Source organism: Cnephaeus nilssonii (genome assembly GCF_951640355.1).
Source record: "Cnephaeus nilssonii genome assembly, chromosome: 5".
NCBI classification, from domain to species: Eukaryota; Metazoa; Chordata; class Mammalia; order Chiroptera; family Vespertilionidae; genus Cnephaeus; species Cnephaeus nilssonii.
The window spans coordinates 30,205,027-30,346,501 of NC_137076.1; the positions used below are offsets into that span (position 1 = coordinate 30,205,027).

The 141,475-nt window shown below is 52.4% G+C and overlaps 5 protein-coding genes across 8 annotated transcripts in view; all 5 read right to left on the reverse strand.

The window, feature by feature from the left end:
• Positions 1–2,648: 2,648 nt before the first annotated feature.
• Positions 2,649–46,677, reverse strand: CELF5 (CUGBP Elav-like family member 5; the record flags this gene model as incomplete). The annotated part of the gene is made up of 13 exons (XM_079770137.1): positions 2,649–4,487; positions 5,834–6,076; positions 8,119–8,262; positions 11,660–11,746; positions 12,119–12,181; positions 13,721–13,867; positions 13,951–14,092; positions 14,947–15,093; positions 16,994–17,073; positions 18,069–18,197; positions 20,043–20,094; positions 30,387–30,469; positions 46,419–46,677. 12 exons carry the CDS (start codon positions 46,675–46,677, stop codon positions 5,874–5,876), a joined length of 1,536 nt encoding a protein of 511 aa, XP_079626263.1. The 3' UTR covers positions 2,649–4,487; positions 5,834–5,873.
• Positions 46,678–59,798: 13,121 nt separating this feature from the next.
• Positions 59,799–79,780, reverse strand: NCLN (nicalin). 2 transcript variants are annotated; one of them, XM_079771586.1, is made up of 15 exons: positions 79,423–79,780; positions 72,978–73,168; positions 71,928–72,072; positions 70,075–70,169; positions 68,243–68,323; positions 66,247–66,350; positions 65,021–65,109; positions 64,798–64,937; positions 64,181–64,359; positions 62,553–62,640; positions 62,428–62,466; positions 62,185–62,345; positions 61,198–61,251; positions 60,994–61,072; positions 59,799–60,832 (listed from the first exon to the last, which is right to left on the reverse strand). In XM_079771586.1, exons 1-15 carry the CDS (start codon positions 79,604–79,606, stop codon positions 60,773–60,775), a joined length of 1,689 nt encoding a protein of 562 aa, XP_079627712.1. In that variant the 5' UTR covers positions 79,607–79,780; the 3' UTR covers positions 59,799–60,772. The 2 variants fall into 2 exon arrangements, with proteins under 2 accessions (XP_079627712.1, XP_079627711.1); XM_079771585.1 differs by having other exon boundaries at positions 62,185–62,348.
• Positions 79,781–84,917: 5,137 nt separating this feature from the next.
• S1PR4 (sphingosine-1-phosphate receptor 4) lies at positions 84,918–86,508 on the reverse strand. Its single transcript, XM_079772969.1, has one exon. The coding sequence runs from the start codon at positions 86,471–86,473 to the stop codon at positions 85,316–85,318; it is 1,158 nt and encodes a 385-aa protein (XP_079629095.1). The 5' UTR covers positions 86,474–86,508; the 3' UTR covers positions 84,918–85,315.
• An 8,012-nt stretch (positions 86,509–94,520) lies between these two features.
• Positions 94,521–115,757, reverse strand: GNA15 (G protein subunit alpha 15). Of its 3 annotated transcripts, XM_079773363.1 has the most exons (8): positions 115,225–115,352; positions 111,730–111,918; positions 108,135–108,319; positions 104,029–104,183; positions 102,945–103,073; positions 100,283–100,412; positions 98,949–99,097; positions 94,521–95,442 (listed from the first exon to the last, which is right to left on the reverse strand). In XM_079773363.1, exons 3-8 carry the CDS (start codon positions 108,279–108,281, stop codon positions 95,031–95,033), a joined length of 1,122 nt encoding a protein of 373 aa, XP_079629489.1. In that variant the 5' UTR covers positions 108,282–108,319; positions 111,730–111,918; positions 115,225–115,352; the 3' UTR covers positions 94,521–95,030. The 3 variants fall into 3 exon arrangements, with proteins under 3 accessions (XP_079629489.1, XP_079629487.1, XP_079629488.1); XM_079773361.1 differs by lacking the exon at positions 111,730–111,918 and having other exon boundaries at positions 115,225–115,757; XM_079773362.1 differs by lacking the exon at positions 111,730–111,918 and having other exon boundaries at positions 95,079–95,442; positions 98,949–99,102; positions 115,225–115,755.
• Positions 115,758–126,780: 11,023 nt separating this feature from the next.
• The window catches only part of GNA11 (G protein subunit alpha 11), a 25,665-nt gene continuing 10,970 nt past the window's right edge, over positions 126,781–141,475 (reverse strand). The window contains exons 2-7 of the mRNA XM_079771343.1: positions 137,014–137,198; positions 135,039–135,193; positions 134,320–134,448; positions 131,316–131,445; positions 131,007–131,160; positions 126,781–129,493 (exon numbers count right to left, since the gene is read on the reverse strand). Of these exons, the coding sequence (XP_079627469.1) occupies positions 129,303–129,493; positions 131,007–131,160; positions 131,316–131,445; positions 134,320–134,448; positions 135,039–135,193; positions 137,014–137,198 (944 nt within the window). The 3' untranslated portion in view covers positions 126,781–129,302. The remainder of the gene's footprint in view (positions 129,494–131,006; positions 131,161–131,315; positions 131,446–134,319; positions 134,449–135,038; positions 135,194–137,013; positions 137,199–141,475) is intronic.

A 141,475-nucleotide genomic window follows, 5' to 3' on the forward strand; every position in this document is an offset into this window, starting at 1 on the left:
GCTCCCCGTGGAAGCGCTGCTCAGCCAGAAGCCGGGCTTGCTGCTCTTTAGTGCTGCCTCGGAGGCAGGAGAGGCTCCCCTGTGCTCAGAAGCCAGGCTCACAGCTGGTGAGCACAGCGGTGGTGGTGGTAGCCTCTCCCGTCTCCGCTGCAGGTGGGCAGTAAGGAGCCAGGGGTCCCGGACTGCAAGAGGAATGTCTGACTGCTGGCTTAGGCCCGATCCCCCTAAGGGGTCCCGGACTGTGAGAGGGAGCAGGCCAAGCTGAGGGACCGCGCCCCCCCCCCCCCCACAGTGCACGAGTTTCATACACAGGGCCTCTAGTTTATAATAATTTAAATAGCCACATGTAGCTAGTGCCTACTATATTAGATGACACAGGCTTGAAACAATACTTGGTAAATAGTAAGTGCTTAATGAATGCTTGAAAGGAATATTATCCTGCCAAATTATCCTCCAGAGCGTCGATTTATACCTCATCAGCTTGGAGGTCACCCCAGGTATCCTCCTAACATCCCAATCTGATCATGCCCTTCCCCTGCTCAAAGCCCTTCCGTGGTTCCCCATCGCCCTAAGGTAATGTCCCAGATTTGCTAATCTCGTTGTGGTCACAATTTTTAGCATCTGGAATTACTTTTTCTTGCAGAGGTGAGTATTTTTATTTTCTTGTCCACCACGCTCCTTGATGGAGGCCTTGGGAGGGACAAGGCCTGGCACACATTGTGCACGTTATCAGGAAAGGACGTCTGTAATCTGGCCCCTATCATCTCTGCATCTGTGTCTTTGCCCAGTGCTGCAGCCGTAGCCAACTGTCCAACCACCACAGCAGCTCAAGCCTGTGAGCCTTGGCCCACGCTGTTCCTCCCACCCAAAAACCCTGCTAGGCAGACTCAGACTCGTCCTTCCAGCTCGTACCCCAGCTGGGCCTTGTTCTCTCTGTGGGTGCTAGAGCAAGGCACTCCATGTCTCTGAGCCTCAGTTTCCTCAACCATAAAATGGGATGAATTACCAATAAGAGACATGGTTTTGCAAAGTATTTGGCAGGATATTAAGTAGCTCATTAAATCGAGTGGTTAGTATGACTCCCATCAATTTCAAGAGGCTCAGCTTGGGTGTGGCTATCCCCAATATTCATACCCCCATCCAAGACCCTCCCCTGGAGCCCCATGTCCTCACCTCAAGTGTCAGGATTTTTTTTTTTTTTTTTTTGAGGCCTCCACTGGAGTGGGGCAGGAGCCAAAGCCACATCATCTCTCTGGTCTCATCTCCTTCAGTCATCACTTCCTCAGGGCACTTCTGGGTCCTTGGCTACAGGTTCAACTGGGGACTTCTCCCTCAACATTCCAATCCAAAATCTATTGTATAACAGTGCTGACAAGGGTGCAGAGGAACTGGGACCCGCATACACTGCTGGTGGGCATACAAAATGGGACAGTTGTCATGGAAAATGGTTGGGTGGTTCCTCAAAGAGCGAAACATAGAATTACCACATGACCCAACAATTCTGCTCATAAATATCTATCCAAGAGAACTGAAACAGGTGTTCAAACAAAAACTTACACATGTATCGTGGAACTATTTACAACAGCCCAAAGGTGGCAACAATCCAAATGTCCATTGATGGGTGAATGGATGCTCAAGATGTGGTCAATAATATTCAGTAATATTCCACACTGAAATACTGCTCAGCTGTGAAAAAGAAAAAGGCGCTGGCATTCAATAGATGAACCTTGAACACGTGATGCTCAGTGAGAGAAGCCAGACACAAAAGGCCTCATACTGTGATTCCATTTATGTGAAATGTCCAGAGCAGGCACATCCAGAGATAATGAATTAGTGGTTGCCAGGGGCTTGGGAATGACTGCTAAGGGAGATGAAATTGCTTTTGGGGTGCTGGAATGATCTGGAATTAGAGGTGATGGCTGTAAAATCTTGTGAATATACTGAATGCCACTGAATTGTACACTTTAAAATGATAAAAATGGTGAATTTTATGTTATGTGAATTTTACCCCAATTAAAAAAAAAAGGTGTTGTATAGTCCTGGCTGGTGTTGCTAAGTGGTTAGAGCATTGGTCCGAGCACTGAAGGGTCATGGGTTTGATTCCCAGTCAAGGGCACATACGTGGGTTGCAGGTTCGATTCCTGGTCCCAGTTGGGGTATGTGTGGGAGGCAAGCAATCGATATGTCTGTCACATCAATGTTTCTCTCCCGCTCCCTTCCTCCCTCTAAAAATAAGCAATGGAAAAAATGCCCTTGAATGAGAATTAACAAAACAAAAAAAGTGTGTTGTATAGAGTCTCCTCTCCTGGGCTGCCTCTGTGAGGGCAGAGACCAAAGCCATCTGGTCACTGCTGTGTCCGCAGTGGCCAGCAAAGAGACAGAGGTGCAGTGGGTGTTCAGGAAACATGTGTGGGCTGACTGAATGAATGTGGGAATCAAGAGACATAGGCACCTGCTCTTCCTGAGAAAGAACTTCATTTCCTCAAATTCTGGATGGAGCAGATGAAATCCTAGCTATGGGAACTTCAGACTTGCCTTCTTAGATTATCTCCTCCTTCATCTCCCAACTCTAAATCTGAATTTTTCTCTAACCCGGGAACTCCATGGGGCCAGATGCACTTGGTCTTTATTGACGCGAAAGGGCAAATAAGGAGGACTCAGTCCTTTAGCAAGTAAAACTTTTATTAAATAAACTTTCAGTTTTTCCAGACCAAAGAGAGGTGTTTTGGACATAAAGATGATGCTTGTAGCTTCTCACCTGAAACACACCACAGTGACAAGGACCTCTCCAGCCACAAAATTCATCAACCCAGAGTTTCTCCTAAGTCCTTTTCTTGCCGTGTGTGTGTGTGTGTGTGTGTGTGTGTGTGTTTGTTTCCAAAAGTTGGTTTGCAAGTTGAAACTTCATGAAATTACTAGTAGCAGAAATAAAGTACATTGTACAAATCATGTAGATCTTCGGTGTGGAGTATAAAAATGGTATTTACAGCCAGTAAACATGGATCAGGACACACACCACTGCACGCCAGGCCTGGCGGGAGCTTGGTGGGCACCAGAGACGCAGATGAGGCCCCCTCTTGGCCCCTGAGCACACGCTTGCACACGCAGACGCACGGGATACAGGCACACTAGAGAATGTCTTGGAACAATTATCAAACTCTGGAATATCGAAACAAGTTGGTCCGAAGATTTTTTTTTCTTTTCCTTTTTTTTTTTTTTTTTTTTACTATGTGTTTTTCTTTTCTTTTTTTTTTTCTTTTCTGGGTTGGTCAACACATTTTGGTAGAAACAAAAGGGGATGCTGTGGGTTTTTTTTTTTTTTCCAAAAACTATTTTTCTTGAGCTTATTAAGTTCTCTGGTACCTCGTTTGGCAATAGGCTCCACTGGACGACCAAACGAACTTGACTCTGTGCTTCAAGGTGGGTTTCCATGGTTTGGGTAGGTATGCAGAGGCACCCCACAGGATCTCCCTCCCAGCCCCAGCTAGGAAACAAAAATCCATTGCTTGATTCCCCCCACCCCCATTTTTCTTCTCTTTTCTTCTTTGTACCTGCTCAGAAAGATCAACATTAAAAAAAATTCTTTGAAGAGGTATCTTCGGCAAAGGGGTGCTTGGCCAGTGCAGGTTGGGCTTGTCCAACGAGCGTGGCAATCTTGGTTATGAGACCGTGAATTCCAGGCTGGTGATCCGAAGGCAGGGAGGGCTGGCTGCCTGCCCTTGGGAGGGGTAGGAGGGGAGGGGCTCCCACCGACCCCATCTACCCCTGACAGAAAGCTAAGGGCTATTGGTCACATGAGTAAGGCTATGACTGGGGGGAAAGGGCTGGGGGAGGCCAGGGGCTCTCTTTTGTGCTGGGGAAGGCGGGGCCCTGGGACAAGGGAGGGAAGTTCGGGGTCCCGGAAGCTGCAGCTAGGACCAGGGACACTCAAGCCGGCTGAGCCCATAGGCCCGAGAGAATCGTCGGTGGCAGCGGCCAAAAGTCCTGGAGGTATATCGGTTGGCTGATGACTCCCAGTGCTTCTCTGGCACCCTGGTCTGACAATACAGCCGGGAGGTGAGGAGACACGGGGCTGTCCGGCCAGCCTCAGCCCTTCTTATGTCCCTGCTGAGTGACCAGCCTCGGGTCACCTTCTCTTGGGTGGAAGGAAGTCAGAAAAGTTTGGTCCCATGATCTACACTCAAAAAATATATATACTGTCTATAGCTCTCTCTATATATATGCATATATATATATAGAAAAAGTGGTGATTTCGTTTGGGGAAGCCACCAAGGTGTGGGGAGTGAGGAGGCAGGAACTCTCCCAGGAGGACGTGGTGGACTCCTCAGCCCCGCCCTCCCCGGCAGCGCTTCACATTTTGGGAAGAGGGCTAAGGGGAGACAGGAGAGGAGAGGGAGGGCTGGTGTCCAAACTCGGTTGTAATTTACGGAAAAGTCCTGGATCAGGTGGAAGCGGGGGAAACCCTCCTGGGGTGGAAGGCCCCTCACCTGGTGGAGAAGGGAGGGCGTTAGGGAGCTCTGAGCCGGGCACAAAGGCAAAGGACCTCCCCTCCCATCCACCCCCTTGCCCTGGCCAGGCTGAGGTCTAGACCCCAAGATTCCTCATCTTTTCATAAAGAGTCCACTTTGGAGTTTGGAGGCTGACCAACTGGCTTGGAACAGAGTTAGGGTAACCAAGTGTGTGTCCTTACCTGGCAACTTGGGACAAAAATTCCTGTTCATTTGTGTCTCCTCTCCCCTGCTGCCTGCCACTGGAGCACCAGGAAGACAGTTTCTCCCCTCCCCCGCCCACCCCCAAGTTTATGTTCATTCCAAGCTGTGTCCCTCAACACTGGAAACAGTGCCTAGCGCATAGTAGGTGCTCAGGAAAGATGTGCTATCCCAGCATGTTAAAAGTGTGTGGGTCGCCTGTGAGTTGGTTTCAAAACGTGGCAGGTTTCCAAATGTGAGCTCCAAGATGCAGGACTCTGACTGCACACCCTCAAATCTGTGGGTGCTGACCTGACAGGGTCTGGAAGTTACCACCATCCCCTAACTGAACACCCACTTTGCGCCAGACCCCAGGCAAGGCTCTCTGAAGACGACGGCAATGGTGATTAAAAAAGAAAAACAACAGGAATTATCAAGAACTTTACAGGTGGTGGGTCCTGGGCTCAACTGGGAAAACACTGCATCCCCTGTGTGAGTCCTCCCTTCTGCCTCTAGGGGAGGTGTTTTTATGAGCCCATTTCACAGATGAGGCTCATGGGAGCTTGAGGTCAGTAGTTAGTTTCCTCATTGATCCCTTAGGCTCACTATTCATTCCCCAAAAAAGGTGATTAGTTGATAAAATTGTTTGCTCTGTCAAATCAAAATACACTCTTGGGGATTTGTTTGTTTGGGGGGACATTTTTTCTGGCATTGGGGGGGGGGGCGCAAAAGCCCACCTTCCCATCAACTCTTGGATATACCAAATAGAGGAGCTGAGAGAGGGGCCCAGCTGGGAGTCATAGGACAGGAGAGAAGCCCCTCCCCACGACATTCCCCACCCCATTCCCAACCGGGCCCCTCAGGCAAATTTCTATTCATCCTTCAAAGCTTTCTCCAGGGATTCCGGAACCACCCTTGGTGAGCACTGACTTCCTCCACTTCCCCAACCCAATCCTACCCTCCACGACAGGGATTGGGAGTGTCTTCATCCAGCTCTGTCCCTAACAATCCAACCTGGGGGCCCGGGTAGCAACCTCAAACGCCTCGCCACACTCCCACCCCCAGGCGGGAGAGGGTTTGGAGAATAGGGAGGGTGCAGAAAACACAGAGCAGGGTTGGGCGGGTGGGGCCGCCAGGCGGCTCACCTGGGCCAAGCCCACAGCCTCCGGGCGGCTGTGGGCGTGGTCAGTAGGGGTGTCCCGGATCTTTGGGCCGCTTCAGCTGCACTTTCAGCCTCTTCATGCCAATCTGAAAGCCGTTCATGGCCTGGATGGCAGTCTGCGCGCTGGCCGGGTTGTCAAAGCTCACGAAGCCTGCAGAGACCGGGGTGGACCCGCGATGGTGGGCAACGTGGGCGTCTTCCACTCGGCTTCCCGGCTCGTGGGGTCCTAGGGGCGGGGTGTGCGCTCGCAGGGGCAGGCAGCCGGAGGAGGTGGCAGGGCTTGCCAGAGGACACACAGCATCCCTGCCTGGTTCTGACCCCCCTGGACTGCTTGCCTCTGGGGATGGGGCACTCATTCCTTACCTGGGGTTTGCTCTGCGGAGACTTCCTATGTGGAGTTGGGACAGGTGGGATCTACCCCTGGGGGTCCAGGTTCTCCCTCCCACCAGGATGCCTGCCTCCTTCTGGGCCCTGATGCTAGCTAGCCCTTTGCCTCCTCTGAGACCTCTATTCATCTGGGATCTTGTCTGTCCTTCTGACTGTGTGTGTGCTTTTGTCTGTTGTCTCTTTTTCCATCTCTCCCTCCTGCTCTCTTTGTCTCTGTCAGTCTCTCTACTCCTAGTTTCCCCCAAGACCATCAGAAATACTTAAGCCTCCCCCTCCTTAAACTGCCACCAGCCCAAACTCCCTCCATCTGCCAGCTCAAGGCTGCCTGGCCCTACTCCTGCCCTCACTTCTTGGTCATCACAGGGGACCATGTGCACCCCACAGAGGCCAGGGGCCCTCCAGGGGGAGGGAACCACACAAGCATTTGGAGATGAGGTCACCTGAGCTCTTGTGAAAGGCCGAGTGGAAGGTCAGACAGAGAGATTGGGGACTCAGGGTTGAAGGGTCTTGCTGAGGCCCATGGGGAGCAATGGGGGAATTTAGAGTTGAGGGATTAACATCATTGTATTTATCTCCTCCAAGTCCCCTCATTATATAGATGAGAAAACTGAGGCTCAGAGAACGCATATGACCCCCCTGATTGTTGAAAGTGACTGAGCAGGTTTTCCTCCCGAAATTTCCTCTTCCTTCTGGACACAGGTTACAGAAAAGGGGGCTTGGGCACTAGTGGGAGTCCCGTACTTGCTGTGTGACTTCAAGTGTGTCACCTGACCATTTCATTCCTCTTTTCTCCCTCAGTAAATTGGGACAATTCTTCCCTTTTATGGTTGGATACTGAGTATATACAGAAGGCACTTAATAAACAGTGAAGAATTAGCTCTTCAAAGAGGACAGGGTGGGGTTACCAGTCCAGACTTTGTAGTCAAACAGACTAGTTTTAATCTAGGTTCTGCCTCTTTGCAGCTGTGTGACTTTGAACAAGTGTCAGTGCCTCTTTGAGCCCTAATTTTCTGTTTCTGGGGACAAAGAAGTCCTCCCTAAAGTTCAAGGCCCTTCATGATCTGTCCCTGTTTCCCACCTGCCCTTACCTCCTCCCCTCTCTCCCCATCATTCACTCTGTTCCATCCACACAGGCCTCCTCACTGTTCCTCCAAGCCCCAGGGCCTTTGCACATGCTGTTGTCTCTTCCTAGAACACACTTCCTACAGATTTCCCCATGCTAGCTCATCATCAGTCAGCTCTATTTTTCTTCATACTATTTATAATTCCCTGGCCTATATCCTAAGATTCCTTATTTCCATCTCCTCCCCCTAAATCTGTGCTTTCTAATTTGGTAGCCACTGGCTCTTGTGGTTATTTTAATTTAAATTAATTTAAATTAAATACAATTAAACACTTAGTCCTTTGGTCACACTGGGCACATTTCAAGTGCTTGGTAGCCACATGGGGCTGATGGCTCAGACAGACTGGATGTAGAACATTTCCATCATCAAAGGAAGCTCTGTCGGACAGTGCAGGAAGACTGTGAGCCTTCTCAGGGTAGGGTTTTGTAGGCTTCCTTCACTGCTATGTGCCCAGTGCCAAGCACAGAACCTGGCACATAGCAGGGACACAATATATGTATTTGTTGAATGAATGAATGAATGAATGAACGAGTGAGTCTTAGAAAGAATGCATGGCGAGTGTCCAATAAACAGTAGGTGCTTAATAAGTGTTCACTCTGATTATGAATGTGATTCTTTTTAAAAAAATGTGATTCTTTTGGACTAGGCTTGTCTCAGGGATGACCAACCTCTCCCACCCCACCCCCATCCCCCGTTCCAGGACCAGGGGCATGGGACAGGCTGCCAGCAGGAAGGGGCACCCTCCACACGTACTCACCAAAACATTTGCTCTGGTTGGTGGCCCGATCCATAAACACCTTGGAGGAGATGATATTGCCGAAGGGCAGGAACATCTGCGTCAGCTCCGTGTCTCCAAACTCCTGGGGGAGGTGGTAGATAAACAGGTTACAGCCTTCGGGACCTGCAGGTGGGGGAGAGAAAGACATAAAGCCCCCAAGGAGAGGAGGCGGAGCCCCCCCGGGGGAGGGGCGGGTCTGGACCCACACCTGGGCACCTCCAGCTGTCAGGAGAGAGGTGCCCCATGATACGCAGAAAGAAGGGATGTGGAAATGGGGGGTAAGGAGAAAGGGCATACTGATCCCTGCTCTATAATCCTACAGACACTCCAAAGCTCTGATAGTCCTCAAGCTCCAGATAATTTACAAAATTCTGATGATTCTTAGCCCTCTGCCCAAACCAAGATAAATAACAGGAACTCCAAAATCCAGGAAAATCCCTAAACCTCAAACTCCAGATTATTTACAAAAGTCAGGTTAACTACGTGTAGATATATGAAAACTATAATCTATCTTTTCAATTATTCTGTAAGTCTAAAACTGGTCCTGAAATAAACTGGTTCTGTTTTTTTTAAAGTACGATGATTGCCCTGGCCAGTGTGGCTCAGTTGGTTGGAACGTCATGACGTGCACTGGAAGGTCTTGGGTTCAATTCCTGGTCAGGGCCTCTGATTGGGGCATGTACAGGAGGCAACTGATTGATGTATCTCTCACATCCATGTTTCTCTCTCTCTCTCACTCTCTCCCTCTAAAATCCATTTAAAAAAATAGTAATAGCCCTAGCTGGTTTAGCTCAGTGGATAGAACATCGGCCCTCGGAGTGAAGGGTCCTGGGTTTGATTCCGGTCAAGGGCATGTACCTTGGTTGCAGGCTCGATCCCTGGCCCCAGTCAGGTCACATGCAGGAGGCAGCCACTGGATGTGTCTCCCTTACATCGATGTTTCTCTCTCTGTTTCTCCTCCTCCCTTCTACTCTCTCTAAAAATCAATGGAAAAAATATCCTCGGATGAGGATTAACGAAACAAAAAAAAGGCAATAAAAGTCGGATGATCACAGAATAAAACAAGACAAGTATTCTCTGATCCCAAAACCCAAATATCCAGATATATTTTCCAAAAGCCTTGGATAATTCTCCTAAGTTTGGGTAATTTCCAAAACTCAGATGATGCAAAAATAAAATCAAGTAAACTAAAAAGAGACCTCTCCAGTCCTGAATCCCAGATATCCTGAAACCACAAATAATTTTTTAAAATATGTTTTTATTGATTTTAGAGAGGAAGGGAGAGGGAGAGATTGAAACATCAATAATGAGAGAGAATCATTGATCAGCTGCCTCCTTCATGCCCCACACTGGGGATTGAGCCTGCAACCCAGGCATATGCCTGACAGAGAATCTAACCTCAACCATCTGGTTCATAGGCTGACGCTCAACCACTGACCCACACTGGCTGGGCTCCCACAAATAATTTTAAAATGGTAGACTATACCAACCAGAAATATTTTAATTAATTAATTTATTTATTTTTGTTAATCCTTGCCTAAGGATTTTTCCATTGATTTTTAGAGAGAGTGGAAGGTAGGGAAGGGGGGGGGGGAGAGAGAGAGAGAGAGAGAGGGAGAGAGAGAGAGAGAGAGAAACATTAATGTGAGAGACACATCGATTGGTTGCCTCCCCCACAAGGCCAGACCAGGGCCTGGGATTGACTTGCAATCCAGGTATGTGCCCTTGATCGGGATTCAAACCAGAGACCCTTTGATGCGTGGGCGGACACTACCACTGAGCCACACTGGCCAGAGCAGAAATATTTTTTAAAACATGGCTAATCCTCAAAATCATCTCTTCTCCATAAAATCCCCAGTGCATGGTTTATATACAAACTATAAATAATACCATTTAAAAACCTGATTAACTTGGGGTGGTGAACACACAATACAATATACAGATGATATTTCATAGAATTGTTCACCTGAAACCTATATAATTTTATTAACCAATGTCACCCCAATAAATTCAATAAAAAAGAAAATAAATAAAAATCTGATTATCTGAAGCCAAACCTGCTCCCATGCTCCCCAAAACAAAGAAAGTGATCAAACTACCAAGAATTGCTCTTACCCTCCCAATGAATATTCCCCACCTCAGAAAATACAAAATCCAAGACCACACAATCACATCCACCCCCTACCTTTCTGATTAGGACCACAGTTCTGCTATAATGCTTGCTTTTATTTATTTATTGTTTGCATTTTTATTTAAAATTATTATCTAAATCTTTATTGTTGAAAGATATGTCCCCTTTTGTCCCCCACCGATCCCCCACCCCCTCCAGCCCACTCCCATCCCCCACCCCAGGCCCTCACCACCCCATTGTCTGCGTCCATGGGTTATGCATATATGCATACAAGGTCTTTGGTTGTATAAAATGCAAGTGTGTTCCAATGTGACTGATATGTTACGGAACAATTTTGAGCATAACACAAATTCTGTGTTTGCTTAGAGGCTCTCTCATCTCCAGGAAACACTAGGTGAATGCAGAAACCTGGGCCCAGGTGAACCGAGCCTCATGAGAAAACAAAATTCGAGCTCGCACACGAGGCTCTAACACCTACCAACTTCCTCCGCTCCCCAGTGTGTTAGGAGCCATACCTGTCCCCACCTGAGGCTACGCCTGTCTCATTTCAGACAACCCAGTTTCCACCAGTTCACTGGACCTCCGGGAGCAGCCCTTCCCATGCCACTTCCACGTGCACATTTCAGCTCTTTCCCAAGACGAAGTGCCACCACATTTATTGTAGTATCACGTATTTCTTAGCCATCTAACGTTGATAAAACTGTGTTACCGGTTTTATTAGGGTCCTATCTTTTTTTTTATTGACATGTCTGCGGGCCAGGCTCCGAGCTTCCCTTGCCATGGGGAGTGAGTGACCTGGGCTTTCCTGGTTTGTCGCTTTTGCCCAGCCTCCCCCGCCCCCCACTAGCACCATCTGGATTAAAGACAGAGGGTCTCCCCGGGGATGAGCGGTCACTGCCTACTTGCACCTCTTGGCACCAATAGCCGCCTGTGTTAGAGATGAGGAAACTGAGGCACAGGGTAGTGAGGTACCTTCCTTTTGTCACAAGCCAGAACTGGGTGGATCTGAATTCCAGTTGTCCGACTCCAGAATCTAACTCTGGCATCCCTCGACTTGACTGGGGAGGCTCCAGTTTAGCCGACATACCGCACCCCCTCTTCCCAACCTCAAAAGGAGTTTCCTCTCCGAAAGTTCAGGGGATCATTCAGGTTTGGAGAGGGCACCTCTCTGCCTACGGGGTCGAGCTAGCATGGTTCGGAGAGGGGGATTCAGAGGCCCCCCCCCTAAACTCCCAGGGGCGGCACAGGACTTGAACCCAGGCCTCTCCGCCCCTGGGCCGAGTTCTCAGCCGCGCGGTTCCCAGCGGCCCGGCCAGGGGTGGGTCCTGCTGGTGATGGGGGCGGTCAGAGGGCGGGGCTGGCGCCCGCAGGAGGTCGCGGCCCCCTCACCTTCTCGCTGCTGCTGCTGCTGCAGGAGCGGCGGCGGCTGCGGGATGCTGTGCGCGATGGGCGCGATGGCCGCGGTAGGGTACATGGCTGCGGAGACCCGGAGCGGAAGCCGCGTGAGGCCGGCGGGCGCCCGGCGCGAGCGGGGCGCGGCTAGTTCTAGGGGCGGGGCCTAGGCTGAGGGCGGGGCCAACAGCGGGTCTTGGGAAGGAGGCGTGGCGGGGCCACAACGAAGAGGGTGGGGCCCAGGCAACAGAGCAGCCCGGACTTGAGAGGCGGGGACACGGTTAGGGGCGGGGCCAAGGCCGACCTCAGGCCGGATCTGAGGGGCGGGACCAGCAGGGCAAAGAGCTGGGATTGGGCCACGGCTAGAAGTAGGAAGAAAGACGAAGGGCCGAGCCCAGGGGGCGGGGCTTCTGCGGGGCGGGGCTTCTTGCGGGGCAGGCCGGCGTGCCTCCCTACCTGTGTACTGCTGGACTCCGGAGAAGGCAGGATGGAGGGTCTCAGCCATGGTCGGGCTCTGAGCTGCGGGCAGACGGAGGGGCTGAGTGGGGCGCGAGCCACATAAGACTTCTGTCCACCCCCAATTCTTAAGAGCGGAAAAGAGAGCAACAGACATCCGCCCCAGCTTCACCTCTGCGTAAACAGTGTACAGGGATGCTTCCCATTTTACAGGTGGAGAAACTGAGGCTCAGAGAGGTGAAGTAACTGGCACAGGGCCACTTAGATAGGAAATGGCAGAAGCCGAACTGGAATCCAGGTTTCTGGGACTCCAGAGAGGTTGACACATGACTCCCATCTCTCTCTCCCACCCTCCTGGCCCTCTCGCTCCTTCCTTCCATTCTCTATATTCTCCAGGACTCCAGGACTCTGCTCCAGACCACCACTCACCCCCATCACTTCCTCTCTCGTTCCCTACACCTCATTCATCAGTCACCCCATGGACCTTTATGTGGCTATGACCTTCCAACTGGCCCTAGTGGAGGAGTGAGCTGAGAGTTTGTCCAGGCCACCAGAGCTGGTGAATCAAGAAAATTCAGCCAAAACATTCCGTTTGAATGGAGAGGGGTTGCTAGAGGATGGAATAGTGTGTGTGTGGGTGTGTGTGACTGTAAAGGGGTGGCATAAATGAATTACTTTGTAAAGCTGGAACAGTTCTGCATCTTGATTGTGGTGGTGGTTACATGAATCTATACCTGTAATAAAATGGTATAGAAACACACACACACACACACACACACACACACACACACGTGCATGTAAAAAGCAGTGAAACCTGAATAAGCTCTCCTACTCCAGTTGAGTTCATTGTACACACCAATGTCAGTTTCCTGGTTTTGACAATGCTCCTGTGATTATCTATGATGTTAGCATTGGAGGAAGCTGGGTGAGGGGTACACGGGACTTCTTTGTATTATTTTGTTAATTTGTCCTGTTAGCCTCAATCATTTCAAAATAAAACCCCCTCTTTAATGGTGTAAACACAGATGACTTATTTCACTTCAGCAAAGTGTTGGAACATGTTTGCCTTGAAATCATGGTATAGTGGGAAAGGTGGGACCTCTGTTTCATGAGGGCAGAGCCCAGCTCACATCAGTGCATGGTCATATTGAGTGGATGAATGAGTGAGTGAATGAATGAATCCTGGTACTGATATCTTCCCAAATAGTAACAATTAATAATTAAGATTGATGGTGCCATTCTTAGTACTAGGTGATGTGTTAATCATTTTTCATACTGATTTCATTGTCAATGCAACCTCATGAGGTGACTGACGTTAATCTGCCCCATTTCACAGATGAGCAAACTGAAACTCAGAGACTTAAAGGAATAACCCAAGGGCCACCAAACCGGGATACGAACCCAGAAATGTCTGGGTGCAAATTTCCGATGTTTAACCTTTTCCTCTGTGCCCCCAGCACATATCTGCTCAGCTGAGTCTCCCATCGTTCTGTCCCTCTGCTCCATGGGGCATCAAGACACAGGGAATTATGCTTGCTTGTCCTAGAGACACCGTCCTGCCCCCTCATGCTCTCGTAGGCCCTGGGGAACCACCCAAGTTACCTGGGTAGGGCATGAGGCCATTGGCATATACAGTCTCTAGGGCAGGGTGCCCGCCAGGGAAGGGCACGACACCTGCAAAGCTGTTGGTGATGGGAGCCATGAGGCCGGGCACGGCGGCAGTGCTGAGCAGTGGGGGGGAGTGCAGTCCTGCAGAGAGAAAAACATCATGAGGAGCCTGGGCCTGGGCCTGGCCCTGCCCACCCGTCCTCGGGCCTCTGGCGGACTCTCACCAGAGGCAGGGGCGATGGGTGTGGCAGGCAGCCCGTTAAGGCTGACAGCGCCGATCTGCTGGATGTGGCAGGGTGAGAAGGCCACGCCAGGGCTCAGGTAGCTGCCTGAGGTGGACAGGACCGTTGTCTGCTGCTGCATGAGCTGGGGGTGGAGAGGGAGTCAAGATGCACAGTCAGGGTGGCACCTGCCCTGAGGTCATAGGTCCCAGGGAGTAACTAGGGGGGTCAGGCTGGATATCTTGGCTGAGGCCAGGGTCAGGGATCAGTGAGGAATTGGGGCTCAGCCTTGGATCAAGGCTTAGTCTAGGATCAGGGCTCAGCCTAGGTTCAGGGCTCAGGAATCATGGCTAATCCAGGGATCTGGGTTCAGTAAAGAATTTGGCCTTGATCAGGGATCAGGGATCAGCCAACACTTAACTCAGTCAGGGTTGGGACTTAGAGGCTCAGTCTGGGTTTGGTCTCAGTTCAGGGTTGAAGCTTGACCTGAATTATTTGGGGGCTGAGCATGGGGTCATGTCAGTCCAAGTGGAGGTTCAGCTTGGGCTCAGGGCTCAGTTTATGGCTGGGGGCCCAGCTAGGTGTGGGGCTTGGAAATCAGTCTGGATATGTGGGCTCAGCCATGGCCAGAATAGGACCCTGAGTCAGAGAGACTGGGCAAGATACAGAAAGATGGGCAGAGAGCCTGGCCGGCGTGGCTCAGTGGTTGAGCATCGACCTATGAACCAGGAGGTTGCAGGCTCGATCCCCCGTAGGGGGCGTGCAGGAGGCAGCCAATTAATGATTCTCATCATTGATGTTTCTATCTCTTTCTTCCTCTCCCTTTCTCTCTGAAATCAATAAAAAATATATTTAAAATAAAAAAAATAAAACAAAGATGGGCAGAGAGGCCAAACCCCTCCACAGAGACTTAGATGGAGAGAGAGAGACTGACTGGATCCTCAGAGTGGTCTTGGAAGTCCCACTGGAGACAACAGCATGTTTTCTGGGGTCACTCACGGCCTGCGCATAGGCACTGTAGGGGCTGAAGGGCAGGGTGAGGGATGGTGTCAGGATGCCCAGCTGGCCCACCATCTGCTGCATGCGCCGTAGTGTTCGTTCCTTGTCTGTGTCGGCAAACTTGACCACCAGGCTGGAGGAGGCACCCTGCAGGAGCAGCCACAAGCAGGAAGGAAAAGAAAGGAGGGAGGTAACCAGGAATCTGGGGTCCCCAGAACCACACTGGCTCTGGTGAGGGCTATAGATAGCAACAGCTGTTGGCCCTGTCCATGAGCCCCTGCTGCAGACTTTGGGCACCACAGCGAGACAATCTGAAGATCAGAGTCCTGGGTCTCGCACTTGACGATGCAACCACCTCTGCACACAGGTGGGGCATCTGGGTCCAGGGGGCTGTGTCTGGGGTACAGTGGAGGACCCTGACTCTCAGGCACACTCCCCAAAACAGGAGGAGCCCTGGCCAGCATGACTCAGTTGGTTGGATGTTGTCCCATGCACCAAAAGGTTTCTGGTTCGATTCCTGTTGGGGCACATGCATGGGTTACAGGCTCCCTAGTAGGGGGTGTGCAGGAGACAGCCAATCAGTGTTTCTCTCTCTCTCTCTAAAAATCAATAAAAAATCTTAAAACACACACACACAGAAGGAGAATCCACCTGCTGGAGAGGAACATGGCGGCCTGGGTGGAGGACCCTATAATTGTCACCTACACCTGAGAACGGGTGAGAATCCGGTCACCAGAGAGGAATGGGGCACAGATGGATAACTGCAAATGGCACCTTGCACCTGAGAACAGGTTAGATTCCCACCATCAGAGAGGTTGACATGCCCCCTTTGATGGAGAGCTCATCACTGCCAGCCCATCACTGGACAGGTCTAAGTATGAGGAAGCCTGACCTGGTGATGAGCTAAATCCTGCCTGTCCAGGGATCAAACTGATGCCTGCTCTTCTAAGACTGCCCTGCACTCCACACCCATTTTCAAGAACTGAGAGGCAAGTTGGTTCTCCAAGGCTGTCTTCCCCATGCAGATTTAGACACTTACATACAGTGAAGATGGTTCCCAGAGCCTCCTTCCTGGGGGTCAGGGCCACCCCAGCGCCTGGGTGGTCCTTCCCAGCCTCACACCACTGCTGACCCACAAGTTCCTGGCTCCAGTCTTGCCTCTGCCCACCCCTACTCTGGCCCCAAAGACATTTCCAACTAAACCTAACCCATTCCCTTCCCTGTCGAACCCCTCTGTGGCTCCCCATGGCCATAGGAGGAATCTGTGTGCCTCAGCCTTGAACTGCAGGCCCCTCTAGCCCATCCTCCCCAGTTCCTCTGGGGCCCCCCATTCCGATCCTGCCTTTGATTTTGTCACTTCCCACACCCTCATGTCCCCCTGCTGGCCTCGGCGAATCCCATCCACCCTCAGGTCTCACCCATCATGTATACTCACAAACATATACACGTACTCTTACACACATTCACTCACCGTGTATGCTCACAGTCATGCATAGCATTCACATATACATGCTCACCATGCATACTCACACATACTTGCCCAAAGCATTCACATACACATGCACAAAATCACACATGTACACACATAAGTATATACAGTCACTATGCACACATAATCATATGCCCTCACCCACACATACACACATGTACTCATCCACACACATAACCCTCACATACACACCTACCGAGGCACATGCATGTACTTGCTCCCCCCACATCACCTGGGCATACTCATGCACTCAACATGCTTGCACACATGTACTCACAGAGACATGCATGCACTCTCACATGCTCTCTTAGACACACACACACACACACATGCAGCCACACACTGACAGTACATTCTTTCACACACATACATTCACACATATGTACAATCACTCAGACACATACACCCACTCACACCATCATCAGGACTGCCCCCTTTTCCACCTATGCCCACTATGAAGAAGAACCAAGGACTACCAGGTGGCTGGGATGGTAGGAACAGGGCCCCCTTACCCCTTTCCCGTGCCCATCACCTTGGCCTAGGGTAGCTCCTACTCACCGGCATGGTCTGGCTGCCATGCAGGGCGTGGATTGCCGCCTGAGCCTCCGTGTGGGAGGAGAACTTCACGAAGGCACAGCCTGCTCCAAGAGAACAGGGAAGAAGCAATGGGGTATTTCTGGGTAGGCAGGCCCACCGGAGCGGGGGCTGGGGACCCCGGATGGCCAGTCAGCATCAGACACATGCAGCCAGAAAGTCAGACATCTGGACACAGAGCCAGCCAGCCATTTGCTCAGACAGAGAGCTAGACAATGAAGGATGAGACAGTAAGAGAAGCACACGGCCAGCCATGGAGTTAGACAGTCAGCCAATCGGCCATCCATTTAGTCAGAAAGCCAGCCAGCCAGATAGCTGTTTGTCAAACCCACAATCAAGCGATGGGACAGGCTTAGAGAACACCCACCAGCCACCAACACTAGGAGATCCAGAGTTGTAATCAGATGTGCAGATTTAAAGTGACAAACCATGAGACACGGATGCAGAGAGATACGGTCCTGTGCACACCCAGGCAGAGATGCACTCAGACCCAGATGGATAGATGCATGTGACCAGAGTTGGAGAAATGGGGATAAGTCACCATACAAAGGCAGACCCAGCCGATCAATCACATGAGCAGAATGGACAGATAGCCAGAAACCACCAGACACACGAAGACCCATACAGAAGTGGTCATTTGGATACCCAGCAGGAAGAGTCAGAGACAGGGATGCAGGAGGAGTGATACTCAACCCTAGTCACATACAGTCACATGGGCAGACAAGAAAACATGTCTTTGGAGGTCATTAAACAATCATTCCTAGAGGGTACAGCCATATAGGAACGGTGGAGTACCTACACAGAACACAGGCAAATCCAGGTGGAGACAGGCATCCCCAGCTGGGCAGGGGCAGCTAGGAGGACCAGTCTCCACCCACCCGCCAAAGCAGCTGGCCCCGCCCACCCTCGGGCCCCATCCACCAGTGCGGCGTCGCGCGGGCCCCGCCCCGGGATCCAACCCCGCCCGCCTCGGGCGCCGCCCTGCCCCGCTCTGTCCCCAGCCCGGCCCCCAGAGGCAGCCCCGACTCGCGCCTGTCACCTTTGCTGCTGCCATCAGGCCCCCGGAGCACCGTGCACTCGTCTATGACCCCGAAGGGCTGGAACAGCCGCAGCACGTCCTCCTCCGATTGCTGCTTGTTCAGCATCCCCACAAACAGCTTCCGGTCCCCTGTGGGCGGAGACACCACCTCAGACAAGTCCTGGCTTGAAAGCCTCCGGGAATTTCTCCCCTGGGCCCAGTTCTGCGCGCGCGAAGGAGGTGACAGCCGGGCGCTGGCTGCCCTGAGTCTCTCCCACGTTCCTGCACGATCCCATCTTCATGCCTTTGCTCACGCAGTGCCTCCCCCCCCCCCCCCCCCCAACGTCTGGAATGTCCTTCCTTCAATCCTTCGGGGCGTCTGCACCACTGCTCCCACCTCCCAGTACAGATGGGCTCTCCCTCCTGTGGTCTCAGAGAGCCCACACAGAGTACCTACCAGGGTTAGGAACTACCTTGCCCGGCCTAGGTCCCTGTCGGCCTATCTGCCTTCTAGATTCTACAGGGAGGGGTGAGCGCTGATGGCCTCTGCATCCTCACCGCGCCCAGCAGAGCCCCCTGCCCAACCTGCCGGGGCTCGGGGCCCGGGGCTCGGGAGGGACTAGGCAATCAATGTTTGTTGAAGGAGTGAGGCCTGTGTGAGCACAGGACCAAGTGCCTGGGCAGCCTGCAGTCCCCAACAGGTGGAGCTGGAGCGGGTGCCTGGCTGGGACCTGCCCAAGTCTAAGGCCAGGGGCCAGTCTGGGCCACCCTCTCCTGTGTGAGGCACCAGAGCCCTGCCCCTGGGGTAGTTGTGCTGCTCCCCTGTAATCAGGAACAGCGGCAGCTTCCTCTCCCCTAGACAGTAAGATGGGTTACTATGGAGACCAGTTTTCTGGCAGCTGTCACTCATGGGGTGGGAGGGAGGGAGAAACACAGGAGCAGAGAGATTGGCGAATCAGGAAGAGAAAGACATATGAGAGTGAAACAGAGATAAGCAAAGAGAGGCGCAGAGAGCAGCAGAGAGAGAACCAGAGACAGGAAGGAAAAAGATAAGGAGAGAGACAGAGATATGGTGGGAGAGGGAGCAAGAGAGAGGACAGAGATGGAGACATGCAAACCCCCGCTCTCCAGTCCCTGACCCACACCGCGGCCAGGTTGGAGAGTCTGAAAACAGGCTCCAGCCCATCCTGGCTTCACCAGGCTCTTACACATTTCACGCTCCAGGGGTCCTAACAGCCCTGTCCCACATCAGAGCTGTAATCAGATGTGCAGAACCAGATGTCCCACCCTGTCTCCGGTCATCCCCTGGCTGGCTGTTCTCCCTCAGCCCCCAACCCACTTGAGATGGGGAGGAGGGACAAACATCTCCGAGAATTCTTGAATCCCACTGGGGACAGCCAGCTTCCCCCTCCATGGGCACACCTCTGCCACACCGTCCAGCCCCTGCAGACACCAGGCCCCAACCTGCACGCCCACAGGCCCGCCTGTTACAGTCAAGCTCACACACTTGAACATACATGCCCACGCACAGGCTGGGTGTGCGGCGGTGCACGCACCCCCACTACGCCAGCCTCAGAAACACGCATGCATATGTGCACATACTTGCACCTGTCTGCACACAGGTGTGGCCAAGTATGCATACTTATATACACAGACATACCCACTTGTCCAGACATGCAAACGTTCATACACACACATACACACAACCCCAAAAATCAATCCACAGCCCTTCAGGGACCCCATCCCCTCTGCGTCTGAAGATCCCCATTACTGATCTCTGAGGGGAATCAGGTATTTCAAGCTCCAGGGGAAAGTAGCTGCACCTGGCCTGTGGCCCTGAGGTCGGGAAGAGGGGACAGAGGCCCTGCTTCCTGTCTCCACCCCATTGGTGTGTGAGCAGGCAGGTGACTACTGCAGCCTTTTGTGCAGGGACCTTCCCTTCCTCCCCCATTCCTCCACCAACCCCCAGCCTGGAGGTCACGGAGAGATGACAACTACCTCCACGACTTTCGCTGTCCGCAGGCTTCACCTGGATTGGCCGTGCCATCTGTGGGAAAAGGGGGTGGGGAGAGGTCAAGGTCAGCAGCTGGAGCAGCGTGGGTAGAAACTTTGTCTGAGCTCTGCCAGGCAACCCTGCCTACCTCCCCAGCCTCAGCATCCCACCAACCACCCGGCAGCAACGAACACTCCACTCAAACCAAATAATACATGGTCCCACCCACAGGACTTTGCTCACGCTGTCTGGAAAACTCTTACTCAGCCTTTAAAACCCAGTGACAATATCCCTTCCGCCAGGAAGCCTCCTTGCCTCCCCAAGTGCCATGAACTGTTTACAAAGATATCCCAACTCCGCCAGTCCCTGTATGTGATGTGACTTTGTGGTTCCTCTCATAGAGAACTGGGATTTATTTTCCTTTTGCCTCCGCACTTGGCCATGTGACTTGCTCTGACCAATAGAATGAGGTGGAACTGAAGTTGTGGGAGTTCCAACCTTGGCCTCAAGAGACCCTGCAGCTGCCACACTTGAGACGCTGAGATTACCAAGTCATTCCAGGTTATGCTGGGGCAACTATGGGAGGATGGCAGCCGTCACGCACAGAGAGACCCCACTGACACACAGCACCTAGGAGTGAGGCCGTCCTGACCCAGCTTGCCCCAGTCAGGACCCAACTGATTGCAGCTGCATGAATGACCCCAGGAGAGACCAGCAGAAGAACTCCCCAGCTGACAGGTTGGGATTACCAACCCACAGAATCACGAATAAATAAAATGACTGGGGTGGGCCCTAGCATGTTTGGCTCAGTGGATAGAGTGTCAGCCTGTAGACTGAAGGTCCCAGGTTCGATTCTGTCAGGGGCACATGCCTGGTTTGTGGACTCGGCAGCCAATTGATGGTTCTATCCCATCATTGATGTTTCTATCTCTCTCTCCCTCTCCCTTCCTCTCTGAAATCAATAAAAATACATTTTAAAAAAATGATTGGGATGGTTTGTTACTCAGAAGTAGCTGACCGATATACCAAGACTGCTATTTTTAGTCAGCTCCCCAAGCCTTGGTGGGAGCACTGTCACACCTGAGTGGACCAGCCTGGATTCATTGTTCTGGACTCTTCTATCCCCTGCCCCTGGCCCTGAAAATGATGTTCATTAGGAGAAATCCACCCCCTAATTCCCACCCCCACACTTACCCAGGCATGGGTATGAGGTAAGCTAATGTGAATATTTGACAACAGACTTGAGGGATGTAGGATGGGGGTGGCATTTACTTCTCCGCTGATCCTAGGACAGAATCCTCCTCCCAACCTGGTATCTCTGGTGAACTCCTACTCATTCTTCAAATCCCAACTCAAAAGCCCCCAAGTGGGCAACCCTTCCCCTCTCTGGGTTCCCTCCTCCTCTGCCTCAGGGCAGCACATATCTAGTGTTGCTCGTCTTCCTCCAGACTGGGGACACAGCATCACCCCACACAGGGCCGCGTACATGGGAGATTCAGAGGAGCCCACTGAACTAAGCTGACCAGGAGAAAGGGGTCAACACCCACCAGCACAGAAAGACACCTGGTCCCTCCCCAAGAGGAGTGGGGGCAGTGAGTGCTGTTCTAGGTCAGACCATCTTGGAGTAGATCCCCACCCACCCAGAGAAGGTGCTAGATAAATGTCATGTTCTAATCATAGTGCAGCTGCCCAGCAAGCTCAAGAGAGAGACACGGTTTTCACCCCATTTTATAGATGTCAAAATCAAGGCCCAGAAACGTTATTTACTATACCCACCAAGGCCATGGTAGATGAGTTGAGGCACCAGGAGTCCTAGAAGTCAAATTTAGAGATCTTTCCGCCCACTCCCATGAGCAGAGACCTCTCTCCAACTTTAAAACCCCTCTGTCTTCTTCCCTCTGAACTCCCTCCCCTTCTCTCAAGACCCTGTCCCAGCTCTGAACCCCCCCCTCATTGATCACCCTTTCCCTGAGTCCCTCCCCTCGTTGATTCCCCTCCCCCCTCTAGCTTACCTCCCCTTTCTGAGTTCTTTCCTTCTCTCTGCTCCCCCCCCCATCTGAGCCCCTCCCACATCCCCCTTCTCTGAAAGTGTGTCCCAGGCACATATGGGCCTGGCTGCCTCAATCTGAACTCAGCCTTGGAGCTCCAGAACCAGAGAGATCTCAGCCCCCCCAATCCAGTGTCCCCAGTTCCGGTGCCCAACCAATCTGCCACCCAGCCACACCCTCAGAGGAAAAGGGGAACATTTCTCCCCTCCCTCACCACACACACACACACACTGAGCCTTCTCCACCTGGGTACCACACCCAGCTAGCTGGAGGCAGGAGGGGAGATGATTTCCACCAGATGGGACCAGATTCTGGGCTGGGGGCAGACTGAGGTGGTGAAAAAAAAATGGGGAAAAAGGGGCACCTGAGCATCATCCTCCTGCTTCCCCACCCCTCCCACCTCACCTCCACTGGCCCTCACCTCTTCCCCCCTCCCAGCACCTTGGGCAGATGAGGATGGGGTTGCCAAGGCAACACTGATTCACCACATGGAAGCTGGCAATTGTTGTTACCATGGAAACTGCCTCTTAGGGGCGAGCCTAGCTCCTGCCTTGCACAAAAGAGATATTTAAATATAATCTTCTAGAGATGGATGAGCCAAGAGAGGGAACAAGGGAGGGGGCCACGAGGAGGGAACCTGCCCCCAGCACAGCACCCTCACCCCTCACCCCATTCTCATGGCCTGGGTACCTGCTCACCAGCTGCGCCTTCAGCGGCGGCTGCAGAGCCTGGGATCTCTCACCTCCTGCTGGAAGGCTCCTTCCCCCTCCAGGGTCAGCTTGGCAGCAGGAGGAGGTCCGGGTCTGCTCCCAGAAGCCAGGTGGGCAGCCCCCTCCTCTCCAGTCCCCTCCTCAAAAGCCGAGGCCTGAAGGCCCAGCTATCCACACCCCACAGCCCCGTGCCCCGCCTCACCCACCGGCCTAGAGGCTCCCACCAGGCTGGCTGGCATCCATGTGCTGTGGCCCGCACTGCCGGCCCTGGGCGCACAGGGGCGCATACGCAGCAAGAAAGCTGAGGCCCAGCGCCTCACTCCCTGAGCCCCACTCCCAGGCAATCCGCCAGCCACTGGCCAGGCCCTGCCCGCCCACTGGAACCCTGAGAAGGTGTGCCAGGGGAGCCAGGTCTCCCCATACCCCCACCTCTCCCGTCACCCCTGCCCACCCTTCTGCTTCTGCCCACCTCCTTCCAGCTTCCTCTTTCCATCTGCCCCACCAAGGTCTCTGCTGAGTGCCCTCTCTCCCTCCTCCACCTCTGGCTCCCAGTGTTGCATCGCTTCCCTCCCTGCGCTCTCCCTTCCTCTTTTCATTTATTCAACAACGTCCCCGTGTGCCTCATACTGAGTAATGTTGCAGTCCCAGGGAGGACCCCGCTTGTCTGGTGGAGGGGGAGACAGAGGCAGATACAGACCCTCCCCGACTCATAGGGTCAGGGTGGGGGCAGAGGGCAGAATCAAGGGCTGGAGAGCCTAGAGCCGTGGTTGGCAAACTGCGGCTCGCGAGCCACATGCGGCTCTTTGGCCCCTTGAGTGTGGCTCTTCCACAAAATACCATGGCCTGGGCAAGTCTATTTTGAAGAAGTGGCGTTAGAAGAAGGTTAAGTTTAAAAAATTTGGCTCTCAAAAGAAATTTCAATCGTTGTACTGTTGATATTTGGCTCTGTTGACTGATGAGTTTGCCGACCACTGGCCTAGAGCAAAGAACAGTGAAGAGCCACAGACTGCTGGGGCTGCACTGGAGATGGAAAATCTGTGGTGGGTTTTGAAGTGAACAGGAGTTTGAGGGAGAGACTTTCTCAGGTTGGAGCAATATGAATATCCACTGCCTCATTCATCTCCAAACCACTTTATGAGATGGAAACATTCCCATTTTATGGATGGGCAAATCAGAAAGAGAAAGAAGAAGGTCAGAATCAGAGGCTCAATCTCCTGCGGATTTCCTCAGGGTCCTCTGGGGACCCAGCCACGCTCCTGTGGGCTGGGGCTCTGGGAGTGTCTGTGTTTTGGGGTGGGCACACAGGAAGTGCCTGGGGTCCAGTCCTTGCTCTGCCCCCCAGCTTTGGCTGAGTGACTTCAACCAAACCATACACCATTGGGAAAACAGAACCCCTTCGTCTGACCTGTGTCTATTACAGGGAGGAAACTGCGGCCACTGCAGGGAGGGCCTGCAGGCGGAGTCTCCAGTGGTCAGGCGGGGCCCCGAGGAGCCGCCTGGATTGGCAAAGCTGTGCCTTTAGAAGATGTGGGGACTCCAGGAGCCCCAACTGGGTTGTTTCTGGGCATGTGGAAAGGAAGCAAGGTGGACCCCCCCACTCTGGGCTGCCCACGCCACCATTCCAGCCTCCGCCTCTCCCACTTGGGCCCAGACCACGCCCCTCTCCACATCTAGATGCTGCCACGGCTCCCTATTGCCCTTGGGGCAGCATGTCAGTTCTTCAACCTGGCATTCGAGCCACCTTGGCCACTCAGGCCCAGGCACTCCTCCCATGTCCCCGGGACACTGCTGTTGCACTAACTTGGCTGGAATGCACCCCGTTCTCACCTTGAAGAGAACCCCTCAAATTCTACCTCCCCCTGAAGCCTTCCTCTCACTATCTATCTGCTTTGGTTGCTTTGCCCAGACCTTGCTTTGATCAAGGCACAACCCCCAACACTCCTCCTCTCTCTCTCTCTCTCTCTCTCTCTCTCTCTCTCTCTCTCTCTCTCTCTCACACACACACACACACACACACACACACACACTGTTCCTCTTTTGGGTGAGCTTCTCAGGGCAGGGCTGAGGGTCTCAGTGCCTCCTTGTCCAAAAAGACCCAGCACAGAATTCACAAATAGCTGACATGGGACGAGGCAAGACCTATGACTTTCACAGACAGCAAAACCTAGGTCCTGTCCCCATGGGCACAAAGCAAGCGGGAAATGTGCTGGGCACAATGCTCAGCAGGGGAGGTAACCCAAGAGTCCGTGCCAGGCCATGTCTACACTATCCCCCCTTCTTGGGAAGCAAACAGGCTTGGAAAGGCAACACGACTGGCCAGGAGTCCTAAAGCTTGTCTTGCCTTGGATAGTCCAGTCATTCATTCAGCATAGATTTACCAAGTTCCCACCGTGTGCTTAGCACTCCTCTGTGCCAGGTGCCCCCACAGCTGAACAGACAAACACATCCCTTTCAGAGGTGCTCAGAGAAGCAGTAGGGTGGCTACCAGATCCGGGGTGTCCCTTGCCCTCCAAGACCTTCATGATGAAAAAGATGGTGTTGCCTTAAAAGTCTTAGAGACAGCAGCTGGCCACACTGGTCTCCGCTGCCCCGTGGCACCCATTCCACGGCCAGGAACCCCAGCCTGGGGTTTGACAGCCCCGCTGAGGTCCTCTGCTGGGCTCTGAGGCACTTGCCCAGCCTGGATTCAGGGTCCTCGGTCCATTCGGGCTCTATTCTGGGATTCTGTTGTATTCAATTTAGGATCCTATTCCAGAACGCTGAGGTTTGATTAAGTTGTGTCCCCCACGGACCCTACTGGCACGAGGAAGGAACTGGAAAGGGGGGTCATTCTTACTTCAGAAAGAGCATCGGGGAGGGGGAGCTCGGCTGCTTCATGGTGTGGGGGCACCGGGCAAGCAAGTGACCGGCTCGCTCCCTTCCTGGTTTGGCAGAGGGGAGACGGCGGCGCTCATGCAGGTCACCCAGCAGGGTGAGAGGCCTGCAGCTGTATCTCTCACTTTTTTCAAGAGATAAAAAGACAAGTGTCCACTGTACAATGCCTACCCCAACTCACACATGCACATGGGGATTTGCGGGGTGGGAGGGCAGTGCAGGGACAGGAGCGATGGTGGCTGTCTTCATTTCTAGAGTGATTCAGCTCTGGCCCCTCACTCCCTGCTGTGTGTGCAGGCACAAGAGCCGGCAGGGTGGGTTTCCCAGCACGAGGTGAACCTCCTGAGGCTCCATCTTTTGGTGGAGACCCCTTGGGGTGAGGGGGCTCAGACTTCAGTGTTCTGATGCAGCTGACAGGTGAGGGGGCCTTCTGCCCCAGCAGTCCCCTTCCACCGTGCAGTCTGCAAAGGAGCCTCCAGATCTGGTTCTGAAAGGCTGATCCCACATCTGTGGGTGTCCTCAGGGGAGGGTGGCTTACCCGGAAAGTCAACCCCTTAGCTAATCAGAAGCCAAAGGTACACGCACTTAGGGAGGGATCAGAGCTTCTGGGCATGTGCCCACCAGAACCAAAACACGGAAAAGGATCTCTATTTCCAACAGCAAAAACGAAGAAACAACCCAAATGTCCACCAACAGGAGGATGAACAAATACATTGTGTACTCATGTCGTGGAGTGCTACACGGCAATGAAAAAGCACCCGTTACAGGTGCGGGCGATGCTGACTCTCGTTAGCATCGCACTAAGTAGAAAAATGCAGATGGCTTTACATATAATATGATTCCATTCATATTGGGTTAAAAGAAAAACAGGCAACAGCCAGCTAATATTTTAGCAATGCATCGATAAGTGCTGAGACCATGGAGAGAAGCAGGGGCTGGGAACCAGAAAGGTCAGAAGAGTGGCTCCTCCAACAGAAAGAGAGAGGCTGGGCTTGAGACGTGGGATGGGGATCCCTGGGGTGCCACTGGTGTAGTAACAATGGGGGTGCTTGCTTTATCGTCGTTGGTGTTGCATGCACGTTTCTCTAAGTGTGTGGTATTTCGCAAACTTTAAGAAATAATCTTTAAAAATCATGCTGTACTCCTGGAGGCTGCTTCCCAGGGGTCCCTGCATCCTCAGGGTCCAACTCTGAGCCACCTCCCCCTTATTTATCAAACATCAGCTCTCACCTCCCGGAGGATAGGGACGGGATTGCAGGAAACTGAACCAGACAAGCCAGAGGTTCAAGGCCTGTGGAGGGGGAGATACAGCTGCAGGCCTCTCACCCTGCTGGGTGACCTTCCATGGGTCCCTCCTACCCACCATCTCCTCTCTGTCAGCCCTCCTGGTGGACATGCCTTTGGATGAGGGGCCCCAACAGTGCTGGGTGGGGGCCCCAACAGTGATCATTCACACCCCAGGCTCCATGTGGAGGCTGAGGAAACTGAGACCCCGAGAGGAGAGGGTATTGCCTGAAACTCCTCACCTCCCAACAGTGAGCTGACATCAAAGAGAGACCTCGATCCCTGCAACCCAGATACATAATAACACTGCATCGTGTTCCTGGGTCTAGAACATTCTGGGTCTGTGCTATCCAACATGGTAGCTGAGTCCTGGCCTAGGATACTCTAGGACTGCACTATTCAGTAGGCTAGCAGGCTCCTAGTCTAGAACATTCTAGGTCTGCACTCTCCAATAGAGAGTGTTCTAGCTGGGCCCAGTCTAGAGCATTCTGGGTCTGTGCTAACACAGTAGCCAACCTCTAATATAGAACATTCTAGATTTGATCTGTCCAATGTGGTAACCACCAGCCACATGTAGTCACTTAAGTTAAAGTTTACATTTATTAAAATTAAATGACATTAAAAATTCAGTTCCTGAGTCATATTTGCCACATTTTCAAGGCTCAGTAGCCACGTGGACCTAGTGGCCACCATACTGAACAGCACAGACAGGACATGCCCATCATGGGAGAAAGCTCTATTGGACAGCACGCATCTAGAATGGCAAATTACAGCCTTATCCTGAGCCCCCTGCCTGTTTTTGTAAATAAAGTTTTATTAGCACACAGCCACACCCATTCATTGGCATGTTGTCTGAGGTGACCCTGGGCTTAGAACATTTTAGAACCATACTGTCCAATAAAATAGCCACCAGCCACATGTGGCTATGAAGCCCTTGAAATGAGGCTTGTGTGACTCGGGAATGGGATTTCAAAATTTGTTTAATAATAATTAATAAACTGTATTGACTGCCTGTTGAAATAATAAGATTTTAGAGATGCTGGGTGAAAATGAAATATAGCATTAAAATTCATTTTACCTGTTTCCTTTTCCTTTTTAAAGGTTGCTACTGGAAATGTTAAATGCTGCGTGTGGCTTGCGTTATATTTCAGTTAGCACTGCTCGCCAGCTCTTCTCCCTAACCAGGATTTATCTACCTGGGCACTATTGGCTTGGGGTACCTAATTCTTTGTTATGGGCCGTCTTGTGCCCTCAGGGTGTTGAACAGCATCCTACAGATGCTACCCACAGCATCTCCCAGTCTTGGCCATGACAAATGTCCCCAGACATTGCCCAGTGTCCCTTGGGAGCAGAATCGCCCTGGGTTGAAAACTCCTCCTAACCTAATATAAACTCTTCCGTTAGACCACAGAGGCTCTCGTGTGTTCTCAACAACACATCGGGCACGTTCCTGCCTCCGAGTCTCGGTACACTCTGTCCTCACGCCACCCCCATCTTCATCTCCATCTGCCACCATCCTCCCCATCTCTCAAAACTCAGCCCCGAGGCTCCCTCCTCCAAGAAGCCATCCTGTTTGCTCTCTACTGAGTCTGCCATGCAGGCCAGCTGCTTCTCCCTGGCGACGCTGCCCCAGGTCGCCCTTGCATCTGGACGTTTATTTTGTGCTAACCTTCTGTAGCGGGTTGAATGATGGTCCCCCTAAAATATACCCAAGTCCTAACCTCCGGAACCTGGGAATAAAATGAGACCTTATTTGGCCCTAGCCAGAGAGAGCATCGGCCTACGGACTAAAGGGTCCCGGGTTCTATTCTGGTCAAGGGCACATGCCCGGGTTGTGGGCTCAATCCCCAGTAGGGGGCCTGCAGGAGGCAGCCGATCAATGATTCTCTCTCATCATGTATGTTCCCTCTATCTCTTCCTCTCCCTTCCTCTCTGAAATCAATAAAAATATTTTTAAACAAAAAAATAATCATAATAAAATGAGACCTTATTTGGAAAAGGGGTCTTGATGAATGGAATTAAATGACAGCTCTAGAGATGAGTTCATCCTGGATGAATGGTAAGCCCTAAATCTAATGACAGGTGTCCTTATGAGAGAAAGGCCGGGGCATTGGAGAGATGCAGACACAGAGGATAAGGCCCAGTGACAACGGAGGCAGGAACTATTGGAGTAATGAGTCTACAAGCCAAGGAGCTTCTGGCAGCCACCAGAAGCTGGGAGCGTCATAGAAAGGATTCTCCCAGAGGGAGTGCAGCCTGCTGTCACCTTGATTTCCGATTTCTGGCCCACAGAACTGTGAGACAATATATTTTCGCTGCTTCAAGCGTCATGGTTTGTGGTGCTTTGTTAAGCAGCCCCAGGACTCCAGTAGTTGGAAGGAGGGTTTTGAAAATTGAAATCAAACCAGGTCATTCCCCTGCTTGCCACCCTCCCATGACCCCAGCTTCCCTTGGAATAAAATCCAAACTCCTCACGTAGTCCTGTCCCTTCGTCTTCCTCATCCTCCTTCCGCCCTCCTCCTCACTCCATGGCTTCACTCTGCTCATCTCCTCGATGCTCCTCAAAGGCACTGAGTTTGGTCCAGCCTCGAGGCCTTTGTACTGGCTGTGTCCCCTACCACGGGTGCCCTTTCGGCAGATAGGCCCCCTCCCTCCCTCAGGTCATCAGGTTGCCTCCTCAGAGAGGCCTTCCCTCACCACCTGGTTTATCTGTAACCCACTGGGCTGGCACACCCCAGACTTCCTGTTCCCAGCATTGATGGATACAGGTGCCAGCATTGATGGATACAGGTGCCCCAAGCAGCTCTGGAATGCTTTTGATGCTGAAGGGTCTCTGAGAATTCCGGAGAGAATGGCAAGCCCCACCCCCAGAGCCACGAATCTCACTGTGGTTCCTTCACTTGCCATCAGGAGTTGCTGCCTGGAGATCAGGCTCACTTGGCTCAGGGGACCTCTGCCCACCCAAAGAGGACAGGGCTGAAAGAGAGACCTGGCAGGTACAGAGCCTGGGCCGGCCTCCCCTTGGGATAGAAATCCTGCCCAAGCAACCCCCAAATCATGGGGCTGAAGCTCTATTTGCTTTGATGTCCTTTAACACACTAGGCACAGTCCTGCCTCAGGGCCTTTGCACATGCTGCTCCCGCTGCCTGCTAAGGCTTCCTCATCTTCAGGTCTCAGGCCAATAACACTCATACCCTCAACCAGTGCCACCTGCATGACCGACCACACATCACCACTCTGGTGTGACGCTTGGGCCCAATATGCAGTAGGCACTCAATAAGTGCTCACTCTGGTGATCATTCCTATCCCTCTGAACCTTATACCTCTTTCTGAGTCAAGACACTGCTGATCCCAAGAAGGGCCTTGGCCTTCCCCAGGCTGAGAGCCACCCCTCTGTTCTCCCCCCGCCCCAGACAGCATCCAGACTCACCCCGGGCAAGGTCTTCTGTTCGTGCAGAGCAGTCTGAGCTTTGATGGCAGAGTCCCTGGCACAGTAAGTGAGGAAGGCACAGCCTGGAGGGGAGAGAATGGGGTGTTAAGAGGAAAGGATGCTATACACCCATGTTCATTCACAGCAGCATAATTCACAACAGCCAACAGGTAGAAACCACCCAAGTGTCCATGGATGGATGAACGGACAAACAGGGTGGGCCATCCACACAGTGGAATATTATTTACTCTTTTAAAAAGGGTGACACCTGCTATGACATGGATGGACCTTAAGGACATTTTGCTCACTGAAGTAAGCCAGGCACAAACGGGCAAATATTGTACAATTCTACCTATAAGAAGTCCCAAGGGAGTCCACTCCGTAGAGACAGACAGTAGACCTTGTCAGGGGCTGGGGGAGGAGGATGAAGAGTTCATGTTTAGTGGGGACAGAGTTTCAGTTTGGAAAGTTGAGAAGGTCCAAGAGGAGGATGGTGGTGATGGTGGTACAGCAATGTGAATGCACTTAATGCCACTGAACTATACACTTAAAAATGGCTAAGATCGTGAATTTAACATTATGTGTATTTTACTACAGTAAAACACCTGGGGGGAAAGGAGAAAAACACGTTAAAATGGTAGGTTTTATATTATGTGTATTTTACTACAATTAAAAATAAAAAAGAGGACCCCGAACCGAAGCCACCTTTTGCGGGGGGGCGGGGAGGGTGCAGTAGCAGTGGTTCAGCCCTGCCACTTCCCAAAGAGTGAGACAGGGAAGGGAAGAGGGGAGACCCAGCTGTTAATGGAGTCCGTGGCTGACACTAGATGAAGAGACTCTCAGGACTGAGGCTGGCAAAGTGGGGTCAGGGAGTGGGCAGAGCTGCTGCCCCGTAGGGAGAGGACGATGGGGAGAGGTCCCAGCACTGGGATGAGGAGCCGTGGGCTCTGCCACTGACTCGCTTTGTGGTCTTGGATGGGGCGCTGCCCAGTCTTTGCCTCAGTTTCCCCAAAGAGAATGGTCCGAGAGTGCCTTCAGATGGACCCACCAAGGGGCGACGCAGGCTCCAGTCACCAGAGGGTGTGTGGTTCAGCGGCAAAGAGCAGAGCCCATCAGGAGAGGCCCTGAAGGTGTCCAAAGCCAGTGTGTGATTGGGCAACGTCCTGGGTTGGGGCGGGGGTGCCAGGTGTTGAGAGTCACAGAGCAAGAAACATTGAGCCAGAGACAAAGAGAAGCAAGGAGAAAGAAACGCCCAGAGAAAGAACAAGGAGATCAAAGATATTTTGAAAGATGTTTGCAGAAGACGGGGTGGGGGTTGCAGGCAGGTGTCCAGACCCCTGGGATGGACCCCGAGGTCTGGGCCCAGGGGTCTGGACACCTGCCCCATGTTCCATCCACCCTACGACAATCTTCCATCCCCAAGAAGTGGCCACGACCTTGCCTAACTTCTGTGGACCTTGGTTTCACTTCCTGTGAAATGAGACCGTCGTTGGCTGCTCTGATGCTGTTGGGCCCTGGGTCCCCCAGCCCCAGCTTCTCCCACTCATGGTCCCTGTCTCTCTGCCTCCCTTCACGCCTGACTGCCCGTGCAGAGCTCTGGGGAACAGCTCCGGGGTGCCCACTTCTGCCCCAGGCAGGAGCTAATTAAAGCTGCGTCCTGCCGGGCGCTGCTGACCACAGTGGCTGCTCCCACCAGCTGGGCTGGGTGATGGGGAGGGGTGCCTGCCCCAGGCCTGAGACGGCGCTTGGAACGCTGGGGAGAGGGCACCAGGCAGAGCTGAAGACAGGCGCTAGCATTTTAAGAAACATTTGTAAATGTAAAATGGTACAGCCGCTGTGGAAACAGTTTGGCAGGGCCTCAAAAAAGTTAAACGTAGAACTACCATAGGATCCAGCAATTCTGGGTAGATACCCAAAAGAATTGAAAGCAGGGACTCAAAAGAGATACCTGCACACCCATGCTCACAGCAGCATTATTCACAATAGCCAAAAGGTAGAAACACCCAAATATCCATCAACAGATGAATGGATAAACGAAATGTGGGATATACAGGTGTACCCCTAAAATGTATACACCCTTTAACAGCTGATAGCACAATGTTGAAAATGAAATGTATTTTAATAAGCACTGCCTTTATAATTATTTTAAGTATGTGTACACACTTTTGGGACACCCTATATGTACAACGAAATATTATTCAGCCTTACAAAAGAAAGAAATTCTGAGCCGTGCTACAACATGATGAACCTAAGGACCTTATGCTCAGTGACATAAGCCAGACACAAAAGGACAAATAGCGTATGATTTCATTTTATGAGGAGTCACATCCATAGAGACAGGAAGTAGATGGTGCATGCCAGGGGCTGTGGGCGAGGATGAAGAGTTAGTATTAAATCAGTTTTTCTGGGGATGGGGGACACACAGGGTCCAAGAGTTTCAGTTTTGCAAGATGAAAAGAGTTCTGGAGATGGATGGTGGTGATGGTTGCACAACAACGTGAATGTGAGTAATGCCACTGAGATATACACTGTAAAATGGTAAATTTTACCACAATAAAAAATTGTAATTGGTATACATTACAAACCTCCTCCCCCACAAAGGGCAGCATCTGTAAGTGTACAACGAAATAATTATAAAGTCATGTGATCACCTCACAGATCCAGAAATAGAACATGGAAGCCACCAGAAGCCCCATGTTCCATCCACCCTACGACAATCTTCCATCCCCAAGAAGTGGCCACGACCCTGGCCCTTGTGATAACCAGATCATGCTTTCATTATGGTTTCCCACACCTCGTGCGTCGCTCATCATTGTAGTTGAGGGCTTCTCATGTTGAACTTACGTAAATGAAATCACAGTGTATGTCCACTTTTGTGTCTGGTTTCTTCCGCTCAACTGTGGATGTTGTGTGTCTCGGGGATTAATTCCTTTCTATTTCTGTGCAATATTTTATCCTATGAATATACTACAAATGGTTATCCATTGTCCTGTGGGTGGATGGCACTTAGGCTTTCACTGTTTGGGGCTATTGTGAATAAAGCTGCCATGGATCATTCTCACGTATATATTTTGATGCACAAAGGCAGATCCAGGAATGGGATTGCTGGTTATAAGGTTGGTATATGTTTAGCTTTAATTGATTATTTCAAACAGTTTTCCAAAGTGGTTGCACCCACGTGTACTCCCACCAAAGGGGTCCTTGAATCTTATTAGTGCTTCTTTCTCACCAACTCGGGTTTTCCAGCCTTTTAAATGTTAGTGGTGGGTGTGCCATTATATTTCATTGAGATTTTAACGCACATTCCCGGATTAATGACGCTAGGCAACTTGTTGCTTTTTAGAAGTTCTTTATATACATTGTGTGTTTATCTGTTTTTGTTTCTGTGTGATGCAAACATCTCCCAATTCATGATCTATCTTTCTGTTATTTATTTTTTCTGTGTGTGTGTGTTTCTATTTTCTGAATTTAACCCCCAAAGGCCTTCAGGAAGATGAGAGGAATTAAAATACCTAGCCCTGCCCTGGCTGGTGTTGCTAAGTTGTCAGAGCATCGGCCTGCACACTGAGGGGTCACAGGTTCAATTCCTGGTCAAGAGCAGGTACCTGGGTTGCAGGTTCGATCCCCAGCCATCGTCATGGTGTGTGTGGGAAGCAACCAACCGATATGTCTCTCTCACATCAGTGTTTCTCTTTCTCTCTCTCTCTCCCCTTCCCTCCCTCCCTTCCATCCTCTCTAAAAAGCAGTGGGAAAAAGTATTCTCGGTTGGGGATTAACAACAAAAAATAATAGCTAGCCCTAAAACCTGAGAGAAATTAGGCATGGCTGGCAAGAAATCGGGCTGCAGGGGATGCAAAATAGGGGCAGAACCCTTCCTCCTTGGGTCCTTCCTTGCCTGTGGAGCCCCGCCTGCAGAACAGGGAGTGGTCTCGCCCTGGAAGGGAGGGACCAGAGCAACCTTCCATACCGCCCGCCAGCCTCTGTGTCTGTGAATCTTTTTTTTTTGTTTTTTTGTTTTGTTTTGTTTTAAAATATATTTTATTGACTTTTTACAGAGAAGAAAGGAGAGGGACAGAGAGCTAGAAACATCGATGAGAGAGGAACATCGACCAGCTGCCTCCTGCACACCCCCCACCGGGGATGTGCCCGCAACCAAGGTACATGCCCTTGACTGGAATCGAACCTGGGACCCTTCAGTCTGCAGACCGACGCTCTATCCACTGAGCCAAACCGGTTTCAGCTGTGTCTGTGAATCTTGCTGCTCCAGGGAGGAATAACCCAATCGCGGGTCGCTGTCCCTGGTGCTGAAACGGTTCCCAGTTCTCTTTGCCCAATCTCTTCTGGGACTCTTAGTTTTTCTTTTCTAGTTGGTGAAAATGTGTGATGTTTACCCGTTTCCAGATATATAGAGCCTTGGCATTCAGTTGCTGATAGGGTGGAAACGTTTCCCTAGCCCCCAATTCATCTGTTGCTGTCCTAACTTTCAGAATGTGATCTCACTCAGAAGTAGAGTCATTGCGGACGGAATTAGTGAAGATGAGGTCATGCTGGATCAGTGAGTCCTAATACAACACAACGTGTATCTTCATAAGATGGAGGAAGTCTGGACACGGGGGTGTGCACACAGGGAGAAGGCCATGTGGACACGAAGGCAGAACTCGGGTGATGCATCCTCAAGCCAAGGGACAGGAAGGACTGACAGCAACACTGAGGCTGGGAGAGGGGCCTGGATCGGATTCTCCCTCTCAGTCTCAGAAGGAACCAACTCAGCTGACACCTTGATCTCAGACTTCCAACCTCCCTTTAAGGGAAAACGCAGCCCACCCAGTGCCCACACTGGGTGAGCTTCTCACTCTGATGCCAGCCCTGGCCACCACCACACCACACATCAGCCCCATTGATGACGTGGGAGCCTGGGCCGGGTGTCAAGCAGCCCCTCCCCAAACTGGCTGAACCCTGAGGGGTTAGCTGACCAGTGGTGCAGGTAGAGAGGGCAGTCCAATGCTTAGCCAGAATGCTTAGCACTTGACAATTCTATGGTTCCTTTTACACCCACCTCCATTTTCAAAGCTAGGACCAGGGCTGATCTTGGGAGGGTCAGTGCCCACAGATCTCTTGAGAACCAAGGGCAGAGTTGCACCAATGGGGGGGATCCATGGGGGACAAGAGATTTCCTCCATGTATGAAAGTTTCCTGCCCAGACAGTGTGGCTCAGTGGTTGAGCATCGACCTATGGACCAGGAGGTCACGGTTTGATTCTAGGTCGGGCACATGACCAGGTTGTGGGCTCAATCCCCAGTAGGGGGTGTGCATGAGGCAGCCAATCAATGATTCTTTCTCATTATTGATGTTTCTATCTCTCCCCCCCCTTCCTCTCTGAAATCAATAAAAATATGTTTGAAAAATAAAATTTCCCAATACAGTAAGTAACTAGACATGCCTCATCATGGATCTCCTTATAAGGAGAGGGCTCCCCGTCCCTGAAGGTAAGCAAGCAATGGCTCCACAAGGAGAAAACGTCTTTGCCAGGGAATCCTTAGGGTCCCTCCTCATGCCAAGATCCTCTGCTCTCTGCTCTGAGATCTGATCTTTGGTGATTTCATGTTGAAATTGTAACAACAATAGTCGACTTCCACTGAGCACCAGGCACTGATGGGGGCATGCCACCCATATCAATCCTCTGAATCCTCAGACTAGACAAAGATAATGGTACTATTGTTTCTATTATTATCTCCATTTTACAGATGGGGAAACTGAGACACCAGCCATTGGGTCATCTGCCCAATGTCACAGAGCAACAGAGGCCAGAGGTTTCTGAGTTTCAGAAAACCACAGCACACTGGGGACTACTTAAGTTGCTGAAGCTTGTTACGCTGATTGAATGGCCTAAAAATGTTTTAAAATGAAAAGGATGGTTTTTCCTTCTTACTATTTATAATGCTTATTCTCATGCATAAGTCTGGGATTTTTGTCACTTCCTGGGGAGCTTGGTAACCCTGGGGACTGACCCCGGCTGGCCGTGTCCAGGCACACCCATGCTCAGCCTCTCACTGACGGACTTTGGCCCATTTCTCCTCAACTGAGTCACCCCCTCCTCTGGTAAGCCTCACCACCCCAACTGATGTTGGGTGAGGCACCTCATGGGCGTCTCCTGTGCCTGTGTGTCCCCCATCTCTGCTCACTCATGCTGTAACTGCCTAGTCGTGTGTTATTGGCCCCCAAAGGACTGTGGGGACCCTGAGGGTGGGGACAGGGTGTGTCCCAGTCACTGACGTGTCCCCAGGGCCCAGCACACAGAGTGTGCTCAGTAGAATTTGGCCACTGATAACGGCCTCCATCCTGGTCCAGCCCCATCATCTCCCACCTGGACAGGGCAGTTGCTTCTGCCCTGGTCCCCCAGCTTCTATCCTGGCCCCCAATCTGTACTCCCCACAGCAGCCACCAGCGGGCGACTGTGAGCACCTGAGTCAGGTTCTGTCCCCCTCTGCCCACAGCCCTCCAGGACTCCCACCTCCTTCAGGGTAAAAGCCCAAGTCCTCCCTGAAGCCCACACGACCCTGCACAACCTGCCCCATCCACTCCCCACCCTCGCCTCCTCCCTAACTCCCTTGATTACTCTGCTCCAGCCACATAGGCCTCCTCACTACTCCTCTACCACGCCAAGCATGGTCCTGCCCATGACCTTTGCACATGCTGTTCTGAAATGTACTTCCCCAAACCTTTTCAGGGTTCACTCTCACCTCCTTCAGATATTAGCTCAAATGTTACCCCCTTAGTGAAACCTTCCTTAAGCCCTCAACCATCTCCCATCTTGTTCTTTTTTCCCCAGTGCCCTTATCACCATCTCACATGCCATATATTCTATTTGTTCAGCTCTGTCTGCCCCGCTGAACTGTAGCTTCCATTAGGAGTGGAGTTTTTATGTGTTTTGTTCAATGCAGGTCCCCAGGACCTAAATAGTGCCAGGCATGCAGTAGGTGCTCAATAAATGCTTGTTGACTGACTGACTGAATTTAGTTTGTTTCCAAACTGATCTGCTAATATCAAGACCACTTTCTTGAGGGCAGTGACCACATTTGATTCATTTTTATTCCTCCCCCCCCCCCCCAGTCAACATTTTCTGAGCATCTACTGTGTGCCAGCTTTGCTGGGGAAACAGATGCAGGAGAGACAGGCTTGTTCACCTTCTCTTTGAGCACCAACATCTCCTTCTCTCCCCAGCCAGGACCCTAACCTTAACTGACTGCGTGAACCCCCATTCCAAATCCCTTTGATCCAAAGCCCTTGCACATGGTACCTCACATTCTTGGTCCTTAATTTCAGCTCTGTGATCTAGTGGCTAATCTAGGCCCAATGATTTTGCACCAGCTCCTTAGCGTCACTGAGCCCCACTTTCCCATTCATAAAATAGCAGTCATAACACTATCTATTAAGGATTACAGGAGATCCTGCCTTCTGCTTTGGGACCACTCTCCATCACCCGCCTGCCCCTGGCCACCCTCTCCCCCTCTTCCTTCCTCCTCTCAATCTGAGACCGTCACCCACCTCACTGAGGGCAATGGGCTGATGGGCCCTCTCCCCTATTCACTGTCCCTCCCCACACTTATAAACGTATCTGTTCCCATCCAAGAGGGCAAGGCCTCAGGCTCAGGGATCACGTTCCGTGACCCCTCCACGGGGTGCACCATTTCTTGGCTGACCTTTTACCTCCCTGGCTGCCACTCAGCCTCCCTTGCTGCCTTCTCCTCTGCCCCAGCCTTCCATGTTGGGACTTTTCAGGGCTCTTCTGGATCCCCTTCCCAGATCTCTTGCCCACAGCCATCTTAACTCCTCCCAGGGTTTTAGTCACCAGTGATTCACCCATCCTTGCATCCATCCATCCATCCATCCATCCATCCATCCATCCATCCATCCATCACTTATCCATCCACCCTGGAGCAGTGACTTACCCATCTCTCCCCTTAGCACTGTAGGGATGGATCACCCTCTGTGGGGGGCTGTCCTGGGCACTGTGGAGTGCTGAGCAGCATGCCTTGTCCCACCCACTCAATGCCAGGAGCACCGCCAGTCGTGACAATCACAGATGTCTCCAGACATTACCCAGTGACCCCTGGGAGCAGGGTCACCCTGGGTAACAACCACTTCACAAGAATCCTCTCTCTTCCTCATCTCCTACCCTCCCCAACCAAGAGCTGATAATTTGACATCTTAAATATGTCTCCAGCCATCCCCTCCTCTCCAAGTCCACAGCCCAGGCCCAGCTTAGGTCTCATCCTCTCCCACCTGGCCCACGGCTTGGCCACCTCTCTGACCTTTGGCCTCCCATCCTACCTCCACACAACCCACCAAAGGAATATCCCTGCACTCAGCTGTGAACTGTGTCCCTCCCTAGCTCTAAACCCAACATAGCTCCCCAGGGCTCTCAGGTCAAAGCCAAGATTGGCAGCCTTTTCAGGCTTTCCCAACCTAATCACTGCTGTCTTCTGACCTCTTCTCTCAACATTTCCCTCTGCTGCTCTTAAATTCAATCCTCTTGTAATTTCCTAGACCCACCTGCAGCCCCCTTCATGCCTCCAGGTACCTGAGTCTGGAATTCTAAACCCTCCCACATACCCAGTCATGTTCTAGGACTCTCAGTGCCTTATTTTCCCCATCTAGGAAGTGGAAGGCCCAGAGTCCACATTCTCCAGATTCTGAAAAGTGGCCTCCCTAAGGGACCGCTGCCCACAGCCCTCCAGGGCTCCCACCTCACCGAGGGTAAAAGCTCAAGTCCTCCCGAGGTCCACACGGCTCTGCCGGACCTGCCCTCTTCACTTCTCTGCCCTCTCCTCCTCCCTCTCTCTCCCCTGCTCATTCTGCCCCAGCTACACGGCCTCCTCACTGTTCTTGCAACAAGTCAAACTCATTCCGAGCTCAAAACTTAGGCACATGCTATGTCCTCCCCCTGGAACGCCTTTCTCTTGGCTTTGGAATAACAGTTTTCCCATCTGTCATTCAGATCTTATCCCAAATGTCACCTCCTCAGAGAGGCCATCTTTGGCCACCCCAAGTAAGCTGTCACCTAACACACATCTGGCTTTCTTTCCTTCATAGCAACTCATTTCTATCTAAATCTTGCTTATGCTTACTAGTTTATTGTCAGTCCCTCCTCCCTGCTGGATTTCTTGGTGTCCCCAGAGCCTTGCTCAGTGCCTGGCACATCATAGAGACTTGATAAACAGTTGTTGACTATCTAACTGCCTAACTATGTATTGACAGCAACAATATGCAAGGCATTACTCAGTAATTACATCAATCACATTATATAAGTGAATTCTAATTTTTATAATGACTCTCTAAGATAGCTATCAATAGTCTTTCTCTTTTACAAATGAAGAAGCTAAGAAAAGATGAGGTGACTTGTCGGAAATAAAAAGCAGAGCCAGGAATGGAAGTCAAGTCTGTCGGCCTGCAAAGCTGATGGCCATCCCACCCACCAGGTGAGGAGGAAGGTGGCAAATGTTGGGGAGGTGTCCATATTCCATCCTTCAATGCACCCATCCATCTACTCATTTAGCCACCCACTCACCTGTCCATTCATCCACCCATCTTTCCATCTTCCATCCATCCATCCACTCACCCACTCCTCCATCCATCCATCATCCACCCGTCTTTCCATCCACACTCCATTCATCTATCCACCATTCATCCATCTTTCCATCCATCCATTCCTCCATCCACCCATCTATTCTTTTATCCATCCATCTATATATTCATCCACCCATTCTCCCACCCACCATCCATCACTCTATTCATTATTCTACCCATCTACCCACTCTTTCACCCACCAATCCACTCATACATACACTGAGTCATTGTCATCCATCCATCCATTCATGCCCACATTCATCTGCTCACTTTTCCATCTATCTGTTAGCCAGTCCACCTTCCACATCCCCTATTTCCCCACACTCCCATTTCCTAACGCTCTCATTCATCCACATGCTCCACTTCAAAATGGCAAACAAGATGCAGTCCCTGTCCTCAGAGAGCTTGTGCCTCAGTAATGATCACTCCAGACCAACAGGACTATTGCTATGTCAGTGTCTCCCAGATCCAGCAGCCCCTCCCTGGCCTTGGTTCCCTTCATCCCCAGAACAGCCAGCCTCCCGGAAGGCTTTCACCATGAGTCTACATCTCACAGTCACATCTCTTTCTCTGCCGCCTCTATTATTCTTCCGAAGTGGGCCAGGCTCAGGCTGGGAGGTGTGATGCCTGGCTCTATTGCTGTGTGACTTGGGGCTGGGTGTTGGCCCTCTCTGAGCCCAAATTCCTCACCTGGTCCATGTGGTAGAGGGGAACCTGGTTCTCTAAGAACCACTGCAACCTGAACACATTCTGTTCCTTTACATTCCTCTCTTCCCACACTGTGGACCTCACCACAAGGGAAGCTTCCATTTTATCCATGCAGGTATGTAGGAAGTGGGCATATTCTGAATAAGGCTGGGAGGCTGGGTAAGAGGCTGGTGGTGGCAATGGAGGGTAATAAGACTTAAAGCTCCCTTTCCGTGCAGGACTAACTGAGATCCTCCACTGCTCTAAATTCTTTCATGGCTACCAAGTGCCCTCAGGAGAGAATCCAAGCTCAGTTTAGCATCAAAGGCTCTTCAGGGTCCAGCCCATGCTGATTCTCTGGCCTCATCTCCTGTGTCTCACTTAACTCCCCCTCAAGTTCAGCTGTGCCCCTTCATACCTCCAGGACGTTGCAAACCCAGTTCCTTCTGCCCATATCCATAAGGACGGAAACATCCATCTAGCTGACTCGCTCCTGTGTGTTCACACCCATCATAGGGTCCAGAACACAGTAAGTACTTCTGTTAACAAATAAATGAAATGCTTTCTCCACCTGACAAGCTCTTATTCATCCTTCAAAGCCCCAGTTCTAATGCCCATCTTCCATGCAGCAGGATTTCCTGTTTCCCTAGCTAGTTCCCTCAACCCTGCATCCTTCCCTCAGACCCAACACTGATCACTGTGGCTGAAGGTGCCAATGTCTGCTATCTTTCCATCAGAGGACCCTCTCTTGCCCAGTATAAAGCAAGCCCCCAAAAGGCTTTCAAGAAGTGCTGGCTGAATGAATAAATAAATGGGTGTGGTCCCACTAAGTGTTCATTATGGCCAGGTTCTCATCTGCCAATTTTAGGGGTGAAAGAGACAGGAGCCCATTTCAGAGTTCACTCCTGGGGCCCACTCCAATGCCAGAACTTCTCAGGAGAGACCTGCTAAAGAAGCCCCACATCAGAAGGGGACTCTGGGGCTCCAAAGACCCTTTGCTCCTTTCCCACCAGGGTACAAGCTCCATCCTCCCCCCACCCGAAGCCACCAGAGTTAGCGCGCCTCTGGGCCTTTGCACATGCTGTTCTCTCCACCACGAATACCTTTCTCCCTCACCAGATCCTTCTCACACTTCAGGTCTCGGCTTAGTCACATAACACGCCCAACTGCCACTGGCCAAGCACGAACTCTGTGCCAAAAACGTTAACTGCCATCCCCATCCTCACCTTCCCCAACTCCTCTGAGACGGGAGGCTCCTCTGGCCTCTCAGTTCTATAGGTGACAAAACTGGGGCGTGGAGAGACAAAGATGCCCGCCCGAGCCCACATAGCTGGGAAGATGCAGGGAAGCCGACTCATCTTAATGTTACGCTCTTCACTGCTCTCCCACGCTGACCGCCTCCCCCAGGAAGCCCTCTTGCCCTCCACACAGGCGAGGGCAGAGCCTCCTCTAGGTTGTCCCTGCCACTGTGTGTTTCTGACATCACAGCCTTGACATCAACACTGTGCCCTCCCACCAGACTGGTTCTGAACCTTGGAGGGGTCTGCGGGGGTTATCTATCTGTTGTGTCCAACATTGTGTACCAGGCCTGGCACACAGCAAGGGCTCAATAGCCCTACGGGGAGTAATGGATTCACGTATTGCTTACTCTCACAGAGATTCCTGTGCCGTGAAATCCCAGCTGTGCTCAAACACGGGCACACAGTAGGTGCTCAATCAATGTCCTCTGCCTGAAGGAGGGCAGAAAAGATGTCACAGTCCCTTGTAAGGCCCCAGGGGCCTCATAAAAGCCTGTTAAATCAATGAAGAGTGGGCAGCTGGGGAAACAGAGGCACAGAGCAGCCCGCCTGCCTCAAAGCCACGTGGCCAGTCCCGGTGGCTTCTGCTCAGCCCCCCCCCCCCCCGCCAGCCACTGCGCCCTCCGATGCCACAGGGAAAGGACTCCTCCCTCAGTCCCCCACCCCGGGCAGTGCCTGCCAGCAGCCCAGCCCGTTGTCTCCCTGGGGCCGGCACGTCACACTCGGAATCTCACGCCTCTGAGCCCAGCCTGCTCCAGCCTCCCCACCTGCCACCAAGCAGAGCAGCTGGTGCTCCCATGGAAACCACAGCCCCCCCCCCCCGTACCCCCACACCACACCGGCCCCCCTCACAACCTCCGTTTTAAGATAAATATCGTCATTAACATGCAAATGCATATGTGATTACCATAAATGGGGGGCCACAAGGCAGCGGCCAGCGAACCCTATCGCCAGGACGGGCATTAATATTCAGCCCTGATTAAGGAAGAGGGACACCTCAGGGCTCCTACAGGCACCCAGCCCCCTCAGAGCGAGGATCCTGTGTGTGTGTGGGGGGGCGGGGGACTGTCGACCATCAGGGTACTGGAAGGGGCTGATGACTGTATACTGGCCACTGGGAGCCCTAGTCCAGCCCTCAGTTCCTGGCCTGAGCTCCTGGCTGGGCTGGGGACACAGGGGGGCCCTGTTCCTCTGGATGAGGCACAGATCTGGGGGATGGGGTAGGAAGCAGCCTTGTGACCTCCTGATCCCCCTTCTCCATCTCTCTCTCTCTCTGATTCCCACCCTCTCTCTGCCTCTCCCTGTGTGTGTGTGTATGTGTATGTATGGGGGGGTGGCTCTCTCTCTCCACTTCTCTTTAAAAAATACCCAGCCTGCCCTCTTTCTGAGGACCCCTCACTTCTTGCCCTCTCCAATCCCCAAAGCCCAGGGGATCTGCTGAACGCCCTGCCTTTCTCTTGGTTCCAGCAAGACCCCCCACTGTATAGGCCCTTAGGAATTGGAAGGCCCCCACGTACAGGCCCCACCACTGGCTGTGGCTGTCAGATGTCACAGCCACCTCCCCCATGCCATCGCTGGGGAGCCTCACTCTCATCTTGGAGGAACCTGTCATCCCTTCGTCACACGCATATACGTCTGCTTCCCCTGGCCTGGGCGGGAGAAGGTGTGTGACAGTGGGGAGGGCAGCTCTGGCTGGTCTTTGGGACCCAGAAGTTGGCCCAGTAGTTGGCTCTGTGAGCCTGTTTCCTTTTTATATGAATATGGTGGTGCTCACAAGCCCCCCTCAGTGGCGAGCCCTTTGGGGAGAGATCAAACAGGACCCTGAATGTGAACATTAAGGATGAGATGGTCATGAGGATAATGACAATGCTGGGGGGTGGGGGGCATGGTGACCACAATGGATGTTTTGACTTAACGTCATTCTGGCCCTTTCAGCTGACCTGATGCCCAGCCTCATGGGATTCTCCCAGCATCCAGGGGCCCAGAAGGCTGGGCGAAAGGGAAGTTTCTCCCCACCACTGGGCCCAGACCCTTCATCCCTGCCACTCTCCTCCTAGGTCACATGGAGGAGTTAGATGTTAGTTGCTTCCCCAGAAATTACACCAGATAAGTGTTCTCTGGGAGGTACCTGGACTTCCCCTCCCCCCACATCCCATTCATCATTCCACTTCCCTTTGCTTGAGGCCCCGAGAGGGGAAGCCACTGGCCAGAGGTCACACAGGCCTCCATCCCAGCTGCTGGCACTCAAGACACCCCCACCTCCAGCTTGCCTCCCACAGGTGAGGTCCCTCCAGGCCCAGGACCAGGTGGGACCAGGAGGGGGAATCTATTCTTGACCTGAGGGTGCTGGGGGAGGGCAGAGAGGAGAGAAAGCCCCCCACCCTCTTGTTACCCTCAGGCCCTACATCCAGGGCTCAGATTGGCCCAGGGCCCCTGTGAAGAGGAGGATGAGGACTGAATGTCATGGACACCCTGATTCCTAATTTTAAGCCTCCAAGGAAAGATGGGAAATGGGAAAGACCCTGAACCCCCGCCCCCCCCCCCCGCAATCCCAACATTCTCCAGCCAGAAAAAAAAAACAACCCCACATTCATGGGGCCCTGCTTTGTTAACAGTAGGGAAACTGAGGCTCTGGCCCAGGCGAACCTGGGCTGCAGCTCCACCCCCTCATCTCTTCTCGCCTGGGGGGAGGATTTCCAGGGGAGATTTAAAAATGAGGAAGGGGCACCTCTGCAGCCCATTGGTTTCCCTGTCCCAGAGCTCGCCAGCAGCCTTCCAGCCCAACATTTGGGGGGCCACATGGACACCCCCCGAGTCCCATCAGAATCTTTCTAGAAATGGGCTCTTCAGACATACCAGAAAATGACCAAAGCAATGAAGTGCAGCGGGGATGGAGGAGTGTGAACAGAGCCCTCTATAGAGCCGTGGGTTCCTGAGCTGGATTCATGGGCAAAAGTGAGCCCTCTGTCCTCCTAGGCCACATGGAGGAGTTAGATTTTCCAGGCCCCCCTTCTTTTTGTGATGATGGAATTCAATAAAAGGTTAAGGGTGGGAGGGGGGTTCTTTCCTCCCTAGGGTATCAGCTGAGGTCTAGCTGAAATGACAGGCCCGGGCTCCATCCTACCAGACTCACATTCATTCATTCATTCATTCATTCATTCATTCATTCAACAAACATGTATTAATGATTACCATGCTGAAACACCGAGGGGAGGATGGAGATAAATGGTTCTGAAATAGGTCATGGGCGCTGGTCCACCCCTAAGGTCCCTCCAGGATCTTGCCATGAGTGTTCAGTGCAAAGCCTTTGCCATCTCCAACCCCAGCCCCCAATGGCCAACAGAAGAGCTGTCAACACCACCCCAATTGAGACCGTGCTTATGATCAGAGTCCAGGGCTGGGGCCACAGTCCCTGGCACCTGCGCCCAGCATGCCATCAGAGAGAGAATCAGGTAGGGGGGAGGCAGGCAGTCCTCCCCACCCAATCTGCCTCCCCGCTGGATTTGCAGGCCGCCCACACCTCCCCTGTCCACCCCAGGATCTGGGCTCTGCCAGATGGACAGCCCAGACTCATCATCGTTGGCCTCAGACCTCAACACATTGCTAACGGGATCGGCTAGTTTTAACTTGAGCCAAAGGTGGAGGCAGGGAGGGGGAGGGCAGAGAAATGGAGGGGGATGCTGATCCGAACAGAGAGGGTGGGCAGGGGGGAGGGTGGACGGTAGCATTTGAGCCACCGGAGGCTGGTGCTCCCCCCTCAGCCTGGCTCAGCTCCCTGCGCCCCCCAACCCCCCTCTTGCTTTCTTTGTAGTTACCGATTAGCCCGGGGTCCTGGGCATCCGTATGTCCCGGAGGCCAGCTGGACCTGCCCCACCGGCCTGGCTTTGTGAAAATGACCAAAGCAATGGAGTCCGGAGGCGCAAAGTTCCCCGACGGGGCCTGGGGAGGCCGAATGAATGGGGGGAGCAGGGAGGGGTGGTGGTATTCAGGCAGCTCCCCCAGCAAAGGGGCAGGAAAGATTGGGTGAGGGAGGGAGGGAGGAAGGGTGGGGGTTAGGGGGAATGGGAGGGGAGAGAGAGAGAGAGATGCTTGGGGGGTGGAGTATGGGAGGTAAAGGGAGATGGGAGAGTAGAGAAAGGGAGAGAGAGAGAGAGAGAGAGAGAGAGAGAGAGAGAGAGAGAGAGAGGATGCCGGAAGGTGGAGAGGGAGGGAGAGGGGGCGGAGGAGGGGAGGGGGCCAGATCGGATCTGTCAGCTGCACCCCCAGAGGGAGGAGGAGAGGGTGGGTGGAAGGGGGGAGAAATGATGCCGTGGCAGAGGCAAGTAGAGGGAGGTGGTTAGGAGAGGAGGGTTGGGGGAGAGAAGATGCCGGAAGGTGGGGTGGAGAGAAGGGAGGGGAGGGAGGGGGCCAGGGCGCCCACCTTTGTGCATGCCCGTGTAAGGGTCTTTGAGCACCGTGAGCTCATAAATGCGGCCGAACTGCTCGAATAGCGGCTTGAGGTCCTTCTCGTCCAGGTTGCGTGGGATCTGGCCCACGAAGAGCTTGATGGCGTCCAGGTCCTTCATGCCGTCGGGCTGCCCCCCGGGGGGCTCGGGCCCGCTGCTGCCCACCGGCGAGGGCCGCGGCTGCAGGAGCTGCTGCTGCTGCCGGCGCGCCTCGCTCTCCGTGAGGCGGGCCATGACGGGCGAAGGCGGGCGGCGGGCGCAGGACCGAGCCGGCGGCAGCGGGCGGCGGGCGGACTCACAGCTACAACGACGGACGCCGCCTCCCGCCTCCCTCCCGCCCGGTCCCCGCGCCCTCCTCCCTCCTCCGCGCCCGCTCGCTCCAGCATCAGGACCACAAAAGGGCGCCTCCGCAGCGGCCCCTGGAGGCCAGCGCGCGCATAGCCATCCCGCGCATTCTGCACTCCTCATCCCTCATTCCACATCCCGCGTTCTGGAGCCCAGTCCAGGTTGGGTAATTGAGGCCACGGGTCCGCAAACCCCGCCTTCTGGGTGGGTGACGGCGGGGCTTCGAGCAGGACAGACCTGACTTCCAGGTGTCACTGGCTCCTTCAACTGATAACAACAGGAAAAATCACTAAAAGTAGAGCCCGGCTTTTACTTAGCTGGGCTGTTCGTGCCACTTTTAAGCCCACAACTCATCAATAACAACAAGAAAGAACACCTCTGATAACACAGGCACTGTGCTCAGCACTTTTAAGTTGATAACTTACTGAATAGAAATAGGAATCATGTTTGTTACATCAACAACCAGGAGTAACATCTTTGTCACACTTGCTATGTGCACACAGTGTTCAAAATAGTTCAAAAGATATTGATGCATTTGGGCCAAGAACTCTATGGACATCATGCTTAAAACTCTCCAAAAATGTCCTAAAATTAAGATGAAGTCCTCTGTGCAGCCCCCAATGTCCTACACAACCTGCCCCAGTCCCCTCCCTCCCCTCACCTCCTCCCTCTCTCCCCCTTGCTCACTTGCTCCAGCCACAGGGGCCTCCTGGCCTTTCTTCGAACACACCAGGCACCAACCTGCCCCAGAGACTTGGCACAAGCTGTGCCCTCCGCCTGGAATACCCTTCCCCCAAATGGTGCATGGCTTTCTCCTTCAATCCCTCAACACGTTCTCTATCCATTCTATCTAAAATTGCTCAGCCACCGTCACCTCATTTCTCAGGCTTCCTTTCCCCTCCATAATATTTATAACCATGTAATGTAATTTAATTATAATACGTTGTATATTTACATGTTACCGATAAAGTGCATAGCTCTTTCCAGGCACCTGGATCTGTGCTAAGTTCTTGACATGCACAAACTCATTCAATCCACACAACAAATCCTGGGGTGGTTACAAGTAAATAAACCAGATACTTTTACACTATGAAAAAATACAATGAAAGAAGCAGCTGAATGAGTGGAGGGAAGCCTTTAGGAGGCAAATTCAGGGAAGGCTGATAACAGAGCTTGGACTTGGAGCTGAGGTAAGACTGGGGCAGCAAGTGCAAAGGCCCTGAGGCAGGAGGCATCCTGACAGGCTTGAGGGACTTTGAGGAGACTCTAACAGGGAAAGTGCCGACTGAGCAAGGGGATGGCAGTCTACCAATTCTGAATTTAATTTTTAATTGCTTTTCTTTATTTTAAAACAAAGACAGGATCAGTAACAACGCAGTGCTGAGCCAAAGGAAAATTCAGTAATACTGATTATTTAAATACTGTCTATTTAAAATGTTGACATTTTATTCATCATGAATTTGGGGAACATTAATTTTAGTTTTTTAAAAAATACTGCATTAGCCTGGCCAGCATGGCTCAGTAGTTGAGCGTCGACCTATGAACCCAGGAGGTCATGGTTCAATTCCCTATCAAGGCACATGCTTGAGTTGTGGGTTCAATCCCCAATGTGGGGGTGGGGGGGGGAGCATCCAGGTGGCAGCCAATCAAGGATTCTCTCTCATCATTGATGTTTCTATCTCTCCCTCTCCTTTCCTCTCTGAAATCAATAAAAATATCTTTTAAAAAAACTGCATTGAAATATTCTTTATCTTGCCCTGGACTGTTAGCTCAGTGGTTAGAGTGTCGGCCTGGGGACAGAAGGAGCTCGGGTTTGATCCCTGGTCCTGGACACATATGGAAGACAACCAATTGATATGTCTCTTTCACATCAATGTTTCTCTCTCTCTCTCCTCCCTCCTCTCTCCCTTCTATTCTCTCTAAAAATCAATGGAAAATATATGCTTGGGTGAAGATTTTAAAAATAATAATATATATAAATAAATTAAATATCCTTTACCATGATGACTATGTTTTTTGGTGGCCCCTTAAACTTTGCTCCCCAGGTGAGCTCACCCTGGTCCCTGCCCATTCCTCATAGCAACCATTAAGAGGTAAATACTGTTCTATACCCATATTACAGATAGGCAAACTGAGGCCCAAGTCACTTTTTTTGCAAGGTTACACAGTGAGAGTGCTAGGACTTGAACCTAGCCAGCCTGATCCCAGAGCCCACACACTTCCCACCATCCCACACTGTCTTTCCCACACTCTAGGCAGCCAAGTCTTGGTTTCCTTATTTGCCAAGTGAGACTAAAGAGTGAATAGGATGAAGCCCTTGGCTTCAGGGTGGATTTGGTGAATTCATAGGTGAGGCTTAGCATAGCACCTAGGACATCCTTAGTGCTCAATAAATGGCTGTCATGACTGTTACAGGCAGCCACCTGCCCATCCCCAGACGGGAGCAGGGTGTCAGGGTTAGGTGAGGAGCAGAGCCACCCCTGGTTCCTGGTTCTCAGCTTGCAGCCCCAGGCTGGGCTGGTGGAGCTGGGCCAAGACAGGTTCAGTCTCCATGGAGACCCAATCAGGATGCTCGAAGCCCTGTGAGCCTCTGATGTGCTGGAGAGTCATTAAAAAGAATAAAAATAGCCCGGCCAGTGTTGCCCAGTGGTTGAACGTCAACCTATGAACCAGGAGGACATGATTCAATTCCCGGTCAGGTGGGGCACATGCCCAGGTTGTGGGCTCGATCCCCAGTGTGGGGTGTGCAGGAGGCAGCCAATCAATGATTCTCTCTCATCATTGATGTTTATCACTCTCTCTCTCTCCCTCCCTTCCTCTCAAATTCAATAAAAACATCTTATTTTAAAAAGAATGAGAATTAAAACCCACCAAAGATGAATTTCCCATACTCTTACTGAACACACAAAACAAACTGGGGGCAGGGGCAGGGAGGGTCCCAGTCTAGCTTGAGTGTGACCTCCAGGAATGTAAATTCAGCATTCTGCCTCCTGAGTGATACTCATTTCTGGAGTTTACTCCCTGGCCGGCTGACAACTCAGCTGTATCAGGGAATAGGTCAAGGCAGAGAAAATGTCCAGGGCGGTCTGCTTGGAACCGGGAGGCCAATTTTCTGACTTGTTATCAGCCAGAGGAAGCCTGGTCAGCTGGGCATCATTGCAGGAGGCCCGTGGCTTGGGCTGCTGTTACTGAAGCAGCAGCAGCGAGGCTGGGAGCAGAGATGGGCTGGGAGGCTTCCCGGAAGTCACTAGGCTCCCTGAACCTGTTTCCTCATTCACCTGCCCCAGGGTTCATCTCCCAGAAGAGAGTTTCTCAAAATGCTTACATGAGCTTGAATAAGTCAATATTAAAAGGAAAACGGTGGACATTTAGGGGTCATAATGTTCCCTATGGAGGAACCACCTGCTGGAGGGTAAGCAGCATCCCTGGCCCCACCCACTTGGTGCCAGCAGCACCCCCAGTCATGAAAACTACAGATGTCCCCAGACATCTCCCAGGTCCTTCTGGGGCAGGACCTCCGGGAAGAACTGCTGATGAGCACAGCTAAGGCGCTTGCCTCAGCAGAGGAGCTGGGGTGGGGTCAGCAGGGTCCACACTGCACTTCTCAAAGGTGCGTGTCCTCCTGGGCGTCCTGCTAAGAAAGCAGAGCCAGATCCAGCAGGTCTGAGGGGGTCTGGGACTGCATTTCCTAACAAGCCTTCAGGTCACCGGCGGCAAAGGTCTGGGAAGGTGTCCGCCATGTTCCCATTCTGGCTTTTCACAGCAAGACTCTTATTTCAGAGGTCGTGGGTGTGGGAAGGAGTGAGCCCCTGGGGGAGGGACAAGAAATGGCCTCTGGTCTTTTCTAGGTCCCTCCAATCCCCACCCTCCTATGCCCACACCTGGCTTTCTGCGTGGGCGCTGAGGTGTAGGGTCAGCAATGGGGTCAGGGTATTGGGTAGGGCAGGGGCAGGGGGCCCAGCCTGGAGCTGCCCTGTGCCAGGACCTCTGCTCTTTGGTGGTCTCTGCACAGCTGGCCTGAGTGTCTTCCTGACCCCTCAACCCTGATGCCCTTTGACCCTGTCTCTCTGTGCCCCCAAGTCCCTCGTTGCCCAGACTACCTACAGCTCTTTTAGAACATTCCCAGAAGTTGAAGCACCCCCACCTGCCAAGGCTCAAGATGTGTCCCCTGGGAATACTACCCCACAGTCCCCACCTACCCCAGATGCCTCCTGCCTTCACACATCTACAGCCACAAAGCAGACAGAGACCTCTGGTTGCCACACCCCCATCCACACTGCTCCCCTCCCCTGGGAGGGGGCTGCTCTTATCATCCTGCAGGAACCCCAATCTGCCTGGATTCTCCCAGGTCCCACCATTTGGTTTCACAGATGGGAAAGGATTCCTCATTGGGTCAACCCCTTGTCGCTCCCTCTCTCAGCAACGGGTTGGGGTTGTGTGAGGGCTAAGGCACAGCTTGGACACCCCTACACCAGCCTGGTAAGGGAGGGAGGGGTGGAAAGACCTGTCAGGATCTGGTTGTGCCCCACCCTCAGGGGTTGTGGCCCCCTCTCCCCGATCTGTCCTTCGATGTGGCTCCACTCCTCTGGCCACAGCCCATGGGACCTGGAGTGGACACCTGTCCTGAGGGCTGACGAATTACTTCCCTGGGAACACGAGGAGTGGATGCCTCACCATCCTCGGAGCTGAGCGTGCACCACATTGAACTTGGGTGTGTTTTTCCAACGTTAGGATGAGAAAGAGAGAAACAAACCCTCATTTCTGAATGAACCATCCCCAGTGTGTTCCTATCACTTGCAATCGAAACTGCATGGGTTCGTATATTGTAGGATTCTATTTATGTGAAATGTCCAGAACAGGCAAATCCACAGAGACAGGAAGTGGATCAGTGGTTGCTGGGGCTGGAGGGGGTGGGGGTAATTGCTGATGGGAATGAGACTTCTTTTTGAATAGAATGTTCTGGAACTAGACAGAAGTCATGAAACCACTGAATGATATATCTAAAGGGGTTAATTTTATGGTATGTGAATATATCCCAATTAAGCCTTTTTTGAAAAAAACACCACACACATAAAACTGTGTTTGAATGCCAACTCTGCCTCCTTTTTGCCACAAGACCTCAAGCAAGATAGGTCACCTGTCTGATTGTCTCTTTCACCCTCTGTAAATTGGAAATAAAAGCAGATAGGTACTTCAGACAAGGGAAAGAGAAAAATCCCCACGTGGCAACCACCAGTGTGATCACAGCTTCACAGGAATCACCAGTGACTTTGAGAACTAGAGGGTGACGTCTGAGGAGTGAAAGGTTATTTGCACCGCCTAAAAGTATCTCCCCACGCCCAGCTGGTGTGGCTCTGTGGTTGGGCATCGACCTGTGAACCAGGAGGTCATGGTTCAATTCCTGGTCAGGGCACATGCAGGAGGCAGCCAACGGATTGTTCTCTTATCACTGATGTTTTAATCTCTCTCTCCCTCTCCCTTCCTTTCTGAAACCAATAAAAAAATATATTTTTAAAAAGACAGTATCTCCCCATAACGTGCTTATTGGGGGAAGATAGTGACTCCAGTGGAGAGAGCCAATAGATACCCCATTATCCACGAAACTAGGGCTCACACCCTAGGAATACCCTGCCGAGTACACACCATCCCGCTTTTACTTCATTCTGTGATATGCCCACCCTCCTCTCCCGTAAAATGCATAGGTTGAGCCCGATCGTATGGAAACATCAGGAAACCCAGCCTGGCCAGGACTCCTAACAAGGTTGTGAGACACGAAAACGGGGAACCATTCCAGGGTAAAGGTGGCTAGAAAGACAGGACTCCCCAGATGCAGTGCGTGATCTGGAATGTTCTTTACTGTGAAGGACACTGCTGGTGACAAAGGCCAACATGTGAGTAAAGTGTGTAATTTGTTAAAACTATTGTATGGTGTCAGTTTTCTGATCTGGGTGATGTTCTGTGAGGAGGGAGGAGACTGCCTTGGATTTTAGGAAAACACACTTTGGCATTTTGAGGAGTGAAGGGGTGGAGAGAGACAGAGGGAGAGGAGACAGAGACCCAGAAAGAGACAGAAAAAAGAACAAAACTGGTAAAAAGTTACCATTTGCAGGATATATGAAGGGTTTAGGAAGTTCTTACTATTTCTATAAATCTGAAATTATAATAATAAAAACGTAATATGCTAATTAGACCAGACAAACAAACAACCTTTCAGACATCCTTCTGAACAGAGCCGCAGCGGCGGAGGACCGAGGCAGCGGCGGAGGACCGAGGCAGAGGCGGTTAGGGGCGATCAGACAGGGAGGCGAGCAGTTAGGGGCGATCAGGCAAGCAGGCAGGCAGAGTGGTTAGGGGCAATCAGGCAGGCAGGCAGAGGGGTTAGGGGCGATCAGGCAGGCAGGAGAGTCGTTAGAAGCCAGCGGTCTCAGATTGCAAGAGTGATGTCCAACTGCCAGTCGGACATCCCCCAAGGGATCCCGGATTGGGAGAGGGTGCAGGCCAGGCTGAGGGACCACCCTGCGCCCCCCCGCCCCCTCCCCCGCCATGTACGAATTTCGTGCACTGGGCCTCTAGTGTCAAAATAAAAAGGTAGAAAATGAAATGTTGGGAAACATATCCAATTTCTCCCTTTAAAGCCATCAAATAAGTTGGCCCTCAGCCCAGCGGTCCCGCTGCCAGGCTGCAGGCTGGCATCTGTCTTGGTCCCCAGCTGCAAGCATCACTATTGCCTTCCTCTTCCCTGGGTCTCAGGCCTCCAGGAGCTGGGCATGGATCAAGGATACCGTGGCAATTTGGGCCAACGGTGAAGCTTGTGCAGCCCCTCAGAACATTTCTCCTGGTGCCCCACCCCATGCTCCTGTTCAATTTGCTCCGGATCTTTTGTAGGCCAAAGGAGGGGTTAAAATCATAGTAACTATCAGAACTGAGACTGAAATGTCAAAAGAAGCCAAGAGTGTGTCCATTGCAAAATAGATCAGTTTTGCTGTCTAGCAGTGGCCAAAGGCCACTAGGAAAGAGAAGGAAAACCAGGGTGTGGTTTCCCTGTGAAGAGCCGGGTGGTAAGCATCTGGGGTTTGGCCACCTTCACAGTCTCTGCTGCAACTGATCAGTCCTTCCCTTGCAGCGTGAAAACAGCAACAGACGATACACAACCGAGTGGGCGTGGCTGTGTGCCAATAAAACTTTACTTACAACAGGCAGAGGGCCAGACTAGGCCACAGGTGACAGTTTGCTAACCTTGAGTTAAACACACTCCCTCTTCATGTGCCAAGAGACCCCGATAAAGGTTTAAGGTGGTGGAAAGTTAGGTACAAGCAGTGTGCCCATCAGCAGAGTATTGGGTGGATAGTTCAAGGTCCCTTCTGAAGATGGACTACTGTACAGCAGTGAAAGGCTTGGTGTATGTGTAAGTGAAACATATAAAAGCAAGATTTGGTCCCACTCGGAGCCCGTGCTGCCAGGCAGAAGTCCTGCACGCCACACACAAGACTTATGATGGTCGAGGCCTTGTTTTAAAAGGTGCTATTTCCTCCCCTCAGGTTGGCCTCTCTCCCTGGCTATGAACATAGACTGGCAGCCTCAGTATTGGTATGTTAGCCACCCAGGAAACAGAACCAACAGGATGTATATTTATAGAAAGAGGTTGTGGGGACTGCAACGTCTGAATCCACAGGGCAAACCCGCAGGCTGAAAATTCCAGCAACAGTCCATGTTGCAGTCAAAAAGGCAATCTGAGGCAGAATTCCTTCCTCCTCATGGAACCTCAAGTCTTTTCTCTTCAACTGATTGGATGAGACCCACCCGTTATGGAGGGGGATGTTTATTCAAAGTCAACTGTTTTAAATGTTAATCACATCTAAAAATGCCTTCAAAGCAACATCTAGACTGATATTTGACCAAACAGCTGGGCACCATAGCCTAGTCAAGTTGACACAGAAAATGAACCATCACAATTGGTAACTTGTCAATTCATTTCAAACTGATCTGTAGATTCCTTGTAATCCCAATGAAAATTCAAGGCTTAAAAAAAAATCCAGGGCTTTTTAAAAAAAACACACACACAATTGACAGGCTGATTCCAAAATTCATATGGAAGTGCAAAGGACCTAGAATAGTCAAACAACTTTGAAAAAGATTCAAGTTGAAGGATTCATACTACCAAATTTCAAGACTTATTCAGAAAGCCATGGTGATCAAAACACTGTGGTATTGCCCTGGCCAATGTGGCTCATTGTTTGGGCATCATCCTGTGCACTAGGAGGTTGCCGGTTTGATTCCCAGTCAAGAGCACATGCCCAGGTTTCTGGCTCGATCCCCAGTAGGGTGCGTGCAGGAGGCAGCCAATTGATGTTGCCCTCTCACATCAATGTCTCTCTCTCTCTGTCTCTCTCTCCCTTTCTCTTCCTCTCTCTCTAAAAATCAAGAAAATGTGTGGTGTTAGTGAAAGAATAGATATATAGATCAATGGAATAGAATATAGTCCAGAAATTGATCTAGACACATTGGTTAATTGATTTTCAAAAAAGGTGCAAAGGCAATTCAGAGGAGAAAGGCTAGTATTTTTCAACAAATGGTGCTGGAACAACTAGATCTCATATGTAAAAATCTAAACTTGTTCCATATTTTGCAACATATTTTTTATTTTTATTTTTTAAATATATTTTATTGATTTTTTACAGAGAGGAAGGGAGAGGGAGAGTTAGAAACATCGATGAGAGAGAAACATCCATCAGCTGCCTCCTGCACACCCCTACTGGGGATGTGCCCGCAACAAAGGTACATGCCCTTGACTGGAATCGAACCTGGGACCCTTCAGTCCGCAGGCTGACGCTTTATCCACTGAGTCAAACTGGTTAGGGCTGCAACGTATTTTTTTAAATAGCACAAAATGGATCATAGATTGAAATGTAAAACTATTACACTTTTAGAAGAAAACAGAAAGAAATCTTTGTGACCTTGGGTTAGGAAAAAATTTCTTAAGCATGACACCAGAAGCATAATTCATAACAGAACAAATTGATATATAGCACTTGATAAAAATTAAGAACTTTTGCTCTTTGAAAGATACTTAAGTCAATGCAAAGACAAGCCACAGACTGGGAAAAATATTTACAAAGATATAGCTGAAAAAGGACTTGTATCCAGTATATATAAAAAATTCTCAAAACTCAATAAAAGAAAACCCATAAAAAATGGGCAAAAGCTTTCAACAGGCATGTCACCAAAGACACACCAAAGATGTAGATGACAAATACAAACATGGAAACATCAGTCAATAGGAAGATGCAAGTTAAAACAATAAGATATCACTATACACCTATAAGAATGACTAAAATGTAAAAGACTGGCCATACCGAATGTGGAGGTACTGGTGGCGGGATCATAAATTGACACAATTATCTTCGGAAAGAAGCTAGAAACCCAGGTGACCCAACCATTCCACTCCTAGGTATTTACCCAAGAGAAAACAAAGCAGATGTCCATACATTTAATTTATATGTTTATAGCAGCTTATTGGCAATAGCTGAAATTTGGAGACAACCTAAATGTCCCTCAACTTCTGAATTGGTAACAAATTGTGGTAGTCCTCACTTAGTGTCGTCAATTAAGTTCTGTGACTTTAGCGAAATGACATACAATGAAACCAGTTTATCACAGGCTAACTGATATAAACAAGAGTTAAGTTTCTCGGGCATCTCAGCCACAGTTATAAGAAAAGGACATTGAATGAAATGATGTTACTTGCGTACTTGCTGCTGTATATCCACATAATGTAATACTCCTCAGAGCAAAAAGGAATGAACTATTAATACATGCTACAACTGGAGTAAATCCCAAAATAATTATGCTGAGTGAAAGAAGCCAGTTAAGGACACACGTGGGAATGATTCCATTATATAAAAATCTAGGAAATGTCAACTAATGTGTAGTGACCACAGATTGGTGTTGCCTGCGAGGGGTGAGGGGAGGTACTGTGAGGGACAAAAGGAAAATTTGTGACTGAGGAATCTGTTATTTTGATTGTATTTGATTAGTGGTCAATAAAACTGTTTTAGAGGTTTAAAAAAAAAGAGATTAAAATGCAAGGTAAGGACAGTATATTATCTAAATAAAGTGTTTAAGCCATACAGAAAAAAATGCTGACTATTGTCCCATGTATTCATAAATATGTACGTAATCATGGTTTTTAGAGAACGACAAGGAGCCCTGGCCTGTGTGGCTCAGTTGGCCGAGTGCTGTCCCAGCACCAAAGGGCTGCCGGCTCTATTCCCCGTCAGGGCACATACCCGGGTGGCAGGTTTGATCCCTGGTCCGGGTGTGCATGGGAAGCAACCAACCGGTTTCTCTCTCACATCAATGTTTCTTTCTCTCCCCCTACCTCTCTCTAAAATCAATAACAACATATTTTAAAAAGAATTTTTAAAAACAATGACAAGGATATGGACACTGGGTTATACCTTTGGGCAGATGGGGGAGAGACAGATGATTACAGGGGATATTAGATTGTGTTTTATTGTCTTTTAAACAAAGACCCCTGGGAAGAGATCCAAGACACTGGTTGGGACCCCCGTGGGGTCCCGGTGGAGGATACAGTACCCTCCTCAGAAGATGCTTTTGGCCAAACTGTTTGCTGCTACCCAGGGCTGACGGGGACTTAAGGTGATGTTCACGGGCACCAAGGGAGCCCAAGGAACAATCTCTCACGTCTGGCACGCGTGGCCTGATCTCATTTCATCTTCATATATGTCCTTGGGGAGCCAGTGACCTTTCCAAATACAAGTCAGGCCTATGTTCCTCTCCTTGGGCCACCCCCTCCCCAGTTCCCCCTCAGAGCATAAAATGCCAACACCTCACCAAGGCCCCTACAAGTAGCCTGCCTCTCCTCCAGCCACATGGGCCTCCTCGCTGTTCCTCTAACATACCGAGCACCATCCTGCCCCAGGGACTGTGCCCTCTGTCAGGACCACTAACCCGGATTTCCACCCAGCTTAATCCTTCTTGCCATTCTGATTTCACTCAAAATCGCCTCCTCAGGTAGCCATCACTGTCCACCCCCAACTATTTTTACCTGATTCCCCAGTGAACCACAGGCCCCAGGGTGGCCGGGACAGGGACTCTTGTTCTGGCCATGCAGCAGGGGGAGGATACTGGTTGACTTCACAGCTGAATGAGGTAATCTGTAGTGACATGATCAGTGGCCACCTGGGCACAGGGCACAGGGAGAGATTGCAGAAGGGAGCAGGGAAATGTTCACCTCAGTGTGGTGAGCTTCCGGGTGCCGCCAGGGGAGCACTGGGCAGCGGCAGCTCGTCCCGGGCTAACCCCTGAACCTGTCTCCAAGGCCTCCTTTTCTCTAGCGCTTTAGTGAGCTGACAGCAGCCCCGCCTTGGCTCACTGCTTTCCTGTAACATTTCTGGAGACAAAGCAGCCCATGTGCCCTTCTCACTGCATTCTCGTTATGTCTGCAAAGAGCTATTTAAAGAGAAATACTTAAAAATTGAGTCCTATTTTCAAAACGAGATTGCATGTACTTATATTCACATACACCCACACACACTGGGAAGCACGATGAAAACACGCGAGCATGAGGGCAGCCATCTTTGCCAGCTGGGGCTATTGGTGGTTTTCGTTTTCTTGGTTACAATCAGTGGAACTTTTTGTGTAAAAAAGGGAAACATCGGCTTATGTTAATGTAAGGAGGTAATGGGCTGGCCTTTCCTCTGAAATGTGGGGGTTTTTACCGGAGTTCATGATGAGGCCAAAGCTACCTTCCAGCCATAGCAGGGGGACGGCAGGGGAGAGGAGATGGCCCACCCCTCTTCCCCCATGTCTGGAGCAACCGCACCCCATAAACCCAGAGCCTGTACCAAGTGTCCCAGAGGCTGTGCCCAGGCCAGGACGCTCCCAGGGGCTGGGGCTGGGGCTGGCTGGTGGGAGGGGCCTCCACACAGCCTGGTGCCCCTCCCCCTACACTGGGTCGAATGCTGTCCCCTCAAATTTATAACCCCTGGGAACCTCAGAATGAAACCTTATTTGGAAAAAAGGCCTTTGCAGACGTAGTTAGTTGAGATGAGGTTGTACTAGAATAGAGTGGGCCCTGAATCCAATGACCAGTACCCAATTAGAGACACACACATACAGAGAAGACTCAACATGAAGGTGGAGGCAGACCGGAGCTACAGTCCACAATCCAAGGAACGCCAGAAGCTGGGAGAGCCCGGACAGAACCCCTCACAGCCTCAGAATCAGCCTGCCCACATCCCCAGACAGAACAATGAGGCTGAATGTTCGATATGGCTTTATTTTCTGATCATCCGACTGCGTCCCACATCCAGCCTGAGCTCTGAACAGTCAGTGGCCGGAGCCACCCTGGGGAGGGAGGGCACTAGCTGGGCAATCCCAGATGGTGCCCCCGTCAGTCACATGTGGGGAAAGATGAGTTCCCCCCCTCCCGCCCTATCCAACTTCTCATCTTGTAGCATGAGCCCCCAGAGGTGGTCAAGCATTTGGTGAAGTCTCTGGGGCAGTGAGTCCTCCAGGAAGGGTGGAGGAACGAGGCAGAACCTGTGGCCCCCACGCTGACCTCTCCCGAGGCCCGACTTAGCCAACAGCCGGGGCCCGGAAGGCTGGAGGACAGGACAGCCAGTTCTCAGGGCCTGCTTTGGCAAAGGTGGGAGACTGGAGGTGGAGGCAGACAAGAGCCCCCAGAAGAGCCCAGTCAGTCCCTCCTGCTGGCGGGCTTTGGGGAAGGGGCAACAGCAGGCTGGGTGGGGGATGGGAGAGCTGGTCCTCTTGCCCCTTTACACCACTTCTGTTCTCCATGGTGAGCCTGGAGCCCTCCTTCCCAGTCCTGACCCGCCCCCTTAGCATTTAACATTTGCTTGATTATATTGCTCATGAATTGGTACACCTGCATCTCCCTGAGGCCCATCCAGTGCTGGAAGCCTTCTCTCCACCAGGAGAGCAGCTCACGCCCGTGAGGCACCTGGTTTGTGGAGTGCGGGCTTGGCTGAGGCTCGCAGAGCCCACACCTTCCCCCTCTGGATCCCACCGCTGCATTTTCTCCAGCAAACACTCTGCCCTGACAACCCCACCAGGCCCCAACATGGATTTCACTTCCCCAGGACACATCACACCCTCCTTTTCAGATGAGGAAACGGCTCAGTTGGGCTAAGAAGCAAGTGCGCAGAGGGGCCAGTCTCCAGCCCAGGGCCTCTCCTCCAGGGCCTCCTTAAGGACTGCCTCTGGAGCCTGGGGCCTCCAAAAGCACCCGGTTTCCCTTTGGGAGCCAGGAGCCAACAGAGAAGACGCCTGGGGAGATGCTGGCATTCCCTAGGGCGCAGTGAAAGGGAGCAGAGGCCAGAGAAGGCCCGTGATGGGAACAACGCAGGGGCCCTGCAGGAAGGCGACAGAAGGGGAGGGGGTGCGGGGGGGGGAGGGAAGGCTCCAGGTCTTCAGGGCACCAACTGTCCAACGGGGGTTCTGGGAGATATGTGCCTCAGCCCTGGCCCAGGGAGGAGACATAACATTCCTAGGCCGGAGCTACAAGCTGGGGACCCAGAGGCCGGTGCTGCCCTCTTCAGACCAACATGAAGAGAGCATCCGAGACACAGGGGGATGGAGACAGCGTGGAGGACAGATGCAGAGCCAGTGCCAGCCGTGGTCGGCATCACGAGCAGGAGTGACCCCAAGGCTGTGCCGGGCAAATTTCCTTTCACAGCACGGCTTAGCGCCTGAGGGCCAAAGGGCCATCTCCCGGGCCAGAGGCTCAGCCACCGCTTGTTCCCAAGTCCGTGGTCTGGCCCCAGAACTCTACCAAATGCTCCTCCAAGGGAGTTCGAAGGACAAAAAAGAGAAAGAACCCCCTAAATCTTCAAGAGCAACACAGAAAAGCTCTGTAATTCGAGGTTTTGGTGAGCCCCTGCAGGCCAAGGGTGGTGGTGAGGGTGGCGGGCAGGGGGCCCATGGTGCTGACAGGGCCTCGTCACTGCGTCTTGGCCTTCAGGAGTAGTCTCTGAACTGTTTTGTACAGGAGGCCGAAGTGCTGGAGGCAGTGGGAGGGCGCAAGTGAGGTCAGGAGTGAGGGCAGGGACAAATCCCACCAAGGAAGGCCCAGAGACTGTGGGGTCCACATGCTTGCAGGCAGGATGGGGGCAAGAACTCACCTGGTCAGGTCGCCCTCCCACCTGCGCCCTGTGAGCTCACCTGGACCGCTGTATAGGCCATGCCGAGGTAGGCGCCGATGCAGACTGCCAGGAGCAGGTCAAAAATGGCTGGTTTGACCCTGGAGAAAGAGGAGTCAGAGGTCAAGGGAAGGGGTGGGACTGGCCACTCCCTGGCTGTCCTGTGGACCACAGTCCCCTGGATGGTAACCCAGGGGGACAGGGCTCCTGGTCCAGAGCAGCTCACCTGTAGGCATTCATCACCTGCTTCAGCTGGTCGTAGAAGACAAACTCGGGGTCCCTGGGAGAGAGTGGGTTCTCAGTGGACTCGCCCCGACAGCCGGGCCCCCAGATACCTGACCACCCGGAGGTCCCACAGCCCAGGGACAAGGCAGGGAGCACCCTATGTGTGTCTCCTCGAGGCTGCCACTATTCCTCCTGGGAAAGGCAGTCCTTTGTTCTGAAATACCATCTTTCCTGTTGCTTTTGGTGCTGAAACAATCTTTAAAAATGGAACACGGCGAGTGCAGAAACTTGACTGGTCTCGGAAGTTTCTATAGAGGGTGGGTGACCATGGCCCGAGAAGCAGAGACCCTGGCTTCGGCTGTGGGTCCACTTTGAGCCTCAGTTTCTTCGAAGCGCTCTGCTTCCGGGAGTGCCATGCCTCAGATGAAGGTGGAGGCCAGCAAGGGCAATGAGAGTCTGGGGACACCTCCCGCCCATGGACACCCACAGGTGCCTCTCCTATCACAGCCCCTGAGGTGCCTGCTCAGTGCAGCTGGGGAGCTGGGGAGCCTTGAGCAGAAAAAAGACAAAACTCAGGGGCCCACGGTGAGGAGGAGCACCCTCAGGGCAGACAGGGACCGGGGTACAAGCCACCTGATGCCTAGAGCACGAAAGGCCCAGAGGGTGGGTGGAGGTATAGGGCTGCCAGGTAAAACACAGGACATCAGTTCTCTGTGGATTCAGGTAAATAAGGAATAGGCTTTTAGGGATAAGTATACCCAAACATTTCATGGGATATACTTATACTAAAAAACAATTTGCTGTTTACCTGGAACTCAAATTTAATTAGTACCCTGGTTTTTTTTACTTATCATTTAACTTCTCATCCAGTATTTTATTTATTTGCTCAACCTGGCACTGGGGGAGGCGTAGAAGACTCTAGAAGAGCATGCTCCCTGGCCACCACACTTCATGAGCCTGTGACGGGGTGGGGCCGTGTGCGCCTCACCGTTTGTCAGCCTTGATGTGGTGCTGCTTCACCTCCTTCAGGTAGCGGCTCAGGTAGTGCTCCAGCGTGTTGAGGAACGTGCCATCTTTGTCCACCAACTGGGCAGCCCGGGGCTGGTTGGTGAGCCAGTCCATCACCGAGTCCAGCTGTTCCTGCTGGATCTGCTGCGAGGGACATGGCCATGGTCAAGGGACCCCTTCCTACCACTGCCCCAGGACCCTGCCCACCCAGCCCAGCGGTTACCATCTGCTCTGTGAAGACAGGCATGTCCGGGGGGGTCCCCTGCAAAGAGAGGAAGGGACAGGCTCTCAGTCCCGACCCACCGGGTGCACTGGATGGAGGGCTTGCAGCCACCGGGGGGGTCTCACCTTCTCAGTCAGGTTGTAGATGACTCGAGTCAGGGCCTCTGCGATGAGCCTTGTGTTGCGGGTCAGGGTTTTAGAGTCAACCCGGGACCTTCGGGGCAGATTTGGAAAGAAAATTTATATATATTTGGAATCAGCATCATTTATAATCACCCAAAATCAAGAGCAACCATATATCTAATGATAATAAAAGTAAGAAAAGACACAGTCTCCTTGGGCAGCGCGGGCACCTCTCCACACCTCAGATTCTTCTTTAAAATTCAGGGGGACCCTGCCCCCCTCGAAAGGCTGCCCAGCACCCTTGGGGGTTATTTGCAGGTACAGAGAAGCAAGCCTGGCTCCTTGTGTCTGCCTGAATGGACTGGACCCTTCTGAGCCTGTTTCCTCATCTGGAACGTGGGTGGTCAGAGAACCTGCCTGCATGGGTTGTTGAAGGGAGTTAACACCAAGCACTTAGGGTCAAATATCCCCCCCAAATTCACACCCACCCGAACCTGGGAACGTGACCTGATTTGGAGGTAGGATCTTTGCAGATGTGATTAGTTAGGATGAGGTCACACTAAAGTAGGGTGGCCCTACATCCAATGGCAGATATCCTTGTAAGAGGAAAATTTGTGAAAAAAAAAGACACAGATTGGGGAGATGCAGTCACAAGCCAAGGGACACCAAGGATTATGGGCAACACAGCCTGAAAAGAGGAACGCTGGAGGCACAACGTCACTGATCCAAGTGGGTGTGAGATGCTGGGACCACTCTGGGAGGGGAGAGCAGCAGGGGGAGGTGGCTCAACTCACTCTCTGGGCTCTGTTCCTCTTTCCCTCCAACTCTCCTTTGCTCTCAGCTTCCTCTGCTCTGGAACACCCTGCTTCTGACTCATGTCCCTCAGTTTCAGTGCCACCTCCTCCAAGAAGCCCTCCAGCCCCAGGACCAGCCGATGTTCCCGCTGTGTCTGTTCTCACTCTCTGGGTCTTGCCTGTCACCAGGCTGGGCTGAGACCCATCCAGGACCACCTTTTCATTCCCCCAGCTGATGTGTGTCCAGGAGCTAGGACGTTGCTCAGGGTTAGCCAATGAGAGGGCACAGGCAGACTGCCCCAGGCTCGGGGTTTGGCAGCCAATAGCCCCGGCCCCACTGGGGGCTGCCATGCTAGCAGGAGGAACCAATGGGATGTGAGGTCCTGAAACAACGGAAGCCAGAGGTAGCAGCGTCAGAGAGAAGAGTGAGAAAGGAGTTGGTGGGGAGGGCTCCCAAGGAAGCATGAGGGGCCAGGGAGACAGGGCACAGCTCGCCAGGCGGCAGCACAGCCATGACAAGGCCTGGGGGCAGAAGCCACAGGTGCTCAGGGTCTAAAAGTCATGCATAGGGGCTGGAGGTGGGGGGAAGCCACTTGCTGTGTCCTCTCTGTCCCCAGCACCCTCTTGCTGAGTTAGCACAGGTGAGCTATGCTCCTGTTTCTTGTGCTGCCAGACTACTGCCAGCCCCTGCCCCCAACCCACATGGCAGGTTTGCTCCCTCCAGGCACCCATGTCTACTGCCAGCCCCTCACTCTGGAAGAATGGTTTTTGTTCGTAGGACCCAGATGACAGAAAGACAGCTCTGAGATAAAGTGGGAGGCCCGGGGCCGCACTCACCGCACATCCATAATGCTGCTGCGCTGGCCATCACGGTGGCTCTCCAGGTGGGACAGGGTGAAGGCAGGCAGCCGGCGGATGGCGAAGCGCTCGTGCTCCCAGGCCAGGATGTCCTCTGCCAGGTTGATCTTCTTGTGCACCATCGAGAAGCGCACCTCCGGGAACTGGTGAGCAGCCACCTGTGTGGGATGGCAGGGTCAGGGAATCCACCCACTGCCCTGGGGTCCCGGCCACACCCAACAAGTCTGCAGAGGGACATCTCGCACCGAGTTCATTCTATAAAAGTTCACAGGATCCTGAGAGCCAACAGGGTCCCATGTCCCTCCCCAAACCTCCCACATTTAGAAATGGGGAAAAACCCACTTGCCTCCCAGGAAGCCAACTGAGGCTCACTCAAGGTCCCAGGGTTTGCAAAGCGCCCGGTCTGATGCCTGGCTGATGGTGAACACTAGCTAACAAGGAACAGAGGGCAGATATCCCAGTCTGGCCCCCGAGTCCCTTGTGATATACTGCTGCCCTTATCAGGGCCTCTGGGGGCCTGTCTATGAAATGGGCACGTGACTGGCACGGGGTCAAGTTGCTGCCTGGAGGGCTCCTTTGCCACCAGGGGCACCTACCATCTCCAGCTCCCGCAGGAAGGCGTGCTGCAGCGTCCCCTCCCTGGGCGGCTTGGACACGTGCAGGTGGAGGCTGTTCCCCCGGCCCACGGTGTCCAGGCAGAGGACGAAAGCCACATTGTCCTGGAGCAGGCTGGAATCTGTGGAAACAGCAGGAGCTGACCAGGGTCGGGGGGAACCAGGGCCCCTGACCACATAACCTGGGAAAGTTGGGGCCACTAACCTGTGTGGTCCAGGTTGTCTTCTAACCAGCGCTTGGTCCCCTGATAGTTAAATTTGCCCCCTCCAGACGCAAAGAACAGGAGATTATACCTGATGGGAGAGCAGAGGTGTCAGCTTTGGCAGATGAGTGTCCAAGTCCTCAACAAGGAGGACATGGTCTCCCCCAAGGGAAAATTCCTGGCCAGCCCTCAGGGCAGGGCTTCCCCTCTGCCCACTTCTGGTATCGGCACCGGGTCATCCCTGTGTGGGACCGTCCTTGGCACTCTGGTGTACTGAGCAGCATTCCTGGCTTCCATCCACTCGATGCCAGGAGCATGCCCAGTTGTGACAACCACAGATGTCCTTAGACACAGTCCAGTATCCCCTAGGGCGGGTCACCCTGGGGGGGAACCGCTGTTCCAGAGGCTTCTCTGAGCTCTCAAAACCAGGAGACAACCTGGTTTTGACCGATGAGGAAATAGACCCAGAAAGAAAAGGTGAAAGGAATCCAGCACTGCTTTCCTGAAGCAGGACCAAAGCCAGGGCTGTCACAAAAGACCATACCCCTGGCCTCCCTCATCCTCCACGTGCCCATCCCACCAGGGCCACAGGGGTCCTTCTAGGGGAGAAAAGACAGAAAGAGAGAGGACATGTGAGGAAGGAGAGAGAGACTGGAGTTACGCAGCCACAGCCAAGAAATTCTGAGGACTGCAGGCAGCTCCCAGGAGGTGGGGAAGGCAGGAAGGACCCTGCCCCGGAGCCTTAGTGGGGAGCATGGCCTGTGACAACTTGATTTCGGCCTTCTGGCCTCCAGAACTGGGAGCATAACTGTTTGCTATTTCAGCTACTGTATGCAGTGTTTGGTGACAACAGCTCTAGGAGACTGACACTCTCGTGGCCCCTTTCTGCCCCAAGGCAGCGTGGTGTGTGGGTGAATAAACAAGAACCCAGCCCAGTGTCCACAGTGCCAAGAAGGAAACTAGTTTAAGTGACTAGTTTAGAGTGTTTCTATTATTACTTGCAGCTGAAAGCATCCCCAACACCTGCCAGGACTAACAGCAGCCAGGCCTCCGGGGCAGGATTCCAGGGGATGAATGTGGGAGGGGCCTGGCCTATGGCAGCCCTCAATACAGACACTGTTATTCCTGGGGTTGGAACTGCACCTGGGCCACAAGGCGTAACCAGTGTGGCCCAATCAGCAGGTGGCCCGATCTGGCCCCCAGCCCCTCCCTCCCGGCCATCACTTACGCAGCGTGGGTGCGCTTGTAGGTGTATAGCCTGGAGAAGAGGCGGGCGAGCTCCAGCAGCACAGAGATGCCGCTCCCGTTGGAGTCTGCGCCATGTGACAGCCACTGTGGACGAGCAAGACAAGACCAGCCGTCACCCCCCACCGCCACGCATGGCACCTCATTACCCTCCTCCCACAGCACTCTGCCCATGCGTTCTTGTCCCCAGTCCACATTTAGAGCAGACCTGGGATGGCTACCCTCCTCTGCTTAGAACCCCAGACTGACAGCACCCCGATGTTCTCAGGGATGAGCGCCCGAACACGGACGCTATTCTGTCTCCTTGCCCACTGCAACTCTGCCCTGTGCCGGGCAAGGAGCTGTGCCCCCAGGGCTGCCTCCACCCAGCAGCCTCAGCATGTGCACTTGGACCTTCACTCCTTTCACTATGGGGGGAGTTGGTGCAGATTCCCTCCTGCCAGACCACCAGCCCTCTGCACCTTCCCTCAACTCATCTGGGTTCTGGGATTGAAAGCAGTACTCCAATGGGGCATGACTGTTTCTTGGGGAAAGAAAAAAAATCTTGGATTCCATAATGGCTCAGGACTCTCCCCAGGCCACAGTCCATTAACCAACATATAGTGTATCAACAGAAGTAAAATTCATGGGGAAGAGGACCATGATGCTCAGCAAGAGGAGCCAGACACCAAAGGCCACAGAGTGTGTGATTCCATTTATGTGAAATGTCCAGACTGATAATAGGGGTGGGGATGATGGAATGTTCTGGAATTAGATAGTGGAGATGGTTATACAACCTCGTGACTATATTAAAAACCACTGAATTGTATGCTTTAAAAGAGTGCATTTTACATTATGGGAATTATATTGAAAAATATTTGTTTTTAATTTCACAGACAGAAATTAGGACAAAAGTGTCTAAAAAGGAATAATGAACAAGTTGAGAAGTGTTGTTCTCAGCTAACTGCTCAGAGCCTGTCTCTGGGCCCCGGCTGGTCCAGGTGTTCTCAAGGATGGCCTTGGCCTTCCAGGTGGTGTGGCCCTGGAACAGCTGTCACTGGTCTGTGGCACAGTCAAAAGCTCACACAAGGCTGCAGGTCCACCCACCAGCAGCACCCTGTTTGGTTCAGCTGGTTGTTCTGACAAAGTAAGACTTTCTTGGCAAAGGAAGGAGATTTACACTTTGGCCCAATCTCGCCATGCTGGGAGCTCGGAGAGGTGGCCCCGGGATGCCTGCAGCCTGCGGGAGGGGCTAAGTGCACCTCAGACTTCTCTCCTCAGAGAGGCTGGTCTGCAAGGCCGGCCCTGGGCAATGTCTGGAACTGGACTCTGGGGGCTCCCACCACCCTCACTGATGGGGGGCTCCCAGGTATAACCTGTCTGTGCCAACACATGACTCATGCTGTGCACATGCTCTCCTACGGAGTCTGGATCTCGTACTTGCCAGGCAGAGGGGCCTGTATGATTGGCCCCCAGTGAGAACTCTGGGCACTGGGTCTCTATGAGCCCCTGGGGACTGCACCTCACATGCATGGTCACATCTTGTTTTGGGGGAATAAGTGAGCACTGTGGACTCTGGGAGCTGTGCCTGGTACCCACCCCGACCTGCCCCAGGTGCTTTGCCCTGGGCTCAGTACTGTCTCTGTACAAACTACTGCCGTGAGGACAACCATCTGCTGAGTCCTGGGTGAGTTATTGACGGAGTCTCTTGGAGACCCTAACAGACACGCCGGGCTCTCTTCCCGGCCCGGCCACCTATCTGCAATGGAACCCTGTCCACGAGATCCACCCTGGTTTCGCCTCTGTCTCAGCTGGAAGATGACACCCACCCTGCAGGGTCCTCGAGGAGCTGAGGTAATGCCTAAAGGGCTCTCAGAGTGGGCGCTGCTCCTCTGACCACAGCTGCTGTCCACAGACAGCCGCTTCTGCATCGGAGCTGGGCTGAGCAGTGTGCGAGGAAAGCACCCACCTCCCCTCCTCTGAGGCGAGCGTATACGTACAGGAGCCACTCCAAAGGCATCGTAGTGAGCCACAATGACGATGGTGGGAAGGTCCTCTCCACCCAGGCCCGTCAGCCGTCCCTGCGGTGAGACAATCTGTGAAGCGGCCAGCCAGCTGGGGTTCTGACCCCCAGAACAGTCTAGGCTACCCGACCCAGAAGGACGGGGGTAGGAGAGTATTTTTAGCTTTGTTAGCTCTATGGTCTGTCATAACTTGTCCGTTGTGGGTGACCTGTGAATGAATGGGCATGGCCAGGTGACAATGAAACTTTACAGAAACAGGCTGAAGGCTAGGCTTGGCCAAGGGCTGCAGTTTGCTGACCACAGCTCTAGCTACAGGAATCTGCTCGATCTTCTTAGTGTGCTTCTCCCCCTGGATACCAAGCCCACCCTTCAAAGGCTGCGCTCCAAGCCACTGTTCTGAAGGGCAGAGCCCTGTTGATCAGGAGAAATGGTGCAGTCAGGAATGGAGCCCCACGAGCCCCACTGCAGGTCCCAGCACTGGCTGGGGACAGTGGGAGGGAGGCCAAGCACCCCACTTCCTCCCTGCCCCCTGCTTCCCATGTGAGTAACAGGAATGGCAGAGGACTCATGGCAGAACCAAAGGCCATGGCAACCAGGCTGGCAGGTTGGAACAGAGCCTCAAATGTGAGAGGGGCCCGACTGGCGTGGCTCAGGGGTTGAGCATCACTGTGAACCCGGAGGTCACCTGTTCAATTCCCAGTCAGGACACATGCTCGGGTTTCAGGCTTGATCCCCAGTGTGGGGGGTGCAGGAGGCAGCCAATCAATGATTCTTTCTCATCATTGATGTTTCTATCTCTCCCTCTCCCTTCCTCTCTGAAATCAATAAAAATGTATTTTAAAAAAAATGTGAGAGGGACCCACCAGACCCCCAATGGCTTCATCTGCTGTGACCCCCTGGGAGTCTGATAACAAGGACTCTGGCCAGTACAGGTTTTCTCTGCCCAAATCACCACCATCTCTTATGCAACTTAAAAAAGGTATTCATCTGATTATTGTATCAATTGCTCAGAGGCGGCAGCAGCCTCCCCTTATCCTGAATCGGCCTGTCAGCCCTGCTAGCTGCCTTGCCTCCCCCCTACCCCCTCGGTCTCTGCAGGAATCCGAGTCCTCTCCTCACTGCCACTTCACTTGGCTCCAGGCCTCAGCCTGGACATCCTTGAGTGACCCTCTGAAATGCGAGAGAAATTCAAGGGAAATTACAGAAAGGCGTGGGATCCTTGATTGACTTTGTTTTTCTGTTAATCCTCACCAGATATTGCCCCCATGATTTTTAGAGAAAGTGGAAGGAAGGGAGGGAGAGAACATCAATGTGAGACACACTAATTGGTTTATTCCCACACACACCTCGACCAGGGCTGGGAAACGAACCTGCAACCCAGGTGCATGCCCTTGCCTGGGAATCAAACCTGCAACCCTTCAGTGCGCAGGCCAGCACCTACTACTGAGGACACCGGCCAGGGCTCAACTGATTTTGTGTGTTAAACAGCTCTAAGGCAGACTCACTTAGTCTGGGCGGGGGAGGAGTGACTGCACCCCAACTTCTACCAGAGTCTGCACACTGACATGGGGGGCAGTGCCAAGCAGCCTGGCACCATCTGGTGTAAGTCCCTGGGAATTTGGGCCTAAAGAAGCCCCATTAGTACAAAAGGCAGTGCCTGGCCCAAGCAGAGGGCCGAGGACAACACTATGCTCAGCTGTAATGGGCCTAACTGGGCAGTAGGCACCAGGGAGGGCTCTGAGGATGATACAGTAGTCTCAGCACCCCCCATCCCAGGGGCTCGGCAGAGGAACAGGGTTGGCACTCACCTCCACACTGGTGATGAGCCAGTCACTCAAGGCCTTGCTCTGGACCCCACTGGTTACCATCTGGAAGCCATTGGCAGTGGCAGTGTGGAGCAGCACTGGGGACAGGAGCAGTGAGGGGTCAATCCAAGGGTTCCCCGACCACAGCCAGCATCCTCATCACCCCAACACCCTGGATCCTAGATGGTCAGTCTATGCAAAGCTGTATGCAGAACTGACCACACAAACTAGAATGCAAGGGGACGACTGGACATGGAAAAGAGCCTGGGTGTCCAGGATAAGAGCTGGTGAAACAGTCACCCCAACCCCAAGCAGGCAGGGTGCCCTCACTCTACAATACCCTGGGACTCCATTCCAAATTTACAGAGGCATGTTCATGTCCCCGACCCAGCCTTCCAAGGACCGACTCAGCACCCATGAAGATGGTCACCCTAGAGGTGACCCAGAAACAGGAGTCTCCTATCAGATGGCCCATGATCCACCAGCCCATCCCCAAAGGCCCAAATAGCCTAAGCTCCCAAAGCTTTGGAACTCACTTGCTCACGACCAGACACAAGGCAGCACCACCTTGCTCAATGTGAGCAAAGGAACCACTGTGGATGTTTCCCACTTACCGTTTAAATAAGCATTTTGCCATGCTGCTAAAATTCTACCCTGATGTCATTTTTAATGGCTGCATAATATTCCTCTAAGTAGAAGATTCCTCCCCTCTTCTGCTCTAACTGGAAATTTAGGTCTTTCCAAAAATTCACTCTTCTGCTGCCACAATGCAGACAGATGCTATCAAGACTTTGATCCACAACCAAAGGACTTGTGTGCAGGCATATGAGCCTAACCGGCGGTTAAGGACAACAGGGGGGTGGGGGCATGTGTGGGGAGGGGGGTGGGATGGGAATGGGGGGACGAGGACAAATATGTGATACCTTAATCAATAAAGAAATTAAAAAAAAAAATTAAAAAAAAAAAGACTTTGATCCAAACCAGGGGTTGACAACCTTTTTCCATAGAGCCAGAGAGGCAATATTTTCTGCTCTGCTCTCCCATAGCCATTCAACTGTGCTGCCGTGAAAGCCACCATAGACAATACATAAACAAACGGACACAGCAGAGTGGCAATAAAACTTTCTTTACACTGACAGCTAAAGCTGTGGTTTGTCAGTCCCCAATCTAGCATCCCATGCAGCTAATCATCTGGCCAGGAGGAGCAAACCTTTGTCTACAACTTAAACACATACTGCCAGACTGTTTCCCCAGGAGCTGGGCCAAGTCTCCCCGTGTGGACAAGCCCTCCTGCCTTGCCCACTCCTGTCAGTTCTCAACATTTTTCTCCTGTTACACCTGCCGTTTCGATAGGTGAGAACAGAGTGTCAGGTGGTACCTTTCAGCTGCATTTCTTTGACTAATTCTGCTATCTCACTCCCAACAGTAACCACTCCTGCTCCCAGCTCACCACAGCATCCCCGGTCCATGGGATAGGAGGCAGGCTTTCTCCTCCTCCCAGGAACGCTGCTGACCCACCCTGATGTACTCAGCAGGAAGGCAGAGAAAACTGAATGGATGCCATGTTTTCCATAAACATCTGGAGGCTGAAGACAGGAAACACCTCCCTCCAAATTAGTAGTGCTCAAAGCTTTTGTCTGCCTGAAAATCAGTGGTGGGATAAGGTGGGGGCTGTAAAATGCAGAGTCCTGGCCCCCAGCCGAGACTGTGACACAGCAGGTCTGGGGCAGGGCCCGGTAACTTGCACTGTTAAGTATGAGTGATGTGCTAAGCGTTTCAGAAGTGGCACAGTGTGACCTGGACCTCAACAGGGAAGGCTCCCCATGAACCCACTCAGCTCCTGCAGCCCCCCACACCTTCAGCAGCAGAGGCGGAGCCCTGGGAGGCAGAGGCAGCCTGAGTCTGCTCATAGATGGAGAGCAGGGCCTCGTCTTCCACAGCAAAGTACACAGGAACAATGGTCTCCATGGCCAGCATCTCAGGCTCAATCTCCATGAATTGCTGTGAAAGAGACACACGTTTAGGTGACTTATGGCCTGGGGGTGCCCAATGGCTGTCCCTGGAGGGCAGACAGACCAGGGCCTGAAAGAATGCCTCCTCTGAGGCAGCTAACGAGGCTAGGATTGCGCCAAGAGGAAGGGGCAGGAAGGAGACAGGAAAGTGCGACGAAGACGGAGGGACAGGTGAGGTGTGGCGGTGCCCAGGGGCCCCCTGGATGGTACCCAGCAGGGAGGAAGTGGGCTGGGAGAACAGGCATTGGAGCCAGCCAGGCTAGGGTCAGGTCTGGTGTTACCGTGGACTGTCCTACCCTCACTGGCCATCACATCCTTAGCAATAAGTGGGCAATGGGTGCTGGCTTCCTAAGCTGACGGCAGGGACCCACATGGACAGTGAGCATTAACTGCATGCCTGGCACTGAGCTGGCTTTTGGAAAATGTGGGCTGCTGACCCTACCCAACCCCCACTGCCCCACACCCCCTTCTCACATGCAAAGCATCTTTATCGCAGAATCTTGGGGGGATCCTATCAGACCCTGTTCATTCAAAGCAGACCTCTGCCCCTCAGCACTGCTGACATCAAGTCCGGATCACTCTCTATGGGGGCCTGTCCTGGGCACTGTGGGGTGTTGAACAGCACCCCTGGTGGCACCCACCTGATGCCAAAAGCACCCCCAGTTGTGACAACGACAGATGTCCCCAGACATTACTCAGTATCTCCTGCAGAGTCACTCCAGGGGATAGGGACCAATGATGAAGGGGAACAGGTGCCATCCACTTCCTGAAGGACAAGGGCTCAAGGGCTCAGGGAAATGGTTTGCCACACAGCTGACTCCAAATCCAGTGTCCCCTTTTCCACAGAAGCTTTTGGACCCTGGCCTGTACAGAAGGTGAGGTACGGGGGCTCACCCGAATGACGTCCTGGGGCACGGCAGCCATGGCCCGTGGCAGGATGATGACCACGGCACCAGCCAACTGCCGTAGAGCCTTCTGGTACTGCTCATAGGAGAAGTCTAGCAACCGCATGAGCACGCAGCGGCGACTCAACACGTCTGCATCGATGGTTCGCGCCTCCGTGTTGAGCACTGCATTCCGTGTGCCTATGGGGGAGCCAAAGGGTGGGGCGCTCCCTCAGCAGGGTCCAAGACCTTGCCCAGAGAACACCGACTCAGTAACCCCGAGTCCCACCAGCCCTCTGCCCACATGCCCCAATCCATGTCTGCCATGGCCAGCATCCCACTTGCTTTGAATGCAGTGCCCACTTGAACCCTGGAGAGTTGCAGGAGGGCCTTTTGAGAACCAAATGAAAGCTGAGACTCTTCCCCCTGGACAAATCCACAGGCCCTCCCTCCCCCGACTCCCAGAATCCTGGGGCAAACCCAAACTCTGGGCCTGGCTAACCTGAGCCCGGTGGCCCTGTCCTGCCTTCTCTGGCCCCCTCCTGCCAGGCACCCCCTTCCCTCCAGGGCTCTAACACGGCCTTCATTGTTAATCCTCCAGGTGGGGCCTCAGCACCATCTAGCATGTTTATGGCTATCTCTTCCTCGACTTAAACTGGGATTCAGGGGACAGAGACCTCATTCACTGCGAAGTAACACCAGCACAGCCACTTACTGGTATGTCCTGACAGATTCACGTGTTGTTGTTGTTTTTTCTATTTTTACTGATTTCAGAAGAAGGGAGAGGGAGAGAGAAACATCAATGATGAGAGAGGATCATTGATCGGCTGCCTCCTGCACACCCCCTACTGGGGATCAAGCCCAAAACCCGGGCATGTGCCCTTGACCAGAATCGAACCTGGGACCCTTCAGTCCACAGGCTGACGCTCTATCCACTGAGCCAAATGAGCTAGGGCTGTCCCGACAGATTCTTGATAAACACCAGCCAGGAGAACAAATGAACAAACGCTAAGTCCCCCAGTGATCCTCAGAAAGTTCCAGAAATGCCAGGGTCTCCCACTCAGCACAGTAGATACCAGGGTTGGGTTGTTCTCTGTGGGGGGCTGTCCTGGGCACTGTGGGGAGTTGAGCAGCATCCCCTCCCCCACCTACTTGATGCCAGGAGCACCCCCAGTTGTGACAACCAATGGATGTTCCTAGACATCTCCAAGTGTCACCCCAGGTAGAAACTTCTCGCTGCTCTACTAGTACATTCAATCGCCATATTCTGCCTCTCTTCTAAGAGCTCAAGAAAGATCCAGGGACTCAGGGAAGAAGGGAGAGGCTGAGTCTTGGCCTGGACCCTGGCCACTCACAAGCTTCCCATGGGCAGCTGAACCCCCACCCCCACCTGATCAAAAGTGGCAGGTCAGAACCAGGAAGCTGAAGAGAGCTTTCCTAAGGCCAGCCCCCTGGGCGCACAGCATGTGAGCACTGTGTCCTGAAAGTTCTGATGGAGAAAGGCGTCCCAAAGAAGCCCTTTTGAGGTTAAAATGCTGGGCTGTGGAGGGGGCAATAACGTCTACATAGCTCCCCACAGGTACACGGAACGTAGCGTCAGGCCCTTTGGGGCCATCTTTTCTCTTTTCAAATCCTCACTCCAGGGCATGCTGAGAGAGAGGAAGGGAGAGAGAGAGAGAAACATCAATTGGCTGCCCTCCGTATGTGCCCGACCAGGGATCAAACTGGCAACCCTTTGGTGCACAGGATGATGCTCAACCAACTGAGCCACACCAGCCGGGCAAGGGAGCCATTTTTTCCAATGGAATGGTGGGTTAGAGGGCTCAGTCAGCCCCCCAATGTTAGAGCCATCTACATGCTGCCGGAAAGCTGCCAGAAACCCCAATTCTTATATCAAATCACCCCAATTGTAAAGGCAAGCAAGGAGTCCAGAACATTTCACATGCTGCAGGCTGACCCAGGCTGAAGCAAGCAAATAAGCCCTAACCACACGAGGGCTGGATGGAGCCCCCAGAGCCTCCAGTTTGAGACCCACATGGTGAGCACAGAGGACACAGAGAAGGCATCTGGCATCCCCAGGGGGGCCAGCCCTCAGCCATTCTGGAGGTGGAAGAAGCTGAGGGGAGGCGCCATCCCTGCACTCACAGATGCAGACCTATGCTAGGCTGCACTAAGCCCAGGCTCGGGGCCAGGAGCCTAGATCCCTGCCTCGGCTTTCCAGGAATGAGCTCTTTGGGAAAGTGAGCAGCAGACAGAAGGCTTGCTTCCAATGGCGTGCCCTAAGAGGATGGTGGGGAGAGAAGGCCGGTGGACACAGAAGAGGTAGCATCCCAGTGGGAACAGGGAGGGCCATCTCTGGCAGGGGGCCTGTGACCAAGGAGTAAAGGTGGGCCATATGCCCTGGGCCGGGGTACCCTGCCTCCACCCCAATCCTCTGGGGAACTTCTCTCTGCTTTAAGCAGGGGAGGGCAGCAAAGACCTTCAGGATGCCCTTGAAAGTCTTGAAATGCTCAGAAGGCCCCTCCTCCATGCCCCACCTGTTTGGGGTCCTCAGACTCTCAGAGGTGGCTCACATGTCACCTCAGGGGTGGGGACATAAAGGGCAGCCTGTGGAGCGTTCTGTGTGCATCTTCTCCCTGGGCCTGGTGCTCCTACAGGGCAGGAATCAGGACCCCAATTTCCAGAGGGAGGAAGCAAGGCCAGAGAAGGAAGGAGGAGGATAAGAGGAAGGCCAGGGGCTGTCCCCTAGACTCTGAGCACCCCAAGGGCAGAGACCATCTTTACTGATATGAAGTTAAAGCCAGCACAGCCTCCTACATGCCTGCTCTAGACCAGCAGAGGCTCAGGCTTGGTAGAGGGCACTGGACACCTGGACAGATGTTGTTGGTTCCCACTACGGAGCCTGCAAACTTTTCTATCGATGACCAAAGGATCAATTCTCTTGCCTGGCTGGGCCATACCGGCTCTGTCATGACTACTCAGTTCTGCTGTCAGAAACACATCAACTAGTGGGTGTGGCTGTGTGCCAATAAAACTTTATTTACAACAATGGCTAAAGGGCCAATCCTAGGTAAAGAAGCCCTGGCAAGTCTGCCCAGCATGGTGCTGGGGTACTAACACCCCCACCTCCTAGGGCCTTGTTGAGCCACAGTGCACCAGCACCAAACAAGTGCTGTTAAAGCAGCAGTCACCTCAGAAAGGCCGGAGTCCACCTGGTAGGGGGTGAGGCCACACCTGTGGCCCAGTACCTGGTGTATTTCCCTCGGTACTATTCACAGCAGCAGCACAAAGAGCACTCGCCTTTCCTTCCTGGGCAGCTGCCCAGCCCTGTTTCTTAACAGGAGCGAACAGGAAGTTGGGAAATGAGAGACTCTGAGCCAGGATTGCACCAGAGGTGGGGAGCCTGGGGAGTGCACTCTAGGAGAGGGTGTGAAAGACACTGGGGAGACTGCAATCAGCAGTGACCTAGCCGACCAGTTCTCAAAGGCACCACTGGCAGGGAGAGACGCAGGGCTTCTTCTGGCCACACCAAATCCTTCTGCTGTTGCTGAAGAGTAAGTAGCAATGCCTCAGACCCTGAGGAGCCTCCCCTCCAACAAAGAACGCCCCTCCATCAACTATCCCACCAGCTTCTCCCCAGGCAGCAATGGTCTGCCCAACATCTGAGCCAGGGATATTGCAGGGTGTGTGGGGTGTGGACATGCAAGCCCCACTGGCAGAGCCTCATTCAGATTTCTCAAGCCAGACCTCTGTCTCCCTACTCTGCAGATAAGCAGCACTTGGCTAAAATGGGTGGGTGCTCCACCAGGCCCCCTCCGGTCACCCCTGGAACCCAGAGTTTCTATAAATGCCTCATAGAGGGCAGGAGGTGTCTGTTTCTCACTAGGAGCAACAAAGTTGGGGGCCAAGAAAGGGGGTATGTGGAGGGAAGATACCAAGTTAAAAAAACAAAAAAGAATGGGAGGGAAGCCGAAACCGATTTGGCTCAGTGGATAGAGCGTCGGCCTGTGGACTCAAGGGTCCCAGGTTCGATTCCGGTCAAGGGCATGTACCTTGGTTGCGGGCACATCCCCAGTAGGGGGTGTGCAAGAGGCAGCTGATTGATGTTTCTCTCTCATTGATGTTTCTAACTCTCTATCCCTCTCTCTTCATCTCTGTAAAAAATCAATAAAATGTATTTAAAAAAAAAAAAAAAAAAGAATGGGAGGGAATCCCAGGGTCAGGAGCAAAGGACTTAGAAAAGGGTGGGAAAAGGGGGAAAAAAAAAAAAAAGCTAAGGGAAAGGAGAGGAGGCCGGGAGAGAGGTTACCTAGGATCTGCAATGGAGGGAGATGGAGAGCATGGCTCTGCATTCAGAAAGATGGTGCCCTGGCACCTGTTTGCTCCACAAATTCAGCCAGCATTTCCTGGGTGGGTTTGGAGGGGAGAAAGGAGGCCACATCAGGTGCAAGCAGGGCAGTGCTGAAAGGGCTGGGGGTGTCCAGGCTGTGAGATTACAGCTGTCCAAGGGGCCAGAGAGAGAAGCTGGGTGCGTTGGGAGGGGTAGGACAGGAGGCTCTTGGCAAGGCTTCTGCATGTGAGTCGTTTGGGTTGGGACAGAATGACAGGTGTGAGTCGAAGGAACTGAGACTCAGGGTCTGGAGAAATTGGTTATATTGAGTTTTAGGATCTGGGCTTTCTGGACTGTGGATTCCTCTGGGAAACCAATGAAAACTCTAGACCAGGATGGCAGCCACCTGTCACACGTGATTATGTGACTTTATTACAATTAAATAACACTAAAAATCTCCTTCTGTGGCATGAGCCACAACTCAATTGCCCAGTGGCCACCTGGGGCCGGTGGCTCCCGTATGAGTGAAAACACAGAACCCATCAACCGTCACAAAAGGTCCACTGTACAGACTGGTCAAGACCCTTCCTTCAGGAGCACGTCAATACACAGAAACGTGCCCACAACATTAGAGCTCCTAGCCCCCACCCCTACTCCCCAGAGCCTGAGGCCTCTGAAACCCCAAGTTTCTCCCCCCAGCCCTGGGGCCAGATCTTTGTCTGTGTGGGGCCGTCCTGGGCACTGTGAGGTGATAAGCAGGTACCTGACCCCCACCCACTCAACGCACCCCCAGTATGACAATCATAAAGTCATCACCCAACGAACCCCGAGTTGGCAACCACTGCTCTGAACAGAAAGAGCATAACTTTGTGGCTAGGAGGGATCTGAGGGGAAGTCTGGACTCGTCTCCAGAGCCTGAGGCTCTCCAAAGGCCTGGCAGGGCTTGGGGCCTCAGGGGCCTCAGGTTGGGCCTGAGGTGGTCCAACAGGAGAGGGGACCAAGAGAACTGGAGAGGGAGGCTCCTTTATCAGGAAGTCAGGCTTTGACTAGGAGGGACCTAAAGCACCAGGCTGGAAGAGAAACCAGAGGCCAGAAGGTTCTGGAACAACAGATACAGACAGGTAGTTGGGAAGAGACCAGGGAATTTAGGATAACTTGGGCACTGGGGTCAGGACCACCACAAGCAGGTGAAGAAGCAGGAATGGGGGAACAAGGAGCTGTGCAGGATCCAGGCCTGGGAATCAGAGCCAATACAGAAATCCTGGAGAGAGGTAGCAAGTGGAGTTCCAGGAAGCTGGAAGTGAGGAAGAGGAACTGAGGGGTGTAAATACCAAAGGAGAGATCAAGACATGGGGTCCAAGGGATCCTCAGGAACCTAAGGCATGGGGACGAAACTGGGGGAGCGGAGTGTGGCTAAGGAATTCTGAGAAATCTGGCTCATGAGCTGGACCTCGGAGAGCTTGGAGCCTGGAGAGAAATGGGCCCTGACATGGGGCCAGGCCTTGGTTAGGGTTAAGGTTAGGGTTAGGGTTGGTGATCTGTGCTCTGGAGTCCTGAGGGGAGCAGAATGGGGACGCTGCACAAAGAGCACCGAGGTACCCAGGGGCTGTGGAAAGCAGGGGCTGGTTGGAACAGCACGTTGGGCGGCTCACCTGGCAGACCCTAAGCGAGGTGGCTCACCCCCAAATTCACCAGGCCAGAGGGTGAAGCTCTGGGAGCAGAGCATGACCCAGTGGGGATGGCACGCGGTGGTGGCCCAGGGAGGGACATCCTGGGCAACGCGACGCTGGCCCAGCTGCGAATTGGCGAGGGGACCCCGGGAAGATGTGGGAGCCAGCGCGGGGGATTCCTGGGGCACTGGGCGGAGAGCTAGGAGCCTAGCGGAGGTCCAGGCATCCACGCTCTGACTTACATGGGTGAGGGTCTGGCAGCTGGACAGGCCGGAGAGGAGGGTCCTAGGGCCCGGGAAGCAGAGACCCGGCTTGAGGGAAGGGGGCATCTCGGCTCGGGGAGGCTGGGCTCGGGGAAGGCCGAGAGGAGGCCGGCTGAGCCAGGGGCCGAGGGGTGGGGTGGAGGGGAGGCGGGGACCCGGGGGAGGCCAGGAGGGAGGCCGGGGTCCACGCACCGTAGGGCTGCCCTTGCAGGTCGTACTGCTGCATGCGGTAGACGGTGAACTCGTGCGCCGCGTCGGCGGCGGGCAGCGGCGGCGCCACCAGCAGCAACACGGCGGGCAGGAAGACGATGAAGCCGAGCGGCAGGCACGACGCCTTCAGCATGTTCTCCAGCACCTCGCCCGCTTCCTCCAGCATCCTGGCCGGCGGGGGAGCCGCGCAGAGCGGCGGCTTGAACGGGACAGCGGCGGCAGCAGCGGCGACAGCGACGGCGGAGGCTCCCGCAGACTCACCTCAACATGGGTAGCCGCCGGGGTCCTGCGGACGCGGCGCCGGGCAGCCCGGGTCCGCCCCGGGGTCCTGCGGGCACTGCTGCGGACCGCCCCGCGCCGCCGCGCTGCCTCCTGGGAGGTGCACTTCTCACGGCGTGCGCGAAGCCACCTGGGAGTTGTAGGCCCACTCATTTACTCCAGAATGCTAGCTGTGGTGGACTGTTTGGCTAAAACTGCTAAAGTTTCACTTAAACTCCAAGTCAGAAAATACGGAGACTTAAAAAAGAACTATTTGAAGTGGAACTTATTTAAACCCTGTCTTTGCTGTGGGAGGAGGGGGAGGTGACTGCGGATGTAGGACTTGACCTTGAACCGAGCAAAAAGTTGGTATTGTAGGGAGGGGCCTGCTTGGTGCGCTAGGTCTCCTGGGAGTTGTAGTCTAATTGAGCAAGCACAGGGGATCATTGAAGCTGTAGTCTTCCTGGCAGAAGTCTGAAAAAATCACTTAAAACTTCCAAGGAATATAGATGTTAAACTTCCATGAGGGCGAAGACTTTAGTCTGCTTTGTGCATTGATGTAATAGAAAGCCTGGCACACAATGGGTGAACTATATAATTTTGGGATTAATGAATGTAGAAATCATAGACGGTTCCTAAAGGGATGACGTAATGGATTATGGGACTTGTAGTCTGGAACCTGAAGTTCTTGCAGGGATTGGTGACATGCTTATTCATTTTGGGGTCATAATCATAGTAAAAAAATTATTCATCAGAAACTGAAATTTAACTGTGTGTCCCAAGATTGCATTTTCTAATCTGGCCACCCTAAGACCCTCCTGTCTCAGGGTCAGGGATCTTGAGAAGCTCACACCCCCTTGTACAGATGGAAAGACTGAGGTCACAGGGTGAAGAATACAACAGCCCTGGCCCACAACGTGTTGATATCCCAGACTCTGATATGGTGGCATTTGTGTTGATTAACAGCATTGGGTTCAAATCCCAGCGCCTCCACTTCCCATCTGTGTAACTTTGGGCAAGTCACCACCTCTCTGAGTCTGTTTCCTCAGGGGCCAAATATAAGAAGTAATCAAATACTCTTCCACTCGTCGAAGAGGTGTGTAAGAAGTCAATCAGATAACCCCATGAGCTGACTCCGAAAGAGGAAGGCGCACATGAAGCTCTCAGTAAGTGTTGCTGTTATAAAAATACACCCCTTGTGCAGCCCCAGGACTGTTGCATCTGCTCTGCCACTTTTCTGCATGGCTAGCTCCTCATAGAGATGTCACTGGGCATTTCTTAGCTCGGTATTGCCACCTCCACCAGGGTGGGACCTTGATGAAGGCAGAAACCAGATTGTTTGTATCTGGAGCCTCAGTGCCCAGAATAGAACGTAACACAAGTGAATGAATGAGTAGTGAAAGCTCCAACACACCAACCAACCCTTCCTAGGCATTCTTCTTCTTCCCTTTCTTCCAGCCATTCTGCAGGCCTCTCCAGGGAGGTCCTAGGCCTGAGGAGTCAGGAGTGCCCTGGCAGGGCAGGGAAAGAAACAAGAGGTCATTCTGGCCCACATCACCAAATGTTTATTACCTGTTTCTTCCATCTGCACCCCCATTCTCCCAGGCCAGGATAGGAACACATATGACACACACACACACATTCATCCAGAGACAGGTCAAGATAGGGGCCTGGCCCTAGCCAGTGTTGCTCAGTGGTTAGGGTGCCAGCTCACACACTGTAGGGTCACTGGTTCAATTCCCGGTCAAGGGCACGTACCTGGGTTGTAGGTTCGATCTCCAGCCCCAGTCTAGGTGCGTGAGGGAGGCAACCAACCAATGTGTTGATGCATCTCTCTCATATATTCATATTTCTCTCTCTCTCTCTCTCTCTCTCTCTCTCTCTCTCTCTCTCTCTCCCTCACTTCCTTCCACTCTTCCTAAAAGAAAAAAAAATCAATGAAAAGAATATCCTCGGGTGAAGATTAACAAAACAAAACAAAACAAAACAAAAGATAGGGGCTTAAACATGGCTGCCTAGAGCTGTCCATGCTGCCTGCTCTCCTGAGCCTTTGTTTTTCTGTCTAAAATATAGAGGTTCAACTAATCCTCCTTCAAAGAATGAAATGGCGTTTTGAGTTTTCCGAGGAGGAAAGGAATTGGTATTCATTCATTCAAGAGGCAGTAACACGCAGGAATCAAAAAGCCACCTGCCTGGTTTTGAATCCCAGCTCTACTACCTCCCAGCTGTGTGACCTTGAATAAGTTACCTAACCTCTCTGGGCCTCAGTTTCTCATCTATAAAATGGAGTTAATGGAGAGGTTTTGTGAGGATTGCATGAGTTAAAACAAAGGTGATTACACAACACTAGGCACCGGGTGATAAATAAGGCGTTGTTATTATTATTTATTTAAAAGCATACACATGATAGTTCCAGGGTCTTTTTTTTAAAAAAAATATATTTTATCGATTTTTTTACAGAGAGGAAGAGAGAGGGATAGAGAGTTAGAAACATCGATGAGAGAGAAACATCCATCAGCTGCCTCTTGCACACCCCCTACTGGGGATGTGCCCGCAACCAAGGTACAAGCCCTTGACCGGAATCGAACCTGGGACCCTTGATTCTGCAGGCCGACGCTCTATCCACTGAGCCAAACCGGTTTTGGCTCCAGGGTCTTTTTATGTTTCAAGTTAGCAACATCCCAGGAAGGCAGAGGCTATCAGTGTCCTCATTAACAGATGAAGAAGCTAAAGCCCAGGGTGTTCAGCAGAGCTGGAGAATGACAATGGGTTGCAGACACCTGAGACATCTAACAAGCAGAAGAGAAGGATTCTGGGGACTATTCTGCCACTGTGAGAGAGAGCCTGGGGCAGGGAAGGAGGAGGGGGAGAGGTTCCCGAGGGTCAGCAGAAGGCGTGCTGCTGAGTCCAGTGCTTCCAAAGCTCAGGTCACTGAGTATCTTCAGGCTCCCAGGCCCCGGACACCACCAAGATCTCCATTGTCACAGCCTGCGGTCCAGGGGAAGAGACAGATGGGTGACCAGGCGCCATGGCGCTACAATGGGACTCACAAGCAGCTGTGGGAGCCCAGAGGAGGCCTAGGGAGGGAGGCGGGGATCAGAAGAGACTTCCTGGAGGAGGTGATGCTAAAGCTGAGACCCAAAGGGTAGGCAGGGCAGATGGGGCAGCTAAACCAGCTCAACACAGGCCAAGAACACAGGCTGAGAGTTTTGGGGGTGAGTTCCACTCACCCCAAATTCCACCAAGCCCCCACACTGCCTACTGCTGCCCCAGATACTTACTCCAGCTTATTGTGCACCCAGATACAGGCTGGAACCTCTTTCCGGCCATGTCCAACAGAACTTTCCATGATGAAAATATTCTGCCTCGACAGTGTCCAAGACAGTTCCCAGGAGCCACATATCACTATTGAGTGCTTAAAATGTAATAGCGTGACTGCTATGGGTTGGATGTATATGTTGAAGTCCTAACCCCCAGGACCTCCTAATGCGGCCTTATTTGGAAAATAGGGTCATCACAGATGTAATGAGTTAAGGCCGTGGTCGGCAAACTGTGGCTCGCGAGCCACATGCGGCTCTTTGGCCCCTTGAGTGTGGCTCTTCCACAAAATACCACGGCCTGGGCGAGTCTGTTTTGAAGAAGTGGCGTTAGAAGAAGTTTAAGTTTAAAAAATTTGGCTCTCAAAAGAAATTTCAATCGTTGTACTGTTGATATTTGGCTCTGTTGACTAATGAGTTTGCTGACAGACCACTGAGTTAAGGTGAAGTCATACAGGACTAGGGTGATCCTAATCCAATATGACTGGTGTCCTTATGAAAATGGGGAAATCAGGACACAGACATACACACAAGGGGAATGCCATGTGAACATGAATGCAGAGATGAGGGTGACGTGTCAGCAAGCCCAGGAACACCAAAGATTGCCAGCAAACACCAAAATCTAGGAACAGATCCTCCCTCATGGCCTCAGAACGAACCGACCCTGCTGGCATGTTGGTCTCAGCCTTCAGCCTCCCAATCTGGGGCGGAATAAATAAATGCCTGTGGTCTAAGCCCTCTCACGTCTGGTACTTTGATACGGCAGCTCCAGCCGACCAAAACAACCAACTGAATTTTAAATGTTCCTTTCATTCTAGTTCATGATAACTAGCCGCACACGGCCAGTGGCTGCTCTATTGGACAGCGCAGTAAACGGTTTCCAGTCACCAAACCCCCGTCGTGCAGCGGAAAAAACAGACGTGGGGGCTGCCCCGAGAACTTGGTGAGACAGAGGTAGGAAGACCCTGGCTGGGGCCCGGGAGGATGGAGAAGGAGAGCAGCCTACCAGCCAAAGGGGGCCAAGTATTGGGGGTGTGCACCTGCGCCGTCCCATAGGCTACTTAAATGCCAACGGGTTCAAAGGTCAGTTCTTCAGTTTCACCGGCCACTTCCTGAGTGCTCAGCAGACACGCGGGTTCCTGTCCTGGCTAGATGGAGACCCTTCCACCATCAACAGCCGTTGGGTGGGACACATGGAATTCACTGTGGCAAGCACTGAGCAACAACAACCTCACGCTGTGGGCTCTGCTTGCTCCCAGCCCACTGTAGGGGGCGGGGGACGCTGTGAGTCCCAGGAGAACTCTAGAGAGTAGGCAAGCCTCCTGAGGCGAGGAGAACCAGGCCACTGCCCTTTTGCTGCCCCCAGACTGGGGTCCCAAGAGATGCAGAACCTAGAGGTGGAGGAAGAGGCTGCCAGGAAACCAAGAGGAGAGATGGGGTAGGAAAGGGGAAGTGAGCGAGAAGGGGCGGGTGTCAACTGTCACTGTCCCCACCCACCCACCCTGGTAGCCTTGTATTGCTCAAATACTTTCAGAAGAGTGGGCCGGTTACACACAGGTGTGTTCACACACACCCCCCCCCTCGACAAGAGGCCTGCCACAGAGATGTCTGTGCCTATGTAGAGGCACAGCACATGCTCATGGGCACAAGCCATTCTGTCCCCCACCTCTCTCTCTCTCTCTCTCTCTCTCTCTCTCTCTCTCTCTCTCTCTCACACACACACACACACACACACACACAACCACCTGCCTTCACAACCACACCACCACCACCAAGCACACAGACCCAAGGCCTGCCCTGGCCACTGACATGCCTCCTTGCAGGCTCCTGGCCACCCCACCGCCCTCATGCCATCCTCCCTCTGCAAACACGTGAATAAGAGGGAGGCGGAGACATCTCATACCATCATTGAACTTCCATGTTGTCAGGGCATCATTTCCACAGTCTGCCCCTTGTTGCCTGGGAGCCCCACTGAGGCCCAGAACAGAGCCCGGATTTCCCCAGAATCACACAGGAACTGGGGCATGCAGAGTCGCCCCGTTTGTCCCCATTCCAGGGTGCCCTCTGTTCCAACGAGCGCTTGCCTCTTTGGCATCAGCAGACGTGGGGACTGTGAGGAGGACCACGGGGCCTTGGGACCCCTGGGTGGCTGCCCTGTTCCGTCCTCTCCCTCCACCTGCCTGGTGCCTCCCTGCATGCTCCCAGGCCCCTGGCCCACCCCTCCTGGGCCTCGTCCAGGGCAGGAGCGGGGCCTGCGTGGGCATGCACCTGGCGGCTGGACCATCTTCCCCAGCTGTGGCTCAGATGCTCCTCACGCTGGAGATGCTAGTCAAGGGCTCCCGCATCCGAAAGCTGAGCGGCCGGGAGCCCCGAAAGCTGTCCCTGGGCCTCAGCGAGCTGTCCGTGGTGGAGGCTCCAGAATGGACCTCAACGGCCCGGGCCAGGCAGTCCCCAGGCCCGCGCAGGCCCAGCCGGAGACACCCGCAGCAGAGGAAGCCCAGCACGGCCCGGCACACCTCCCGGCTGCGGAAGGAGTAGATGAGCGGGTTGACCGCCGAGTTCAGCACAGCCAGCGCCAGGATCCAGTCCATGCCCCGCAGGTACTCCTGTGCCCAGAGGTTGGAGCCAAAGATGTCGGCCAGCAGCAGGCCGAAGAGTGGGCCCCAGCAGACCACGAACGCCACCAGGATCATGAGCACCGTGTTGAGCAGCCGGCGGGCCTTGCGGCGGAATGGGGGGCGCGAGGCCTTCTGCCCGTTGGCCCGCACCACCCGGAAGATGGCCCCATAGAGCACCATGATGGTGGCCAGGATACAGGCGAAGATGACCACGCAGAAGAGGATGTAGGCCTTGGAGTAGAGCGGGAGCAGGCTGGAGCAGCTCGGGAAGGAGCACACGCAGTTCCAGCCCAGCAGGGGCAGCAGGCCCAGCAGGGCGGCCAGCAGCCAGCACAGCCCGATGAAGCCCAGGACGCGGCCCCTCTTGGTGTCCCCGCTCTCGGCCACCGGCCGCACCATGGTGGCGAAGCGCTCGCCAGCGGTGAACAGCAGGCTGAAGGTGGATGCGGCCAGGGCCATGAAGAGCATGCCCTCCCGCAGGAACCAGTGGGCCGGCGCCAGCTGGAAGGTGCGGGCCCCGGACAGCAGGACGTTGACCAGGTAGGCCAAGCCGGTGAGCAGGTCGCTCAGGGTGATGTTGACCAGGCAGTAGTAGACCCAACGCCGGGACCGCATGCGGGTCACGATGGCCATCAGCACCAGGAGGTTCTCCAGCACCACCAGGCAGCTCATGGCCACGAAGAGCCCCTGCAGGACCCCCAGGCCCCCGTCCTCCGGCGCGGCCCGCCCCACCAGCCGGCCGGAGTGGTTGTAGTGCAGGATAATGAGCTGGCTGTGCCCGCTGGCCGCCAGCTGCCGGCAGGCGTCAGGAGCCTTCACTGGGGACCCTGTAGCATTCATTGCGGTCCCCCAGGGCAGACTGAGGCCCAGGGTGGCTGGCCCCCGGGGCAGGGTGGAGCTGCTGCCTTGCCCGGTCTTGGTTTCCTGTTATTTGAAATTTCCTGTTATGTTCGAGGTACCCCCAGGGTGGGGGTGAGGCCTGGGAGGGGAGGGGCATCCCAACGGTTCGCTCCCACCCCAGGTCCTTGGAGGGCGCTGCAGCTGCTCCTGCTGCCAGACCCCCTCCTTTGTCCCCTTCTGTTCCTCGAAAGCCCAGGGAGTAGGGGCCCCAGAGGGAGGGAAAATGCACCCCCCAAAAGCACTTGTCACCCTTCCCAGCTAGGTGAGTCCCTCTAGGACCCAGCTATTCCTTCACTGTCTTCCCAACTGCTTCACCTGTGCCTGGCACACAGTAGGTGCTTAATAAATGTGTGTCAAGTGACTGCACACACATGAGCATGAGCACTGCTGGCCACTTCGTTGAAGGTGCGGATGCGCCCCACGTTATCCCCACGACAGACCTGTGGTCCACCCGTCCCAGAAGAGGACACTGAGGCCTGAAGAGGTGGCACCGGCTATCGAGGGTCACACAGTGGGAAGTGACCACCTACAAACACACAGGATTCTCCAGGGCCAGGACCCAGCTTAGCAGAGTTTTTAGTTGCCCTTTTGTTGTCTCTTCTGCCCCCTGACCTGGCCCTACTTGGAGCAGAGCTAGGGATCTCCACCCAGCACAGCCCCTCACTTTGGGGGAAAGAGGCTCACAGGAAAAATGGGGGCTCACCCCACCCCCATTCCCACCCATGTCCACCTGACCCGGCTCGGGCTGACCCAGTCGGAGATGGCTGAGGACTGAGGTGTGAGCACCAAGTGGGGGTGAGAAGTTGGGGGAGGAGAGCCAATCCTGGGGCCCCTGAAGAGGCAAGGCACAGTCCTGCCCTGGGGTCTCCGGGGGGGGGGGGGGGGAGGCAGGCTCCCCTGCCAGGCCCACAGGTGTGCCCATAGAGGTGGGTGGGCAGGAGCTCGGGGAGGGCACCCAGGGGACCGTGGCTCCTGCCCAGCACCTCTCCCGTGGTTCACTGTTCAGCTGTGGGAGCGGAACCATTACAGGGAAGCTCAGGCCGAGGTGTTGCCTGAGGAGGCGGCAGCATCTTGTCACTAGAGGTGACCAAGCAGTAACGGATCTGAAAGGGAGGTTTGGGGAGGAGGGGCCACGCAGGAAGCCGTGTAGGCAGCTGCGGTTTGAGGCCTGGGTGGGGTGGGAAAGGAAGCCACGTCTTTCCCAGGTACCACCCTGTGCAGCAGGACAGCTGGCCCTCAGTGCTGGCCTCGCCAGGGACCGCCTGCCTTGTACACATTGACAGAGAGACACACTGCGTGTTCCGAGACTCAGCCTGCACCCGGGATTGAATCCTCATTCCAGGCTGGACCTTGGATGGAGCTCTAATCCCAGGCTGAGCCCTGGGTTCCAGGTTGAGCTCCGATCCTAGGCTGAGCTTTGATCTTGGATGAGATCTGACCTTGGATGAGACTTGAGCTGATTCTGATCTTCACCCATGACCCTGAGTGAGACCCAGCCCTGGACTGAGGCCTGATCCCAAGCTAAGCCCCAATTCTAGTTGAGCCCCAACCTCAACTAAACCCCAATCCCAGCTGGGCCCCTGATCCCTGGCCCAGAGAGCAAATCCAGGACTAAAGTACGATGCCATGACAGAGCAGTTGGACTAACACGGCAGAGCTGTCCAACAACGGCCTCTCCCGTGAATTGCTTGCCGCCTGGGAGAAAGGCCATACACACATCATACCTGATTTAATCTTACAATACATGTCTGTGCGGTAAGAACAAGCCCCCTCTAGAATCTGCCCTGAAGCCACAGCTCTAACAACATGCAAGTTAACACAGAGAAGGTTATTGTTGTTGTTTGTAAATGAAAAATAGTAGCACCCCAAATGCCTGTGCACAGGAGACAGGCTGATAAATTACGCTGCACCCACAGTGGAGCAGCAGACAGCTGTGAAAAAGAACAAGGACATCCTCTGTGAATGAACAGAGCAATCTCCAGGTCATCTTGTCAAGTTGGGGGAAAGCACAAAAGACTTAGGTCATTTGGTACGTATTGTGCAATAAAGAAGGGAGGGTAACATATACACATATCTGCTTGTTTTTGCAAAACAAACACAGAAGAGAAACCAATGAGGCTGGTGGGGGGATCGAAATTGAAAAGAGGGAATGACACCCTCTGAGTACCCCTCTTTACATAGTTGTGTTTTTTTAAAAATATATATTTTTTATTGATTTCAGAGAGGAAGGGAGAGGGAGAGAGAGAAATGTCAATGATGAGAGAGAATCATTGATCGGCTGCCTCCTGCACGCCCCCACACTGGGGATCGAGCCTGCAACCTGAGCATGTGCCCTGACTGGGAATCAAACCGTGACCTCCTGGTTCATAGGTCGACGCTCAACCACTGAGCCACGCCAGCCGGGCTTGACATAGTTTTTAAACTCAGTTAATGCTTGCTTTAGTCAACAAGGATGGAGAAAAAGAGCTTTAAGATGGAATCAAATGGAAAAGAAATGAACGTCATTGCATTTTAAATGAAAAACAAAACCACACACAAATACAAAAGAGCCAGCCCAGGCAACCTTTGGACACAGTACTTGCTCTAAAGACAAAAGAAACTGAAAGGGATTTTGAACTTGTTTAGGAGATCTGTTTTCGGGAGTGGTATGGGGACAGTGATTCTAAAACCATCATGTGTGTTATGGGACTGAGCACAGTAGCAAGCGTATTGATGTTAAGAGCCAGGTCTTCACTGGGGGAGAAGATGTGACAATGGCATGGGAGAAAGCAGAAGAACCCCAAGAGCAGGATTGAAAGTGTCAGTGTGGCCGAAGCTGGTTTGGCTCAGTGGATAGAGCGTCTGCCTGCGTACTGAAGGGTCCCAGGTTCGATTCCGGTCAAGGGCATGTGCCTTGGTTGCGGGCGCATCCCCAGTGGGGGGTGTGCAGGAGGCAGCTGATTGATGTTTCTAACTCTCTGTCCCTCTCTCTTCCTCTCTGTGAAAAGTCAATAAAATGTTTTGGTTTTTTTTTTAAAAAAGAAAGTGTCAGTGTGGCCCTCGCTGGTTTGGCTCAGTGGATAGAGCATTGACCTCTGAACCGTTACAGGGCTGGACTTGTGATTTAAACAAAAATCTGTTTCCTGACTCTGTCCACTGGAACTACTCAATAGCAATGAGAGCATCAAACACCCCGATCTTGGCTTCTGAACATCATCCCCTTAAAAAAATAAAATAAAAAAGGTAGTGAGGCAGGGAGAGTACAAGATGAGCCTGGAACCTGTTGGTGTGTCAGAAAGTAAGAAAGTGCTCTGAGAAAGACGGGGACCTGTCACAGAGAGGCAGGAGCCAGCCTGCGGGGCTGCTGCTGGCCAAACCTGGAGCTACGTGAGCACCAGCAATGAAATACCTTATAATCAGAGAGAAAGGAAGTAGATGGTGGGGGCCAGGGCCTAGGGGAGGGGGAGGGACAGTTAGTGCTCCATGGGGACAGTTTCAGTTTTAGAAGATGAAAAGTTCTGGTGATGGGTGGTGGAGATGGTTACACAACAATGTAAATGGCCCTAGCTGGCTTGACTTAGTGGATAGAGCGTCGGCCTGCAGACTGAAGGGTCCCAGGTTCGATTCCGGTCAAGGACACATGTCTGGGTTTCAGGCTTGATCCCCATTAGGGGGTGTGCAGGAGGCAGCTGATCAGTGATTCTCCCATCATTGATGTTTCTATCTCTCTCTCCCTCTTCGTTCCTCTCTGAAGTTAATAATAATAATAATAATAATAATAATAATAATAAACTAATGTGAATGAACTTATGCCACTGAGCAGTACATTTATTTATTTATTTATTTATTTATTTATTTTATATATTTTATTGATTGTTTACAGAGAGGAAGAGAGAGGGATAGAGAGTTAGAAACATCGATGAGAAAGAAACATCGATCAGCTGCCTCTTGCACATTCCCCACTGGGAATGTGCCCGCAACCAAGGTACATGCCCTTGACCGGAATTGAACCTGGGACCCTTGAGTCCGCAGGCCGACGCTCTATCCACTGAGCCAAACCGGCCTTGGCTGAGCAGTACATTTAAAATGTTTAAAATGGTCAATTTTATGTTATGTGTATTTTATCAGAATAAAAAAAAATTAGAAGAAAAAAAAATCTCTCCATATGATCCAACAATTCCACTCTTAGGCAGCTACCCAACAGCAGTTAGAAAAATCTCTTTTTTGTAATCATCATAAGCATTGATTGGCCCAGGCAATAATCAACAATAAATGCTAAAATTATTGGGTGGAGCCCTGGCCAGTTTGGCTCAGTGGATAAAGCATCGGCCAACAGACTGAAGGGTTCTGCGTTCAATTCCGGTCAAGGGCATGTGCCTGGGTTGTGGCCTCTATCCCCAGTAGGGGGCATGCATGAGGCAGCCAATCAATGATTCTCTCTCATCATTGATGTTTCTATCTCTCTCTCCCTCTCCTTTCCTCTCTGAAATCAATAAAAACATAGTAAAAATTATTGGGTGGAATTTTGTTGGGGAGCAGGATATTGACATAATCACAAAGTATTTTCCTACAGAATACATATTAATGACAAAGAGAAAAATACCTTACTCAAGAAACCCTTGAATGTCGCCTTGAGACAGGCCAGCAAGCCAGGACAAGAGGAATAGGAAACGGAGACAGACAGCTAAACAAACTGGCCGAGCAATTTACAGCAGATCCAGAAGGTCACCCCCTGAGAGAGAACATCTAGGCCTCAGTTCTATTTCAGCTCCAGGCCCCGAAAAGCAGTCAAACCAGGTGGGTGACACCAGGACCAGCTGCAATGACTAATGACCCCCTGCCCTGAACTGACCAATCAGTGGAGACCACGACCCTGAAGGAGCACACCTAGAAAACCGATGAATATTTTCCTAAAACTCTGCCCTGAGACCTCCCCGCCCCCCAATATTCCCGCCTGCAAGAGAGAGATAAAAACCTCAAGACAACGGACCCAGCACATACTCTCCCTCTCAGGAACACCCCCGCCATCCCTTTCTCCTCTTCTTCCCCCACTTCTGCCCCCACAGGCCTGCATCTCCTAAATGCTAAAGGACCCCAGCAGGCTTGCATCCAGGGGAGCAATGGGCAGCGGTAGCTTGTGCCAGGCTCACCCCTGAACCTGTTCCCCGGCCTCCTTTTCTCTGCCTTCCCAGAGAGCTAGCACAGCCCAGCCTAGGCCCTCTGGTTGCTCCTTCTATGCTAAGCCCTTTATTGTTTTACTGTCCCCAGCTTTAATAAACGTTCCCTACTAGTCATCTGGGACCTGTGTTGGGAACTTCTTCCTGCACGAGTCAAGAACCCACACACTACCAGCCGGCCCTAGGCAGACCCGCCAAGGGCTAGGCCCCTTTGGGTAACAGCCTTAACCAAGAGATCCAAGTTAGCATCCCTGGAAATGCAGTAAATACACGTGGCTGGCTGGTATCACACACTGAGGAGGCAACAGCACTTCTTCTATGATATTCCCACCAAAGTATACAACCTGCATCAGGTCATGGGGAGGCATCAAACAAGCCCACACCGAAGACAGCCCGCAGAATAATTGGTCTATAGTTTTTTTGTTGTTGTTGTTTTAAATATATTTTATTGATTTTTTATAGAGAGGAAGAGAGAGGGTAGAGAGTTAGAAACATCGATGAGAGAGAAACATCAATCAGCTGCCTCCTGCACACCCCCCACTGGGGATGTGCCCGCAACCAAGGCACATGCCCTTGACCGGAATCGAGCCTGGGACCCTTGAGTCCGCAGGCCGACGCTCTATCCACTGAGCCAAACCGGTTTCGGCTGGTCTATAGTTTTTAAGAGTCAAGGTCATGAAAGTTCATGAAAGACAAAAAGGCTAAGGCTGTCTTGGATGAAAGGAGACCCAAGATGCATGAAACTAAATGCAGTGAGCGGTTCCCGACTGCATACTAGAATGGGGGGAAGTGCTGTAAAAGACAATATTGAGGACATTTTCTTATGAGCTGCATATTAGAGGATATTATTGTATCAGTGCCCAGCTGGCATGGCTCACTGGTTGAGTGCCGATCTATGAACCAGGAGGTCAGGGTTCGATTCCCAGTCAGGGCATATACCCAGGTTGTGGGCTTGATCCCCAGTGTGGGGCATGCAGGAGGCAGCTAATCAATGATTCTCTCCCATCATTGATGTTTCTATCTCTCTCTCTATTTCTCTCTCTGAAAGCAATAAAAATATATTTAAAATATATCTTATTGTATCAATGCTAGATTTCCTGAATTTGACTATTGCACTCTGCTTATATAACAGATTTTTTTTTCCATAGGAAATACATGGTGTTCTGGAGTAAAGATGCACCATATCTCCAACTTACTCTCAAATTATTTAGAAAATTAAGGGAAAAAATGTCCATATTCTCTATGGAATATATAATACACTTTTAGATTTTGTTTATAGAGAAATATAAAGCAAAAGGTTAACCATGGGGAGACCTAGCTCAGGGGTCAACAATTTTTTTCTGAGAAGAGCCAGAGTAAATAATTTCAGCTTTGAGGGCCAGACAGTATCTGTCAAAACTCTGCACCCCCATAGGAAAAGCTGCCAGAGACCATATGTAAATGGGTGTGGCTGTGTGCCAATAAAACTTTATTTACAAAAACAGCAGAAAGCTGATGGTTTGCTGAACCCTCACCTAGATGAAGGGTAGATGGGACTTCATTGCAATAGTTTTGCAACTTCTGTACGTTGAAAGTATTTTCAAAATAAAAAGATAAGTGAAGAAAATATGGATTTCCTAACTTTGTGGTCAGAGTGTCGTCTCTAAATATCTCCCGTTAAAAGGAATCAGGGCTCCTTGGAGAAATGGCCAAATGCAGGGAAATATAGGACAAGACCAAAGCACCTCGCTGTGCCAGAACTATGACCTCTTAAGACCACAGGGGTCATGTCAACAGGACTGAGGAGCCAACTCAAAGAGGTCCCACTGGCCACAAGCCAAGGGATGCCTGGGGTCTCCGAAGCGGGGGAGGCAGGAAGGATCCTGCCCTGGAGCCCTCAGAGGGAGTGGGCCCTGCTGCCGCCTGGACCTCACACTCCTGTCCTCCAAAATCGGGAGAACACATTTCTGTTGTGTTAAGCCACCCAATCTGTGGTACTTTGCTACAGCAATCCTAGGAAAAATATCTGACCAGCACTCCTCAGGACTGTCAAGGTCATCAAAAACAGGAAAAGTCAGAGAAACCATCACAGCCAACAGGAGCGCAAGAAGATGTGACCACTAAGAGCCATGTGGGGTCCTGGGAGTAAAGAAGGATATTAGGGGGGAACTGAGGAAATCTGAATAGAGTATAAATTTTAGTTAATAATGTGTCAGTATTGGTTTATTGATTGTAAAAAAAAAAGTACCATATTAATGTACGATGTTAACAGTAGGGGTATTTGGGTGCAGTTTTATAAGGCGACTCTCTGTACTACCCTCACAATTTTTCTGTAAATCTAAGACTATTCTAAAACATAAGGTTTTTTTAAGTAAAAAAAAAAAGGGGGGTGGTGTTGAATGAATAGAATCTTGGCTGTGTGACCTCCCAAGTGTATGACTTCAGTCAAATTATTCAGTTTCTTGGTGTCTCAGTTTTCTCATCTGTAAAATGGGAATGACAGGGCTTGTGCTACATGGGACATCCCTGAGGATGGTGGGTCACCATGATCTAGCCTAAGTAGAGCCATTATCTTCATCTTCATCAGAGATGAGTAGAAGCTGCTGCTAGAATTTTGGGTAAATGGCAACATAGGGTGGGCTTAAATGTGCCCCCCTCCAGGAAGAGAGGTTGGACTCTACCTCTTGGTTCCAAGCGTGCACTTTCCTGGGCAGCTCTCCGTGCCCAGCACAGGTGGGCGAACAAGTATAACCTTTTTCCTTCCTTCTCCATGTTTCTACCCTACGTGGGACAGGACACCTGAGAAGGGACTGCGGGGGGATAAACAGGACACCTCTGAGAAACCACAGGTCTCCAGAATGTCATTCCTTTAATGTCCAACTCACAAGGAGCCCTGCAGATGAGGGAATAAATACAGGTTTTAAGATGCAGCGCACCCAGCCCCCAGCCTAGGAAAGAGGGGGAGACCTGTGAGCCTCAGTTTCCCTCGTCTGCAAACCGTAACAGAACACACTTTGAGTCATGAGGCTCTTAACACCGTTTCCCGGGGGTCTCTTCCCCCACAACGGGAGGCCTCTGAGCTACCCAACCTCAAACTGGGAGATACCACCTCCTGTCCACTAAGGGGCGCCAGAGTCCGGCTCCTGGGCCTGAAGGACCACTGCCCGATCCCTGAGGGGGTGTATCCCCCCCCCACCCCACCCTCCGGGGCTCCGGACTTCTACCCGGGAGGGCACAGACCCGGGGTGGGGATCCTGAGCCTTCCGTCCTCTGCTCTCTTCATCTTTCCCTCCACCTGGGACCCCAGGTGGCCACTGTGCTCCTTTTTCGAGGAGACAAGAGTGGGGACCCCAGGAGCTGTCCTAGCGACGGGCAGAGCAGCAGCGGCGACCGGCTTTCCGCCGCTCACTCGCGGCCCTCCCGCCGCGCGGGCCTGGAGCGACTGGGGAGGCGTCCGGGCGGCCTGAGCGCCGGCCCCGCCCGCCCGCCCGCCCGCAGGTCCCGAGGGCCACGCGCTGGTCCGAGCCCGGGGGCGGGGCTTGGGTCACAGCAGGTTGATCTCGTCGAGGTAGCGGGCCAGGACCGAGTCGCGCACGTCCTTGAAGACTTTGCGGATGTTCTGCGTGTCCGTGGCGCACGTGTAGTGGCTGAAGAGGCGCCGGGAGCGCGAGCCCTTCCTGCCCCCGTCGGCGGCGGCGTCCGCGCAGCCGGCGTACATGCGGCTGTACATGTCCAGGATGAACCTCTTGGCCGCCTCGGCGTCCTGCTTCGGGCCTGGGGAGCAGGAGTGAGGGCGTCAGGACACAGGCTCCTGGGGCAGGCGGGGACCCCCTACGGACACCAAGGGGGCACTCTGGAAACTCTCTTCCCGATACGGGCAACGTAGGGCTGCAGGGACCCCAGCGCGCACCCACTACCGTTCCAACAGTTGGGCGCCCTCTTTTGACTTTCTAGCAGGTCACGTGACCCCCGGCCCAGCCATTGACCACATCGGGTTGGTGGGGTCACAGCACCTGGGATGGACCCATGAGGCTCAGCTCTGGGACTCGGATCAGAATTTGGGTTGAAGAGGTGCTCTTGGCTGGGCTTGGAGCTGGAGGGATGGGAACCCGAGCTGCAGAGACAGAGGCTGGTGCACCCGGGGAAACGGAGGCCAGGAGAAGGGGAGGGATGGCCACCCTGGGGAGGCACATGGGCTGCTGCATTGAAAGCACAACGTGAGTTAAGGGCCCAAAGCCTGGCTCTGCGACTTACTGGTTTGGGTACATGTTAACAAAGGTAACCGTTGTGAGCCTCAGTTTCCTGGTTTGTAAAATTGGGATGAGGACTAGCCCCAGGCCTCCCGGAGCTGTGAGGATTCAAAGCAATCGTGCCCAGGGCCCCCTGCTCAATAACCAGAAAGCTTCAGGGGGGTGTGCTGTCATTCTTTCAGAAAGGCAGGTTGCATAGTGGGTAAAACCTGCCATCTCCGAACCCAGACGGCCTGGATTAGAATCTTGCCTCTGTCACTCACTGGCTGTATGACTTCCGGCAAGTGACTGTACCTCCGTTTCCCCAGGAAGGAGTCCTACTGCACAGGAGTGTTTTAAAAATATTTTTTTTATTGATTTCAGAGAGGAAAGGAGAGGGAGAGATAGAAACATCAATGATGAGAGAGAATCATTGATCGGCTGCCTCCTGCACGCCCCCCACTGGGGATCAAGCCGGCAACCCGGGCCTATGCCCTTGACCGGAACGGAACCTGGGGCCCTTCAGTCTGCAGGCTGACGCTCTACCCACTGGGCCAAACCAGCGAGGGCTGCACAGGGCATTTTAATGAGGACCAAACAAGTCAATAATACATAAGAGTGCTTCCACCCATGTTAGATGTGTTAATTGTTATTGTTCATTATTGTCTCGAGTATTTAGCAGCAGGAAAGAAGGGCCGAGAGCCGTAAGTTGAGTATATGGGTGCTGTAGCCTCTTTGGCTGGGAGAAAAGGATGAGTCGTGGAGTCTCCCTCTGACCTGAAGGAAAGCAAACAATCCTCAAAACTGTCTACTTCTCAAACTCTCCAAGTGCTGCTCAGCTGGGAAGTGTGATGGGGGTGCCCAGGCCACCAGCCGGGAATAAGCTGACCTCTGTTGCCCAGACTCTGAGTCTTGTGGGGATGACTGGCTGAGATTGGCCATATGGGCTCTGACAAGGCCAGGTTGTCCCACCCATGGTGATGTCACCCAAGCTTAGTACACGCAAACTAAGGGCTTCATCAACCATGGCTGATAGTGTATTGGCGTGAACAGTGTCCCCTCAAATCCATGACCACTGTGAACTTCAGAATGTGATCGGATTTGGAAATAGGGTCTTTGCAGCTGTAAAGAGTTAAGTTGAAATGAGATACTGAACTAGGTTGGGCCCTAAGTTCAATGACTTGTGTTCTTATAAAAAGAGGAGAGAGCTGGTTTGGCTCAGTGGATAGAGCGTCAGCCTGCGGACCCCCTGAGGGTCCTGGGTTTGATTCCGGTCAAGGGCACATACCTCGGCTGCAGGCTGCTCCCTGGCCCAGGCCATGGTCAGAGGTTGTGCAGGCGGCAACCAACCTATGTGTTTCACATCGATGTCTCTCTCTGTCTTTCCCTCTCTCTTCCACTCTCTATAAAAATCAATGGAAAAATGGCCTTGGGTGAGGATTTAAAAAAAAAAAGAGGAGAGACAGCCAGGGACAGAGAAGGCCGTGTGACGATGGAGGAAGAGATTGGAATGATGCATTATAAGTCAAGAAATGCTAAGACTGCAGGCAACCACCAGAAACTAGGAGAGAGGCCTAGAACAGGTTCTCCCTCGGAGCCTGCTGAAGGAGCTGACCCTGCTCTGCCATCACTCGGCTTCAGGCGTCAGCTTCCTGGCTTGTGCGGGAATAAATGTCTGTAGTTTCCAGCCCCCAGCCGGTGGCCAGTTGTCACGGCAGCCCAAAGATAGCTTGTCCCCAGGATGGCTGTCACTGCTTCCTTCCCTCCCTGTAGTCACATGCCATGTGGCCATCATAATGTAGACTGTGCCTCCGTTTGAGTCTGGGCTGACCAGAGTGATTTTATTGACCGATAGAACAAGGCGGCTGTAACCACCTGGACTTCTTAGGCTACGTCATGAGCAGAGGCTTCCACCTGGGCTGAAGTCTGACCATCCTGAGGCAGCCATGCTGCGAGCTAGCCCTGGATTAGAAGACACCAGATAGGGAGAAGGAGAGGGAGAGATAGAGACGGAGAGGAGAGAGAGAGGAAAAGGAGGAAGAGGAGGGGGAGGGAGGAAAAGGAGGAAGGAAGAGGTGGAGGATCACAGAGTCATCATACACATGGTGCAAGAAGCCATCTCAGAAGTGCATCTCCAATCCCGGCCACCCGGCTGAGGCCACATGGACCACCGGTGAACAACCGCCCCAACCATCCCCAAATTCCTGACCCCCTTAATCGTGAGCTAAGTGAAATGGCTGGGTTAAGCCCCTAACTTTGGGGGGCATTTGCTACTCAGTGGGGATACTTCTAGCAGCTCCCTTTACCCTCACAGTGGCCCAATATCTAGCTAACACACCCCTTCCCTGGTTTCACCAAAACCTTCCGTCTCTGGCAGATACCCTACATGGCGCCCAACGCTTACTGCACTCCGCTCTAGCTGGCCGGGCCCTTTGTGCCTCGGGTTGCACCAAAGGTTTGTTCCCAAACCTGCTGTATTCCTCCTGCTTGATAGGCACTTAATGAGACACGACACAAACCTATTAGCTACAAGCACAGCCTGAAAGAGGGTTGCTGTATCTATGAAAACTGAGCTGTTGTATGCTTTGGAAAAACTTGCTCAGAGGTCACAGATTTAAAAATAAAAATGCTATCCAATTAGGTATAGATGAGACGACTATGAAAGTTAGAAAAAGAAAGTGTCAAAAATCTAAGAAGATTCTGGGAATAGTTGTTGATGCCCTTTGAGTATGCTTTATGACAATGAACTCTATCCAGCAGACCCACCCTCACAACATCTATGACTTTTGAGAATTCTCTTCTTTGAGGAATTACCAGTACATCGAGTATGAAGGCACCTGTTATTTTATCCCCATTTTACAGATGGGAAAACTGAGAACAGAGAGAGGTTGGGCAGTGAAAGCATCTGGGTCTGGAAACTCCACTGACTCCAGGCTGGAGTAGGGCCTGGACGAACATCTTGCTTGGGAACTGATTTTATTTTTATTTTTATTTATATTGGGGGGGGGGGGAGGGCGGTATGGTATAGATATAGAAGGTTCTAGAACTCACCCTGGAAACTGGGGAAGTAGGTAGCCAGGTGGGAGGTGGGGATCTTCTCCTCCAGTATGTCGGTTTTGTTGAGGAAGAGGATGACAGATGTGCTTTTGAACCAGGGCAGTTCCAGGATTGTGCCAAACAGGGCCAGACTCTCCTTCATTCTGTTCTGGGTTGGGGGACACAGGCAGTTCGTCACTCAGATCAGCCAGCTCGGCCCAAACAGGAGCCCGCCCTCGACGTGGAGATGGGTCTGAGCAGGTGTGGCTGGCTGCCTATGTGTGCCCAACATGGTTTTGTGCCTCAGCTGGTTTGACTAGTGCCCTGCCCCCTCCAACCCCCTCCCGCCCCCCCATTCATGTCCACCTGGAACATCAGCATGTGACCTTATTTGGAAGCAGGGTCTGTGATTCACTAAGAGGTCCTACTGGAATGGGGTGGCTTTAAGTCTAATGATGGCTGTCCCCATAAAAAGGGGGAACTTGGACACAGCCTCACATACAAGGAGGATGCTATGTGAAGACGGAGGCAGAGGTGGGTTGATGCATCTACAAGCCAAGGAACACCAAAGATGGCCAGAGTCACCAGCAGCTGGGAGAGCCCGGGACAGAGCTCCCTCCCGGCCTCGGAACCAGCCTGCCGACACCGTGAGCTCAGCCTGCTGCCTCCAGAACCGGGAGAGAATACTCTTCTGTTGTCTCAGCCGCCCGGTTTGTGGTCATTTGTTACGGCTGCCCGAGCAAACTAGGACAGGCCATGTGGCGAGAGCTATGTCGGAACGACCTCAGACGCCTTCTGTCCGATTCAATCTGAAAGTCAAAATTATAGCATCTCCCTCTCCAATGCCCAAAGGCCTCCGTGACACTTGAGCCACTGAAAGTGCGCATGTCAGAGATAAGTGTGCCCGCCCGCCACCATGCTGGATGTTAATTGGGAGAAGCGGTCACAATAGAAGATTGATCCTCACCAGCATTTCTGAGTAGAAGTGTGACACTGTCCCTGCAGTGTGACAACATTTCCAGGACAGTTTGTGTTGTGCTTCCAGGGGCCAATGTCTCAGGACATGCAGGACATCAATATGTGTGTGTGTGTGTGTGTGTGTGTGTGTGTGTGTGTGCGCGCGCGCGCGCGCCACATGTGAGTGTTGTTGGCAACACGAGTGCTTGTGAATCTGTCTTGGGGCTCAATGGTCTGATCACAAAGGAGTGGAAGGTGAGGCTCAAAGCCACACCAGACACACAGGCCCGCTCGAGAGTGGCACGGGGCTTCCTGCCCAGCTGTGGGTCCCTGGCCTGGGGGAGGAGAAGAGCAGAGAAGATGGCGCCCCAGCGTCCTCAGGGGCCCCTCACCTCTTGGTTGTTCTCCTCCAGGCACTGGTCGTATTCGCTCAGCGAGGCCAGGTAGATGAGGGCGATCACGTTCTCAAAGCAGTGGATCCACTTCTTGCGTTCTGACCTCTGGCCGCCAACGTCCACAATCCTACCAGAATTGCCCCTTTTCAGAGCTCAGGCTTAATCAGGACCCCACAACGTGGCACCGCATACCCCAGTCACGTCTGAGACGTGCCAAGATGAAGATGACGAGCAGCAAGAATAGGGCCTAGCCCCTGGGCCCACACCTCTTGTGTGTTATTGCATTTCAAACCCCTCCCCCCATTACACCCATTATACAGATGAGGAAACTGAGGTGCAGAGAGGAGAGGGGACTTTCCTGAACTTCCACTGCACTGGGTTGTCTGATTACTACCCTCATGGGGGAGGCCAGCAGGTCAGACACATCCGGAGTCTGCCCTGGTTCTGGCTGATTGGCCTAACTGCAGACCGTCTGCACAACTCCCGTTTTCCCATCAGTGAGATGGGGGTGCTGTGTTGTGGCTGGCCAGGGGACCGCCCAGTGGCCAACACCTCCCCTCTGTGTGTGGCCTAAGGCGAGGGCCGGGCCTCCACCCCCACACTCCACAACAGACGCCTGGGCCCTCCTGCCTTCCTGTGCTCTCTTCTGAGAAATGTGGGTCACTGATAACAGCCCTGCGTCATTTCCCCGGGGATGCAGCCGTTACTCGGGCAGCCGACAGGAAATGCCAGAGCCTCAGAGCAAGAAGGGACTTGCCCCGCTGACAGGAGGGGAAGAGGCTGGAGCCTGTGGCTCCTAACCCAGACCAACCCTCTCATGCATCAGACCCCTCAGGCCCCCATGTCCGGAGTGGGATGTGGGTGCAGCGATTGAGAGTGGGGCTCTGGGGACTGAGTCAGGTGGAGTACACTTCTTGCCATCCTCCCATCTCAGAGTCTTAGTTTCCTCTGTGCCCTCACTTCGCTGATTAACCTCTCCTTAGCCTAAGAACATACTCAAGACTCCCACCAAAAATCCCCTCCCCAGCCCAGCCTTCCCTGTGAGCATCCCCAACCGCTACCTTCACTCCTAAACTTTACCCATCCATCCACCCATCTATATACATCTATCCACCCACCTATCCAACCTCTACTACATATCCATCCATTCACTGATCTATTCATTTATCTACCCATCTACTCATCCATCCATCCATCCATCCATCCACCCACCCACACATCTATCCATCCATCCATCCACACATCCATCCATCCACACATCCATCCACACATCCATCCATCCATCCATCCATCCATCCATCCATCCATCTGCACATTCATCCTTCCATCTTTCTAGCCATCCTCCCACATTTACCACCTTCCACTCTGATCTGGATCTGATCATCACTATGAAGCAGGAGACTGAAACTCAGCCCCTAACCATGTGGGACTCTCCATCTAGTGGACAAGACCTATGGCCAACAGCTAAATTATGAACCTTCCAGGAAAGGACTATTGCAGAGGCCAGAACAGCATGTTTGGGGTGGGGGAGGGTGGTCCAGGGAAGTGAGAGAGTCAACACTCGTGGGTTGATCACCACCCCTGTCTCCAGCTTCTCCTGCTGTATTCTTCCTGACCCCTCCATGGCCTTTGACACTAGCCATCAACCTCCCAACGCCGTGTTGCTGCAAGTCCAGCCACACCTTGTCTTCCGGCTCAGGCTTGCGAGAGCCCAGTCACCTCCCAGATGCCCTAGACCAGGGGTCAGCAAACTGCAGCTCACGAGCCACATGCGGCTCTTTGGCCCCTTGAGTGTGGCTCTTCACAAATGACCACGTGCGGGCGCGCACATACAGTGCAATTGAAACTTCGTAGCCCATGCGCAGAAGTCGGTTTTTGGCTCTCAAAAGAAATTTCAATCATTGTACTGTTGATATTTGGCTCTGTTGACTAATGAGTTTGCCAACCACTGCCCTAGACCCCTCAGACTCTATGTGCCCCAAGGACTTTATCGTCTTATCGAATACCCCCATCCTGCTGCTGGCTCCACCTCCTACCTTGTCACCTTGATGGGAAAACTGGCAGACATTTTCAACTCCCTGCTCTAAGTCCCACTCATCTAGTCCTGCCCCTTCTACATCAGAAACATTTCTTGCACCATCCCCTCATTTCCATCCCCATGGCCACTGCCCTGGCCATGACTAACCCTTCCTGCCTGGACCATAGCTCCTGCCTCCTCCTGACTCTCTGGACTTCTAGTCTCAGCCCCTTATTAACCACTAGAGGAATCAGCCTCTGAGCTTCCCAGTCCAAATCCATCCCTCTGGCACAGCTCTGACCACACAGCCTCTGTCTTCTCCTGCACAACAGCCCTTAAGGGTCAGAACTAGTGAACTCCTACTCATCCTTCAATGCCCTAATACCAGTGTCCCTTCCTCCAGGAAGATTTCCCCTCTTGGAGCTCTGGTGCCTCACTCTGGGTTCTTCCAGGTCCCGGTCCTGACTGTATGGGAGAGTGGGGGGGGGGGGGGTGAAGAGGTGTCTATGTCCAATTCTGCCTCCTTCAACCTGGAAGCCCCTGGAGGGCTGGGTCTAGGAAACGCCCACTCCTCCCCCAGGGCCCCAGCTGCTTTGCCCCTCCTCCAGGAAGCACGCCCCGCCCAGCAGGCCATGCACTCACCGCAGGTTGGTTTTCTGCACGGAGAAGCAGTACTCGTTGATGCCCGTGGTGGGCATACGGCTGCGCAGCACATCCTGGGCGGTGGGGATGTAGCCCTCCTCGGTGATGCGCTCCAGGTGCGACAGGTAGCTGGGGAGCAAGGAGCCCTGAGCCTGGCCCTGCAGGCTTCCTTGGCTTCTCAGACCCACCACCCAGGGCTCAGTGAGGACCCTGCTAGGGGAGAGCCTTCCAAGAGGGGCCAGGATCCCTGGGGTCTGCAGGTGGCCCAGGAGCAGCAACCGGAGGCCATGGGAGCCCTGGGAGAAGCAGCGTCACCCCTGAAGCAGCATGACCCCAAGGATGATGTGACCTCAGGAACAGCAGCACTGCCCTGACCGGTTTGGCTCAGTGGATAGAGCGTCAGCCTGTGGACTGAAGGGTCCCAGGTTCGATTCCGGTCAAGGGCATGTACCTTGGTTGCAGGCACATCCCCAGTAGGGGGTGTGCAGGAGGCAGCTGATGGATGTCTCATCGATGTTTCTAACTCTCTATCCCTCTCCCTTCCTCTCTGTAAAAAATCAATAAAATATATTAAAAAAAAAAAAAAAAAAGAACAGCAGCACTGCAGAGGGGTGTCACCTTGGGGGCTGTCACCAGGAGTGGCATGGTCCCCGAAACAGTGATGGCCTGGGAGCAAACCACCCTGGGCATCCAGCATCATGCCCAGGACGGTATCACCATGTGATAATGAGCAGTGCCACCCCAGAAATGGTGTCACCTGGGGCAGATTCACCCTAGGAGCTGCGTCACCTCATAAATGACATCACCCCAAAAACAGGGTCACTCCAGGGACAGTGTCACCCCAGAGACAATGTCATCCCCAAACAACCTCACCCCAGGAACAATGTCAACCATCCCACAGCCAGCTGATGCCCAACAGCCAATCCCCAGGCTGGGAGTCGGCCACCTGGGACCCCCTCTGCACAGGGGCAATCCTGGCACGGGGTCTCTGCTGGCTGCATCTCAAACCTGCAGCTGTGCCCAACTCCCCCCCCCCAGCCCCGCACCCCGCACCCCGCACCCACCACCGTGACCCCAGACTCACTACACCGCTGAGTCAAGCAGGTGGAACTCGCGCCGGCGCTCGTAGCAGGCCCGGATGCCACCGTCACTCCACAGCCACTGCATGGCCACCGCGTAGCGCTTCTCAAAAGTGGTCACTTTGTAGGGGTCCTGGCTCATGACCAGGCTGGCATGGCTCTGGAGGGAAGGGCGAGGCAGGTCAGAGCAGCCTCCTGGCATCCCAGCAAGGCCCTTCCCCTCCTTGCTCGGCCGCTTCTCCTTCCGGTCCGTGCACACCCTGCACATTCCCACCGCCTTTGTCTCCCCTCGTGAGCTCCTTCACGCATTTACCCACGGAGGGAGCGTGGAGGCAAAGTGCCTGCCCCAGGACCAGGGGCAGCAGAGAGACGAGTTCCAGAGGACCGTGGCCCGTGTGCGCTGAGGCCTCCGAACTGCGGGGCACCCCCCTTTCTCACACGCATTGGTTCCTCGACTCCCAGGAGACAAGTCCCTACAGATGTCCCCCAGGTTACAGATTAGGCTACGGAGGCATGAGAAGCAACTTGCCCAGGTCTCACACTGAGGTAGGGCACATGACAGGCTCAGGGGTGGGGACCGGGTAAGGCCTGGGGGGTTGAGAATAACCCCTGTATCGGATCAATTAGACGGTCTGCGGCCTGTTATGGCTGGGGTTTGTCCACAATGAACCCATGTCCTCCACAAATTCATAAGTTTAAGCCCTAACCCGGAGGACCTCAGGATGTGACTGTGTTTGGAGATGGGAGTCTTTACAGAGGTGATCCAGTTAAAATGAGGTCATTAGGGTGGGTCCTGATCTAATAGATGACTGGGGTCCTTATAGGAAAGGAATAAGGACAGGCTTGTGAGGACACGGAGAGAAGAAGCCATCTGCCAGCCAAGGAGAGAAGCCTTAGGAGAAGCAAGCCCGCCGACACCTTGATCTCAGACGTCCAGCCTCCAGAACTGTGAGAAAATAAATGTCTGTTGTCGAAGCTCCCCAGACTGTGGCACTTGGTTATGGCAGCCTGAGCAAACTAATACACAGCCTGAGAGCATATTAGCTTCAAAGTTCAAAAAAAATGATTAAGAATTTTAAAAGTAAAAAATAAGAGACACATCCTTCTAAAAATTCAGAGTAAAATTTGTATTCAGTGAAGGCCCTGAATAGTCCGTCCTTCATGTGCTTTGCAGGAAGTGAATATGGGTCCTTCACTCTTAAAACACAGGAGACTGGGAATGAGACAATGGTGCCCACTCATGCCATTTCTAATGAACACATGAAAAAGAAATAAAAGATCAGGTTTGGAATGGAAGAAATTACGCTGTGGTTATGCACAGATGACACGACTATATGTAGAAAATCCAAAATAGTCTGTAGATAAACTACTAGAATAAACAAGTGAACTTAACAGGGTCCCCAAATGAAAGACCAATAAATGAAAATAAGATATGTGTCTATATACTAACCACTAACTAGTGGAAAATTTTTAAAATTTAAATCACATTTATAGTAGCATCAAGAGATAGCAATACCTAGGAATGATCTAACAACAGATGTGAAGTAAGAAAGTGCTTATATCCAGAATATACAAAGAATTTGCTATAAGTCAGTAAAGAAAAAAACCCAAGGAACTGTATTTTTTTTTAAGTGGGAAAAAAATAGGCCAAAGATTTAACAGTTGCTTCACAAAAAAGAATATCTAAGTGTCCAACAAACATATGAAAAAGTGCACAAGCTCATTACTAACCAGAGCAATGGAAATCAAAACCACAATGAACCCAGCGGGCGTGGCTCAGTGGTTAGGCATCAACTTATGAACCAGGAGGTCATGGTTCAATTCCTGGTCAGGCCACAAGCTTGGGTTGCAGGCTCCGATTCCCAGCATGGGGCGTGCGAGAGGCAGCCGATCTATGATTCTCTCTCATCATAGATGTTTCTATCTCTCTCTCCCTTCCTCTCTGAAACCAATAAAAATATATTTAAAACAAAAACAAAAACCACAATGAAATGCCACCAAGCACCCACCAGAATGGCTTAAATGAAGTGACAGACAATGTCAAGTGTTGCGAGGACAGGGAGCCCCCCGGAGCTCTGCTGGTGGGCGTGTGAATTGCTACAATTACTTGGAAAACAGTGTCTTCTACATGTTGCTTCTAGGTAGAGACCCAACAGGAATATGCAAATGACCCAAATGTCACCAACATTAGGATGGACAAATAAATTGACCTTGGCCCCCAAAAGATAAATGAATCACAGACATACGGCACCAGAAGCCAGACGTGAAAGATCATTCCAGAAAGTTTGAGAATATAAAAAATAGGCAACTCATCTATGGCGATGAAAGATGAAACAATAGTTATCTTTAGGGGGAGCCTCTGTCTCATCTATAAAATGGGGTACTCGCTGAAAGGGGTTCTTGTGAGGATTCAATCATCATATCACCCACTAACACCACCGAGCCCATACTACATCCCAGGCACTGTTTTGAGAGCTTTCAGCACGTTTAATTTATCACATTCTCACGTCAGCCCTGTGTGGTGGGAACCACAGGCCTCCAGTCCCTCTTCCAAAGTCCTTGGACCACCTCCTATTCACAAACCAGGTGCTTTCAGGTTTAGAAAGGTGATGTGACCTCACACCTGTCAGGATGGCCATGGTGAAAACCAAACACACCGAGAACAGCAAGTGTTGGTGAGGATGTGGGGAAACTGGCACCCTGTGCACTGTGGTGGGAATGCAGAATGATGTGGCCCCATGGAGACTCCTCAAAAATTTACAAATAGAATCACCATACGATCCAGTAATTCTACTTCTCGGTGTTTATCCAAAAACATGGAAAGCAGGTCTCAAAAAGATATGAGCACTCCCATGTTCATTGCAGCACTATTCTCAATAGCCAAAATGTAGAAAAGAACCAGGTGAATGGATAAGAAAATGTGGTCCATAAGTGGAATAGTATTCAGTCTTTAAAAGGAAGGAAATTCTTGCCCTAGCTGGTTTAGCTCAGTGGATAGAGGGTCCCAGGTTCCATTCCGGTCAAGGGCACATGCCCGGGTTGTGGGCTTGATCCCCAGCAGGAGGCATGCAGGAGGCAGCCGATCAATAATTCTCATCATTGATGTTTCTATCTCTCTATCCCTTTCCCTTCCTTCTCTGAAATCAATAAAACTATATATATTTTTAAAAGGATATTCTTGTAAATTATATGGTCATCTAACCACTTTCTGTATATCTAAAACTAATACAAAATAATATTGAATGTAAACTGTAACTGAAAAATAAAATAAAAGCCCGGCTGGTGTGGCTTAGTGGTTGTGCATCGACCTAGGAACCAGGAGGTCATGGATTGATTCCCAGTCAGGGCTCGGTCCCCAGTAGGGAGCGTGCAGGAGGCAGCCCATCGATGATTCTCTCTCATCATGGATGTTTCTCTCTCTCCCTCTCCCTAGCTGAAGTCAATAAAAACATTTTTTAAAACAAAATAAAAATAAGGAAATTCTACAATAGGTGTCAACGTGGATAAACTTTGAGGACCTCATGCTAAGTGAGGTAAGCCAGTCATAAAAGGAAAATACTACATGACCCCATTACAGGAGGCATCCAGAATAGGCCGGCTCAGGGAACAGAGGAGCTGGGCTTGGGGAGGGGCCAGGTGGAGCTGCTATTCAGGTAGGATGGCAAGGCAGAGTTTCCCGCAGGGCGGGCGGGTCGTTCTGGAGCTCTGCAGCCCCTCCTTCCTCCAGTTGATACCGGACCGTGCACTTAAAATTTGAGAGGGTAGATCTCATGTTGAGTGTTCACTAAAACAATGTGTGTGTTCTTAAAAAGGCGATGTGATGCACGGGTTGCACAGCAGCCTTTCCCTGCAGTAACCGGTCCTTTGTACTAATATTTCCACAGGGGAGCAGGCCTTGGTTCAGGATTCCCGCGCCCAAGGGGTCCAAGGATGGAGCTCTGGGGATGCATGGGGGACATGTGCCGGGAGAGAGGTGAGGCGGAGCTGCCTGGAAGGCAGGGCAGGATCTCAAGAAACCCCTGGAGGGGGCATTGTTAACAAGGGCTCGGGGACCTAAGGGACCCGCCCCCCTTCCCCCACCCTCACCCCGCGTGGCACCCACGTCACTCACCTTGCTCTCGGGCCTGCTGAAGGGGATCTGCAGCTGGTCCATGGCCTCGATCATGGCCCGCATGGACGCGAAGATGTTCTGGTAGACGAGCGGCCGGAAGCCCTTGCGGTCCTCCTCCGAGAAGCCGGCGCCGTGGATGATGCGCATCTGCTTGATGAACGTGCTCTTCCCGCTCTCGCCTGGGCCTGTGGGTGCGCACCGTGGCTCAGTCTCCACCCGGGCTTCCCGCGCTCCCGCCCCCCCGGGCGGAGGCCACACGCTGTGACCTTGGTGAGCGTGCACCGCCCTCGGCCTGTCTCCCACCTGCACACATGGATCTCCACAGGCCCTGTCTGCGCTCTCCGTGTGAGCGCGGAATGAGTTCAGGGTAAGGGGCTCCCGGCAGGGTCTGCCAACTGCGGCCCGCGGGCCACATCCAGACCCAGCCTGTTTGTGCACAGCTGGCGAGGTTTTAGTTTGTATGTGTTTTTCTGTTTTTGATACTTTTTATGGTTCTGGTTTTTACCTCGAAAGGAATCAAAAGAAAATTGTTTCATATCATGTGGAAATTATATGAAATTCAGGCTTCAGTGTCTATCCATAAAGTTTTATTGGCCCACGACCACACCCATTTGTGTTTGAACAGTCTATGGCTGTTTTCTCCCTACAGACCACAGACAACGAGGAGGCCCTGTGTGGCTGGAGGGGAGGGGAGGGAGGAGGTGATAGAGGGAAGGGACAGGGCAGGTCATGCAGGGCCTGGAGGGAGGACTTGGGCTTTTACCCCGGGAGGTGGGAGCCCTGGAGGGCTGTGGACACAGGGACAGGACAGGACTCAGATGCTCATATGCGCCCTCTGATGGCTGCTGTGGGGGAGGACAGACTGGGGGGTACCGGGGCAGAGACGCACTGTGATGGGGTGGATCCAGGAGCTGGTGAGAAGGGGGCATATTCGTGAGATATTTGGGAGACAGAATCAACAGTCCTAGCTTTGCTGATGAACCAAGAGGGGGAGGGGGCCCTTGCAGGGCCAGCTGCAGAACCGACAGGGCCAAGTGCAAGATGGGAACCACAGGACCCTTCTGAGTGAGGGCACTGGGCACTGCCCAGGCTGCTCCCACACAGAGCCAGCCCTGGATTTGTGATACCCATCCTGGAATCCTCCAGGGCCCCGGACCAGAAGCTCCAAGACCAAGGCTCAGCTCCCTGCTGTCTGAGCTCCAGAACCCCCCCCCCTCTCTCCGTGCCTCTGTTTTCTGTCTGTAAAATGGGTGTGATAGCCAGGTAGGAGGTGCAAGCCTGGAAGGCTCCTCCAATATCTGGTCAACCTGCCTGGCTCCTGGGGGGCACAGGTGTGGGGGCTTTCCAGGGACTAAAGAGGGGACTGCAGCAGGAGGAACTGGGAAAGCAGCAAAAAGGGAAGGGGTGGCCTGGTGGAGGCAAGAAAGAGGAAATGGGAGCCGGGGGAGGGGGGGCAGGGAGGAGGGTGGAGAATGTGGGAGGCGAGGAGGAGGAGGGTGCTGCCTTGCATCAGCCCCCAGGGGTATCCTGTCCCTGCCCACCCCCAGCACATCTGAGGGTGACAAGGGCAGGTCTGAGGTGGCACCAGGTGCTATACGTCCACTGGAATCGAGGTCTAAGAAAAAGAGCCGCTGCTGTGTTGCCATATAGGACATTAGTGGGGAAAGTGGGAAAGCTGTCAGCTGTGAGCCAGGATTGCCCCATGCTCACCCACAGCTTTTGTCGTGAGACTCAAATCCACTGGAGTCTTTAGGGATAAGAAGGCTCCAGGTCTGCAAGTTACACAGAGTTCAGAAAAAAATGGCTATGTATCTATGAACTATAGAGTAAAGAAATGACAGCTGTAACCATGCATTCAATAAATCATATGTGTGCCTACACTTACATGTAGCATATACATGTGCATACATGTGGGGGAGAAGAATACAGGAAATGTGGTCACATGTTAACATTTACAGTCCTGGCCAGCTAGCTCCGTTGGTTGGAGCACCACCAGGATGGGCCAAGGTTGCAGGTTCAATCCCCGGTCAGGCCACATACAAAAAGCAACCCATGAATGCATAAGTAAGTGGAACAACAAATCGATGTTTCTCTCTCCCCCCTCCCCCCTCTCTCTAAAGTCAATACATTAAAAAGAAAAAAAAATTTGTAGAAGGAGCCAGGCACAACTGTTCTAGAAATCTGAACGCATTTTAAAACAAGCTAAGAAGGGAAAAAATGGCGCTGCGGATCTCTAAGAGCGGAGCGTGAGGGGAAGCTGCTTAGGAGCAGAGGGCACCTCTTTACAACTTTTCTGTAGATCTAAAATTATTCCCAAATAAAACGTTTTCTTTAGCCCTGACCAGTTTAGCTCAGTGGATAGAGTGTTGGCCTGCAGACTGAAGGATCCCAGGTTTGATTCCGGTCAAGGGCATGTACCTTTGTTGCGGGCACATCCCCAGTAGGGGGTGTGCAGGAGGCAGCTGATCGATGTTTGTCTCTCATTGATGTTTCTAACTCTTTCTCCCTCTCCCTTCCTCTCTGTGAAAAATCAATAAAATATATATTTTTTAAGTTTTCTTTAAAAAAACACACCAAAGCACCTCACAGGTCCCACCAGTCCCTACTCTGAAGCTCTCCACGGTGGGGCCACGTGTCTCAGATTCTGGAATTCCTTGAATTGTAGGAAGAGGACATGTCAAGCTCACTAAAAATTCCGGAAGTGAAACATCTGGACGTCGCAGTCAGCGACAGAAACCCCCGGCCTCGCTTCCCACTGAGAAACCGGGGGAACCTCCAGGCTTCAGAAGTTTGGCATCAGGGATGGCAGCAGTGGCGGAGCCCTGAGAGCTGAGGGCGTGAAGCACCGTCTCACCTGAGCCTCATTTCTTTGCTGTTAATCCTCACCCGAGGATATTTCCCCCACAGATTTGTAGAGAGAGTGGAAGGAAAAGAGGAAGTGGGGAGAGAGAGAGAGAGAGACAAAGAAAAAGAGAAACATCGATTTAAGACAGACACATCCATCGGTGGCCTCCCACAGGCACCCCCAATCTGGGCAGGGATCAAATCTGCAACGCAGGTCCATGCCCTTGACCGGGACGCGAACCCTCGAACCTTTGGTGCGTGGGTGGGTGCTCTAACCATTGAGCACACTGGCCATGGCTTGACCCCAAGGTAGGGAAGCTGAATCCCAGGTGTGTTGAGGGGACTGCCTTGGGTCAAACCCAGTTCTGTCTGAGTCCAGAGCTCATGGGCTTTCCAATGATCACGCCAGAAGCTCCAAACGTGCTGCCTAAATGAAGGCAACACCATTGGCTTCCTCTTCATCATCACAGTGAGACGACTTCATTCTTGGCATCCGCCAGGACGGGGGCAAGACACTCTGCGTGTCCTCGGTCAGTCCTCGTGAGACCCCTGCCGTTTCTCCATGTACAGAGGAGACCTGGGGCTCAGAGAGGGGACCTGCCTTCCCCCGGGTCACACAGCTCGTGGGGAAGCAGAGGACGAGAGTCGAGCCCTGTGGGTCCTTCACCCACAGAATGGGACGTGGCCAGCCCGGGAGGTCAGGTGACATCAACAGATCTGTTAGCGTGACCTTTCCACAGACACTCCCCACCTGGACGGTCCTCTGGGTGCCGCCGGAGCGGGCAGGGGCCTGTGGCCGGGACTGCAGCCTCTGACCTCTCGGTTGCCTTCCAACTCTCAGACCTCGGGCCTCCACTCAAAGCACAGAGAACCAAGGTCTCCAGAAGCAGCCGTCAACAATATTGCCACGCACGGATTCCTTTCTTCCTTCTCATCTCTTCTGTTTCATTAAAGAAAAAAAACAAACCTCTGGTCTCCACCCACAACATGGATGTTGTGACTCATGAATGGATCACAACCTGAATTCTGGAGAACTCCACGGCTGGAAGCCCTCTCGGCAGCCCATGCCAGTCCCAAGCCACGAAGGGCCCTGGAAGGTCTCCAGCCCCCGACTCCTGGTCTGCCTCAGGAGACCCCCACATGGGCCGGGGGTTGTGGGGGCCGCTGCGTCCACCTGGCGGGGCCTCGCAGCCCAGACGGGAAGTGAGACTTCCTCCCGGGATGGATGAGGAAGTGGAACCCAGCAGATGCCCCGAGGAGTGGGCCCAGCTCCAGGGCATCACGAGACAGCACGTGGCTCCCGTCAGAGGAATGACCGTCCCGGACTCCCCCGCCCTGGGAAATGGGGCTCCTGGGGGTTCAGGAGCCAGTCTGGGCAGCAGGGAGTGGGGGGCAGGTGGCTCAGCTTCTACGTTCAGCTCTGGCTCAGACTGGCCACTGACCCAGACCAGTGCTGCCACGTCCCTGGGCCTCGGTTTCCCTGTCTGTCACTGGGGGCCTGTGGCTGTGCTCTCCTGAGGCCCGTGCACAGGGCAGGCAAACACACGGACTTGGAACTGGAATTCCAGGTTCTGATCCTGGCTGTGTGACCTTGGGCAAGTCCCTTCACCCCTCTGGCCTTGGTTTCCCCATCTGGGGTTATGGACAGAGCTGGCTTCATTCTGACTGTTCCCCTCCCCAGCATGGTGATCACTTCCTGTCACGGACAAGCAATCTTCCCCTCCCACCCTCCAGCCCCTTGGCCTTCATCCTCAAAAGGATCAGCCAGCCTTCAGGAAAAAATAACCTTTTTTCCAAGAAGGGAGGGAGGTGTGGAGGTGGCCTCAGGGCAGAGATGGGGTGGTCGAAGCCAGCCCACAGGGCGGTCCTCAGGGCAACCATCCGTGCTTGGAGACACACACAGCCTCCTCTCCCCGCCCCCTCCCGCACACCAGCAGAAGGGGCGTCCTGATTTGGTCAGAGTGGTGTTGGGCAAGGGACCTTCCCAACTCCAGGAAGATATGGTACAGCTCTGGGGAAAATGGCCCCTGAATCAGGATTGATTGACTCATTCATTCAGTTGTTCGCTCGTTTATAAAGCATGCACGAGGCATCTACTATATGTCAGGTTCATTGTCCTTCTGGGCTCGTTGCTGGGGCACAGGAGTGACTAAGACAGACACGGCGCCCACTCTTGCACGGTTTGCTCTATAGCTGGAGAAGGCAGCCCATAAACAGGGAAACACTGAAGAGTGTCCGTGAGTGAAAAGTCAAGCCGAGGACGGAGAGGGACGGGGCTGTCTGTGTAGCCACAGCGTCCAGGGAACATTCTCTGAGGAGGTAGGAGTTGAGCTGGGACCTTCCTTGAGTGAGAATGCCAGCCGTGCAAAGGCTGGGGCGACCCTCAGAGCTCTTGGCAGGAAGAACAGCAAGAGCAAAGGTCCTGGGGTTCGGATAAATGAACTTGAAATGTACAAGGAAAGACCACTGACATTGGTAAAGCCCTAGACGTGAAAGAGGACTAAAAACTAAGAATCAAAGAAGGGCCCTCGCCAGTTTGGCTCAGTAGATAGAGCGTCGGCCTGCAGACGGAAGGGTCCCAAGTTCTATTCCGGTCAAGGGCACATACCTCGGTTGTAAGCTCAATCCCCCGCCCTCGTTGGGGTGTGTGCAGGAGGCAACCACTCTATGTGTCTCTCTCACTTCGATGTTTCTCTCTCTCGATCTCTCCATCCCTTCCACTCTTTCTAAAAATCAATGGAAAAATATCCTCAAATGAGGATTAACAAACAAACAAACAAAAGAATTAAAGAAGGGCATCACTTTGGAGCCTACACACACAAAAAGGATGGTAGGGAATGTCATAAACCATGCTATGCCCATACATTTAACAATTTTAAAGAAATCAACAAGTTCTTTGAAAGACACCAATAACCAAAGCTTACTCAAGAATAGATAGCTTAAATAGCCCTATTTATTAAAAATAATAAATAATATATTAATATACCACCTCTATTCTTAATATAATGATAGCCTATCTCTGAAGGAAACAAAATAGAAATCGCTACTAAAGCAATTAAATCCTTAATTAAAAACGTTTTAGGCTCAGACAGCTCATGGATGATTTTACCAAACGTTTAAGGAAAACAGAAAATATTCAATGAAGAGCAAAGACGCCAGGTGGCTGCATCTGCAATATTATGGCCAGAACACTATGGCGGGAGAGGTCAAGGGCGGCCAGAGTTTGAGTGTTATGCCATGTGAGACCTTCTTGGAGAAATGAATGGGGCGGGGGGGGGGGGGGGCGGGTAACTAGTTGAGCAAGAGAGAGCATGTGAGACGTGGGAAGGCCCTCAGTTAAGGTGTAATTCCTAGGGGCCCGGTGCTCCACGCCCTCTCCTCTCTCCAGTCCTCAGGGCTTCCCACGGAGCAAGGGAAGACAGGCGACTACAGGCCAGGCGGGTGTGACTCCGGGACCTTCCCCAGCCCCACCCAGCGTTCAGGGAGGCCTGGGAGCCCCTCCAATGCCCGCATCCCTGGGGCCAGACACAGGGCAGAGTGGTCAGGGGCGTGGACACCACAAGACTTGAGGTTGCAGCGGTCACGATCTACTGCCTTCCCGTCACCCCTACTCCCTCGTCTGGCTTCATTTTCCTCCTCCGTCTTCCTGCTGCTGGGAACTATTTTATCTGCTTCTTCGTTTATGGGCTTAATGTCTGTCTCCCTCTTCAGAAGATGAGGTCCAGGGAGGCAGGGACAACTCCCCTGTCTCTTGCTGCTGTGTCTTCAGGAGTTACTTAATATGTCTTGATTGTGTGGATGAACCAACCAATCCATCACAACGAGGTGGCAACGCTCTGCCCACAAAACTCGTGCCAGTAAACCTGCAGAGCCGGGGCCAAGCCCTCCCCGCTGGTGGTGTGGCGGGGAGAGAGGAACTGGGGGGCCGTGGGGAACGGAGATGGAGGGAGAGGCCTGGGCGGGCGGCCGGCCTGAGCTCATGGCTCCCTTCCCATGACACAGAGCCGGTAGGGCGTGCTGGGCCTGCCAGGCTGGGGCCGGCCCCACCAGGCCATCCCGCGGGGCCACCTCCGTTCTTGCAGATGCTCCGCAAGATGGTTGGGCCCATGTTTGGACAAAGAACTGGGGTTCTCTGTGCCTCAGTGTTCCCATCTGGCAAACGGGCTCCCAGGTCCTCCCACCCCGAAGGCCAGGACCCTTTCCTCCAGCCCCCGTCCCTCCGCCCACTCCCAGGCCCTGGACTCACCCAGGAGCAGCAGCTTCAGCTCCCCTCGGTCCCGCTTCTTCTGCTCCAGGAGGATCTTGTTGATCTCCTGGTCGATCCGGGCGGCCGTCTTCTCGTCCTCCGTCAGGCACCAGGGGCAGCAGTGCCAGGTCAGCGACCGGGCCATGATGCGGGGGCCTCAGAAGGCGCAAGGCAGCATGGCCCCGGCCCCCTGGGGGAGGGTACCCCCACCCTGAGGGCTCCAGGAAGGGCTCCCGGCAGCCACGCGTGAAGCGGCTGCCCTCTTCTTGGGGGTCACCCCCCTGGGGGCCCCCCGGCTTCCTGGCCTCAGGCACCCAGGCAGCCCAGGTCGGAGAGGCCTGAGTGCCGGGCCCAGGGCAGTGGGGGAGGAGGAGGAGCAGGAGAAGGGGTGCGGAGGCTCAGGGCTCCCCGCCCATCTCCAGACCTGCCCAGCCCGGCCTAACAGGTTGACTGTGGCAGCCAGGAGAGGTGGGTGCCCCTGGGGAGGGCAGGGCGGCTCGGGGGGAGGGCTCCAAGCAGTCTGGGTCCCAGCAGTCGTCTGGGCCCTCCTTCCTCATTCTGGAGAAGGGGTGGACTCCATCCTTCCTGGGCCCCTGACCCCGCCCTAGCCTCTCCGCAGGCCCAGCCCTGCCAGCCCGCTCCGAGCCAATGAGGAGCCGGCCTCCGAAGCCGACCGCAGGCAGGGCGGCACCTGCTGTCTGAGGGCTGGCCTGTGCAGGCTTGTTTCACGTGCACGTCGCCCCAGAGTTACGCGGGCAGATGAGTACCAGGTGCACCGGTTAATAATGCGGATTTTGTAATCAAAGAAAACACGATGATTTCAAGAGAAACCTCAAAAGTGCTTTATTCAAAGTAATGTCCATCGCTAGCTATACGTTTCCCCCATCTTTCAGGTAATTTGTGGATACCGTCCCAATAGAACTTTTCTTGTTTTGAGGCAAACCATTCAGAGACCCAATTTTCCACTTCTTTGTATGTTTTGAAGTGCTGCTCAGAAAGTGCGTGTGCCATTGATCAGAACATGTGGTAATCTGAAGGAGCAAGGTCTGGTGAAAACAGCAGGTGAGTTAATACTTCCCAGGCAAGATCTTTTAACGTGTCTTGAACTGGTTTTGAAGTGTGTGATGGTGCGTCATCACGAAGCAAAATTACTTTGCTGTGTCTTCTGGCACCTTCTGGTCGTTTCACGATCAAAACATGGTTCAAACTGATTATTTGTTGTCGCTAGCGATCAGTATTAACAGTTTCACCTGGTTTTAGAAGCTCGTAATACACCACACCTTCCTGATCCCACCAAACGCAGAGCATTGTCTTCTTTCCGAAGCGATTTGGCCTTGCAGTCGGTGTTGATGGTTGACCTGGATCAACCCATGATTTTGTGCATTTGGGATTCTCAAAATAAATCCACTTTTCATCGCCAGTCACAATTCCATGCAAAAAAAGACTTTCTTTTGTGCCATTGAAGCAACATTTTACTGATGACTTTTCGGTTTTCTATTTGTCTTTTGTTCAGTTGATGTGGCACCCATTTTCCTTCCTTTGAAATCTTTCCCATTGCTTGTAAATGATCGGAAATTGTTTGCTGAGCAACGTTTAATCTTTCTGCAAATTGTTTTTTAGTTTGACATGCATCTTCATCCAATAATGCTTGTAATTGTTGGTCTTCAAACTTTTTCGGTTGACCTGGACGTCCTTTGTCTTTCACATTGAAATCATCACTTTTAAAGCGTTTCAACCAGCGTTCACAAGTATCTTGAGATGGAGCATGTTCACCATAAGCTTCCCGAAGTATTCAGCAGCACTTTTCTTCAAAATAAAGTAATGAATTAAAACTTCCCACAAATGGCCGAAACTGGTTTGGCTCAGTGGATAGAGTGTCGGCCTGCGGACTCAAGGGTCCCAGGTTCGATTCCAGTCAAGAGCATGTACCTTGGTTGCAGGCACATCCCCAGTAGGGGGTGTGCAAGAGGCAGCTGATCGATGTTTCTAACTCTCTATCCCTCTCTCTTCCTCTCTGTAAAAAATCAATAAAATATGTTTTTTTAAAAAAAACACAAAAAAACTTCCCACAAATGCTCTTTTTTTGGCATGAAATTTGACATTTTAAAAATATATCTATGATGTTAACACCTTCAGCAAATTTGACGTATGAAGTTTTGAAGCTTGTTGTCAATACAACAAAATGGCATACATATAAAATTGCATATATATCAACATATGTGGAACTCCATCTATTGAAAAAAATCCGCATTATTAACTGGTACACCTGGTACACGGAGGCACAGATCATGATGGGACCAGACAGAGCCCGCCAAGCAGGCTCTCACCCATGGGCCTCAAGGTCTAAACACGAACCGGGCAGCTTGGAGGAGAGCCATTCATCGTTCTGGAAAACACTGAGTAAGCACCTACTGTGTGCCAGGCATTCTAGGTGCTGCCGAAAACAAAATGACAAAATCCCTGACCCCTCTGCCGAACATTCTAGTTAGAGACAAGTAAGAAAAGACTCTTTTTTCTTTTTTTTTAGAAAGAGAGAGAAAGAAACATCTGTTGGTTGCCTCCCGCACAAGCCCCGACTGGACCAGGGGTCGAACCTGCAGCCTAAGTATGTGCCCCGACTGGGAATCGAACCTGCAGCCTTCGGTGTCCTGGACGACACTCCAACCCACCGAGCCACTGGCCAGGGCAGGAAAGACATTTTGAACAAATATTCAAGCCTGTTGGCTGGCAATACATTCTGAGCAGAAAATGAAGTGGGGCCGGGGCCCGGGAGACGTTAGGGGCTTGAGCTGTGCTTTACACAGGGAGTCAGGGAAGGTCACGCGGACCGGCCGCAGGTGACACCCGAAGGAGCCGATGGGCGGCAGCCTGGGCACAGCAGGTCTGGCGGTGCAGCCTGCGGGCAGGGCCCTCGAAGGAGGAGGACGAGGACGCAGGGTGACGACCTGGGGCCGCTTCCTGACTCGCAGCAAAGCGGGGATCGCACTTTGTCTCCAATCCAGCAGATCTTGGCTGTTTCTGGGCGCAGAATCCCCTTTGAGAGGTTCTTGAAAGTTCTAGAAAGTTCTGGAACACCACTGCCCTGGAGATACGCTTGGTTCAGGGGCCTCTGGACCCTTCACAGGTGGTGCTGTCAAGGCTCAGAGAGGGTGGGTCCTGAGGTCACACAGCAGCGACTGCCGCCCCTCCCCCCAGGCCAACCGTGGAGAAGGTGCGGTTTTCTTTGCTGTTGAATCATAATGAATGGCAGATGGGAAGTTTCATAAGGCCCCCCACCCCACCCCACCCCACCCCACCCGCCAGGTCACGGGGGCAGGCAGGCACAGTGCTACCCACCCACCCGCCGCTGGCTGGCCCAGGAGGTCAGGGTGACTCCCGCTGCCAGGCCTGGAAGAAAAGCAGAAATCAGTCCGGGTTGCACAGAGCGGGAGGACGGCACAGAACAGAAATAACCAGCTGGGCAACGAGGAGGCCGGGCTGAGTCACAGACCAGAGAGCGGAGGAAGTGCGGAGCGGCCCAGCATCCGAGGGCCACGTCTCCGGCAGCGGGACCGGTGCCCGGCCCGGCCCACACCTTCCGCGTCCTCACTGACCTCAGAAAACCACCGGCTCCCTCGCTCCCTGCTGGGCTGGGCCTCTCTGAATTCCCCCAGCTTCAGACACCTCTCCCTTCAGTTCCCCCAAAGGCAAACTGGTTCCTTCCCGCAGGCCAGGCACCGGGCGGGGGACATTGGTCACATATTAGTTCATCAGGGGGTGAGCTTGTGTGCATGTTTTTTTGGGGGGTGGGTTGTTTTTGTTTTTTAGGGAGGAAGGGAGAGAGAGAGAAACATCCATAATGAGAGAAGCATTGATCGGCTGCCTCCTGCACACCTCACACTGGGGAGGGAGCCCACAACCCGGGCATGTTCCCCGACCAGGAATCGAACCATGTCCTCCTGGTTCAGAGGTTGACGCTCAACCTCTGAGCCATGACGGCTGGGCTTGTGTGCATGTTTGAAACACACACACAGAGAGAAAAGCCTAAAACATGAATATAGCCCTAGCCAGTTTGGCTCAGTGGATAGAACATCAGCCTGTGGACTGAAGGGTCCTGGGTTCGATTCCGGTCAAGGGCCCATGCCCGGGTTGTGGGCTCAGTCCCCAGTACGGGTGTGCGGGAGGCAGCCAATCAATGATTCTCTTTCATCATTTATGTTTCTACCTCTCTCTCCCTCTCCCTTCCTCTCTGAAATCAATAGATATATTTTTTAATTTAAAAAAAGAGATATTTAAAAAAATTTTTTAAACATGAATGTATAGCCTAATCAGTTCTTGTGAACACAATAGCCATGTGACCCCCCAGCGAGGCCAAGACTAAGGACAGCGTCAGCCCCAAAGGGTCCCCAGATCCCTTCCCAACAGGAACTGCCTCCTTCCAGCCGCCGTCGCCGCTGCTCTGACGTCTGTAGCATTGTTGTGTTTGAGGGGTACTTTTTGGCAATAATATTTATTTCCTTTTTTATTTTTAAAAGCACGTGATGTTGTCTTCGCTTTCTTTGGTGTTTGGTTCTATTACTTTTTTTTTTTTAAGGTTCCCAGATCTCTCTGCCAGGGATGGAAACCTCTGTTTTATTTTTATTTTTTTGAAATATTTTTATTGATTTCAGAAAGGAAGGGAGAGGGAGATAGAAACATCAATGATGAGAGAGAATCATTGATGGGCTGCCTCCTGCCCACCCCCTACCACGGATCGAGCCCACAACCCAGGGAATGTGCCCTTGACTGGAATTGAACCCGGACCCTTCAGTTCACAGGCTGACACTCTATCCACTGAGCAAAACCGGCTAGGGCTGGTTCTATGAATTTTAACACGTGTACAGAATCATGTAAATGATCGGTGAGTTGACAGAATATGTTCCCTCCCCCTGAAAAAACTCCCTCTTTTGTAGGCCAGACCCTCGCCACACCCCTAACGTCTGGAAACCACGGGTCCACAATTGTTGCTACGATTTTTAAAATCCCTTTGTGAATATCATGTACATGGAATCACACGTGATGTGGCTTTTGAGACTGGCTTCCTGCACTTGGCGTGTGGAGCTCGTCTGGGCAGCTGGGTGTCCGAGGAGCCCATCGCTCTGACCGCTGAGTGTTTCCTGTTGTGTGCGTGCATCACCGTTCATCCACAGAAGGACCTGTGGTTGTCTCCAGTTTGGGGACCGCGTGACTGTAGCCTGCTGTAGTGCCACTGTCAACACACATGTCCAGGTGTCACTCGAACAGCGGGGGTTCATTTCGCCTGAATACATTCCTATAAGCGGGATTGTTGGGTCCTGGGACAACTGTGTGCTTAACTTGGTGAGAAACTGCTGATGAGTTTCCCAAAGTGGCTGTTCCCTGTTGCCTCCCCACCAGTGATGTCTGAGAGTTTCAGTTTCCTGCATCCTCACCAGCACTTGGTGTTGTCTATATTTTTTATTTTAGCCAATAGTGTCTTATTGTGGATTTAATATGCATCTCCCCAATTGATTAAGGATGTTGAATATATTTTCATGTGTTCATATGCCATCCATATCTTCTTTGGTGAAGTGTCTATTCAATTTTTACCATTTCTTTTAGTAGGTTGTTTTCCTATTATTGTGTTCTGATAATTCTTTTTTTAAAAATATGTTTTATTGATTTTTTACAGAGAGGAAGCGAGAGGGAGAGAGAGTTAGAAACACTGATGAGAGAGAAACATCAATCAGCTACCTCCTGCACACCCCCTACTGAGGATGTGCCTGCAACCAAGGTACATGCCCTTGACTGGAATCGAACCTGGGACCCTTGAGTCCGCAGGCCAATGCTCTATTCACTGAGCCAAACCGGTTAAGGCTAATTCTTTTTTTTTTTTTAATTCTTATTTTTATTGATTTCAGAAAGGAAGGGAGAGGGAGAAAGAGATAGAAACATCAATGATGGGAAAGAATGATCAGCTGCCTCCTTACACACCCCACATTGGGAATCGAGCCTGCAACCTGGACGTATGCCCCGACCGGGAATCGAACCATGACCTCCTGTTTGGTAGGTCGATGCTCAACCACTGAGCCATGCCAGCCGGGCTTGAGAATTCTTTATATATTCTGGATACATGTCCTTTACTGGGTATTTGGTTTGCAAATATTCTCTCCCAGTCTGTGGTTTAGCTTTTCGTCCTCTCAACTGTGTCCTTTGTGGAGCAAAAGTTTTTAATTTTGATAATGTTCAATTTATCTTTTTTCCCTTTATGGATTATACTTTTGGTATTGTTTACAAGAACTCTTTGCCAAACCCAAGGCCACAAAGATGTTTTCTTCTAGGAGTTTTATACATATACTAGAGGCCCGATGCACGAAATTCGTGCAAGGGGCTCGGCCCTCACAGCCATGGTGGCTTGCCTCGGCCCTCGCAGCCCCAGCTTTGTCCGGAAGGTCATCCGGAAGGATGTCTGGAAGGTCGTTCAGCTGTTCAGTCTAATTAGCATATTATGCTTTTATTATTATAGAAGATATATATAATATTTTTATTGATTTCAGAAAGGAAGGGAGAGGAAGAGAGAGATAAAAACATCAATGATGGAGAAAATCACTGACCAGTTGCCTCCTGCACGCCCCCTACTGGGGATCAAGCCCATAACCCAGGCATGTGCCCTTGACCAGAATCCAACCCAGGACCCGTCAGTCCACAGGCTGATGCTCTATCCGCTGAGCCAAACCAGCTAGGGTTTTGGTTCTATTTTGTCCACCAGTTTATTTTGTTCATTAGATTCTACATGTTAGTAAGATCATATGATATTTGTCTTTCTCTGACTGGCTTATTTTGCTTAGCATAATGCTCTCCAGGTCCATCCATGCTGTCGCAAAGGGTAAGAGATCCCTCTTTTTTACAGCCACGTAGTATTCCATGGTGTAAATGTACCACAGCTTTTTAATCCACTCATCTACTGATGAGCATTTGGGCTGTTTCCAGGTCTTAGCTATTGTAAATAACACTGCTATGAACATAGGGGAGCATATATCCTTTCTGATTGGTGTTTTGGGATTCTTAGGATATATTCCTAGAAGTGGGATCACGGGGCCAAAAGGCAGTTCCGTTTTTAATATTTTGAGGACACTCCACACTGTTTTCCATAGTGGCTGCACCAGTCTGCATTCCCACCAGCAGTGCACGAGGGTTCCCTTTCCTCCACATCCTCTCCTGCTCTTGTTGTTTGTTGATTTATTGGTAGTAGCCATTCTGACAGGGGTGAGGTGATACCTCATTGTAGCTTTTTTATATTGTTGACTCTATTACAGATGTTCCCCACTTTAATTTGCCTCTCCCGGATGATGAGTGACCTGGAGCAGTTTCTCCTAAGTCTATTGGCCATCTGTATGTCCTCTTTAGAGAAGAGACTATTCGGGGTCTATGCCCATTTTTTAAATTGGATTCTTTGTCTTCCTGGTGCTGAGTTGTATAAGTTCTTTATATATTTTGGAGATTAACCCCTGATCAGAGTAATCAGTGTCGAATGTGTCCTCCCATATGGTGGGCTCCCTTTTCGTTTTGTTGATGGTTTCTGTTGCTGTGCAGCCAGCCAGCACCCGTTACTGAAAAGACTGTCCTCTCTCCATTGAATTTTGTCAAAAATCATTCCACCTGTTTGTGTATTTGGTTGTTGGTTTTGCTTAAATCTTCTCTATTCCTGCTAACATTCTGTCACTCATCCTATTGACTGCCGAGGGGGGTGTGGAAGAATAATTGCAGGTTTGCCTATTTCTCCTTTCAGTTCTATTACATTGTGTGTGGACACATTTAGGACCTTTACGTCTTATTGGTGAGTTGATTCTTTTACGTAATGTCCCTCTTTACTCCCTTGCTCTTCTTTATAAATTTACAACCAAATTAAGTATCCCTAAAGATGGGCTTCATCTCCTACCGTTTGTGAACTCGATCTGAATGAAACTGCACAAGGTGAATGTGGGTGTGTCTGGTTCCTGGCTATCACTTGTAATGACTGTGCACTAAACCCACACAGGTTGTAGTTCATTCATCCTCACGGCCTTATCAGCATTTTCTATTTACTTTTTAAAAATTGCCTGTGACTCACATATTCATCTATTCATCCGCTCTCTTTTTCTTATCAACATCTTTATTTTAAAGAATTAGATAAAATTGACACATATTAGTTTCAGGTGTACGACACAATGATTCAATGTTTGTACGTACTGTGAAATGATCACCACAGTAGGTCTAGTTAACATCCACAACCACATAGTTACAATTATTTTCTTGTGATGAGAAGTTTTAAGATCTGTTCCCTTTGCCACTTTCAAATGTCCAACACGGTGCTATTACACACGGTCACCGTGCTGTGCTAGTCACCCTCGCTACGACTGAGGGCCCGTGGTTAGATTTCCCTTCGGGACTGACGTGAGCAGGGCAGCTATGAACAACTGGTCCATGCCTTTTGGTGACCATATGTGACTTTCTGTGGATAAATACTCAGTTGTGGAACTGCTGGGTTATAAGGTATCTCCCAGGTATTAGCTATCTTTTGCCAAAGTCCATGCACTGATTTACACCGCCACTAGCTCTGGGGAGTTTTTATAGAACTAATTTATCCCAACCCAAAAATTCTCCTTTATTCAGAAAAGATGCACTCCTCCCAGCTTCCCTGTTTTTTAAAATGTCCCTTCTGGCCCGGCGGGTGTAGCTCAATGGTTGAGGGTCAACCTATAAACCAGGAGGTCATAGTTCAATTCCTGGTTGGGGCATATGCCCGGGTTGCGGGCTCGATCCCCAGTGTGGGGAGTGCAGGAGGCAGCTGATCAATGATTCTCTCTCATCATTGATGTTTCTAACTCTTTCTCCCTCTCCCTTCCTCTCTGAAATCAATAAGAATATATATATATTAAAATGTCCCTTATATTTTAATAAAGAATTGGCTATTTACATTTTCTCAAAGTACCTCCCACTCCTCAGCTGATGGGATTTGCCTCTGAGTGCCACGGTTGTGTCCCTCCCTGGACCCTGCTCTTAGCCACACCCAAAGCCATGCCCCCACCCCCACCCCAGGAGTGGTCCAAGGCTCGGAGACAAAGGTCCACTCCCTCCTTTCACTTATTTATTTTTAAACTATTTTTATGGATTTCAGAGAGAGGAAGGGAGAGGGAGAGAGAGATAGAAACATCAATGATGAGAGAGAATCATCGATCAGCTGCCTCCTGCACGCCAGGGTTTAAGCCCGCAACCCGGGCATGAGCCCCAACCGGGAATCGAAACGTGACCTCCAGGTTCATAGGCCAACACTCAACCACTGAGCCACGCCACCCAGGCCGAAATTATCCTAATTTTGAAAGAAGGACCATACGTTTCCACATCTTTTTGCCTCAACCCCACCTGGCTAGACAGGTCGCAGCTGGTGCCAAGACCCAGGAAGTGCTGGTCTACCATCAGGGCAAAGGGCTGGCTTTCTCCGGCCTCGGTTTCCCATGTGGAACCTGGGTGATGACAGGACTCCTCTTAGTGGATGCCTGGTAGAGCCAGCGGTGAGACAGCAAGAGAGCGGCCCCAGCTGGGCATAGAGGGCCTGAAGTCTAGGTGACGTCCAGATGCACAGGCAGCCTCAACCAGGTTACCTTCCCAAACCGACCTCCCAAATCCAGCTTCCCTCCTGAGCCTTCACTTAGTCCAGCCCCATCCTCTTCCACCCTGAACATCTCAGTCCCCTCCAACATGGTCCCAAGTTCTCACTCCCGGCCCCGCCTCCTCCCAAGTCTGTCCTCCCTGTATCAGCCACCAGAGGGCACCTGTGAGCACTCGTCAGGCCCTGCATCTCCCTTCCCCAGTCTGTCCTCCCCACAGCAGGCACCAGAGGGCGCCTGTGAGGACCCGAGGCAGGTCTCATCCTCCCTCTGCCCACAGCCCTCCAGAGCACCTACCTCACTCAGAATAAAACCCTAAATCCTCTTCATGACCCACAAGGCCCTGCACGACCTGCCCCTGTCCCCTCCCTGTCCTCCTCTCCTCTCTCTCCCTCCACTCACTCTGTGCCAGCCACACAGGCCTCCTCGCTGTTCCTCCGGCTACAGTCCTGTCCCATGGCCTTTGCACAGGCGGTTTCCTGTCTGGAAAGCCCTTCCCTCAGGCCACAGCATGGCTCCTTCCCTTCATGTCTCCCCAGAAAGGCCTTTCCTGAAAAGCCTGTCGGAAACGGCCACTACTGTATTGTTCATCCCACTTCCCTGCTCTGCTTGTCACAAGAACTGGGTCTCCCCCCTTCTGACCCCCCCCCCTTATCTACAATACCTAGGACAGTGCCTGGCACACAGGGGGCTTTCAAGACATATCCCACTGATGAATGAGTAAATAAAACTGGAGGAGGATGGGGAGAAGTTGGAATTCTTGTACACAGCTGGTGGGGATGTGAAATGGGGCAGCCACTATGAAAAACAGAATAGCGGTTCCTAAAAAAGTTAAACATAGAGTGTCCATATGACCCAGAAATTCCACTTCTGAGTATTTACCCAATAGAATTTTGTGCACCCATGTTCACAGCATTATCCACAATGGCCCAAAGGTGGAAACAACCCGTGTCCATGGATGGGTGAATGGAGAAACAGTGCGGTCCATCCAGACAAGGGAATGCTACTCAGCCTTGCAATGAAAGGGCATTCTGTCACCTGCTACAGCATGGACGGACCTTGAGGACATGGTGCTCAGTGACATAAGCCAGACACAGGAGGACAAATGCTGTGTGAGTCCAGTCATAGGAGGTCCCTAGAGGAGTCAGATCCACAGACAGAAAGCAGACGGTGGGTGCCAGGGGATTAGTGTTTAATGGGAACACTAAATTGGGAAAATGAGTTTTGTAGATAGATGGGAATAGTAACACCACAGTGTGAATATACTTAATGCCACTGAACTGTGCATTAAAAAATGGTTAAAAAAATGGTTAAGATGGTCAATTTTGTTATCTCTTTACGATTAAAATTTTTAGAAAAGGAAAAAGTAACTGAAAAAGAAGACTGCAGAGAACCTGCTGTCCAACATCTTCAGTTTACAGAAAGGCAGGGGCTTTGTCTTCCTATCTCCGACTGTGAGTGGCTTGTTGGTCTCTGCCCACAAAAAGAAGGTGCTTTTCTTTACTTAGTGATTTGAGAGAGAGAGAGGGAGGGAACGAGGGAGGGAGGATGAGCGGGAGGGAAGAGAGAAACATGGAATTGTTCCACTTATTTATGCATTCATTGGTTGATTCTTTATGTGCCCTCAGGGGGGATCAAACCCAGATTCCTGGCTCGTTGGGACAACACTCTTAACAAACCCAGCCAAGGCAGGAGGTACTTCCCTTGCAGGATGCTCCAGCACTCCAGACCTCAGAGCAAGGGCCCTGGTGCCCCCATCCAGCCCAGGACGGAAGGCTTTCCAAAGGAATTCATGGCAATGGGTCCCATGAGCTCAGATTCCAGTCTGAAGGTGCCAGGATCCAGGCTAGCCACTGGGGACCAGGCAACACCCCTGGGACCTTCAGGGCCCCTCTGCAGCCCCCCACCCATCCCTGTGGCCAGCAAAGGAAATAAGCCAGAGAGGCTGCAGCATTTAGGAACAAGATTTATTCCAATTTAAAACAATTCATTTCAGGAGAAAGATATGAAAAGTCAACTTCCATCAGGCGTCTCTGGATTAAGGGGTCAGGGCCCCGACACACTGAGCAGAACCTGCCGCCCACCCACCTGGACAGGACAGCTTCTGCCATGGGTTGGCATCGAGCTAATTGCACCCATCCCCCAGCACACGTGACAATACATGCATTTCAAATGACAAAAGGTTTAAAAACAGCATTTTATATAATATTTTTTAAATAGGTTAAGGTTTAAATCGTCTGAAATCAGGACTGTGTAATATACAAGTTTAACCCGACAGCGTTCACCCCACCAGCCGCAAGTTCCTGCACTGCCGCGAGGGGCATTGGCACTAAGACGTCTCCGGTCTCTCAAGGAGCTGGATGCCGGGGAATGGCTATACTGCAGGGTGATCTGACACAGTGGGAGGAGCTGGGAGGCTGGCACGTGAGAGAAAGCATTAGGAGTTCATCAGGTTGAAAATCAAAGACACTGACCAAGCTTGCATGGGACCGGGACCTCTGGCCCCGGCTGGCACTGGCACAAAACTGGTCTTGGATTCCCCCCGGGACACTGGTTGGCCCTGCCCTCAGCTCCTGGAGTGGGGCCAGGCCCATGGTGTTCCAGAAGGTCCAGAAAGGGGGGGGGGGGGGGCTTTAGCCAGCCTTGGGCTGTGGGATGCTTGGCACACTGCCTCCTAAGAGGAGTTAATTCTCCTGGTGCCTCCCCCACATGCTCATGCCACCTCTCAAGAGCCCAATCCAGTTCCCTTTTTGTGACCTGGACCCTGGAGAGGTGCTGGGACATCAAGATGCCCACCCTATGAGGACCTCAAGTCCTCACACGGGCCCACCGCCAGCAGCACCACCTGCTCCCCCCACTGAGGCGAGAATGGGGTTATGTTCAACCCTCTCAAATAGACACATGGCACAAAAAGGACCCTTTTTGGAAAATTGGCTGAGAAGCTAGGGAGCCCCAGCTCATTCTGCCCCAGATGGAGCTGCTTACCAGGAATGTAGCCACCCCAACTTCTGCCTGTCTTTGGCTCCCCATTGCCCTGAGGCTCTCCTGGCTTTGTCCTGCCGGTGGGATGGGGAGAGGAGGAAGTAGGACTGGCTGTTAGGGTGGGTTCGGTTTGTGTGTTGTTTCTTTTGCATTTGTAAATGGCCCCAAAAAGGAGCAGCCACACAGACTGCTCCTTTAGGGTCCAGGTGTAGTGGGCGGCCCGTTCCCCTTCCACTGTGCAAAACAAAACAAACACTGTAGTGTTCAGTCTACATCAGATGAAAAGCCAACTCCCTCCCCTCAAAAGACCAGCCCCCTGCTGTGCCCTCCCTCAGAGTCCCTCTGGGAGGGGGACCTAGGCCAGGCAGCCCATGGCTCTGGCTTGATGCATGACCATGGCCTGGAGGCCGCCCAGGGCCAAGGTGTCAGCTGCTGGCTCCCACGCGACCCTCAACAGCTCTGGGCAAAGTGCCCCTGCTGCCTGCTTGATTCCCAGGGGTCAGCAAGTGCGTGCAATGGCGGCCACCACGCCTGGGAACCACCACAGGACTCTCCCTCAACCTCTCTCTGCTTTGTGGGAACAGACCTGAGAATATTCTGAAAAAGTCCCCAGCCCACAGTCATCACTGTTTCCAAATTGGCTACAAAATGGAATGAAAGCAAAAGTGACTCTCATCCAAGTGGGCCCTCTCCTGACTCCCAGGCCATGTGGGCTCCCACGGGCGCTCTCCGGCCTGGGTGGTGAGCACAGGACCCTCGGGTACACAGGGAGCTCCAAGAAGACCAGATGGCCCTAGAGACACAGCTCAGAGGACCCCAAGCCCAGGACCAGGCACCACCGGAGACAGACCGGGTCCGGAGATATCTTCTGCAGAGGAGCCCTTATACTTTTTGTTTTTCCTTTAAAATGAAATAAAAAAATGGTTAGGCACTTCCCAGGGTGGGCAACAGGGGGAGCCACCCACCCCCACTTCTTGGAGTCCAGTGAGCAAAAATACAGCATAGTCGTGAAGATGGCAATAACTTAAAAAAAGGAAGAAAGAACAGTCAGTCTCCACGTCCCCACATCTCCACATCAAGGAACCAGGGCCAGCTGGGCGGTTCTGTCCCACGGTGGCCGAAGGTGCAACCCCGAGGGGTTGGGGTCGGGGGGCCTAGGAAGGCCTGGAGGCGCTGGGGGCAGGGCACTTGTCTGTCTCATCTCCGCTTGTCTCATTTTTCTTTTTTTTTCTTTTCCTTTTTTTTTTTCTAGAAAAAGGCGAGCCACAGTCAAGGCCAGAAAAAGGCAGCCTGTGCCGCTGACAAAAGGTGAGAAGGTGCACGAAGTATATAGAAAGAAAGATGTACATCCCCTGATAACTGTGAAATAAAAACCATTTGTTAAAAATATGAAAAAAAAATCAGCTCCTCTGCGGTCAAAGCCGCTGTCACATCATCACACAGGAGGGTCTGTCCCGCGGGCTCTCCACAGGGTCACACCAGGTTGTACTCCTTCAGGTTGAGCTGCAGGATGGTGTCCTTGACGGCCGCAAAGACAAAGCGGATGTTCTCCGTGTCAGTGGCGCAAGTGAAGTGTGAGTAGATGATCTTGTCACTGTCAGGGTTCAGGTCCACAAACATCTTCAGGATGAACTCCCGGGCAGCCTGCGCATCCCGCTGAGGCCCTGGGGAGGTGAGGCGGATTAGTCAGGCGGCCCAGACGTGTCGTGTAAGGGACAAGGAACGGGGACTGGGGTGCCAGCCATGTGGGGCAGCTTATGTGCCTGGGCTGAGATGTGCCTGAGAGGAGGCAGCTTTCTGCGTGTGGGTGTGCATAGAGTCTGCAGAGCCCCTCACTCATCTCCACCCACTTGGCCCTTGGCCCCACCCAGCTGGGACCACCACTTGCTGTGCACATGGGATGCTCCCATCACCTCCAAACAGGGCCAACTTTCCTTCCAGCCTCACTTCACCAGATTCCACGCACACTGCACCACAAATACACACCCGCATCCACACACGGGCATGCGTGCACACACGTGCACACATGTGCCCAGACCTACATGCATACCCACACACCCTTGCACATTCAAACAGCTGCCACCCCAGCCTGGCTGTCCATCCAACTGTCCACACCTTTGCCCAGAGGCTTCTGCCCACGATTTCCATCCTTCCTGTCTATGGTCTGCACCCACCCTAAGTCTTGGTCCATCATCTCCACTGTCCCTTCCCAGCTAACCTCCTACTCTCCCTCCAACAGAGTTCCTGTCTGCCCCACCAACACCCCCCCTCCCACCCAAGAGGCCCAGAGGACTGAGCTCAGAGCCCAGCACCCTAATTCCTGCCAGCCTCACTCAGGTTTTTAGGGCAGGAGCCAATGGCCTAGATCACAAGGCCCCACCCATGACGGGTCAGGCCAAGCCTATCACCCCCAACTCGAAGACTGGGCACTGTGTTTCACAGGCAGTAGCACTTAGGGAGATGTCCCATCCATGATCCCTGCTCTCCTAACAAGCATGGGCACCCAGCATGGGCACCACCACCTGCTTTAGAGGGAGGGAGTGACTGAGCGCCCTGGGCAGACAGCTACAGCTCACACACAACAGAGTGGGGTGCCAAAAGCTGGGATGGTTCACACAGGAGTTGTCTGCCCTCCATTAGGAGTTCAGCTGATCCAGGGAGGGGTTGGGATGGTTGTCCTGGGTCACTCTGTATTCGCAGCACCACGCTCCTCCTTATGGCCGGGCCACTGAGCCCACATGAACTTCTCACTCTGTGTGGGCAATCAGGGACAGCCCACTGAATGGGGGACTGGGAGCTGAACATTCCAGCGTGTCCCTCCTATTGCTGTGTACCGACTGCAAGGTGCCCCCTCCCACAGATGATGCTCTCCCTGGGGATAAGGCCTTTCTGCCCATCAAATGCTTGGGAGGGTCCTGGAGGAAGCAATGAGAATATAGTGCTGGGGCCATGGGAAGCTCTGGCCTGCACTAAGCATGCTCAGGCCCAAGGGAACCACCTTCCTCCTGTCAGATGAAGGCACCAAGGCCCAAAGAGGTTAAGGGATGTGCTGGAGACCCCCAGCTCACATCCCTGATAGATCCGGTCAGGTTCGGGGGCTCTGGAGCGTCTCCTCGTTTCTGCGGGGACCAAGCAGGGAGGATGAGGCACAGAGAGGCAAGGATCCCCTGGACTCACCATCAAACTCGGGGAAGTAGTCCACCAGGTGGGAATATAGGATCTTGTCCTCCAGCAGGTCCTTCTTATTGAGGAAGAGGATGACTGATGAGTTCTGGAACCAGGGGTAGGTGATGATGGTCCGGAACAGGGCTTTGCTCTCCTCCATGCGGTTCTGCAGAGGGAAGGCTCCAGAATCAATGAGGCCCTGGGAGCCGCCCTCATCCGGAGCCCTCAGAAGGGCCAGGGGCTGGTGAGTAGGGGAGCCCCTCACTGCTACCCAGGGCCTCCCTCCCCTTGGCAGTCCAAGCACTGGGCAGGACGTCTTACCTCGTTGTCCGACTCCACCAGGACTTGGTCGTATTCACTAAGGGCCACGAGGAACATGATGGATGTCACATTCTCAAAGCAGTGAATCCACTTCCTCCTCTCGGACCTTTGTCCTCCCACATCCACCATCCTGCAGGGGACAGGAGTGCACAGGGGCTCAGTGCTGGGCTCTACAAATAGCACTACTTCCCCCAGCAAGCCCCTCCCCACCAACATGCTCTGTCTGCTAGAGTCAGGCACTCCAATACCCACCAAAGCCCCAAGAGTGCACCAATACCGGTTAGAGTCATGAGTGCCCCCAATACCCATTAGAGCCCTGAGGGTCTCCCAAAACATATCAGAGGCAGAAGAGCCCCCAATATCCATTAGAGCCACAGGGCCTCTCAATACCTGTTAGATCCCAACAGACCCCTAAAACCTTTAGAGCCCTAAGAGTACCCCCAATACATGTTATAGCCATGAGGACCTGTACTATCTGTGGGAACCAGGAGGGCCCCATACCTATGGGAACCAGCAGTCTCCCATATCTGCAGGAGCCATCAGAGCCCCTCCAGATCTGTGGGAACAGGCCTCACATCTGATTTCTGCCCTAATAGGAGCCCTTGGTCTAAAGTGCCCGGTGGAGCCCTAGCCAGTTTGGCTCAGTGGATAGAGCGTCAGCCTGCAGAATGGACTGAAGGGTCTCAGGTTCGATTCCGTTCAAGGGCATATGCCCAGGTTGTGGGCTCGATCCCCAGTAGGAGCCGTGCAGGAGGCAGCTGATCAATGATTCTCTCTCATCATGGATGTTTCTATCTCCCTCTCTCTTCTTCTCTGAAATCAATAAAAATATATTAAAAAAATAAAGTGCCCAGTGGACAGGCACTGTGTGTGGATGTGAGGTGCGAACCCAGTGGGACCTGCAATGTGGGCCCACCCTGGGACCCCACATCCCGCATCTGGAAACACCCTCCCCTCATTGGTCGCAATGCAGCATTGTCTATAAAACATTAGCCCTAGTCTCGGCCTCCCCCACAGGGAGACTCAGACCGAGGGGCATTCAGTTGACGAACACGTGTCAGCCACTGCGAGGGAATGAAGGGACAGCCACAGAGAGCGAAGCTTTGTGTCCTGTTACTGGGTGAACACAGCAGGCTGCAAAGTTCACTATCCAGCGTGAGAAGCAGGTAAGAAACAAGAGGTCCAGAAACAAAAAGGGGAGTGTGTGTGTGTGTGTGTGGGGGGGGGGATTGGGGACAATGTCTGAGAGACAGGGTTAGTTACAGGGGATTTCTTTTATCTGCTGTTAATTCTCACCCGAGGATATTTCTTTCCATTGATTTTTATCTTTTTTGTTAATCCTCACCGGGGATATTTTTCTATTGATTTTTAGAGAGAGTGGAAGGGAGGGGAAGAAACAGAGAGAGAAACATCAATGTGAGAGAGACACATAGACTGGTTGCCTCCCACATGAACCCTGACCAGGGCCAGGGATTGAGCCTGCAACCGAGATACGTGCCCTTGACCGAAACTGAACCAAGGACCCTTCAGTCCATGGGCCGATGCTCTATCCACTGAGCCAAACTGGCTAGGGCTTCCATTGATTTTTAGAAAGAGTGGAAGGGAGGAAGGGAGGGAAAGAAAGAGAGAGAGAGAGAGACAGACAGACAGACAGACAGACATCAATGTGAGAGAGACATTGATGGGTTGCCTCCTGCACAAGCCCCAACTAGGGTCGAAGATGGAACCTGCAACTCAGGTACACGCTCTTGACCGGGAACTGAACCCATAACCCTCCAGTGCACAGGCCAACGCTTTACCCCTGAGCAACACCAGGGCTGAATTCCCCAGGTTTTTAAAGATTTTTTAGATTGAGCCTGCAACCCAGGCATGTGCCCTGACTGAACCAGCAACCTTTTGGTGCACAGACAACGCCCAAACAACGGAGCCACACTGGCCAGGGTCCCTACGTTTTTAAAATAAGGAGAGACTCTGTTTTTAAAAAGGAAGACAAAGGCTATAAGGGAAAGCAGCCCTCAAGCCTCCAACCTGAACTGGAAAAGACAGGTATCCCTACAGCTGCCGCCACACACACACACATGCGCGCGCGCGCGCGGAAGGCAGGGCTCAAACAGAAATGGCCCCAGGGAAGGTCTGAGACTCAGGCTGCCCCACCATGGCTAGCAGAGGCGAATCCACCTGGTGGGGATTTCACAGAGGAGACTCCAAAAAGTACAGGTGGACGGCGGACATGCCAGGGTGACTATGAAGGGTAGGAGAGTGGTGACAGGCCAAGATGCCAGGCACATGATGGCAGCTGCAGCCAGTCTGGGGAATGCCATCAGGGACTAAGTGTTTGGGGTCACAGCCTTTCTGGAGCATGAGCCTCCCCAGTGCAGCTGGGCTAAAACCGGGGCCCCCAGGGGCCAGGTCTCCACACGAAGTCTGCCCTTTGGGACCAGACCCATCTCACACATCAGGCTAATTAGGCCATCATTCGATGACATCTGAGCTCCGATCAGCGCCAGACCATAAGCTTGGTGCCAAGGCCCCTGGCCTGCCTTCTTTAATCACACAGCCAGACAACAGTGCAGCTGGATGAGGGCACAGCTGGACAAGAGGTGTACAAGTGGACAAGAGGGGCCTTCAGAAACCCTCAATTGCCCACAGCACCCCTGCTCTGGCAGGAACTCTAGACCACCCACCCACTCCTGCACAAGTCAGCACCCTCCCTCACACACACTCCACTGCAAAGGCCCCACCAATAGGCCGTCTCCCTGAGGCCACCTCTGGCCAGCCCCAACAGGCACTGGGGCCTGGCTCACTCTGAAACTGGAGATAGTTACTTATTTATAAATCTTATCTCCCGTCCTGGATCAGAAGCTCCCTGAGGGCAAAGACCAGGATCGTTGCTGCCCCCACAATGGGGGCTCTGGGTTTGGAAAGGAACAGCCATCACAGCAGCCTGCAGAACCCCAGGCTTCCCCAGAATGCCACCACTCCCAGGACACCAGGACACAGGCACCTGAAGATGATGTTCTCCAGGTCAAAAGGGTACTCGATGATGCCGGTGGTGGGCACACGGACCCGCAGCACGTCCTGCTGGGTGGGCAGGTAGCCCGAGGTGGCAATGCGGTCCACATCGGTCAGGTAGCTGCAACAGAGCAGGGACAGGGCTGCTCAGGCCAGGCTGTGAGGGGAGGAGACATCCCAAGCAACCAGGAGGGGCCTGCAGGGGTCTCACCTGAAACAGCCAGGAATACTCGGGAAAAGATGGAACAAGGCCTCCCCACCCCCAACCTGGACAGGAAGGAGCAGGTCATTCTCTGGGTCTCATGGGACACAATGATGCTGATCAGGGGAAGACTTGGGAGGGACTCTCCCGCTCTAGAAGGAGAAAAGGGACCAGCGCCAGGGTTTCCAAGAGAGGCTGCCGGGCTGGACGGGTGACTTTTCAGAAATAAATTTACTATTTTAGGATCGTTTCAGAGCCACAGAAAAGTTGTAGAGACACAAGAGAAATTCCCAGCACACACCCACCTTCCCTACCATGAACATCTTCAATTAATTTAGTGCATTTGTCACAACTAACCAGTCAATATTCAGTGTCATTAACTGAGTCCACCCTTTTCCCAGGTTGCTTCAGTTTCCCCTAAGGTCCCTTCTCTTTCCCAGGACCCTGGCTAGGACCCACGTGACCTTCAGGCCATTCTCTGGCGGGTAGGCGGGCAGCGCCTCACTCACTATTTGGCGGAGTCGGAGAGCTGGTACTCCCGCCTCCGGTCGTAGCACTCCTGGATGCCAGGGTCATTCCACAGGGTCTTGATGGCGTTGACGTACCGGTGCTCAAATGTCGTCACCTTTTCCACGTCCACTTCCCGGATCAGGAGCGCATTGGCCTGTGAGGGCAGGAGAGGAAAAGGCCATGGGCTTGCCAATGGCCTGGACACAAGGGGTGCATCCTTTGTCCCAGGATGTGGCCACACTCAGCACCAGCCAATCAGAGTTAGAACCATAAACTCTAGTTTTGTGTAAACACAAGGGAGAAAGAACAGGTCTCAAAGCAAACCCAAGACTGGGGCACTTTGGAGCAGGGCCTGCCGGGCCACCATGTCCCCCTATGTAGGAGGGGGCTTTTGCAGGTCAGGGAGGCATGTGCCAATCAAGCTGTATTTATAGAAACAGGCTGCAGTTTGCCCAGTTCTGTCCTAGATGCTGATGGTCATCTATGGTCCAAGTGTGAACTGGACTCTGAACTGGGCCTTAGCTGGAAGAGACCCTACAAATCGAGACCCAATGGGCCAGAGGCTCAAGCTGGCCCCACATGTGGCCCCACAGCCAGGATGGTGAGGCTGGTAGGGGTCCCTGAAAACCTGTGAATTGGGGTAAAGGTAAGAACACACCTATCAGAGACATATTAGAAATCTGGCTGACTGGCATTCAGTCTAAAAGTAAATTAATTCATTTAAGCCATATTTTGACAGATATGGACTCCATGCCGTGCATTAGCCCAAGGAGAACTTCTGGGCATGTGAGAAGTCTCCGAACACAGATCTATGGAAGCAAAGTCAAACAGGCCACCAGTGAGAGCCATGGGCGCACAGCTGGCAGGGCAGCCACTAGGGAGAGCAGGTGTCACCAAGTACAGGCCCGGGAGAGATGAGAAAAGGTGTGCGAATAAAACTTGTTCATAGATGTCACAGCACCAGGGTTCACAGCGGACGAAAAGTGCGAAGAGCCAAATGTCCATCAATGGGCGAATGTGGCCCATCCATGCACTGGATTATTATTCTGCCAGGAAAGGAGAAAGCACTGGCACTCACTACAGTGTGGATGAACCTTGAAAACAATGCTCAGTGAGAGAAGCCAGACACAAAAGGCCACACTATGTGATTCCATTCATGTGAAATGCTCAGAACAGGCACATCCACAGAGATGGGAAGTGGGTTCATGGCTGCCAGAGGCTGAGGAGGGAGATGGAGAGTGACTGCTAATGGGGACAGAGTATCTTTCTTTTTAAAATCCTGACCCCAGGATATGTTTATTGATTTTAGAGAGGGGGAGAGAGAGAAACATCGAGGTGAGAGAGAAACATCTATTGGCTGCCTCTCGTACGCGCTTTGACTAGGGATTGAACCCACAACCTAGGTATGTGCCCTGACTGAGAATTGAACCCACAACCTTTAGATGTACAGGACGACGTTCCAACCAACTGAGCCACCGGCCAGGGCAGGACAGGGCATCTTTTTGGGGAGATGCAAATGTTTTGGAATTAAATAAAGGTGATGGTGCATGATTCTCTGCGAATGTTAAAAACGAGTTGCACACTTTAAATGGGTGACTTTTGTGGTATGTGAATTCCATCTCAACAGAGCTGTTACTAAAAAAAAAAAAAACAAAAAAAAACACAGCAACAACAAAAAAACACGAGAGGGAAGTGCCCCCTCCATGGGTTCACCAAGAGGGCCAAATATGGTGTGTAAAGCGCCTGGTAGGACAAGGTATCCTCTGAGGGACTAGAAACCAGGAGTTCGCACAGCTCACGCCAGGGCAGCTAACCTGTCGGCTAGCTTCCCAGTCCATAGAATGGGGGCACTTACAGCTACCTGACAGGGGAACCTGGGGTTCCTCCAGAATGTGTGGGCTCAGCAGTGGCCCCACCACCTCCTTCAGCCCATGTGCTGCCCAGGTGGCACCTCCCCACAGCCTATGGCCTCACCTTGTTTTGCTCGTACTTGTACAGGATCTTCAGGGTCTCCATGGCCCGGATCATGGCCTGCATGGCGGTGAAGATGTTCTGGTAGACCAGCTTCGTGAAGCCCCGCTTATCCTCCTCCGAGTAGCCAGCCCCGTGGATGATGCGCATCTGCTTAATGAACGTGCTCTTCCCGCTCTCACCTGTGCCTGCAACATGCAACATTTGCCCAGTGAGATAGAAAAGGGATCAAGACCCACATGCTAACAGCTCACACACTCGCCTTGTCCCCCGTGTCCCCTCACTCAGCACACCAGTAGCTGAGTCTCTGGGACACATGCTTCTGGCTCCAAGTGGCTCGCCCATCTTCAGAGGAGACATGGGACACACTTGACCAACAGGCGACCACTCTTTGAAGCACATCCCTGAGACTTGCCTTGGTCATCCTCCCACTTGCACCTGTTCTACACAAGAGGAAACTGAGGTACGGAAAAAGGAAAAATGACATATGCAGGGTGTTTAGTCCCCGGGCCCACAGCAGGCAGGCCCATCCTCCCAAGTGTCTTGCCAGGTCACAGCGACAGGTGAGTGGCCACCGCACTGGGTACGAGTCAGCAGAGCATCCGAGTTTAACAGGGCTGCATATGAAGATTCGGAATCCCGTAGAAGTTACATGTCTCTCCACCAGAGGCTGCCACCTCCTTACCGAGTCAGGCTTAGTGACCTCTCCCTTGGAGTGCACTCAGCCCTTTCCAAGCCCACCCTGGATCCCTGTCTAATCTGACAATGTCTGTCGACCTCCCACCACTCGTCTTCAATGAGTCCCTCCCGAACACTCTCCTTTGGGGCAGGAGTTTGGTATCTGCATCTGAGGCCACAGCAGTGAGGACCAAATCGAGTCGCAGGACTCAGGATCATCACCTCAGGAAGCTCCTTTCTGATTAGCTCCAAACTTGTAACCAAACCCAATATCAAGCCATCCTGAAGGCTCTACCCCATGTGACCACAGCACTGTGTCCCATGTCCACCCTGGGTGTCACCTCTCTGCCCTCCATCACCACATCCACTCTTATCTCTATTCTGGAAACCATGCTGATGGCGCATCACCGAACCCCTTTGTGTCTCATTTCTTCCTCAATAAGCATGAGGGGATACAACCACCTTCCTGGGCTTTTCTAGGGTGAGTGCTCTGACCCCCAACCTCAGAGAGGGGCACACTGAGGCTCTGCTGCCTCGACAAATCAGAAAGTCAGGAAAACCATGTAAAAGGGGCCACTCAGCTGGCTGTGTCCTTACCTCAGCCTCAAGATGAGGCCCTGGTCTCAATACATGCCATTCAACCAGGAGTCCTCTGTGCCTCCGATCCCTCCCAGCCCCACTCCAGCACCTGGTCAGCCCACTTTTGTACACCCCCACATACACACACATAGGGACAGCAACTGCAGTGGTTTTTAATGTGTCCACAAACTTCTTAGGAGCTGAGGCCTCCCACCTACACCCACATGAGGAAGCCACTCTGGAAGGGATTCCTCCAGCCCCTGCTGATTGCTTTACTGCAGACTCATAAGAGACTCTCAGCTAGAAACCTGAGAATCTTCAGAGATAACAAGTGTTTGTGGTTTTCAGCTACTAAGTTTTGGGGTGATTTTATTTTTTTTAAATATATGTTTTATTGATTTCAGGAAAGGGAGAGGGAGAGATAGAAACATCAATGATAAGAGAGAATCACTGATTAGCTGCTTCCTGCATGTCCCCCAGTGGGGATCAAGCCTGCAACCCTGGCCTATGCCTTGGCCAGAATCGAACCCGGGACCCTTCAGTCCGCAGGCTGACTTTCTATCCACTGAGCCAAACCAGCTAGGCCGGGAGTGATTTTAGTATACAGCAAGAGAGAACTACTACATTCTAAGAATGCACTGTCTCAGGCCCTCAATAACACAACACAGGTCCCCTCTCACAGACTGAACCCCTGAACCCCCTTTTGGGGACTCAGAATATCCCAAACTTGCCGAACCCATCCCTCTAGGCTCATCTTCAGCACTTTCTGTGAGTTGACCTGGGCACCCACCTCCAGGTGTTTGCCAGAACTATGCCTCTGTCCATGGTGCCATCTGCTCACAGCCACCTGTGACCGGGCCTGTGCCCAGAAAACCCTGAGCCCCAGGCAGCAGCTCCCCTCCCTGGACACTGGGAACCATCACCACTGCCTGTGTGAGGAGTCTCTCTGCAGGAGTCTGTCAGCAGCCTCTGTGAGAGGGAGCTCCTGGAGAAGAGACGATTCCATGGGCCCCCCAGTGATCACTGCCCAGCAGCCAGGAGGTCTTCAACCAGCATCCGAGTAACTGACCACAGGCGCTGAGCTCACTCAAGGAGACCTGAGTCACAAATGAGACACATCACAAAGCAGGGACCTTGGCTGTAGCTGTCTTTCTGGTAGTTTTTAAAAATATATATTTTTATTGATTTCAGAGAGAAAGGAAGAAAGAGAGAGAGAAACATCAATGATGAGAATCACTGATAGACTGCCTCCTGCACGCCCCCTACTGGGGATCAAGCCCACAACCTGGGCATGTGCCCTTGACCAGAATCAAACCTGGGACCCTTCAGTCCACAGGCCGACGCTCTATCCACTGAGTCAAACCAGCTAGGGCTCTGGTGCTTTTATTAACCACCTGAGGTCCTTTATGGAATAAATAAATATGACTTTGGTTCTGTCATCAAGTAGTAACGACCCCCATACCATCCCCTACCATCCTACCTCAGACAATCTCAGACAATCACCTCGGCCAAGAAATGTACAAGAGGCCAAAAGCTCACTTGCCCCAAACCCACCTGAGTTCCAGAGGCAGGAGGGGGTGTGGGTCTGTGCATGTGACCCCATGTCCCAGATGGATCCTCGCTGCCCCTCCCTCACACACACTGCAGGGAGGGGCAAGTGGTGTGGTAGGAATGTGATTTCTAATACATTTTCCTCATGGCCAGGGTCCCCCCTTGGTATTGTTGACAGGTCATTCTCTGTGGGGGGAAGCTCGTCCTGGGCATTGTAGGGTGTTAAGCAGCATCCCTGGCTCCCACCCACTCAATGCCAGGAGCACCCCCAGTAGTGACAACCACAGATGTCCCTAGATACCACCCAGTGTATTGTAGGGAGGGGATTAGTCCCATTTTTGACAAAATGCTATTACACAAAGGTAACTGCCTTGCTGGTCTGTCTGAAAGGCTCTCTCACTGGAAACAGTCAAACAAGTGCAAGAATTAAAGCCAAACACCCAGATGCAGCCCCACAGGTCAGCCTGAAGCCGAGCTGGGCAGGTCCCACGCTTAGTCCACAAGGCCCCTCGTGCTGCCAACACCTCAACTACAGAAGGAACAGTAGCCTAGGCTTTCACATGAGGATGCTAGGAGGGCAAGTGAAGAGTCTGAAAACCAGATCACTGCTCATATGAGAAAGGAACTGGCCTCACACTGGCTTTTTAAAAATGGAGGCAAAAATGACAATGAGAGCCCCCCAGAGAGCTCTCCAGAGGCAGTACAGGCACACTGGGTATGTATGTGTGTGTGTCAGTCATACAGACATACACACATACACACTTGTAGTCCATGTGAATCAGCATGTGACACTGCTTGGGCCCCAGGAGAGGAGGGGAGATGCGAGGGGAGTGTCTGTGGAGGGGCCCTGAATGCCACCTCAGGATTGGCGAGAAGCTGCCAGCCCCTGGAGACATCAGGGGTCCTGGATGAGATGTGTTGCCAAGGTCATCCAAATCCTGTGGTCATCTAGTCTGCAAGCTCCCCCATGCTGCAGATAGCAGCCGTGATCACCTCCAGAAGAGGCAAAAGCACACGAAAAAGCACAAGTACATGAGGTATTGGAGCTGTTAACTCACCTAATTGTGGCAATCGTTCACAATACATACTTGCTTCAAATCATCATGTTGTACACCTTAAACTTACATGTTACATATGAATTGTGTCTCAGTAAAACTGGGAGGAAAAGCAAGAGATACCCCAAGGGTAATGTAACCTAGGATGTGGAATCGTCAGTGTGGCCATCACTTTTCAAGTAAAAACAGAAAAAGAACGGTGTGGAAGTGGCAGCTGCAGAGATGGAAAGTCCGCTGAAGAGGGCAACATGTGTTGTGTATTATCAGTGATCTGAGCCAACAGAGACTGAGTGGGGAGACGTCAGTGCCAGCTCTGAGTGTAAGCCTCAAAGCCAGAAGCAGTGGCATGGGGGCAGGAGCCAGCAGGGCTCTCTGCCCTGGAACAGGCCAGGTCCAGCTGGCCTGAGAGGTGCTCAGCCACTGATATGCCCAGGGGGGAGGGAGGGACAGACTCTGGGCCACACAGTGCCAGCCAAAGTAACCTGTTTCAGATGCTCTGGCTGTGGCCTTCATTTTGAGCTGCCCTGTCTCCTGGCCAACCAGCTACTGCCACATCTTGTCAGCACGTGTCACTTGTGACAGAATCTCTGGCCCCAGTATCC

Bases quoted from the DNA above. Each gene is read 5' to 3' on its own strand.
- NCLN (XM_079771585.1), bottom strand. From the start codon at position 79,606: ATGCTGGAGGAAGCGGGCGAGGTGCTGGAGAACATGCTGAAGGCGTCG. The intron at 64,360-64,797 runs GTAGGTGCCCCT...CATCCCACACAG, and splicing joins TCCTGCGGGAGCTGGAGATG to GTGGCTGCTCACCAGTTCCC. The intron at 62,641-64,180 runs GTGAGTGCGGCC...TCTGCCCCGAAG, and splicing joins AGCAGCATTATGGATGTGCG to GTCCCGGGTTGACTCTAAAA.
- S1PR4 (XM_079772969.1), bottom strand. From the start codon at position 86,473: ATGAATGCTACAGGGTCCCCAGTGAAGGCTCCTGACGCCTGCCGGCAG.
- GNA15 (XM_079773361.1), bottom strand. From the start codon at position 115,369: ATGGCCCGGTCGCTGACCTGGCACTGCTGCCCCTGGTGCCTGACGGAG. The intron at 103,074-104,028 runs GTGAGTCTGGGG...CTTGCTCCCCAG, and splicing joins CTGCTTGACTCAGCGGTGTA to CTACCTGTCGCACCTGGAGC. The intron at 100,413-102,944 runs GTGAGTGCATGG...CAATTCTGGTAG, and splicing joins GTGCAGAAAACCAACCTGCG to GATTGTGGACGTTGGCGGCC.